Source organism: Scyliorhinus torazame, chromosome 4, assembly GCF_047496885.1.
Source record: "Scyliorhinus torazame isolate Kashiwa2021f chromosome 4, sScyTor2.1, whole genome shotgun sequence".
Lineage (NCBI taxonomy): Eukaryota > Metazoa > Chordata > Chondrichthyes > Carcharhiniformes > Scyliorhinidae > Scyliorhinus > Scyliorhinus torazame.
Genome location: NC_092710.1, coordinates 233,080,541 through 233,224,719, shown reverse-complemented (window position 1 = coordinate 233,224,719; position 144,179 = coordinate 233,080,541). Strand labels below are relative to the sequence as shown.

General features: G+C 48.7%; 1 protein-coding gene across 1 annotated transcript; it reads left to right on the top strand.

Moving 5' to 3' along the window:
* The first annotated feature begins 50,931 nt into the window (after window positions 1–50,931).
* Window positions 50,932–142,538, top strand: LOC140410816 (protein FAM162B-like). Its single transcript, XM_072499460.1, has 4 exons — window positions 50,932–51,193; window positions 53,921–54,029; window positions 139,254–139,362; window positions 142,393–142,538. The coding sequence occupies exons 1-4, from the start codon at window positions 51,028–51,030 to the stop codon at window positions 142,510–142,512; spliced, it is 504 nt and encodes a 167-aa protein (XP_072355561.1). The 5' UTR covers window positions 50,932–51,027; the 3' UTR covers window positions 142,513–142,538.
* Window positions 142,539–144,179: the final 1,641 nt, after the last annotated feature.

The window sequence follows — 144,179 nt, the reverse complement described above, 5'->3', positions numbered from 1 at the left end:
CCTCAGCACCTCCCACAGATAATCCCACTCCACTCTATCAAATGCTTTCTCGGCATCCATCGCCACCACTATCTCCGCTTCCCCCTCTGGTGGGGGCATCATCATTACCCCTAGCAGCCTCCGTATATTCGTATTCATCTGTCTCCCCTTCACAAACCCAGTTTGGTCCTCATGGACCACCCTCGGGACACAATCCTCTATCCTCATTGCCATTATCTTGGCCAGAATCTTAGCGTCTACATTTAGGAGGGAAATAGGTCTATAGGACCCGCATTGCAGCGGGTCCTTTTCCTTCTTTAGGAGAAGTGATATCGTTGCCTCAGACATAGTCGGGGGCAGCTGTCCCCTTTCGTTTGCCTCATTAAAGGTCCTCATCAGTAGCGGGGCGAGCAAGTCCACATATTTCCTGTAAAATTCAACTGGGAATCCATCCGGTCCCGGAGCCTTCCCCGCCTGCATGCTCCTAATTCCTTTCACTACTTCCTCTATTTCAATCTGTGCTCCCAGTCCCACCCTTTCCTGCTCCTCCACCTTGGGAAATTCCAGCCGGTCCAGAAAGCCCATCATTCTCTCCCTCCCATCCGGGGGTTGAGCTTCGTATAATTTTTTATAAAATGCCTTGAACACTCCATTCACTCCCTCCGCTCCCCGCTCCATCTCTCCTTCCTCATCCCTCACTCCCCCTATTTCCCTCGCTGCTCCCCTTTTCCTCAATTGGTGGGCCAGCAACCTGCTCGCCTTCTACCCATATTCGTACTGTACACCCTGTGCCTTCCTCCACTGTGCCTCTGCAGTGCCCGTTGTCAGCAGGTCAAATTCTACGTGTAGCCTTTGCCTTTCCCTGTACAGTCCCTCCTCCGGTGCCTCCGCATATTGCCTGTCCACCCTCAGAAGTTCTTGCAGCAACCGCTCCCGTTCCCTACTCTCCTGCTTTCCTTTATGTGCCCTTATTGATATCAGCTCCCCTCTAACCACTGCCTTTAGCGCCTCCCAGACCACTCCCACCTGGACCTCCCCATTATCATTGAGTTCCAAGTACTTTTCAATGCACCCCCTCACCCTTAGACACACCCCCTCATCTGCCATTAGTCCCATGTCCATTCTCCAGGGTGGGCGCCCTTCTGTTTCCTCCCCTATCTCCAAGTCCACCCAATGTGGAGCGTGATCCGAAATGGCTATAGCCGTATACTCCGTTCCCCTCACCTTCTGGATCAACGCCCTTCCCAAAACAAAAAAGTCTATTCGCGAATAGACTTTGTGGACATAGGAGAAAAACGAAAACTCCTTACTCCTAGGTCTGCTAAATCTCCACGGGTCTACTCCTCCCATCTGCTCCATAAAATCTTTAAGCACCTTGGCTGCTGCCGGCCTCCTTCCAGTCCTGGACCTCGACCTGTCCAGCCCTGGTTCCAACACCGTATTGAAATCTCCCCCCATTACCAACTTTCCCACCTCTAGGTCTGGGATGCGTCCTAGCATACGCCTCATAAAATTGGCATCATCCCAGTTCGGGGCATATACGTTTACCAAAACCACCGTCTCCCCCTGTAGTTTGCCACTCACCATCACGTATCTGCCCCCGCTATCCGCCACTATAGTCTTTGCCTCAAACATTACCCACTTCCCCACTAATATAGCCACCCCCCTGTTTTTCGCATCTAGCCCCGAATGGAACACCTGCCCCACCCAACCTTTGCGTAATCTCACCTGGTCTATCAGTTTCAAGTGCGTTTCCTGTAACATAACCACGTCTGCCTTAAGTTTCTTAAGGTGTGCGAGTACCCGTGCCCTCTTTATCAGCCCGTTCAGCCCTCTCACGTTCCACGTGATCAGCCGGGTTGGGGGGCTTTTTACCCCCCCCCCCCCCTTGTCGATTAGCCATCCCCTTTTTCCAGCTCCTCACCCGGTTCCCACGCAGCTGTGTCCCCCCCAGGCGGTGCCTCCCCCGCCCATCCCACCCCATACCAGCTCCCCCCTCTCCCCAGCAGCAGCAGCCCAATAGTTCCCCCCTCCCACCCCCCCCTCCCACCCCCCCCACCCCCCCGCTAGATCCCCCACTAGCGTAGTTACACCCCCCATGTTGCTCCCAGAAGTCAGCAAACTCTGGCCGACCTCGGCTTCCCCCCGTGACCTCGGCTCGCACCGTGCGACGCCCCCTCCTTCCTGCTTCCCTATTCCCGCCATGATTATCATAGCGCGGGAACCGAGCCCGCGTTTCCCCCTTGGCCCCGCCCCCAATGGCCAACGCCCCATCTCTTCCACCTCCTTTCCTCCCCCCACCACCTCCTGTGGAAGAGAGAAAAGTTACCACATCGCAGGATTAATAACATAAAACTCCTCTTTCCCCCATTTTTACCCCCCTCTTCGCCCCCCCCATACTCACCCCACCACTTTGTTTCAAACGTTCTTTTTTTTTAATAGCCCGCTCATTCCAATTTTTCTTCCACGATAAAAGTCCACGCCTCATCCGCCGTCTCAAAGTAGTGGTGCCTCCCTTGATATGTGACCCACAGTCTTGCCGGTTGCAGCATTCCGAATTTTATCTTCTTTTTGTGAAACACCGCCTTGGCCCGATTAAAGCTCGCCCTCCTTCTCGCCACCTCCGCACTCCAGTCTTGGTATACGCGGATCACCGCGTTCTCCCACTTACTGCTCCGAGTTTTCTTTGCCCATCTAAGGACCATCTCTTTGTCCTTAAAACGGAGGAATCTCACCACTATGGCTCTAGGAATTTCTCCTGCTCTCGGTCCTCGCGCCATCACTCGGTATGCTCCCTCCACCTCCAGCGGACCCGCCGGGGCCTCCGCTCCCATTAACGAGTGCAGCATCGTGCTCACATATGCCCCGACGTCCGCTCCCTCCGCACCTTCAGGAAGACCAAGAATCCTTAGGTTGTTCCTCCTCGCGTTGTTCTCCAGCGCCTCCAGCCTTTCCACACATCGTTTATGGTGTGCCTCGTGCATCTCCGTCTTCACCACCAGGCCCTGTATGTCGTCCTCATTCTCGGCAGCCTTTGCCTTCACGACCCGAAGCTCTCGCTCCTGGGTCTTTTGCTTCTCCTTTAGTCCTTCGGTCGCCTGTAATATCGGGGCCAACAGCTCCTTCTTCATTTCCTTTTTGAGTTCTTCCACGCAGCGTTTCAAAAACTCGTGTTGTTCAGGGCCCCATATTAAACTGCCACCTTCCGACGCCATCTTGGTTTTTGCTTGCCTTCCTTGCTGCTGCTCTAAAGGATCCACCGCAATCCGGCCACCTTCCTCTCCTTTTTTCATCCGTATCCAGGGGGGATTCCCTTCTGGTTCACCGCACAGTACTTTTAGCCGTTAAAATTGCCCTTGGGGCTCTTATTAAGAGCCCAAAAGTCGGTTCCACCGGGAGCTGCCGAAACGTGCGACTCAGCTGGTCATCGCCGCACCTGGAAGTCCACCCTGTGACAGTTGAGAAGTATTCTAGCTAAGATCTTCCTGAGTAGTCGAGGCTGTAAGCTACCAGACAAGGTCTTGTGAATATCTAAAGTAAGACTCGCTATATGAGAGTTCTAATTATAGTATACACAATGTGCCTTGCATTCACTACCTTCAGTGTACAGGTTAGACTCTGACTTAGATGGCTATCTTTTCCTTAACGTCGACTGAATATTTCTAATTCTTGAGAGCATGGACAAGTGACCCTTCTGATAGCCTCAAAGGGTGGGAATATGATGAGTCTTAGTTAAATGTCACTCTTATTTATTAAAATAGACACGGATCTGTGTGGTAAAATATATACACAATTTATTTAAAGAAAAAAGAGTAACACAAGTGTTTTGATAAATGATACAGTTTGACAGATACAGGATACGTGATGAGTTAGCCTGTGACCTTCTTAACTACATAATTGCTTAAGCTACTGACATTTCATACTTCAACGACGAGTAGTTCTCGATACTCAATCAAGAACAGAACTCTACGAGTCGAGATAGCAGTCTAAACACCCAGTAGTATCCTAAAAAGCTCTCCAAGCGAAACTCTCCCTTTCACAGCTTTTTCTTAAATATTTATATCCTTTTCTGACTTAGGGAGTTTGACTCCCCAGTTATTTTGAGACAAAGAACAGTCTCTCTTTTGGCCGGCAAGACCTTGGTTTCTAGGCAGATCTAACAAGGCACCTGTTCTTAAAGATACGAGGCTGATACCTCCGGTAGCTATCTCCAGAAAAACACCAGCCTCCCTTCTTGGCAGGGCCTATTGCCAAGCAGTAGCCCCCATAGACCAATCTACAAGTGAAATCCTCCCTTAGTTGGCAGAGCTTATTTCCAGACAAGGCCACAAAACTTTAATGAGTTCACTGTATCTGGACTCTTACAAAGATAATGTCTGTAATGCATATTAAAAAAAACATTATTGTGATAAGTAATGGTTTACAATAGATAAATGATTTCATCCGTCATCAGTTTTTAATATAGGGTTAAATACATGATTTAATATAACATCAGCTCTGATCAGTTTTTAATATAAAGTGAATATATGATTTAATATAAAATCAGTTCAGATCAGTTTTTAATATAGGTGGATACCGCACAACCCCCAGAACCCTGGGCTCTCTTCATAGAATCATAGAAGGTTTATGGCACAGGAAGAGGCCACTTAGCCCATCCTGTCTGTGGCGGCTGAAAAATGAAGCACCAAGCCTACTCCCACTTTCCAGCATTTGGCCCGGAGCCCTGCAGGCTGCAGTGCTTGAGGTGCATATCCAAACAGCTTTTAAATGGGTTCCGAGTTTCTACCTATCAGGCAGTGAGTTCCAGACCCCTACAACCCTCCTCATCTCCCCTCTAATCTTTCGACCACTCACTTTAAATCTATGTCTCCTAGCCACTGACTTTTCTAAGGTAACTAAATCCTTCCCATCCACTGTGCCTATGTCCCTCACACTTTTGTACATCTGAAACAAATATTCACTCAGTGTCAACCGCTCCAATGTGAACAACGTCAGCCTGTCTAATCTTTCCTAATAGCTGCATTTGTGTAGTCCCAACGTCCATGCCCTCTCAAGTGAAATTAGATTGTTTCTGCAATGAAGTGAACAGAGCTGAACACAGTACTCAAATTGTGGCCTAACTAGTGATTAATATAGCTCCAGCATAACCTCCCTGTTCTTGAATTCTATACATCATCTATATCAAGTTAATAAAGGGTATGGATCCTGAGGGATATTGACAGCGTGGGTGTGCAGAGGATGTTTCCTCCTGTCAGAACATCTAAAACTGGGGCTCACTGTTTGGTGTCACTCATTTAAAACAATGATGAGCAAAAATTATTCATTCAGAGAGTCATGAGGCTTTGGGACTATCCCTGAAAGGGTGATGGAACCATTAGAGTCTGAATATTTTTAAGGCAGAGGTGGATAGATCCTTGGTAAACATGGGGGTGAAAGTTTATCGGGGATAAGCGGGATACAGATTTAAGATGATTATGATCAGCCATGACCTTAATAAATTATGGAGCAGGCTCGAGGGGCTGAATGGCTTTCTCCTGCCCCTTGTTCGTATGTTCATATATGCCTTCTTAGCCTTATCAAAATGCCCTGCTACGTTCAGGAATCTGTGGTTATTCACACCAAGGTCCCCCACTTCTTCTACACCTTTCAGTATTCCCCCATTTATTATGTAATCCTTTACCTTGACCTTCTAGCCTCCTAACCTTCCTACCCCTCATCCCTTCTTCACATTCCCCTGGTGCCCAGGGATTTGCCCTTCCTGCAGAAAATATTTCTCCTCAATGCCACGTGGTGGAGTCATGCCCCCTTTTCCTTGCATTGAGCTGGTTGTCCAATTTTACTTGGTAGCCTTGCCCTGCCCTTTGCTGACTTTGCAAGGAGAGCAATGATTCCCCAGTACTGCCTGTTTGCAGACTGCCCAATCTCCCTACCACCTGCACAGTGCCAACGAACACCTGTTTCCCAATGCCTGAGTTCCCTTCTGCATCACTGAAATTCTTATGGTGCAAAGTGATTCCCTGACACATCTCTGACTAGCTCAACACCCTGTACACATCTCACCTGGTCTGCCCCAGGCAGCAGATATAGCCTTTGTGCCTCAGTGAACCTCTCACTTCCCCCTTTTTACAAGCTCTTAATTAGTTCTTCAAGCAGCTGAATTGTCTTTTGGGCAGAATACTTGTCCTGTCCTGCCGCAATTCACTCACAGTGTCTGGAACAACACTGACTAGAGACAGAATCTTCCGTCCTTCTCTGCCTCTATTCTACCCCACCAGGACCCAAAAGTTCATCCCTCTATGTCTGACTCAGTTCTTGATGCCCATGGCTGTGGGCAGTTCAGTGGCATTTTATACAATGTTGTGTGGTGTGCTTCCTGGTTACAAACCCCATTGGTAATCTAGTGATGGGTGACAAGGAAATAGCTGAGGAACTAAATAAGTACTTTGCGTCAGTCTTCACAGTAGAAGACATGAGTAATATCCCAACAATTCAGGAGAGTCAGGGGGCAGAGTTGAATATGGTAAGGGGAGGTCGTGCCTGACAAACCTGTTAGAGTTCTTTGAAGAGATAACAAATAGACCAAGGAGAGCCAATGGATGTTATCTATCTTGACTTCCAAAAGGTCTTTGTTAAGGTGCCTCACGGGAGACTGCTGAGTAAAATAAGGGCCCATGGTATTCGAGGCAAGGTACTAACATGGATTGACGATTGGCTGTCAGGCAGAAGGCAGAGAGTTGGGATAAAAGGTTCTTTTTCGGAATGGCAACCGGTGACGAGTGGTGTCCCGCAGGGTTCAGTGTTGGGGCCACAGCTGTTCTCTTTATATATTAACGATCTAGATGACGGGACTGGGGGCATTCTGGCTAAGTTTGCCGATGATACAAAGATAGGTGGAGGGGCAGGTAGTATGGAGGAGGTGGGGAGGCTGCAGAAAGATTTAGACAGTTTAGGAGAGTGGTCCAAGAAATGGCTGATGAAATTCAACGTGGGCAAGTGCGAGGTCTTGCACTTTGGAAAAAAGAATAGAGGCATGGACTATTTTCTAAACGGTGACAAAATTCATAATGCTGAAGTGCAAAGGGACTTGGGAGTCCTAGTCCAGGATTCTCTAAAGGTAAACTTGCAGGTTGAGTCCGTAATTAAGAAAGCAAATGCAATGTTGACATTTATCTCAAGAGGCTTGGAATATAAAAGCAGGGATGTACTTCTGAAGCTTTATAAAGCATTAGTTAGGCCCCATTTAGAATACTGTGAGCAATTTTGGGCCCCACACCTCAGGAAGGACATATTGTCACTGGAGCGGGTCCAGCGGAGATTCACACGGATGATCCCAGGAATGGTAGGCCTAACATAAGATAAACATCTGAGGATCCTGGGATTATATTCATTGGAGTTTAGGAGGTTGAGGGGAGATCTAATAGAAACTTACAAGATAATGAATGGCTTAGATAGGGTGGACGTAGGGAAGATGTTTCCATTAGCAGGGTAGACTAGGACCCGGGGGCACAGCCTTAGAATAAAAGGGAGTCACTTTAGAACAGAGATGAGGAGAAATTTCTTCAGCCAGAGAGTGGTGGGTCTGTGGAATTCATTGCCACAGAGGGCAGTGGAGGCCGGGACGTTGTGTGTCTTTAAGACAGAAGTTGATAAATTCTTGATTTCTCGAGGAATTAAGGGCTATGGAGAGAGAGCAGGTAAATGGAGTTGAAATCAGCCATGATTGAATGGTGGAGTGGACTTGATGGGCCGAATGGCCTTACTTCCGCTCCTATGTCTTATGGCCTTATGGTCTCATTGAATAATTGATACATGTTGGACTTGCCTTATGGAGAATATCATGAAACTAGCAATCTGAAGTCTGAGAACCAATGGTCTGTTTCCTGCTCCTAGTGCTGAGCTACTATTTTCGTCAGTGAGTGCGAATGTCACTGGCAAAGCCATATTTGTTGTCTATCCCTAATTGCCTTTGAGAAGGTGTCTTTGTTATATTACTTGGGAGTAATATATGTTACTCATTTGTTTGTGCAGAGTTGAACTTAACTTTAATGATGAATACTCAAAGTCATCCAGTGATAACAAATTATTTATTGAGTAACTAATCAATTTACTTGTGAGTTCAATTCTTCAATACTTTTACTAGTAGTCAAATTAAACAAGCTAGATTTAGATTAACAATGAATATTATACTTTACACTCTGAGCTAACTATATTTCTGTTCTCTAGCTGTAACACACCCCAAGAGAGCGGGGAAACAGATTGAGCGTGTTTATATACTCCCTGTTAGTGTTGTCCTCGAGTGATCATCTGACTGTACTGACTGCACAATCACCCTTCATGTATTTACATATACAGAGATCACTACAGTCTTGACCCACCACAATCTGTGTAATGTAGGTACGACCACAGCGCTGTTAGAGAGGGGAGGAGTTTCAGGGTTTTTAACCCAGTGACAGTGATTTCATTGCAAGTCAGAACGGTGTGTAATTTAGAGTGGATCTCGTACGTGGTGATGTTCCTTCACTCAGCAAAAGTGAATATTTGGAAATCATGAGCATCAGCAGTTCTCGGCCATTTGGCTAAGATGAGTGTGAGGTCAGTTGTAGCACGGTAGCACAGTGGTTACCACTGTTGCTTCACAGCGCCAGGGTCCCAGGTTTGATTCCCGGCTTGGGTTACTGTCTATGTGGAGTCTACAAGTTCTCCCTGTATGTGCGTGGGTTTCCTCAAGGTGCTCCGGTTTCCTCCCACAAGTCCCGAAAGACATGCTTAAGTAATTTGGACATTCTGAATTCTCCCTCTGTGTACCCAAACAGGGGCCGGGATGTGGCGACTAGGGGCTTTGAAGCAGGCTAGGAGCTGGATTAGGGGTTTGCCCCTGTCCACACTCTGAGCTCTGGCTATGTCACTCTGATAAAGGAATTTTTAAAAAAAGAAATCATGACCACCGACCCGATACCATTCTGTCCATCCATAATTATGTCAGCGAAGGCATAGATGGCGCGGTGGAACAATAGTTAGCACAGCTGCCTCACGGCGCCGAGGACCCAGGTTCGATCCTGCCCCAGGTCACTGTTCGTGTGGAGTTTGCACATTCTCCCCATGTTTGCGTGGGTCTCACCCCCGCAACCCAAGGAGGATTGGGTGGATTGGCCCCTCAATTGGGAAAAAAAAGAATTGGGTACTCTAAATTTATTTTTCATAAAGTCAGCTAAGGCATGTAAAACCTTAATCATGAACATCAATCGCAATCCATACTGCCTATTTTTGGTAAATTAATTAGGAAAAAGCTCATAGAATCATAGAATCTATGGCACGGAGGCAGGCTCTTCGGCCCAAACTGGTCCATGCCAACCAAAACGCCCATCTAAGCTAACCCCATTTGCCTGCATTTGGCCCCTATCCCTCTAAACCTTTTCTATCCATGTATCTGTCCAAATGCCTTTTAAATGTTGTTCATGTCCCTGTCACAACCACTTCCTCCTGAAGCTCATTCCATATACGTACCATCCTCTGCTCCTCAGGTTCCCATTAATTCTTTCCCCTCTTAACTTAAACCTCTGCCCTCTAGTTCTCGATTCCCCAACCCTGGGAAAAAGACTGAGTGCATTCACCCTATCCATGCCTCTCATGATCTTATGCACCTCTATAAGATCATCCCTCAGTCTCCAAGCTCCAAAGAAAAATGTCCTCACCTGTCCAATCTCTCTCTGTAACTCAGTCCCTTGAGTCCTGGCAACATCCTGGCAACTCTCTCCAGTTTAATAGCATCTTTCCTATAGCAAGGTGATTAAAATTGAACAAAATACTCCAGGTGCCGCCTCACCAACATCCTGTACAACTGAAACATTACTTCCCAACTTCTATACTCAATGGTCTGACTGATGAACGCCAACATGCCAAAAGATTTCTTCACTGCCCTATCCACCTTTAGAGAATTGTGCACCTGAACTCCAAGGTCCCTCTCTTCCACGATACTCCCTAAGGTCCTACCATTCACCGTGAAAGTCCTGCCTTGATTTGACTTTCCAAAATGCAACACCTCACACTTATCTGTATTGAACTCCATTTGACATTTCTTGGCCCACATCCCCAGCTGATCAAGGTCCTGCTGCAATTTTTGATAACCTTCCACACTATCTACAATACCACCTATTTTAGTGTCATCTGTAAACTTACTAATCATGCCTTGTCCATTCTCATCCAAATTGTTGGTATAGATAACAACGAGCAATGGGTCCAGCACTGACCCCTGAGGCAGATGACTAGTCACAGGCCTCCAGTCCGACAAGCATCCTTCCACCATTACCCTCTGCTTCCTACCATCAAGCTAATTGTATATCCAATTTGCCAGCTCTCCCTGGATTCCATGTGATCTAACCTTCCAGAGTAGCCTATCTTATGGAACTTTATCAAGGGGCTTACTGAAGTCCATATAGACTACGTCTAATGCCCTGTCCTCATCAACCTTCCTGGTCACTTCATCAAAGAACTCTAACAAATTTATAAGGCATGATCTCCCATGCACGAAGCCATGCTGCCTACTCGTAAACAAACCCCGTCTTTTCAAATGCCTGTATTTCTTATCCCTCAGCATCCTCTCCAGTAACTTATCAAACACAGATGTTAGGCTTACCGGTCGATAATTCCAAGGTTTTTCTTTACAATCCTTTTTAAATACGGGCACAACATTTGCTACCCTCCAATCTTCTGGCATCTCATCCGTGGCTAACGATGATGGAAATATCTCAGCCGGGGCTCCCGCAATTTCTTCTCTAGCCTCACGTAATGTTCTTGGATATACCTGGTCAGAGCCAGGAGATTCAGCTTGCCGTTGCTGAGTACTGCATCTCCTTTCAGCCCCTCATTTGCTTCCCCGCGGCGGAGGATCTCACCTCCCTGCCATCTAGTTTAAACCCTCCCTTGTAGCACTAGCAAATCTGCCCCCCCAGGATATTGAACCCCCTCCAGTTCAGATGCAACCTGTCATTTGTTACACTTCAACCACGATATGTCTGCCAAGCGATTTAATTCGCTTTCCCTATTTAGAACTGTAACAACTGCAGAGAAAGGATACTTTCCCCACATTTGTTTGAATGAAATGCAAGATCAAGTCTCACATATTAAGAGGGTTGTGTTTTAAATCAGTGTATGACCAATTCCCCTGGATGCAAACATTTGAAACATTGCCACACATTTGGATAATCATTCATTTAAGAAGTTGCACAAGAACGTTGGGCAGCATAGAAGCACAAGTGGCTAGTGTCATGATATGCAAACATGCAGCGAATGAACACATAGAATAGGACACGACCAATGAGCAGTCAGGACACTCAGGGGTGGTATCTCACTATTAAAGGGATGAGGCACTCACACCCTGCCTCTTTCTACAGACCAACATTTACAGAGTGAGACAGGGTGTATCCTCAGCATCACACCCCAGCACATGACTTAGAGCAAGGCTGGTTCAGTTAGACTGAGTTATTACATTTAGATTAGCAGAGAGTCAAACTCATTGAGAACTGTGCTAATAGTTCAATAAAACACATTGAACTCACTTCAAAGTCTGGAGCATCTTTTACTCAAAACTGCATCAAGTGGCAGCTTGTGTTATTCAAAATTATATAACACAACATGGTACCAGGTATGGGGTTCATGTGTACGTGGACGACATCATCATATGGTCCACGACCCCTGGAGAACATGTGTCCCATCTCCAGAAGATATTCCGCTGTGTACTTGCCAACGGCCTAAAGTTAAACAGGTCCAAATCTTGTTTTGGCACATCGACGCTCAAGTTCCGAGACGACCAGATCTCACAGCATGGTGTGCGCCCGGACACAGACAAAATCAAGGCCATCGAGGCGATGAAGGTCCCTGAGGACAAAAAGGTGGTGCTGCGCTTCTTGGTATGGTGAATATTCTGGGCAAGTTCATTCCAAACTTGGCCACACACATCACGGCCCTATGCAACCTGGTGAAAAAGTCAACTGCCTTTGAGTGGATGGCAGCACACCAGACAGAGTGGCTGGAGCTGAAAGCCAAGCTCACCACTGCATCAGTCCTGGCATTCTTCGATCCGGACCGGGAGACAAAGATATCCACAGATGTGAGTCAGGATGGCATTGGTGCGGTGTTGCTTCAACGAGATGACACATCATCCTGGGCACCAGTAGCCTACGCATCAAGGGCGATGACGCCCACTGAAACCAGATATGCACAGATTAGAAGGAGTGCTTGGGTCTTCTCACCGGCATCCTCAAATTTCATGATTATGTCTACGGCCTGCCGACATTCACTGTCGAGACGGATCATAGGCCTCTGGTCCACATCATCCACAAGGGCCTGAACGACATGACGCCTCGCTTGCAGAGAATCCTGCTTAAACTGAGGAGGTATGACTTCAACTTGGCGTGCAAATCTGGCAAGGAGCTCATCATCGCTGATGCATTGTCCCACTCCGTCGCCTCGCCCAGTGAGCCGCTGGAGATCATCCAGCACATCGAATCGCAGGTGCAGCTGTGTGCTAGCACTCTCCCGGCGACAGATGAGAAGGTAGTTCTCACCCGTGATGAGACAGCCAAGGACCCCCTCTTGCAGCGCGTCATCCACAACCTCACCAATGGCTGGCAGAAAGGGCAGTGTCCACAATTTTACAATGTGAAGGACGACCTGACGGTGATTGATGGTATCCTCCTCAAGCTGGACAGGATTGTCATTCCGCTCAGTCTCCAGAGCTTGGTGCTGCGCCAGATTCATGAGGGATACCTGGGCATCGAGAAGTGCAGACGCAGAGCCCGGCAAGCTGTCTACTGGCCCGGCATCAGCCAGGACATCATGAACATGGTCCTGAACTGAGCTACCTGTCAGCGGTTCCAGCAAGCGCAGAGCAAGGAGACGCTCCAACAACATGACATAGTGACCTCGCAGTGGTCCAAGGTTGGCATCGACCTCTTTCATGCGAATGGTCGCGACTACGTATTGATCATCGACTACTTCTCGAATTACCCTGAGGTGCTGAAGCTTCCGGACCTCCCCTCTCGGACCGTCATCAAAGCCTGTAAGGAGACGGTCTCAAGGCATGGCATCCCAATCACCATCATGAGCGACAATGGCCCGTGCTTTAACAGTCGAGAATGGTCCACGTTTGCCAGGTCATACAATTTCCAGCATGTCACCTCCAGTCCGCACTATCCGCAGTCCAATGGAAAAGTCGAGAAAGGGGTGCACATTGTGAAACAGCTCATCTGCAAGGCCGCGGACTCTGCTTCCGACATACACCTTGCACTGCTCGCGTACAGGGCGACTCCATTGTCCACTGGCATGTCGCAGGCTCAACTCCTGATGAACAGGGACCTGCGGACGACGCTTCCAGCCATACACCTGCCCAACCTGGATCACCTCCCGGTGCTGCAGAAGGTGCAGCAGCTCAGAGACCGTCAAAAGCAGGGCTATGATGCCCATGCCACCGATCTGGCTGTGCTATCCCCGGCAGACACTGTCAGGATCAAGATACCGGATGGTGTGTGGTCTGCCCCGGCTGTCGTTGTTCGACAGGCCGCGCCCCGCTCTTATGTTGTACGTATGGCTGATGGCTCCATCGTGCGAAGGAATCGACGTCACTGCGCAAAGTTGCTTACCCGCAGCCACTTTCTCCTCCATTTCCATATGTTGAATTGCCACCTCCTGATACCTCGCACCACGAGGCCACCAGTCAGGCTTCCATCCCGCCTGTCAAGGCTCCATCGTCCCCTCCGGCGGTCGACCAGGATCAGACGTAAGCCTCCGAGACTGGACTTGTGAACATTTGTTTTGTTTGCTCTGTTCTGTTGTCCACCGTCAGTCACGTTAATCAGACTCATTCACATGTAAATACATTCACATACGCCAACAAAACATTTTTAAAAAGGGGAGATGTCATGATATGCAAACATGCAGCTAATGAATACATAGAATAGGACACGACCAATGAGCAGTCAGGACACTCAGGGGTGGTATCTCACTATAAAAAGGAATGAGGCACTCACACCCCACCTCTTTCCACAGGCCAACATCTACAGAGTGAGACAGGGTGTATCCTCAGCATCACACCCCAGCACGTGGCTTAGAGCAAGGCTGGTTCAGTTAGACTGAGTTACTACAGTTAGATTAGCAGAGAGTCAAACTCATTGAGAACTGTGCTAATAGTTCAATAAAACACATTGAACTCACTTCAAAGTCTGGATCATCTTATACTCAAAACTGCATCAAGTGGCAGCTTGTGTTATTCAAAATTACATAACACAACAGCTTGCACTGTGGCTTCACAGCGCCAGGGTCTCAAGTTCGATTCCCTGCTGGGTCACTGTCTGTGCGGAGTCTGCACGTTCTCCCCGGGTCTGCGTGGGTTTCCTCCGGGCACTCCGGTTTCCTCCCACAGTCCAAAGACGTGCAGGTTAGGTAGATTTGCCATGATAAATTGCCCTTAGTAACCAAAAGGGTTAGCAGGGGTGACTGGGTTACGGGGATAGGGTGGAAGTGAGGGTTTAAGTGGGTATGTGCAGACTCGATGGGCAGAATGGCCTCCTTCTGCACTGTATGTTCATTGTTCTATGTTCTATGTACATTACACCGACCAAAATAGTTACGAGGCAATTGTTTCAAATTTGTGTTCATAAACTTCTAATTATAAAGAAAAAGGTGAACTAAATCAATTTGTGTGGTGAATAATCAAAACAACCACACACTCTAATAAACATTGAAAGAATTGCCAAAGTACCTATCTATCACTGATGAAACAAAATCGGCCATTATTGTTAGGACCAAATGAGCCTAGTGAACCCTTTCACCAATCCTATATCCTTTGATGGTTTCATCTTTAAAATTGTGCCAGCAGATGGTGCCATTGCAAAAAAAGTGAAGAACTGCTGATCCTGGAAATGCAAGGCCAAATTTTTTCCATAACATGCCTGAATATTAGATTATATTGAAGTCCTGAAGCAAATACCATCAAGGATTCCTGAATTATTTCTAGCATGCCTTAATGGAAAATTCTCACTCATACAAATCACTTTATCCAGAAGTTGTTGGTAACTCTTTCATTGATATGGTCCTCTGGAGACTTCCAGTTGCGGCTATGCTGAGCTAAGCCGCACGATTCGGCAGCTCCCGCCATCACGGACTTTCAGGCTCGCTAGAGGAGCCCCAACGGAATTTTTTTCGAAAACAACCTGTGGGAAAGGGAAGAGCAAGGTCCCCCTTCACCTTTTATGGACCGGACCAGAAGTGAAACGGCCAAAAAAGTGGCATTGGAGCAGCGGGAGAAGCGAGAGAAAAAAACAAAATGGCGGCAGCCGGAGACAAAGCGGAGATGCAGGAGTTCATCAAGCGCTGCTTCGAGGACCTGCGTAAGGAAATGCTGGCGCCTATGCTGGCGGTAATTGAAGGACTAGGGATCACCCAGAAGGCCCACGAGGTAAAGATCCAGGAGGTACAGAAAAGAGTCAGTGAGAATGAGGACGAGCTCTTGGGCCTGGCGGTGAGAGTGGAGCAGCACGAGGCGCTACACAAGAGGTGGGTGGGAAGACTCGAAGATCTGGAGAACAGGTCGAGGAGAAAGAATTTGCGGATCCTGGGTCTCCCTGAAGGAGTGGAGGGGGCCGATGCCGGGGCATACGCGAGCACGATGCTTGGGGCGATAATGGGCGCGGAGGCCCCTTCGAGGTCGCTGGAGTTGGACGGGGCACACCGGGTGCTGGCGAGGAAGCCCAAGGCAAATGAGCCGCCAAGGGCGATGGTGGTGATGTTTCACCGGTTCACGGACAGAGAGAGGGTCCTGAAATGGGCCAAGAAGGAGCGGAGCAGTAAGTGGGACAATGCAGAGATCCGAATATACCCAGACTGGAGCACAGAGGTTGCAAAGCGGAGAGCGGGTTTCAACCGGGCCAAAGCGGTGTTGCACCGGAAAGGAGTGAAATTCGGAATGCTGCAGCCAGCGCGACTGTGGGTTACATACAAGGATCAACACTATTACTTTGAAACGCCTGAAGAGGCGTGGACCTTCATACAAACCGAAAAGTTGGACTCCAATTGAGGGTTTGTGAGGGTGGGGGGGATGTTTGAGGTTTGATGTGTGATGGTTGTTCTATATAGGGGGTCAATCACGCGCAGGAAATGTTACATGGGCTGGGGGAGAGAGCCAGGAGCTGCGCCAGAGGGGGTGGAGCGGGCTATGGAAAGCGCAGTTTTTTTTTCCCGCGCGTGGGAAGAAAGGCGGGAAGGGGAACGAAGGAACGCATATCGATTGGGAGACTCCCACACGGGGAGGTCAATGGGACGGCGGGAGAAGCCGGGGTCGGCAGGAGTCAGCTGACTTACGGGAGTGACATGGGGGGAGCAAAAAAGCTACACAGGGGTCTAGCCGGTTGGGGGCGGGGGGGGGGGGGGGGCGGGGGGGGGGGGGGTTGCTGCTGAAAGGGAATGGGACACAGAAGAGGTTGTCGGGACGGGGGTCCCCCGTCCGGGGGAATAGAGGGTGAGGGAGGCGCGGACACGGGACTGGCCCAGAAAAGGAGATGGCTAGTCGGTGGGGGGGGGGGGGGGGGGGGGGGGGGGGAGCCCCTCCAATCCGGCTGATAATGTGGAACGTGAGGGGCCTGAATGGGCCGGTGAAGAGGGCTCGAGTGTTCGTGCACTTAAAGGGACTGAAGGCAGACGTGGTCATGCTCCAAGAGACACACCTGAAGGTGGCGGACCAGGTCAGGTTAAGTAAGGGATGGGTAAGAGAGGTATTCCACTCGGGACTGGACGCGAATAATAGAGGGGTGGCAATATTGGTGGGAAAGCAGGTGTCATTTGAGGCCAAGACAATCGTAGTGGACAATGGAGGGCGATATGTAATGGTGAGCGGTAGGCTGCAAGGGACGTGGGTGGTGCTGGTAAACGTATACGCCCAGAACTGGGATGATGCAGGATTCATGAAGTGCATGTTGGGGCGCATTCCGGACCTGGGGACAGGAGGCCTGATAATGGGAGGGGACTTCAATACAGTGTTGGATCCAGCACTGGACCGCTCCAAATCAAGGACTGGAAAGAGGCCGGCGGCAGCCAAGGTGCTTAGGGGGTTGATGAATCAGATGGGGGGAGTAGACCCATGGAGGTTTGCAAGGCCGCAGGCTAGGGAATTTTCTTTTTTCTCCCATGTGCACAAAGCCTACTCCCGGATAGATTTTTTTGTTCTGGGCAGGGCGCTTATCCCGAGGGTGGAGGGGACAGAGTATTCGGCCATAGCCGTTTCGGACCACGCCCCGCACTGGGTGGAACTGGAGCTGGGAGAGGAGAGGGACCAACGCCCGCTGTGGCGGCTGGATGTGGGACTGCTGGCGGATGAGGTGGTGTGTGGGAAGGTGAGGGGGTGTGTCGAAAGGTACTTGGAGGCCAACGGCAACGGGGATGTGTGGGCGGGGGTGGTATGGGAGGCGTTGAAGGTGGTGATCAGGGGAGAGCTAATTTCCATTAGGGCTCATAGGGAGAAGACAGAGGGTATGGAAAGGGAGAGGTTAGTGGGGAAGATTGAGAGAGTGGACAGGAGATACGCAGAGGCCCCGGAGGAAAGGTTACTTGGGGAAAGACGATGGCTCCAGACGGAGTTTGACCTGTTGACCACGAGGAAAGCGGAGGCACAGTGGAGGAAGGCGCAGGGGGTGACCTACGAGTATGGGGAAAAGGCCAGTCAGATGCTGGCACACCAGCTCCGTAAGAGGATGGCGAGGGAAATAGGGGGAGTCAAAGATGGAAGGGGAGCCACGGTTCGGAGGCCTTCTATGAAGAGCTGTACAGATCCCAGCCCCCAGCGGGGGAAGAGGGGATGAGACGATTCCTAGACCAACTGAGATTCCCGAGGGTGGAGGAGCAAGAGGTGGCTGGTTTGGGGGCACCAATTGGGTTGGAGGAGCTGAGCAAGGGGCTGGGGAGTATGCAGCCGAGGAAGGCCCCGGGACCGGACGGGTTCCCAGTGGAGTTCTACAGGAAGTACGTAGACCTGTTGGCCCCGCTATTAGTGAGGACCTTTAATGAGGCAAGAGAGGAGGGGACCCTGCCCCCGACAATGTCGGAAGCAACAATTTCTTTGATCCTAAAGCGGGACAAGGACACACTGCAATGTGGATCGTACAGGCCAATCTCGCTCCTCAATGTGGATGCTAAGTTGCTGGCAAAAGTGCTGGCCACGAGGATCGAGGACTGTGTCCCGGGGGTGATCCACTAAGACCAGACGGGATTCGTAAAGGGCAGGCAATTAAACACTAATGTGCGGCGGCTCTTAAACGTGATGATGATGCCATCGGAGGAGGGAGAGGTGGAGATAGTGGCAGCTATGGACGCGGAGAAGACCTTTGGCCGAGTAGAGTGGGAGTACCTCTGGGAGGTGCTGCGTAGGTTTGGGTTCAGGGGAGGGTTCATCAGTTGGGTTAAACTCCTTTACAGAGCCCCGGTGGCGAGTGTAGTGACGAACCGGCGGAGGTCGGAGTACTTTCGACTGTACCGAGGGACGAGGCAGGGGTGCCCCCTGTCCCCCCTGTTGTTTGCATTGGCGATCGAACCATTGGCCATGTCATTGAGTGAGTCTAATAAATGGAGGGGGGTGATCCGAGGGGGAGAAGAGCATCGGGTGTCGCTATATGCGGATGACCTGTTGCTGTACGTGGCAGATCGAATGGAGGGGATGGTGGAGGTCATGCAGACTCTAAGGGAGTTTGGGGAGTTTTCGGGCTGTAAGCTCAATGTAGGGAAGAGTGAGCTTTCTGTATTACAGGCACGGGACCAAGAAAGAGGGATAGGGGACCTACCGCTGAGGAGGGCGGAGGGGAGCTTTCGGTATCTGGGGATCCAGATAGCCAGGAGTTGGGGAGCCTTACATAAACTGAATCTGACGAGGTTGGTGGAGCAAATGGAGGAGGACTTCAAAAGATGGGACATGTTACCGCTCTCGCTGGCGGGTAGAGTGCAGTCGGTCAAAATGGTGGTCCTTCCGAGGTTTCTGTTTGTGTTTCAGTGCCTTCCCATCGTGATCACCAAGGCCTTTTTTAAGAGAGTAGGCAGGAGTATTATGGGGTTTGTGTGGGCGAATAAGACCCCGAGGTTAAGGAGAGGGTTCCTGGAACGCAGTAGGGACCGAGGAGGGTTGGCGCTGCCAAACCTGGGGAGCTACTACTGGGCAGCAAATGTGGCGATGATCCGCAAGTGGGTTATGGAGGGAGAGGGGGCGGCATGGAAGAGGATGGAGATGGCGTCCTGTAAAGGAACGAGCCTGGGGGCGTTGGTGACGGCACCGCTGCCGCTCTCGCCGACAAAGTATACCACGAGCCCGGTGGTGGCGGCAACACTAAGGATCTGGGGCCAGTGGAGACGGCACAGGGGTGCAATGGGAGCATCGGTGTGGTCCCCAATCAGGGGTAACCACCAGTTTGTCCCGGGGAAGATGGGCGGGGGGTTCCAGAGCTGGCATCGGGCGGGGATTAGAAGAATGGGGGACCTGTTCATCGACGGGACGTTTGCGAGCCTAGGGGCACTGGAGGAGAAGTTCGAGTTACCCCCGGGAAATGCCTTTAGATATATGCAGGTGAGGGCTTTTGTGAGGCGACAGGTGAGGGAATTCCCGTTGCTCCCGGCACAAGAAATTCAAGACAGGGTGATTTTGGGGGTATGGGTCGGGGAGGGCAAGGTGTCGGAAATACACCAGGAGATGAAAGAAGAGGGGGAAGCGCTAGTAGAAGAGTTGAAGGGTAAATGGGAGGAGGAGCTGGGGGAGGAGATCAAGGAAGGTCTGTGGGCTGATGCCCTGGGTAGGGTTAATTCCTCCTCCTCGTGTGCCAGGCTCAGCCTGATACAATTTAAGGTGGTTCACAGAACTCACTTGACGGGGGCGAGATTGAGCAAGTTCTTTGGGGTAGAGGACAGATGTGGTAGGTGCTCAGGGAGCCCGGCGAACCATGTCCATATGTTTTGGTCATGCCCGGCACTGGAGGGGATCTGGAGAGGAGTGGTGGGAGCAATATCTCAGGTGGTGAAAGTCCGGGTCAAGCCAAGCGGGGCGCTAGCAATATTTGGAGTAGTGTACGAACCGGGAGTGCAGGAGGCGAAAGAGGCCGGCATTCTGGCCTTTGCGTCCCTAGTAGCCCGGCGAAGGATCTTGCTAATGTGGAAGGAGGCGAAGCCCCCCAGCGTGGAGGCCTGGATAAACGATATGGCTGGGTTCATAAATCTGGAGAGGATAAAGTTTGCCTTGAGAGGGTCTGCGCAGGGGTTCTACAGGCGGTGGCAACTGTTCCTAGACTATCTCGCGGAGCGTTAGAGGAAGGTCGGCCAGCAGCAGCAGCAACCTGGGGGGAGGGTCGTCCTGAGAAGGGGGTGGCGGGGGTGGGGGGGGGGGACTGCCTGGGAGGGTGGAGGAGCAAGAGATAACATGACGGGTTGGGGAAACTGGCACGTACGGGAGAGAGCCAGTGTACAAAGCTATGTAATCATATCATTTTGCCATGTATATATCTTGCTCTGTGCAATTTTGCGTTATTTTGTTACGGAGGGGGGTTATTGTTTGTAAGGGAGAAAAATTGTGTTAAAAAACTTTAATAAATATATATTTTTTAAAAAGATATGGTCCTCTGGGGTCAAATATCTGATATTTATTCAAAATCATTCTGATCATGCTTTCTCTCCTAGGTTAATGGGCTATGGCCTGTCTCTCAATAAAAAAAATGCTGGACAGAACTTACTCAGAAATCTGGCAGAGTGTCAGGTTCAGTCAGAAAGCCGGTCTGTCAATCTCCAAATGCACAGCCGAGTTTTCACTCCAGATTTTCTAGCATTCAGTGCGCAGAAAATCTGGGGCGTGGTTTACACTGTCTGTCTGGTGGGCCAGGACCTGATAGAGCAAGCCTTAGATTGGGGCGCCATCTTTCATAGATTCACAGAATCATAGAATTTAAGTGCAGAAGGAGGCCATTCAGCCCATCGAGTCTGCATCGACCCTTGGAAAGAGCACCCTACCTAAGACCACACTTCCACCCTATCCCCATAACCCAGTAACCCCACATTGTGGGCAGCACGGTAGCACAGTGGTTAGCACAGTTGCTTCACAGCTCCAGGGTCCCAGGTTCGGTTCCCGGCTTGGGTCACTGTCTGTGCGGAGTCTGTGCGTTCTCCGCGTGTCGGCGTGGGTTTCCTCCGGGTGCTCCGGTTTCCTTCCACAGTCCAAAGATGTGAGGTTAGGTGGATTGGCCATGATAAATTGCCCCTTTGTGTCCAAAAAGGTTGGGTGGGGTTACTGGGTAACGGGGTTACGGGGCTAGGGTGGAGGCAGGGGCGGATCTACTATGAAACTAATGAAGCTTAAGCTTCAGGGGCTCCTAATCCCAGAGGGGCCCCAGAAGCAAGTTTAGTCCACATTGCTTAAAGGTTTTGGGTCTACTATATGAGAAGGGGTTTTAAAAAAATAATAATATTAATAATATAGTGTAATTCAATACAAAACAATAGTTAAAATAAAAATTAAAAGGTTATTAAAGTATCATGTAGGCTAGCCGTAAACGAAAAAATATTCAAATTAAGGATGTTTCATTCTAAATATATTTAATATAAAATAATTATAAATAATTTAAAACACTATTAACATTTATGACAGAAATACAAACAGTAGATGATGTGTCGTAATAAAAAAGAGGCGCTCCATGTCCCCGCAGATCGGCTTTTTCAAAACCTCATCGGCACTACCGAGGGCAAGTGGTTAACTAGCTGTCGGAGACACTCGACCACAAATGCAAGTGGCAGCTCGGCGGGACCCATCCGCTCCCCTTTAGCGGGAACACCCCCATTGTGTCCCCGGTAAAACGGCTGGACACGACCTCATACACTTCCGAGGGCAAGTTGAAAAGGCAATTACAATGCTAACATGAATTTTTAACGTGATAGCACTCGTGATAGCGATCTAGACAAGAATTTTTTTCAATAAAGTATTCATAAGGATACACTATTTTAATTACCACTACTCAAAAATAAATGTTATAGTTAGAAAAGTAAGGTAAGTAATTAAGGTGAAATTTAGATTAGCCCAAGCCTATTGTTTTTATGAAGAGGGGAACGGAAGGTAGGCTACGACCGCATAGCCTAGGCTAATACTATATTACAAGTATTTATGAAAAAGTAATAAAAGGGTGAATTTGTGTTAAATTACAGGTGTTTATTATGAAAAGTGTTCAAATAATGGTAAAATTGTGTTACATTACCTTAGCCTATGAGTTTTGGTGGCCTAGTCTTGCCTAACTTAGTCTAACTTAGGCTAGCTTGAACATAGCCTAGTTTAGCCTATTTAGCTTATTTATTATAAATCTTAAAAAATGGAGCTTTACTTTCTGAGAAGGTTTTTTTTAAAAAAAACTTTCTCAGAAAGTAGAACTAAAATGTTTTCCTTTCAAAGAATGCGACAATAGTCGCACGACTCAAATTGATTAATTTTTTGTTGTATATATTTCAACAATCCCAAAGTTTGAGAGTCAGTAGCACAGATGTTGTAAAGGTGGACTGTCACAGTAAGTTGGCTGTTCTGCTGTGGCTAACTTATTTTTTCCCCCTTTTTAACAGAGATCAAGACCCTAGAGGAATAACAATGAGTTCACGAAAGTATTTAAGTGGATACCAAAAACACAAACTCAATGAAAAGCGCTCTGATGAAATTTCTAAATGTCAAAAACTAACAAACTATTTTGCAATGTTAAGTTTGTCAACACCTACAGTTGAAACAAGCCAAGCAAACACCACTGAAGCCAGTGATAGTGCACAAACCGTGGGAGCTCTTTCTAACAATATTCAACCCACTGTTGACGCTTTTGGTACAGATGATGATCACAGTGGTCAACATGAAAGTACCGCGGAACAAGCAGAGACTGAGCAGGAACATGAAACAGGAAGCAAATTCAGTGATTTCAAAGAATATAGTGACCTCGAAAACTGGCCCATCACAGTTGATAATGATTTCATACAGAATTCTTCAATGCAAGACATAGGTTTTTTTCAAAATAAAAAACCAGATGATGTATATACCGAATCAAGCAGGGTTTACAAGGAGCAAAACAGAAGTTTCTCAAACAAATATTTTGAAAAAAGATTGAAAAATGGCCAGACTGATGAGGTCCTGGTTAGTTTACTCAAAGAGCAAAGGCTGTATATACTGTTTTGTTTGCAAACTCTTTTCTAAATGCCAAACATCACTTACAACAGGTGGGTTTCTGACTGGATGAATGTACTCAGAACTCTGGAGAATCATGAAGACACCATGGAACATAAGAGGGCGATGTTGTGTTGGATAACAAGAAAGTCAAATAAAAATACTGTGGATCAGCAACTTGAAGAACAGATGAGAAAACCATACAGAACTATTTTGAAGTACTGAAAAGAGTTGTAGCTGTTATAAAGTTTTTAAGTGAAAGAGGTTTGGCATTTAGAGGTCATGAGGAGAAGTGGGGCTCACCAAATAATGGAAACTTCATGGGGGCCATTGAACTTATTGCAGAGTTCGACCCATTTTACATGAACATCTCGAGAAATGTAAAAATGAAAAAGTAAATGCTGCTTACCTATCCAAACCCGTGTATGAAGAATTTATATAAATCATGGGAAAACATGTGCAAGATGAAATTGTGAAACAAATCAACAACCTAGACACCAAATACTACTCTATTATTGTTGACTCTACGCCTGACCTGTCACATGTTGACCAGCTGGTAATTGTGGTTCGATGCTGCTATAATGGAAAACCCTGTGAGAGACTTTTAACATTTTTACTGATAGAAAACCATTCATCCACGACCTTGGTCAACAGAATACAACAGGTTCTGGGTGAACATAAGCTTTCACTTGAAAATATCCGTGGTCAGTCCTACGATAATGCATCTAACATGAAGGACTCGGAGAAAGGGCTGCAAGCACACTTTAAAAACATTAACAGGTACGCAGACTATGTACCATGTGCAGCACATTCACTTAACCTTGTTGGAGAAAAGGCAGTGTCTACTGTACCTGAAGTTGTTGACTATTTTGGCATTTTGCAGGAGCTGTATGTTTTCTTTTCTGGATCTCCACAAAGATGGGGGATTTTAAACACACAGGGCAATCTACATTTTTCTCTAAAGAGCTTAAGTGTAACTAGATGGTCTGCACATTATGAAGCAGCCCGGGCAATTAAAAATGGATATATGGGTATTTTACAAACTCTCAAACATATTTTTGAAGACTCAGACGAGAAGCCTGAATGCAAAGAATTTATACCACAAGTTGGTAAAGCTGGAATATGCTATTTTAACAGTTGTTTGAGAAGAAGTGCTGGAGCGTTTCAACAAAACAAGTAAAAAACTCCAAATTCCTGGTTTTGATGTATTTGAAGGTTATCTTCTGCTATCATCTTTACTTTCGTTGGTTAAAGAACTCAGAGAAAATTCAGCCGATAAGATTGCACACTATGAATCAGAAGCAAAAGGTTTGTGTGAAGATATCACCTCAAGTTATTCTGATGCTTCCAAATGCATTGTTACACGGAAATTTTCAGATGGAACAAGTGGTATTGCTTCTTTGAGAGGAACTGACAAATTTAGGAGATAAGTTCTGTATCAACTCTATGACTGCTTGATAATCCAGTTCCGCAAGAGGATTGCCCATATGAGCAGATTGCGAAAAGGTTTAAGTTCCTCTCAGAATTGGTGAACAATTCTGAAATTGATGAGGACAGTATTAAACTTATAATATCGTATTACAAAGATGATATTGACCACAAATTAGTAAACAAGTGTTATCAGTTCAAAGAATATTTGCACCTTAGGAAATCCCAGAACACAGAAGAAAACACGCCATCTAAAATGCAATGCGCAGAAGTTCTTCAGCTTATTTGTGAGCAACACCTAATTGAAGTGTTCCCCAATATTATTACTGCGCTTAAGCTGTACTTGACAATGCCTATCACGAGCTGTGGAGCAGAAAGGAATTTTTCAAAGCTTCTCCTTTATAAAGAACAAATTTCCGTCTACCATGACTGAAGAGCGCTTAAATTCTTTATGCATATTGTCTCTAGAAAATGACATTGCAAGGAAGCTCTCATATGACAAAACTGTACATGAATATGTTGCAAGAAAAAAACAGAAAAAAGAGTATTTTGTGGTTACCAAGACCTCGTTGCTGGTTGCGAAGGGGCCCCCATAACAGTTCAAGCATCAGGGCCCCAAAAATGTAGGTCCGCCACTGGGTGGAGGCAAGGGCTTAAGTGGGGTGCTCTTTCCAAGGGCTGGTGCATATTCGATGGGCAGAATGGCCTCCTACCGTACTGTAAATTCTATGATTCTATGATAACCTTTTTGGACACTAAGGGCAATTTAGCATGGCCAATCCACTTAACCTGCACATCTTTGGACTGTGGGAGGAAACCAGAGCACCCGGAGGAAACCCACGCAGACACAAGGAGAATGTGCAAATTCCGCACAGACAGTGACCCAAGCCGGGAATCGAACCTGGGACCCTGGAGCTGTGAAGCAACAGTCCTAACTACTATGCTACCGAGACACAGAAGCAGGAGGGGCTACAACTGGCAGGCACAGAGTCGCTAGGCGAGAAACAATAAACAATAATGACACAGTATCAAGCAGACAATTCCCCACCAACTAAACATAAACGAAAAACAGTACAAAGTGAAAACGAAACACACCAGCAACCTGCACAGCTCCCAAACCAGGAGCAGCAGATAGCATCTAACACAAAAGTCACCAGTAGTCCTCCAAGGCATCCCGACACAACTCTCGAGTTGCTCAGTCAAACCAGGCCACCACCCCTCCCCTCCCTGTAGCACTGACATCTTGATCTCCAGACACCACCCAGTTCTAGGACCAGGCCTAAGGGTCTCAGAGGGCATTAACAAGTGACACACGCTCATTAAAAATTATTTGTTAAAAAAAAATCAAGTGAGACACAGTTCCAGACATAAGTCAATAAACAGTCAAAAGTCAAGAAACAAAGTATTCCAATGAAGATATCAACAAACTGCAAGAGCAAACCCTCCTCCATCTTCAGCCCGGCAGTGGGACCTTCCACTTTGCCGGCAGCACACCCACGCCCGTGGGGTGGAGAATCCCGCCCTAGATCATCAAGCAGTTTTGCAGCCAAAACCAAGAAGCACAGAGCATACACAACCTGCAGCCACTTGAGTATATTTTGGTTTAGTAACAGTATCATGATACAAAAGGCATAGCAAATTCCAGAACAAACAGCAACCCACTGAAACTACCCACTATACACCATAGATAAAAACAAATAAACCATCAACAAGAAACAAACCACCAGAATCTAACCAGCACAATCCCACCACACACCCCCCCCCCCACATCAGCAGCAGTCCCACTTTAGTGGAAAGATGCCCAATGTGTAAATAGGAAACCAAGCATGTAGAAAGCAGTGCATGCATGTCTGTAAGCGTATGCATGCATGAGAACAAACAGCTCTGTCCACGAGAAAAATACACACCGACACGGGGCATGGCGGAAGAGGGAGAGAGAGGGAGAACACCCCTCCTCTCTCAAGAGTTCAGTCACTTACAGTTCCATTGTACAAAAGACAAGTAAAACACAAAGCAATCACAGAAAACCGACAGAACATGCAACTATACAATGATGACACCAACTGTACACCACAGACAAAAAACAGTAACTATCAATAAAAAACAAAACTACCAGCATCCAAGCCAGAGGATACCCTCCCCACCTCCCCCACCCCTCCCCTGTGGCCGCAACAGCAGACCCACGCCATTGGAAAGGTGCCCACTGCATGGAAAGTATGAGTGTGGACATCAGTGGATGCATGCCTGAGTAGGCGTGCAAGCATAAAAGAGGAGCTGGGTGAATACTGCAGATGCATACCAGTAAGGGTGTGCGTGTGTGTGAACAAGCATCACAAACCACCAGAAAAGGTCACACCGACACGGAACAAGGCAGAAGAAAGAGATAACACCCCTTCTCTTCAACAGAACTGGCAGCTGGTGAAGGACTCCAGGCCACAGGAGCAAGAGAGGCCACAACACACAAGAACACAGTCTTCAAACAACAACAGGACACAGCCAATATCGTAAACAACCCCCCTCTCCCCCGGCAACCCCACCTGCATCAGTGGAGACCCCCTTCCTTAGCTAACCACCAGAAGGTCATACCAACACGGCACATAGTGGTAGAGAGAGAAAGAGAAGATCCCTCCCCTTCACCAGCATAGACAACTTGCCAAGCACTGTGCCACAGAAGCAGGAGGGGCTGCAACTGGTGAGCACACAGCTGCTAGGTGAAAAATAATAAACAACGAGAACACAATATCCAACATACAATTTCCCATTCATTAAACATAAACCAACAACAGTACAAAAGGAAAACAAAAAAATCATCAACAATCTGCACGGCTCCCAAACCGGGAACAGCACATAGCCACGAACACAAAAATGTCACCAGTAGTCCTCAAAGGTATCCCGTTGATGCACTATCAATTACGATGAGACGAGAGTAGAATGTAATTGAGGCTTTATTACACAGAGATGTGTGGCCTCCTACAGCAGCTTACGAAATGGCTGCTGTTCGGCGAGCACACACATTTATACTCCACCTCCTGGGCAGAGCCAGCAGGCAGGGATCTACCCCTGTGCCTATAGTACAGGGGCCTTACCGTAATACCCATATATACAATATAATACAACAGTGGTGACTACCACACACGTCACAATCTTCGAGTTGCTCAGTCAAACCAGGCCGCCGCCCCTCCTCTCCTGCAGTACCGACATGGGTCTCCCGATACCACCCAGTTCTAGGACCAGGCCATAGGAACACAGGGTGATGCACGATCAATTACACAAAGACGAGAATAGGATGTAATCGAGGCTTTATTACACTGAGATGTGTGGCCTCCTACAGCAGCTGACAAAATGGCTGCTGTACTGGGAGCACACATATTTATACTCTGCCTACTGGGCGGAGCCAGCAGGCAGGGATCTACCCCTGTACCTGTAGTGCCTTACCATAAAGCATCTATATCAACATCCTATATATACAATATATATATCAGTGGTGACTACCACATTCACCCCCGGTTTAAAAAATGAGTCTGGCGGGGGTGGTGGAGAACTATATACAGAAAGTTGTGCTTTAAAAGTACAGATAATATTACAAATTCCGGTGGTCCGGTGCCTTGATCTGTCGTTGGGAGTGCCGCAGTGCTGGTGGCGACTCCGGCAGCGGCTTGGTCTTCGGTGACTCCGGGAGCGTGCCGAAATCCTCTTCATCCTCGGATGTGAGCAAGGGGAGGACAGATTGTCCCGGAGCGGGGGCTGCGGTGGGGTGCGCTGGGGAGGGGAGAGGGGTGGGGTGACGCCGGGTCGGAGGGGGGTGTGTGTGTGCAACCAGCTGATGCCAGGTCCCTGAGGGAGACTGTGTCTTGGCAGCCGCCTGGGTACGCTACGTAGGCGTACTGCGGGTGAGCGTGAAGTAGCTGTACCCTCTCAACCAACAGGTCCGCCTTGTGGAGTCAAACGTGTCTACGGAGGAGAACAGGCCTGGAGCTGCCAGCCATGGCGGGAGCGAAACCCCAGAGGTGGACTTCCTAGGGAAGGCAAAGAGACGTTCATGGGGGGTTTCGTTGGTCGCGGTGCACAGGAGTGACCGAATGGAGTGATGTGCGTCGGGGAGGACCTCCTGCCAGTGGGAGGCCGGGAGATTTCTGGACCGTAGGGCCAGCTGGCCGGCCCTCCAGACCGTCCCATTCTCCCTCTCCACCTGCCCGTTTCCCCTGGGGTTGTAGCTGGTCGTCCTGCTCGAGGCAATGCCCCTGTTGTGCAGGTACTGGCGCAGCTCATCGCTCATGAATGAGGATCCCCAGTCACTGTGGACGTAGCCGGGGAAGCCGAACAGAGCGAAGATAGTATTGAGGGCTTTGATGACGGTGGCAGACGTCATGTCGGGGCATGGGACGGCAAAGGGGAATCAGGAATATTCATAGACCACACTGAGAAAGTACATGTTGCGGTCGGTGGAGGGGAGGGGCCCTTTGAAGTCCACGCTGAGGCGTTCAAAGGGGCGGGAGGCCTTCACCAGGCATGCACGGTCTGGCCGGTAGAAGTGCGGCTTACACTCAGCGCAGACCTGGCAGTCTCTGGTGATCGCCCTGACTTCCTCAATGGAGTAGGGCAGGTTGTGGGCCTTGATGAAATGGTAAAGGGGTGCGACCCCTGGGTGACAGAGGTTGTCGTGCAGGGTCCGGAGTCGATCCACTTGTGCGCGAGAACATGTACATCGGGATAGGGCATCGGGGGGCTCGTTGAGCTTACCGGGGCAATACAAAATCTTGTAATTGTAGGTGGAGAGCTCGATCCTCCACCTCAAGATTTTATCGTTTTTGATCTTGCCCCGCTGTGTGTTATTAAACATGAAGGCAACCGACCGTTGGTCTGTGAGGAGAGTGAATCTCCTGCCGACCAGGTAATGCCTCCAATGCAGCACAGCTTCAACGATGGCTTGGGCCTCTTTTTCGACGGAGGAGTGACGAATTTCGGAGGCATGGAGGGCGCGGGAAAAGAATGCCACAGGCCTGCCTGGTTGAGGGTGGCGGCCAGAGCGACGTCTGATGCATCGCTCTCGACTTGGAAGGGGAGTGTCTAGTCGACCGCATGCATTGCGGCCTGCGTGATGTCGGCCTTGATACGGCTAAAGGCCTGGTGAGCCTCGGCCGTCAGAGGAAAAGCAGTGGATTGGATGAGTGGGCGGGCCTTGTCCGCATAATTTGGCACCCACTGGGCGTAATACGAAAAGAACCCCAGGCAACGTTTGAGGGCCTTGGTGCAATGGGGGAGGGGGAGTTCCATGAGAGGACGCATGCGATCCGGGTAGGGTCCCAGAACTCCATTCTGGACCACATAGCCGAGGATGGCTAAGTGGTTTGTGCTGAACACGCACTTCTCCTTGTTATACGTGAGGTTGAGGAGAGCGGCGGTGTGGAGAAATTTGGCAAGGTTGGCGTCATGGTCCTGCTGATCGTGGCCAGATGGTGACCTTGTCCAGGTATGGGAAAGTGGCCCGCAGCCTGTACCGTTCAACCATTCGGGCCATCTCCCGTTGGAAGACCGAGACCCCGTTGGTGACGCCGAAGAGAACCCTAAGAAAGTGGTAAAGCCGCCAGCTGCCTCGAATGCAATGTATGGACGGTCCGCCTTACGGATGGGGAGCTGGTGGTAGGCAGATTTCAGGTCTACTGTCGAGAAGACCCGGTACTGTGCAATCTGATTGACCATATCAGATATGCGTGGGAGGGGGTACGTGTCGAGCTGCGTGTACCGATTGATGGTCTGGCTGTAGTCAACGACCATCCCTGTTTCTCTCCCCAGTTTTGACCACTACCACTTGGCCTCTCCAGGGGCTGCTAATGGCCTCGATGATTCCTTCCTGAAGCAGCCGCTGGACTTCAGACCTGATGAAGGTCCTGTCCTGTACGCTGTACCGTCTGCTCCTGGTGGTGATGGGTTTGCAATCCGGGATTAGGTTTGCTAAAAGGGAAGGCAGGTCGATCTTAAGGGTCGCGAGGCCGCACACAGTAAGGGGTGGTAGGGGCCCGCCGAATTTCAGGGTTTGGCTCTGGAGGTTACACTGGAAGTCCAGGCCGAGTAGCAAGGCAGCGCAGAGGTTGGGGAGGACGTAGAGGCGGAAGCTGCTGAACTCCACGCCCTGGACAGTGAGAGTGGCAATGCAGTATCCCCGGATCGCCATGGAGTGGGACCTGGAGGCCAGGGAGATTCTCTAGTTGGCGGGGTGTACTACGAGGGAGCAGCGCCATACCGTTTCGGGGTGAATGAAGCTCTCAGTGCTCCCGGAGTTCAGCAGGCAGGAGATCTTGTGCCCATTGACCTTCACTTTAGTTGAAGCAGTCGCGAGGTTGTGTGGTCGAGACTGGTCAAGGAGGAGGGGAAGATGGCGGCGCCCATTGGCTGCACGTGGGGGGTGCCGGGACAGTAGCGGCAATTGAGCGGGCCTGGCACACTGCATAGAAATGTCCCTTCTTGCCACAGGCCTTGCAGAGGGCGCTCCGCGCCGGGCAGCGCTGTCGGGGGTGTTTTGACTGCCCACAGAAGTAGCATTTGGGCTGCCCCGGGAGTTGGCTGCCGTGTGGTACAGGCGTGGGATTGGCTGAGGGCGGTCGCTGATGGGGTCCACGATGGGGCGGCCGTCTGCAGAGTCCACGATGACAGGGGGTGTGAGCTGCGTGGTCGGGGGCATAGGCCTGAATGTTGCGTGATGCGACCGTAAGTGAAAGCGCTAGTTTTTTGGTCGGCGCGAGATCGAGCGTGGCCCCCTCTAAGAGGCGCTGGCGGATGTAGTCAGACTCTATGCCCGTAACAAATGCTTCTCTCATTAGCAAATTTGAGTGTTCCATGGCCAAAACAGCCTGACAGTCACAGTCTCTAACTAGGGGGAGCAGGGCACGCCAGAAATCTTCCACTGACTCACCAGGAAGTTGACTCCGCGTGGAGAGGAGGTGGCTGGCATAGAGTGTGTTAGTCCGCTGAGCGTAGTTTCCCTTCAGTAGCGCCATGGCCTCTGCGTAGGTCGGCGCGTCTGGACAAGTGGAAAGACGTTGGAGCTCAGCCGCGTGTAAAAGATCTGGAGCTTCTGAGCTTCTGGAATTTTGTCTGCCGCAGACCCGATGTACGCTTCAAAACAGGCGAGCCAATGTTCAAAGTCCTTTTTGGCGTTGTCTGCTTGCGGATGCAGCTGCAGGCTGTAGCGCACAAAGACTCCGAGAGACGAATAGAGTGAAGTCGATGAGGCTTTATTAAGCGTGACTGTTCCCCCGCAGTTCAGTAGTAGACTGGCCTGCGGGGGAGGACTCCTGGTTCTTATACTCCGCCTTCAGGGCGGAGCTAGAGGTCAACGGCCAACCAGGACCCGGGATCTGTCAGCCAATGACATCACGGCTTCACAGTCCCACATGACCCCTAATGCATACTACCACATTCACCCCTTGTTAAAAATGAACCCGGCGGGATGATGCTTCGCATGGTGGTAAGGGTTTACAAGGCTGGTCCTGGGAGGAAACCTTTCGCATGTTATTACAGTACGTACAAGGTTTTTTTTTTGTTTCGAACTATTTACAGTAATCGTCAGGAGAAAAGACAAAATGTTCTCGTTAAAAGTCCACATATTGTAGTGTTAGATCGACGCCACGAGTCGGTCGGGCGGTCTGGTCGTCCGTGTCGATCGCCTCGGCCCCGGTGGTGGTGGTGGTGCTTGTTCCGGTGTTGTCGTCTCCGGGAGCCTTACGGTTTCAGCTTGGGCTTCACTCCTGGTCGGGCCTGGGAGGAGGACCGATCCTCCTGGGAAGGGGGCGGTCGCGGGATGTGGCGGTGGCAGGGAGGGGGTGATTGGTGTCGGGGGGGTGTGTGTGTTGCCGGCAGGCGCCAGATCTCGCAGGGAGACCGTGTCCTGTCGGCCGTCGGGGTACTCCACGTAAGCGTACTGCGGGTTCGCGTGAAGGAGGTGAACCCTTTCGACCAACGGGTCCGACTTGTGCGCCCGCACATGTTTTCGGAGCAAGATGGGTCCTGGGGCCGCCAGCCAGGTCGGCAGCGACGTTCCAGAGGAGGACTTCCTGGGGAAGACAAGGAGGCGCTCATGAGGCGTTTGGTTAGTGCTAGTACACAGTAGTGACTGGATGGAGTGGAGGGCGTCCGGGAGGACCTCCTGCCACCGTGAAACTGGGAGGTCCCTGGACCGTAGGACCAGTAGGACGGTCTTCCAGACCGTGCCGTTCTCCCTCTCTACTTGCCCATTCCCCCGGGGGTTGTAGCTGGTCGTCCTGCTCGAGGCTATACCGTTGCTGAGCAGGAACTGCGCAGCTCGTCACTCATGAAGGAGGACCCCCTGTCACTGTGGACGTATGCGGGGCAACCAAACAGTGTGAATATGGTGTTCAGGGCTTTAATGACTGTGGCCGCGGTCATGTCAGGGCAGGGGATGGCGAATGGGAAGCGGGAGTACTCGTCCACCACATTAAGGAAGTATGTGTTGCGGTCGGTGGAGGGGAGGGGTCCTTTGAAATCCAGACTAAGGCGTTCAAAGGGGCGGGAAGCCTTAATCAGGTGCGCACCGTCCGGCCTGAAAAAATACGGTTTGCACTCTGCGCAGATGTGGCAGTTCCTTGTGACTGTACGGACCTCCTCCAAAGAGTACGGGAGGTTGCGGGACTTAATAAAGTGGTAGAACCGAGTGACCCCCGGGTGGCAGAGGTCCTCGTGGAGGGTTTGGAGGCGGTTAATTTGTGCGTTGGCACATGTGCCGCGGGATAGGGCATCGGACGGCTCGTTCATCTTTCCGGGACGATACAAGATCTCGTAGTTGAAGGTGGAGAGCTCGATCCTCCACCTTAAGATCTTGTCGTTTTTGATTTTGCCCCGCTGTGCATTATCGAACATGAAGGCTACCGACCGTTGGTCCGTGAGGAGAGTGAATCTCCTGCCGGCCAGGTAATGCCTCCAATGTCGCACCGCTTCCACTATGGCTTGGGCTTCCATTTCCACTGAGGAGTGGCGGATTTCTGAAGCGTGGAGGGTTCGGGAGAAAAAGGCCACGGGTCTGCCCGCTTGGTTAAGGGTGGCCGCTAGAGCTACGTCGGAGGCGTCGCTCTCGACCTGGAAGGGGAGGGACTCGTCGATGGCGCGCATCGTGGCCTTTGCGATATCCGCTTTGATGCGGCTGAAGGCCTGGCAAGCCTCTGTCGACAGAGGGAAGGTCGTGGTCTGTATTAGGGGGCGGGCCTTGTCTGCATACTGGGGGACCCACTGGGCGTAGTATGAAAAGAACCCCAGGCAGCGTTTCAAGGCTTTTGAGCAGTGCGGGAGGGGAAATTCCATGAGGGGGCGCATACGTTCGGGGTCGGAGCCTATTATCCCATTGCGCACTACGTAGCCCAGGATGGCTAGCCAGTTGGTGCTAAAAACGCACTTGTCCTCGTTGTACGTGAGGTTCAAGGCTTTAGCGGTCTGGAGGAATTTTTGGAGGTTGGCGTCGTGGTCCTGCTGATCGTGGCCGCAGATGGTTACATTGTCGAGATACGGGAACGTGGCCCGCAACCCGTGTTGATCAACCATTCGGTCCATCTCTCGTTGGAAGACCGAGACCCCGTTTGTGACGCCAAATGGGACCCTTAGGAAGTGGTATAATCGCCCGTCTGCCTCGAAGGCTGTGTACTTGCGGTCACTTGGGCGGATGGGGAGCTGATGGTAGGCGGACTTGAGGTCCACGGTGGAGAAGACCTTATATTGGGCAATCCGATTGACCATGTCGGATATGCGGGGGAGAGGGTACGCGTCTAGTTGTGTGTACCTGTTGATGGTCTGGCTATAGTCTATGACCATCCTTTGCTTCTCCCCTGTCTTTACTACTACCACCTGTGCTCTCCAGGGACTATTGCTGGCCTGGATTATGCCTTCCTTCAGTAGCCGCTGGACTTCGGACCGAATGAAGGTCCGGTCCTGGGCGCTGTACCGTCTGCTCCTAGTGGCGACGGGTTTGCAATCCGGGGTGAGGTTTGCAAACAAGGATGGGGGTTGAACCTTGAGGGTTGCGAGGCCGCAGATAGTGAGTGGGGGTATTGGGCCGCCGAATTTGAAGGTTAGGCTCTGTAGATTGCACTGGAAGTCTAATCCCAGTAATGTGGGGGCGCAGAGTTGGGGAAGGACGTAGAGCCTGTAGTTTTTGAACTCCCTCCCTTGCACCGTTAGGGTAACTATGCGGGAGCCTTTGATCTGTACGGAGTGGGATCCTGCAGCTAGGGAAATCTTTTGTGCGCTGGGACGGATGGTCAAAGAACAGCGTCTTACCGTGTCGGGGTGGATAAAGCTCTCTGTGCTCCCGGAGTCGACCAGGCATGGTGTCTCGTGCCCGTTTATCAGCACCATTGTCGTCGTCGTCTGGAGCGTCCGGGGCCGTGCTTGGTCCAGCGTCATTGAAGCCAGACGTGGTCGTAATGGTTGAGCGTCTTCTTCGAACCCCGTGGAGCCGTCGACACTGGGGTCCGTTGTTGCCGTCCAAGATGGCGTCGGGGGTGAACAAGATGGCTGCCCCCATGCATCGCACATGGCTGGGGGGTCACAAGATGGCGGCGGGGTGGACAAAATGGCCGCCCCCATGCGTCGCACAGGTCTGGGGTGGTCCAAGATGGCGGCACCCCTCCTCCCCTCGTGGTGGCCAGGACCCAAAATGGCGGCACCTGCGGGTCGCACATGGAGCGCTGGGGGGGTTGGGGAGGGTTAGGAACACGCAGGACTCCCTCTTCTCTGGGGACAGCGGTGGCCGGGACCCAAAGTGGTAGCGCCGGCGGGTCATACATGGGGCGCTGGGGGGGGGACGGGGGTTGGGGAGCGTTAGAGACACGCAGAACTCCCTCTTCTCCGGGGAGAGCGGTGGTCGGGACCCAAAGTGGCTGCGCCTGCGGGTCGTACATGGGGCGCTGGGGGGGTTGGGGAGCGTAAAAGGCATGCAGGGCTCCCTGTTCTGCTGGGACAGCGGCGACCTCCCGGGACCGGCACACAGCCGCGAAATGGCCCTTTTTCCCGCAGCTCTTACAGATCGCTGCGCGGGCCGGGCAGCGCTGCCGGGGGTGTTTCGCCTGGCCGCAGAAATAGCAGCGGGCTCCCCCGGTGCGACTTGGCGTTTGAACCGCGCAAGCCTGTGGGGTGTCCGGGGGGGGGTGGTGGGATTGTCGCGACAGGTGCGTACGGAGCCCAATGGGCTGCCGCGCGGTCGGGGCCGTAGGCGCGGGCGTTTCGCGTGGCCACGTCCAGGGAGGCTGCTAGGGCCCGTGCCTCTGAGAGTCCTCGCGACTCTTTTTCTAAAAGTCTTTGGCAGATTTGGGAGGAGTTCATACCTGCCACAAAAGCATCGCGCATTAACATGTCCGTGTGTTCATTTGCGTTCACCGGCGGGCAGCTGCAGGCCGGTCCCAAAATTAGTAGCGCGGCGTAGAATTCATCTATCGATTCTCCGGGAATTTGCCATCTCGTTGCGAGTTGATAGCGAGCGTAGATCTGGTTTACTGGGCGAACATAGAGACTTTTTAGTGCTGCGAACGCCGTCTGGAAATCCTCTGCGTCTTCGATGAGAGAGAAAATCTCCGTGCTTAACCTTGAGTGCAGGACCTGTAGTTTTTGGTCTTCTGTGACCCGGCCGGGGGCCGTTCTGAGGTAGGCCTCGAAACAAGTCTGCTAGTGCTTGAAAGCTGCTGCTGCGTTCACTGCGTGGGGGCTGATCCTCAGGCATTCCGGGATGATCCTGAGCTCCATAGTCCTTTAGTCACGCTTAATAAATTGTACGAAGTCTTACAACACCAGGTTAAAGTCCAACAGGTTTGTTTCGATGTCACTAGCTTTCGGAGCGCTGCTCCTTCCTCAGGTGAATGAAGAGATATGTTCCAGAAACACATATAGAGACAAATTCAAAGATGCCAAACAATGCTTGGAATGCGACCATTAGCAGGTGATTAAATCTTTACAGATCCAGAGATGGGGTAACCCCAGGTTAAAGAGGTGTGAATTGTGTCAAGGCAGGACAGTTGTTAGGATTTCGCAGGCCAGGTGGTGGGAGATGAATGTAATGTGACATGAATCCCAGGTCCCGGTTGAGGCCGCACTCATGTGTGCAGAACTTGGCTATAAGTTTCTGCTCGGCGATTCTGCGTTGTTGCGCGTCCTGAAGGCCGCCTTGGAGAACACTTACCCGGAGATCAGAGGCTGAATGCCCTTGACTGCTGAAGTGTTCTCCGACTGGAAGGGAACATTCCTGCCTGGTGATTGTTGCGCGATGTCCGTTCATTCGTTGTCGCAGCGTCTGCATGGTCTCGCCAATGTACCACGCTTCGGGACATCCTTTCCTGCAGCGTATGAGGTAGACAACGTTGGCCGAGTCGCACGAGTACGTACCGCGTGCCTGGTGGGTGGTGTTCTCGCGTGTAATAGTGGTATCCATGTCAATGATCTGGCACGTCTTGCAGAGATTGCCATGGCAGGGTCTCCATCAAGGACGGTCACCTCAGCACTTCGCTTTACCGCAAACCCACGGATAACCTCATGATGCTCCACTTCTCCAGCTTCCACCCTAAACACATTAAAGAAGCCATCCCCTATGGACAAGCGCTCCGTATACACAGGATCTGCTCAGACGAGGAGGAACGTAACAGACATCTACAGACGTTGAAAGATGCCCTCATACGAACGGGATAGGGCACTCGACTCATCGATCGACAGTTCCAACGCGCCACAGCGAAAAACCGCACCGACCTCCTCAGAAGACAAACATGGGACACAACCGACAGAATACCCTTCGTCGTCCAGTACTTCCCCGGAGCGGAGAAACTACGTCATCTTCTTCACAGCCTTCAACACGTCATTGATGACGATGAACATCTTGCCAAGGTCATCCCCACACCCCCACTACTTGCCTTCAAACAACCGCGCAACCTCAAACGAACCATTGTTTGCAGCAAACTACCCAGTCTTCAGAACAGTGACCACGACACCACACAACCCTGCCATGGCAATCTCTGCAAGACATGCCAGATCATTGACATGGATACCACTATTACACGCAAGAACACCACCCACCAGATACGCAGTACGTACTCGTGCGACTCGGCCAACATTGTCTACCTCATACGCTGCAGGAAAGGATGTCCCGAATCGTGGTACATTGGCGAGACCATGCAGACGCTGCGACAACGAATGAACTGACATCGCGCAACAATCACCAGGCAGGAATGTTCCCTTCCAGTCGGAGAACACTTCAGCAGTCAAGGGCATTCAGCCTCTGATCTCCGGGTAAGCATTCTCTAAGGCGGCCTTCAGGACGCGCAACAACGCAGAATCGCCGAGCAGAAACTTATAGCCAGGTTCCGCACACATGAGTGCGGCCTCAACCGGGACCTGGGATTCATGTCACATTACATTCATCCCCCACCATCTGGCCTGCGAAATCCTACCAACTGTCCTGGCTTGACACAATTCACACCTCTTTAACCTGGGGTTACCCCATCTCTGGATCTGTAAAGATTTAATCACCTGCTAATGCTCGCATTCCAAGCATTGTTTGGCATCTTTGAATTTGTCTATATATGTGTTTCTGGAACATACCTCTTCATTCACCTGAGGAAGGAGCAGCGCTCCGAAAGCTAGTGACATCGAAACAAACCTGTTGGACTTTAACCTGGTGTTGTAAGACTTCGTACTGTGCTCACCCCAGTCCAATGCCGGCATCTCCACATCTTAATAAATTGTAGCGCACAAAGACTCCGAGAGACGAATAGAGTGAAGTCGATGAGGCTTTATTAAGCCTGACTGTTCCCCCGCAGTTCAGTAGTAGACTGGCCTGCGGGGGAGGACTCCTGGTTCTTATACTCCGCCTTCAGGGCGGAGCTAGAGGTCAACGGCAAACCAGGACCCGGGATCTGTCAGCCAATGACATCACGGCTTCACAGTCCCACATGACCCCTAATGCATACTACCACACAGGCGATCTGGCTTGATGAGGAGGTCCATCTTCTGAAAAACTCTGTCGTAAATTGATGCACAATCAATTACACAAAGACGAGAGTAGGATGTAATCGAGGCTTTATTACACTAAGATGTGTGGCCTCCTACAGCAGCTGACGAAATGGCTGCTGCACTGGGTGCACACATATTTATACTCCGCCTACTGGGCGGAGCCAGCAGGCAGGGATCTACCCCCGTACCTGTAGTACAGGAGCCTTACCATCAAGCACCTATATCAACATCCTATATATACAATATATACATCAGTGGTGACTACCAGACAGGGGATATTAACAAGTGACACACAGTTCCAGACGTAAGTCAATAAACAATCAAAAAAGTCAATAAACAAAATATTCCAACAATGATATCAACGAACTGCAAGAGCAGACCCTCCTCCATCTTCAACCTGGCAGAAGGCCAGCCAGAATTCTCCCCTTGCCTCACTCCAGGTCAAAGAGACAGAAGGGCAGCTGCAAGCAGAAATGCAGCCTCAGGCATTGCAGTAGCAGGCAGGCCTCCTCCTCTCTCTCTCAGCCCTCTGGCAGCTTCCAGTAGCAGAATCTCAAAACATGAACAGTCAGTACCCGAAAGTCACAGCAACACAAATCATAGCAGAGGAGTAAGAAAGCACTTCCTCCCCTTCTTCAGAATGGTAGGCTTGTTTACAGCCTTTCTTTGCCTCATTCCAGACTTCAGAAGCAGGAAAGGCAGCAGCAAACAAAGCACTAAGTCTTCAAGCAATTTTTCAGCCAAAAGCAAGGAGCACAGAGCACACACAACCTGCAGCCACTTGGGAACTGTGAAGTGCGCACATTACTGGAATTGCCAATTCCCCATTAGCAATAACCTTCTGCCAGCGATGCCACGGTCAGTGGGAGTGCTTTCCCGGGTAACGGAGCTGACTCCATCGGTCAGCTCCATGGTGTGTGTCAAGAAGCCCTCCGGCGAGCTCCGGATCTGTATAGACCCCAAAGACTTAAATCGCAACATAATGAGGGACACTACCCCATACCCAAACGTGAGGAGATCACGTGCGAGATGGCTCGGGCAAAAATATTCACCAAGCTTGATGCCTCAAAGGGCTTCTGGCAGATTCAATTGGATCAGTCCAGCAGGAAGCTGTGCACTTTCAACACTCCATTTGGCAGATACTGCTACAATAGGATGCCATTCGGCATCATTTCGGCCTCCGAAGTGTTCCATCGCATCATGGAACAGATGATGGAGGGCATCGAAGGGGTGCGCGTCTATGTAGACGACACCATTATTTGGTCCACCACACCGCAGGAGCACATCAGTCGCCTCCAGCGCGTCTTTAAACAGATACGGGACCAGGGCCTGCATCTTAACCGAGCCAAATGCTCTTTTGGACAAACCGAGCTGATGTTCCTGGGGGACCACATCTCCCAGTTGGGGGTGTGGCCGGATGTCGACAAGGTGGCAGCCATCATGGCCATGCAGAAGCCCACAGACAAGAAGGCGGTGCTCCGCTTTCTCGGAATGGTCAACTTCTGAGGGAAGTTCATCCCCAACCTTGCTTCCCACACTACAGCTCTCCGGCACCTTGTCAGGAAGACAACTGAATTCCAGTGGCTTCCCACCCACCAGAGTGAATGGGAGGAGCTCAAGGTCAAGCTCACCACCGCCCCGATACTGGCGTTTTTCGATCCTGCAAGGGAGACAAAAATCTCGACTGACGCCAGCCAGTCCGGCAATGGGATGATGCCTCATCATGGGCCCCAGTCGCCTATGCATCACGGGCCTTGTCCCCCACAGAGCAGCGCTATGCGCAGATTGAAAAGGAGTGCCTAGGCCTGTTGACTGGTGTTAACAAGTTCCACGACTACGTGTATGGCCTTCCCCAGTTCACTGTGGAGACTGACCATCGCCCGTTGGTTGGCATCATTCAAAAGGACCTCAATGATATGACCCCTCGCCTCCAGCGCATTCTGCTCAAACTCCGGAGGTACGACTTTCAACTTGTCTACACCCCGGGTAAGGACCTCATCATAGCAGACGCTCTGTCCAGGGCAGTCAACACACCATCCGACCCTGAGGGGTTCGTTTGCCAAGTCGACGCACATGTAGCTTTCACTTCTGCCAATCTGCCGGCCACTGATGCACGCCTGACCCACATTCGACTTGAGACTGCGGCTGACCCCCTTCTGCAACATGTGATGCACCACATGTCGGAAGGGTGGCTCAAGGGACAATGCCCACAGTTTTACAATGTTCGGGACGACTTGGCAGTCGTTGATGGTGTCCTCCTGAAGCTGGACCGCATTGTGATCCCACACAGCATGCACCGGCTTGTCTTAGAACAACTGCACGAAGGCCATCTCGGCGTTGAGAAGTGCCGGCGGAGGGCCCGAGAGGCTGTGTACTGGCCGGGAATAAGTGAGGACATTGCTAACACTGTGCTCAATTGCCCCACCTGTCAGCGGTTCCAGCCGGCACAACCCCGTGAGACCCTTCAGCCCCATGAGTTGGTCACGTCCCCCTGGTCGAAGGTGGGCGTGGACCTGTTCCATGCACTCGGCAGGGACTACATCATCATCATCATCGACTACTTTTCCAGCTATCCAGAGGTCATACGCCTGCACGACACAACGTCATTGGCTGTCATCCGGGCCTGTAAGGAGACCTTTGCTCGCCACGGCATTCCGCTCACCGTGATGTCAGACAATGGCCCCTGCTTTGCGAGTCAGGAATGGTCTTCCTTCGCCAGCTCATACAACTTCACACACGTGACGTCCAGTCCTCTGCATCCTCAGTCGAATGGCAAAGCAGAAAAGGGCGACAATATCGTTAAAAGGCTCCTCTGCAAGGTTGCTGATGCAGGATCTGACTTCTGCCTCGCCTTGCTGGCCTATCGCTCGGCCCCACTGTCCACGGGCCTATCGCCGGCCCAGCTGCTTATGGGTCGCACCCTCAGGACCACTGTACCATCTATTCACGTCCCAGACCTCGACCATGCTCCGGTATTTCGGCGGACGCAGCAACAGCGTGAGCAACAAAAGGCGACACATGATGCTCGGGCGACTGACCTTCCTGCCCTGGCGCCTGGAGATAATGTCCGCATACACCTTCCGGAGGGCGGCTGGGCGACAACCGCTGAGGTTCTCCGACTGATAGCTCCCCGCTCGTTCCTGGTTCGTCTGCCTGATGGCTCTATTCGCCGCCGCAATCGGCGTGCCCTTCGTCTGGTTCCGCGCTCGCTACGTGATCCTGCACCGGTGCCACGCCCTCCTGTTGTCCCTGCAATGGACTTTGTTGACCTTCCAGATACCCTGCATCCTCCTCACTCGACCGTGGCCCGGCCCGTTCCTCAGCCGGTGGATCCTGACCCACCCTTGAGGCGGTCAACCCGAGTTCGGCGCCCACCTGAGAGACTTAATTTATGAACCTTTTCATATTGGACTCACTGACTTGTACTGACATACTGTTTCAGACTTTTTGCCATACTGTTTAAGATATTGTTATTGTTTGTTAATAACATTGGTTTCGTTCTTGGTGTAACATAGTTAGTTTCTGCACCTGGCACCTTCCTGTGTGTATAGTATAGCCACATGTACATATTGTTGTAAATATTGCACACACATGATTAGATGCACTCACCACACTTCTTTATTTGTTATCATGTAGGCACATACTCTTTGCGAAAAAGGGGGATGTCATGATATTTAGATCAGCATATCATGGTGCAATCAAACACACACTGATGGACATGCAGTAAGACCAACCAACACATACACAACATCGCAGCCAATCACCAGTGAGAGCACCCGCACTATAAAAACAGGGGATACTACAGTTCCTGCTCATTCCAGCAGCAGCCAGCTCAGAGCACCGAGCTCAGAGCCTGCCACTCAGACATTCACCATGTGCTGAGTGCCTCACCCAGATAGTGATAGGACAGGGTCCACAGATTAGCTGGTAATGCACATACCCAAGTTAGCAGTGTGCTGTTACAGTTGAGTAGTTAATAAAATTGAGTTACACCATCTCCAGCCGTGTTGGATCGTTTGTCCATCAGAACACCCAACACGACAGGGAGCTGGCCGGTTAGATCGGAAACCGATCGGCACCCGGTGTGGTTCCCAATTTAGGCGTCACCCGCTCTCTAACCAGCGTGACTAGGACGGTAGATCAAACTCCTTGTTTCCTGATTTTCCCCACCCCTCGCCAGTGAAGTAACGAGGTTCAAGCCCACAGAGGGCGAGAACCCCATTTTAATGCTATTACGCACATTTTAATATAATTAGCGAGCCCCCTGCCAAATGATCCCCCCTCACTGAATATTCAATGTGAAGTCAGGTTTACAATAGCTATTTAAAAATATGAATCCGTCGAGGGGATCACCTTGGAGCGCAAAGGAAAGTATAGCCCCTGAGGAGGGAGGAACATGTCCAGGCAGTGCCGTGGCACTATCCACTGGCATTGCCCCTTGACACAGGTTGACCCTGCCAACCTTGCTGGCTCCATGAGGACTCACAATCGACCCATTTTTAGGATGTGGACTGTTGTCATTCTTTCCAACTCTAAACTTCCATCTTCTTCCCAGTGTAGCAACTTGGGTCCCTTTCGTCTCTGGCAAACCGCAGGCTACACAGTGGTTAGCACTGCTGCTTCACCGCTCCAGGGACCCGGGTTCAATTCTGGTCTCGGGTGACTGCCTGTGTGGAGTTTGCACTTTAGCCTTGTGTCTCTGTGGGTTTCCTCTCACAAGCCAAACGCGCGCAGGATAGGTGGATTGGACATGCTAAATTGCTCGTTAGTGTCCAAAAGGTTAGGTGGGGTTCCGCAGATAGGGTGTAGGGCTGGGCTAAGGAAGGGTGCTCTGTCCAAGAGCCAGTACAGACTTGATAGGCCAAAAGGCCTCCTTCTGCACTGCAGTGATTCTGTGATTCACCCAGACTTGGTATCAGGCAGGTGTCAGAACAGATCACATGACCCCCTTTATTTTATCTTGAGTTAACGACAAAGTCCAAAAATATAACAATCTTGTAAACCTCACAACTGAAACACTGATTGTGGTTAATTCATGAGGTTAAGCTTGGTTTAATATTTTAAATCATTTGATTTATTGAAAATACCTGTGTAATTCATGAATCCAAAAGTGCCAGTTACTATGAAAGATGTTAATTTGCTGTTTAAAAGCCCCTCTTCTTGATGTAAATTGTAAATTTCTATTTCCACTTTTCCCATTCAACTTTGTCGTGTCAACGTTCAAGAAGTAGTGTAGAGTATCCCAACTGCATCACCTTTTAACCATAACTTTTATTTGTCAATTGACTTAAGGCAACCTACTAATAGATATGTATAGCCTAATAGAACATAGAAAATACAGCACAGAACAGGCCCTTCGGCCCACGATGTTGTGCCAAACCTTTGTCCTAGATTAATCATAGATTATCATTGAATTTACAGTGCAGAAGGAGGCCATTTGGCCCTTTGAGTCTGCACCGGCTCTTGGAAAGAGCACCCTACCCAAACTCAACACCTCCACCCAACACCAAGGGCAATTTTGGACATTAAGGGCAATTTATCATTGGCCAATTCACCTAACCTGCACATCTTTGGACTGTGGGAGGAAACCGGAGCACCCGGAAGAAACCCACGCAGACACGGGGAGGACGTGCAGACTCCGCACAGACAGTGACCCAAGCCGGAATCGAACCTGGGACCCTGGAGCTGTGAAGCAATTGTGCTATCCACAATGCTACCGTGCTGCCCTTAAGAACAAATAAATCTACACTATATCATTTTACCGTAATCCATGTACCTATCCAATAGCTGCTTGAAGGTCCCTAATGTTTCCGACTCAACTACTTCCACAGGCAGTGCATTCCATGCCCCCACTACTCTCTGGGTAAAGAAACTACCTCTGATATCCCTCCTATATCTTCCACCTTTCACCTTAAATTTATGTCCCCTTGTAATGGTTTGTTCCACCCGGGGAAAAAGCCTCTGACTGTCTACTCTATCTATTCCCCTGATCATCTTATAAACCTCTATCAAGTCGCCCCTCATCCTTCTCCGTTCTAATGAGAAAAGGCCTAGCACCCTCAACCTTTCCTCGTAAGACCTACCCTCCATTCCAGGCAACATCCTGGTAAATCTTCTTTGCACCTTTTCCAAAGCTTCCACATCCTTCCTAAAATGAGGCGACCAGAACTGTACACAGTACTCCAAATGTGGCCTTACCAAAGTTTTGTACAGCTGCATCATCACCTCACGGCTCTTAAATTCAATCCCTCTGTTAATGAACGCGAGCACACCATAGGCCTTCTTTACAGCTCTATCCACTTGAGTGGCAACTTTCAAAGATGTATGAACATAGACCCCAAGATCGCTCTGCTCCTCCACATTGCCAAGAATTCTACCGTTAACCCTGTATTCCGCATTCATATTTGTCCTTCCAAAATGGACAACCTCACACTTTTCAGGGTTAAACTCCATCTGCCACTTCTCAGCCCAGCTCTGCATCCTATCTATGTCTCTTTGCAGCCGACAACAGCCCTCCTTACTAGCCACAACTCCACCAATCTTCGTATCGTCTTCAAATTTACTGACCCACCCTTCAACTCCCTCATCCAAGTCATCAATGAAAATCACAAACAGCAGAGGACCCAGAACTGATCCCTGCGGTACGCCACTGGTAACTGGGATCCAGGCTGAAGATTTGCCATCCACCACCACTCTCTGACTTCTATCGGTTAGCCAGTTCGTTATCCAACTGGCCAAATTTCCCACTATCCCATGCCTCCTTACTTTCTGCATAAGCCTACCATGGGGAACCTTATCAAATGCCTTACTAAAATCCATGTACATTACATCCACTGCTTTACCTTCATCCACATGCTTGGTCACCTCCTCAAAGAATTCAATAAGACTTGTAAGGAAAGACCTACCCCTCACAAATCCGTGCTGACTATCCCTAATCAAGCAGTGTCTTTCCAGATGCTCAGAAATCCTATCCTTCAGTACCCTTTCCATTACTTTGCCTACCACCGAAGTAAGACTAACTGGCCTGTAATTCCCAGGGTTACCCCTAGTCCCTTTTTGAACAGGGGCACGACATTTGCCACTCTCCAATCCCCTGGTACCACCCCTGTTGATCATTGCCAACGGCTCTGCAATTTCATCTCTTGCTTCCCATAGAATCCTTGGATATATCCCGTCAGGCCCGGGGGACTTGTCCATCCTCAAGTTTTTCAAAATGCCCAACACATCTTCCTTCCTAACAAGTATTTCCTTGAGCTTACCAATCTGTTTACACTGTCCTCTCCAACAATATCGCCCCTCTCATTTGTAAATACAGAAGAAAAGTACTCGTTCAAGACCTCTCCTATCTCTTCAGACTCAATATACAATCTCCCGCTACTGTCCTTGATCGGACCTACCCTCGCTCTAGTCATTCTCATATTTCTCACATATGTGTAAAAGGCCTTGGGATTTTCCTTGATCCTACCCGCCAAAGATTGTTCATGCCCTCTCTTAGCTCTCCTAATCCCTTTCTTCAGTTCCCTCCTGGCTATCTTGTATCCCTCCAATGCCCTGTCTGAACCTTGTTTCCTCAGCCTTACATAAGTCTCCTTTTTCCTCTTAACAAGACATTCAACCTCTCTTGTCAACCATGGTTCCCTCACTCGACCATCTCTTCCCTGCCTGAGTCTCTTATATTATTGAAAAAATATTACTGAAGCAACGGCTGAACTAATCCGAATGGATTAGTTCAAGGACTACTTCAACATTAAAACAGAAATGTTCTGTTTTGCTTCAGCTTTATTCAGGCAGCCACACTCGCTCGCGGGACATATTGGAAATTTCGATATTCGTCACATTTTTTCGAACCATTTTTGAGAGAGAAATGTTTATTTACTCTTCATGGTAAATTAGGTTTTTAACAGGTCAAAAACAATAGACTATTATTTCTGCTAATCATTGAAAAGTGAAGCTTTTACAGGGCTTCAGCTGAAGCCTTTCAATATATAAAAGGTAAGAGAGAGGCAAAAGTAGACATTGGACCACTGGAAAATGTGGCTGGAGAAGTAATAATAGGAAACAAAGTAATGGCAGACAAACTGAATAGTTACTTTTCATCAGTCTTCATGGTGGAAGACACCAGTGGGATGCCAGAGCTCCAGGAGAACCAGGGGGCAGAGGTGAGTGTAGTGACCATTACTAAGGAGAAGGTTCTGAGGAAACTGAAAGGTCTGAAGGTGGATAAATCACCTGGACCGGATGGACTACACCCCAGGGTTCTAAAAGAGATAACTGAGGAGATTGTGGAGGCATTGGTGATGATCTTTCAGGAATCACTGGAGGCAGGAAGGGTCCCAGAGACTGGAAAGTGGCTAATCTAACACCACTGTTTCAGAAGGGAGGGTGGCAGAAGACAGAAAATTATAGGCTGGTTAGCCTGACTTTGGTCATTGGTAAGATTTTAGAGTCCATTATTAAAGATGAGATTGCGGAGTACCGTGCATGATAAAATAGGACTGAGTCAGCACGGCTTCATCAAAGGGAGGTCATGTCTGACAAATCTGTTAGAGTTCTTTGAGGAAGTAACAAGGAAGTTAGATGAAGGAAAACCAGTGGACGTGATTTATTTAGATTTCCAGAAAGCCTTTGACAAGGTGCCGCATAGGAGACTGTTAAATAAGTTAAGTGCCCATGGTGTTCAGGGTAAGATCCTGGCATGGGTAGAGGATTGGCTGACTGGCAGAAGGCAGAGAGTGGGGATAAAGGGGTCTTTTTCAGGATGGCAGCCGGTGACTAGTGGCGTACCTCAGGGGTCGGTGTTGGGACCACAACCTTTCACAATATACATTAATGATCTGGAAGAAGGAATGGAAGGCACAGTTGCTAAGTTTGCAGATGATACAAAGGTCTGTAGAGGGACAGGTAATATTGAGGAAGCAGGTGGGCTTCAGAAGGACTTGGACAAGCTAGGAGAGTGGGCAACGAAGTAGCAGATGGAAAACAACGTGGAAAAATGTGAGGTTATGCTCTTTGGAAGAAGAAATGGAGGCATAGACTATTTCCAAATGGGAAGATGCTTAGGAAATCAGAAGCACAAAGGAACTTGGGAGTCCTTGTTCACGATTCTCTTAAGGTTAACGTGTAGGATTCAGTCGGCAGTTAGGAAGGCAAATGCAATGTTAGCATTCATGTCGATAGGACTAGAATACAACACCAGGGATGTACTTTTGAGGCTGTATAAGGCTCTGGTCAGACCCCATTTGGAGTATTGTGAGCAGTTTCGGGCCCCGTATCTCAGGAAGGATGTGCTGGCCTTGGAAAGGGTCCAGAGGAGGTTCACAAGAATGATCCCTGGAATGAAGAGCTTGTTGCATGGGGAATGGTTGAGGACTCTGGGTCTGTACTTGGAGTTTAGAAGGATGAGGGGAGATCTTATTGAAACTTACAGGATACTGCGTGGCCTGGATAGATTGGACTTGGGGAGAATGTTTCCACTTGTCGGAAAAACTAGAAGCAGAGGACATAATCTCAGACTAAAGGGACGATCCTTTAAAACAGAGATGAGGAGGAATTTCTTCAGCCTGAGGGTGGTGAATCTGTGGAACTATTTGCCACAGAAGACTGTAGAGGCCAAATCACTGAGTGTCTTTGAGACAGATAGATAGGTTTTTGATCAATAAGGGGATCAGGGGTTATGGGGAGAAGGCAGGAGAATGGGGATGAGAAAAATATCAGCCAAGATTGAGAGCTGAAGCAGACTCGATGTGCCGAGTGGCCTAATTCTGCTCCTACAGAGTGTGGGTCATATTCGCTAATTTCATTGTTGAATGTGGATGCTAAGTTGTTGGCTAAAGTGTTGGAAATGCGTTTGGAGCTCTGCATTCCAAGGATGATTTGGAAGAAACAGACGAGGTTTGATAAGGGTCAGCAGCTGGCAACCAACATACGTCGATTATTAACTTACCTCCCTCGCCAGTGCCTGTACTGGATGTGATTGTTTCAATGGATGCCGAGAAAGTGTTTGATATGGTCGAGTGGGGGGTACCCATTTGAGATTCTTGGGAGGATCAGTTTTGAATTAAAGTCCATGTGCGGGATTCTCCATCCCGCTGTATCATTTCCTGATGTGCCACGCCCCAGCTGGCAGCGCGATCCTCCATCCCGGCAGCTGTCCAATGGAGTTTCCCATTGTGGACACTCCCCACGCCGTCGGGAAATCCGCGGGCATGAGCACGATGCCGGCGAAGTGGAGGATCCCACCGACGGAGAATGCAGCCCCATATCTTTGATTCATTTGCTGTATAGGGCTCCCACCACTAGTGTCCATACTAATGTCTTGAGCTCAGGCTACTTTCAATTGAGTAGGGGTGCAAGGCAGGGTTGACCACTGTCTCCACTTCTGTTTGCCTTCGCAATCGATCCACTGGCTATTGCGTTGAGGTTTTCCATGGAGTGGAGGGGGATAAATTGGGGAGGGAGACAGCATTGGGGGTCCCTGTATGAAGATGATCTGCTTTATATCAAGGACCAAGTCTCCACGATGGATGAGGCAATTCAGCTACTGAGGAGTTTCTGCTCCTTTTCGGGCTATAAGTTGAATCTGGACAATAACGAGTATTTTCCGGTGAACCCCTGCCCCACGGAGGGGAGCCGACCTGTGGATGTTGCCTTTTCGCCTTGCCAAATCTATCATTTGTTATCGCGTAATCTGGGTAATCCATGATTGGGTCTCGCTTCATAAACTAAATAATGCTAGTCTGCTAGTTGGGGTTGGAACTGATTTGCAGAAGTAGGATGTCCTCTCCTGTCCTTGGCGGGCAGGATTCGGAGGGTGTTTCTGCAGAGAGACAGAGGGAGAGACTGTCAGGGGGCTTAGGCTTACCTAATTTGTTACTCTATTACCGGAGAGCCAATATTGAAAAGGTGCTGAATTGGTTTAAGGATTTGAATTCCATATGGTGATAGATGGTGGCCAGCTCTTGTAGGGGTTCTTGTCTGAGGTCCTTGGTAACTGCCTCGTTACCATTTTCTCCTGCGAAAGTTACCCAGCCCAGTGGTGGTGTCAACTCTGAAGATTTGGAAGCAGTTTCAGCAGCATTTTAAGCTCGTTGACAGCCCCTATTTGTGGTAATCACAGCTTTGTGCGGGCAGAGTTGGACTCGAGGTTTAGGTCTTGGGGGTGGGAGGGGCTGGGGACCTGTTTGTGAAGGGTAGGTTGGTTGGATTTGAGGAGCTGTTGGATAAATTCCAACTCCCGAGGTCTAATTTATTTAGGTATCTACAGGTGTGTGATTTTCAGCATAAGGATATCTCTTTGTTCCCTTTGTCGCCCTCCCTCATGAATAGGGTCCAATCTCTGGCCAAAGTGGATGAGGGAAAGATTTTGGACATCTATGGTCAGATACTGCCATTGGAGCAGGCTCCATTGGGTGAGGTGAGGGGGAAGTGGGAGGGTGAGCTGAGGCTGATTTTAGAGGAAGGGGTGTGGAGTGTGGCTCTTCACAGGGTCAACTCGCCCTCCTCCTGTGCCAGGCTCAGCTAGATTCAGTTCAAGGTGGTGCACAGGGCACATCTGATGAGGACTAGGATGAATGTTTTTTTCTCTTGGGGTTGGACGGCAGGTAAGAATGGTGTTCTCGGGACCCATATGTTCTGGTTGTGTCCTAAACCTATTGACGTTTGGCTCTCTTTCTTTAACACCATGTCAGGGATTCTTGATGTCGAACTGGAGCCTTGTCCGCTGATGGCCATTTTGGGGGTTTCAATCTCGCCGGTGCTGCAGACAGGGGTGAAGACAGAAGTCCTCAGCTTTGCCTTGTTGATAGCCTGGAGGCGAGTTCAGCTGAAATGAAGTTCCCCCACTCCGCCCAGTGCCTCGGCATGGCTGGGGAAATTGAATGGATTTCCTATAACTTGAGAAGGTCAAGTACACCATTAGAGGGTCTGTAGAAGGGTTTTATTTGAGATGGCAGCCATTTTATTTCCTTTTTCAGAGTTAGTCACTGTCAGCTGTTGGGGGAGGATATTCGTTATCAGTTGGGGTTTTTTTTAGTTATAAATGTAAGGGGTGGGTTAACAATGGTTGAAATGTGTTTTTGATCTTTATGTATTTGGCAGTTATTATGGGTTTATTTTGTAATTGTAAATATTTTGTTATAAAAATAGATTTAAAAAAAAAGATAGTCCTTTTAAGTATTATATTGCCAGACAACGTGACCAGAAGCGAATTTAATTTTTTTTAAACATTGTAAATTAGATGAGCGCAGATGCAGAACAGTGATTTATAGTGTGCATGTTTTCAATGAGTGTAAGTGGCTGCAGTGACATTGTGCAGATCTGTTCTGGACACCGATTGCACTGGAGTTGGGGGCGTGATTGGCAGCTTCTGTTTAAATAGATGGCTCCAATTGATCAGAGCGCGGATAGAGAGGTTCGGCTGAAGAACCGTGAAGATGATTCGCGCTGTGACAGGTCAGAGAAAAATCAATTCGGCCCTGTGTCGATTGTACGGGACGAAAGCAACAGGCAGGCGGGCTCTGCTCACCAAAGGTACAGGGGATCTGGAAAGGACTTTTGCTAATGATTTGCGAGTCATTTCAGTGAGAGCAGCCCGCACAGGTAAATATCATTTCATTTCAAACTTCACAGAATCTACAGATGGGAAATCACTCAATGGGAAACTTTTCCAATCAGCGTCCGTTTGTTCCATGAATAGCTACTTAGTGTCAAGGGATACGACTCTTTCCAAATCCATTATCGAAGGATTTTCAGTGTCTGTTTGATACACATTAGTTACCTTTCCATTGTGTTAAGTATTATCTGACGAGCCATTGCTTCCGTTTTCCCTGAGTTGATGCTGTGTTGAATTTCTGTGTGGTGAAACTTACCCTGGGCACTAAGTATTTGACTTCCTTTTCCACTCTGGGGGGTGTTTTCTGAATCCACACCCCGGGCGAGGGACAGAGTTTCGCTGGCACGAAACGCGTATCAGAAATCCAGTGACATGGTTCATGGTATGATTCAATCTTTCTGTCTGGGGGAGGGGGGGGGGGGGGGGGGGTCACTGGGATCACCGACTTCCTTGGTAGGCCCTCCTGTCACATGATAGGGTAAAGTCGCCGTGGTCCCAGATGACCATAGACTGCTTTCCCCTTTAACCTGAGGATCACCACACCTCAGGAGAAGGGCAAGGTGTGAGAAGGCAGGACCTTCATGAATAACCTCAGCCGGTGTGGGCAGCACGGTAGCACAATGGGTAGCACTGTTGCTTCACAGCTCCAGGTTCGATTCCCGGTTGGGTCACTGTATGGAGTCTGCACGTTCTCCCCGTGTCTTTGTGGGTTTCCTCCAGGTGCTCTGGTTTTCTCCCACAAATCCCGAAAGATGTGCTGTTAGGTGAATTGGACATTCTGAATTCTTGCTCTGAGTACCCGAACAGGTGCCGGAATGCGGCACCAGAATGTGACGACTAGGGGCTTTTCACAGTAACTTCAATGCAGTGTTAATGTAAGCATACTTGTGATAATAAAGATTATTATTATTAATTGAACCTGTGTTGCAGGCCTCGCTCTGCATTACAAACCAGCTGTCTAGCCAAGTGAGCTAGCGCTGTTGACAGCGCCAACTTGGAAAGTTAGAGATTTTTCTTTTATGTGCAACAAATTGACTTCCACCTGGTACTAAGGTGGGATTGCAGTATAAATCTGAGCTCTATCTCACCACCACATTGCTTGACTGAACCATTGTTGCTTAATTATCAGGCTGCTTATCCCACAAAACAGCAATTACTTCCAATTAAATATTGGGAAGATAAAAGTCTTAATTTCCATTCTATGCTCTGTTACCCTTGCTCCTGACTCCATCCTCCAACATAGGCACGTGTAAGACTAAACCAGACTGTTTGCAACATTGTGTCATGTTTGACCCTGAGAGGATCTTCTGACCCAGACAACTTAAGGTACAACCGCTAATGGTGGGGTGAAGATCACCTGAAAGTTCCCCTCCAAGTCACATGCCATCCTGACTTGGAAATATGTCGCCATTCCTTCACTGTCATTGGGTCAAAATCCTATGAAACTCCCGCACTGTGGGTGTACCTAAACTTCAGGGACTGCAGCAATTCAAGAAGATGACGCATCACCGCCTTTTCAAGGGCAATTAGGGATGGGCAATAAATGCTGGCCTAGTCAATGTCACCCACATCCCATAAATAAATAATACAATAAGAAAGTAGTGGATGCATAAGCAGACAGAATTATAGGAACTGCTTCAGCTTGAAACAGTGGTCAGAGAGGAGGATGTTGATGAGGGAATGTATTTTGGCGTTAGTGATTTCAATGTTTAATCAGAGGAAATTTCTTCTCATTCAGTACTTGAAGTCAGGCAACCTACTTCACAATACATAGGCAGTGCAGGGCTTAAGAGAGTTGGCACAGACGTGCAACTGGTTATATATTAGTTTAAATAACCATGCTCCTAACAAGTACTGCCTTCAAACCTCCCATTTTAACACAGTAGTATTGAATTAATCTTTCATAATTGATAGAGAAATCCAAACTTAAATCAGTAAATTTGTTGAATATTTTCATCCCCAAGAGTAAAGGCATCAATCTGATTTTCTTCCATATTTGGGTAAAATTAATTTTAATTTATATCACTTGTGAAAGCATTAAAAGCCTTGGCATCATACTCCAAGTGGCCAATTCTTTGCACACAGTTATTAATTTTGGTGGGTAAAACTATGCAGCTCACCTATAAGAATTATTGACATTTTCAGGGTAATTTTCAAACTGTACCTTTGGTGGGGCATCACAGCCACCAGGAATAACTGGTGTATATTTGGCCACAGATGGCCTACTAGTTTTTTAAAAAGTTTTTAAAATTATGTTCATTATCTCAGTGGTCCCACCGTGAGTGCATTGTTAGAAAGGAAACCTTTAATGTTGTATTCTTTGGATGGATTGATACATCAATACCAAGATGCCACTTAGACCTTTGCCATTAGATTACTGAAGCATCTGCAGAGGATTGGATATGTACTGTGACAGGAGCTGAATACTCCCTCCTAAACTGGTGTCCAAACTCTTTTTCTTTGTAGGCCACATAGGTGCATGCCATCAAATCTTAGGCTCCAGAAGGTCAATTCCATGTTCCTGGAGTTTGTACCCTGGGGCAATTTTCCTTTTTTTGATTGCTAACAAAATATCTGAATGCAAATCAGTTTGACAGTGTCACGCAAAAAAGGAGAAGCAATTATATATAATCTAGAAACTAATTATATTTATTGTATGAATCATTTCTATTGGTTCAATACATCTTGAATTGTGTTCTCTAATTTTCTTGAAGCTCGTGACACCCAGAAAGTTCCAGGCTACAGGCCTACAAAGTTTGACAAAAGAATTCTTCTCTGGTCTGGCCGCTTCAAGAATGAAGGGGACATTCCTGCCATTGTTTCGTAAGTTTATTGAATATTATTGATTGAATTATTTTAATTTTTTTCCCCATGTACATTAGCAATAAAGCACAAAGAAATAAATCATCAAAACATTCTCTTTCTGGAACATTTAGGAATAATATCAATGTCTAATTGGCATTCCACATTAAACCAAATGTGGGGGAACTGCCATATATTGAAACTGAAACTTGCAGTGGTGTTTCAATCCTTATTGCTACAGGTCAATTTTGGACTTTCGCTAGATAATTCACTGATCACATCCTTACACCCTCAGAATCTAAGTAACCATTATCTGCACATTCGGGGCGAAATTAGTCTCTGCTGCACTCATTTTCTATTCTCTTTGTACAATTTTAATGAACTTGCAATCTGTTAAATAAGAAATTGTTTCACTCAGTCTTAATTTCCTGGCATAAATTTGTAAGATATGTTGGGAATTATGGTCTACATTGTGTCACTTCCTTTGAAACCACTGGAGACATTTCTATTTTGGCAATGTGGTGCACCAAAATCCCTGTCTATTCCTGTCCATGGAGGTCATTACCTCATTGTCATTGAAAATGAAGGGGTTCCCATCCATAGTATGTTAATACCACTGACTTTAGGGTATTGGAAAGGGTTATGATGCATCCAGGGGATGGACAATTCTATCCAGTTTAATCCTCAAATTGGCTCCCTTTGAAATGTCTACAGTAATTGCTTTTGGTACCATAAAATCCTTATCCAAATAGATCCTAAAGCATTGTCATGTCTCTTGAGCCATATAAGTATGTAGCTGAAAGTAGGTGCGCAGGTACAACAGGCAGTAAAGAGGGCAAATGGTGTGTTGGCCTTCGTAGCGAGAGGATTTGAGTATAGGAATCGAGATGTTTTATTGCAATTGTATAGGGCATTGGTGAGGCCGCACCTGGAGTATTGTGTGCAGTATTGATGCCTTTTTCTGAGGAAGGATGTTCTTGCTATGAAGGGAATGCAGTAAAGGTTTACCAGGCTGATTCCTGGGGTGGCGGGACTGTCCTATGACTAAGAGACTTAGTTGGTTAGGATTATATTCATTGGAGTTCAGAGTGAGAGGGGGCAGGACTCTCCAATCGCTGACGCCGAAATCGCGTTTGGCAAATCGCGTTCAGCAGTCGGCCGGCGAATCCACGTTTACGCCGGAATCTGGGGCAGAGCATTTTTGCGATGCTCCACCCCCTCAAAAATGGCGTACTTGGGGAGTACGCCGCACTCCATATGGATGGCCTCAGGACATCACCTGAGGCGCTTCCCTGATGCTCTGCCCCAGGTGGGCCGAGACCCCGAAGGCTTCGTTCACGTGTGCTCACACCATTCGGGGACCTCACGTGATGGCTGCGGACTGAGTCCAGCGCCACCACAGTCAGTGGGAGCTGTTCCACTGACAGGGGGGTGCTTCGGCGGGGGTGGGAGGCGGGGGTGAGGACGGTGGTCCGGGGCTGGTGTGGCTGGTTACAGAGGGGCAGTTGTTTGGCAGACCAGTTCTGTGAGCAGCCGGCACCATTTGCACAGCATAGTCTCTGCAGGCGGGAGCTTTCCGCTGCATGGCTGCTAGCCCCCCACTGGACGGAGGATCAATGCAGGAGCAGGGCCGACTTTCTGGTCGTAATGCATGGCAGTATCCCTTTAAGAAAGGTTTTTGTCTTATCACATGGCTTCAGTGTTGTCATTGTGTGGGTGGAGTTGGGCTGTGGCTCTGTGAGTTGTTTTTAGTTTCGCTTTCACATTTGGCTGCTCTGGACAGTAGTGTTTTGGCTGGTCTCTTTCTATTTTCATTTTAAATATCTGTTCCAGTAAAAAAAACATTGCTTATAGCTACTTGCTGATTTGGTAACTTTGCTTTCCGGAAATGGTTTAAACCTGCTGGTGAGGCGGGGTCAGAATCGCAGGAAGAGCCAGTCTCATTCAAGTGAGAATGCAGAGTGCTGGGCCAAGCCCTTGAAAAGAGATTTGTGGTTTATGGGATTTTGTTTTTGAATTAGAACAGTTAAGGGGGAATTCATTAACGGTTATACATAGATTACTGTAGCTGTGTGGGGTCTTTATGTTTGTAATTGATAAAAATTTTGCTGTGTGAGTTTATATAAATGTTAACTAAATTCTTAGAATAAAGCTTGTTTTTGATTAAAGTGTCTAGGAAGACTGTTGAATCACACCTCAAGTGAAGGCTCTTATCCTCATCCTAGCCTAATTCAACAAAAAGTTATAGGTCAGGTGAACTCCATAATACACTTTGGAGTTTTTAAACCCTGGCACAAAACAGTAAGATCAGATGGATCCTGTGGAAATAGCAGGCTCAAAGGGCCAAATGGCAGGCTCATAAGACCATAAGACCGAGAAGCAGAATTAGGCTACTCGGCCCATCGAATCTGCTCCGCCATTCAATCATGAATGATATTTTTTTCATCCGCATTCTCCTGCCTTCTCCCCATAACCCCTGATCCCCTTATTAATCAAGGACCTATCTATCTCTGACTTAAAGACACTCAGTGATTTGGCCTCCACAGTTTTCTGCGGCAAAGAGTTCCACAGATTCACCACTCTCTGGCTGCAGAAATTCCTCCTTATCCCTGCTTTAAAGGATCATCCCTTTAGTCTGAGATTGTGTCCTCTGGTTCTAGCTTTTCCTACAAGTGGAAGCATCTACTCTATCCAGACCACGCAGTATCATGTAAGTTTCAATTAGATCCCCCCTCATCCTTCTAAACTCCAATGAGTACAGACCCAGAGTCCTCAAAAGTTCCTCATACGGCAAGCTGTTCATTCCAGAGATCATTCTTGTGAACCTCCTCTGGGCCCTTTCCAAGGCCAGCACATCTTTCCTTAGATACAGGACCCAAAACTGTTCACAATACTGTGCATAACTTCACAATTTTCCACATTGTATTTCATCTGCCACTTCATTGCCCACTCTCCTAGCCTGTCCAAATCCTTTTGCAGCCCCCTTGCTTCCTCAATACTACCTGTCCCTCTACATATCTTTGTATCATCTACAAACTTAGCAACAATGCCTTCAGTTCCTTCTTCCAGATCATTAATGTATATTGTGAAAAGTTGTGGTTCCAGCACGGACCCCTGAGGTACGCCACTAGTCATCGGCTGCCATCCTGAAAAAGACCACTTTATCCCCACTCTCTGCCTTCTGCCAGTCAGCCAATCCTCTACCCAAGCCAGGCTCTTACCCTTAACACCATGGGCTCTTAACTTATTTAACAATCTCCTGTGCGACACCTTGTCAAAGGCCTTCTGGAAATCTAAATAAATCACGTCCACTGGTTTTCCTTCATCTAACTTCCTTGTTAACTCCTCAAAGAACTTCAACAGGCTTGTCAGACATGACCCCCCTTTGACAAAGCCGTGCTGACTCAGTCCTATTTTATCATGCACTTCCAAGTACTCCATGATCTCATCTTTAATAACGGACTCCAAAAGCTTACCAATAACCGAAGTCAGGCTAAACGGCCTATAATTTCCTGTCTTCTGCCTCCCTCCCTTCTGAAACAGTGGTGTTACATTAGCCACCTTCCAGTCCTCTGGAACCCTTCCTGCCTCCAGTGATTCCTGAAAGATCATCACTAATGCCTCCACAATCTCCTCAGCTATCTCTTTTAGAACCCTGGGGTGTAGTCCATCCAGTCCAGGTGACATATCCACCTTCAGACCTTTCAGTTTCCCCAGAATCTTCTCCTTAGTGATGGTCACTGTACTCACCTGTGCCCCCTGGTTCTCCTGGAGCTCTGGCATTCCACTGGTGCCTTCCACCATGAAGACTGATGCAAAGTACCTATTCAGTTTGTCTGCCATTTCTTTATTTCCTCTTATTACTTCTCCAGCCACGTTTTCCAGTGGTTCAATGTCTATATTTGCCTCTCTCTTACCTTTTATATATTGAAAAAAACTCTTCCCATCTTCTTTTATATTACTAGCTAGCTTGCACTCATATTTCATCTTCTCTCCCCTTATTGCTTTTTTAGTTGTCCTCTGCTCGATTTTAAAGGCTTCCCAATCCTCTGGTTTTTTACTAATCCTCGCCGATTATTGTGATATTGCCTTTTTTACATGCTTTCTCTATCTCCTGATTTATTTTCTGCCCCACATTCTGACTACTGCTAGGGGGCCTGTACATAACTCCCATCAGGGTCTTTTTACCTTTGCGATTCCTCAACTCTACACACAGAGATTCTATGCCATCTGGTCCTGTATCGCTCCTTGCTATCGAATTAACTTCATTCCTTACTAACAATGCAACCCCGCCCCCTTTGCCCACCTGCCTGTCCTTTCGATCGGACACATATCCTTGTATATTTAGATCCCAGCCCTGATCCCCTTGCAGCCACGTCTCTGTGATACCCACAACATCGTACCGGCTAATTTCACTGTGTGCAATAAGCTGATTTACCTTGTTCCGTATACTGCGCGGATTAAGGTACAATACCCTCAATCCTGCATTGACCACCTCCCTTCTCACACTTGTCACCTTTTTTACTTTGCCTGGGGGTGATGTTGTTCTCTTATTTTTGTTCTCTATTTTCCCTTCAGTTGTGACACCTTCTAAGCTAACCTCTGGTTCCCACCCCCCTGCCTTACTAGTTTAAATCCTCCTGAGTGACACTAGCAAACCTCCCAGCCAGGATATTGGTGTCCCTCGAATTTAGATGCAACCCGTCCTTCTTGTACAGGTCCCACCTGCCCCAGAAGAGATGCCAATGGTCCAGAAACCTGAAACACTCCCTCCTACACCACCAGTTTAACCAGGTGTTTAGCTGCACTATCCTCCTATTTCTAACCTCACTGGCACGTGGCACAGGGAGTAATCCTGAGATTACAACCCTAGAGGTCCTGCTTTTTAGCTTCCTGCCTAACTCCATGAACTCTTTCTGCAGCACCTCGTCACTCTTCCTGCCTATGTCATTAGTACCAATATGCACTACGACCTCTGGCTGTTCACGCTTCCCCTTCAGGATCTCCTGGACCCTGGCACCGGGGAGGCAACACACCATCCTGGAGTCTCTTTCATTTCCACAGAAGCGCCTATCTGTGCCCCTTACCATAGAGTTCCCTATAACTATCGCTCTCCTGCACTTTGCCCTCCCCTGCTGAGCAATAGAGCCATTTGTGGTGCCATTGTTCTGGCTGTTGTTGTTTTCCCCTGATAGGTTATCCCCCCCAACAGTATCCAAAAAGATATACCTGTTAGAGAGGGGCACAACCACAGGGGATTCCTGCACTGACTGCCTGCCCCTTCTAGTGGTCACCTATCTGTCTGCCTGCACCTTGGGTGTGACTTCATCTCTTTTACTCCTATCTATGACATTTTCTGCCACCTGCATGCTCCTAAGTGTATCCAACTGCTGCTCCAACCGAACCACACAGTCTGTGAGGAGCTGCCATTGGTTACACTTGCTGCAGATGTAATCGACCGAACCGCTGGAAGCATCACAGGTCTGCCACATCTCACAGTTAGAGGACTGCACCCCACTGAGTGACATTTAAGCACTAGTTAATTAATTTAAAATAAATACTTAAATTATTGTTAGATTAAGTTTATTGTTAATTAACTATATGGCCCTGGTGCTAGATTTTTACTGTAAATTTAAATGCTAAATACTAATCTCTGCCCTCAGGTTTAGTTACTCCTCTACCTAGTTAATTAATACGTTTTAATTTGTTTTCTTAAATGTTTTCTTTCTCAAATTTAACAGATTCCCTACCAGCCAATCAAGTCACAGCTTTACTGTGATTTCACTTCAGTTCCCCCCTCCCCACAATTTGAAAGGGTATTTGTATCACTTACCTTCCCAGGATGTACTCTGGATCTCTCCCTGCAGACGACCAGATACAAAGCCAAAAGAAAGAAAACAAAACAAAAAGGGAAAAAGCACCTCTTCCCACTCTGCTCCGAATTACCACTCTGTTCCAAATTACCAAGTTCCAATCCCCACTCTGGCTTTCTCACTCACTCAGGCTGTCTCGACTTCACGTGCGCAAAGCACGTGAAGCTCAAAGGGATGAATGGCGTCCTCCTCCTGCTTCTATTTTCTATGTTTCTATGAATATGTAATTCATCTTTATTTGTTAGTTCAATCATTTTTATAATATGGTTATTATGTAGAATTAGTGTGAGTGGACAGTTTCTTCAAATACAAACCTCGGTTTTGGTGAGGTATAGTGCTTTCCTGCTGTACCACCCTCCAGCCCACACATACACAAACTCCCAAACCATGATCTGCATAAGAACTAGGAGGAGTAGTCCATCTGGCCCCACAAGCTTGATCCGCCATTCAATAAGATCATGGCTGATCTTTTGGTGGACTCAGCTCCACTTACCCGCCGCTCACCATAACCCTTAATTCCTTTACTGTTCAAAAATCTATCTTTGCTTTATAAACGTTCAACAAGGTAGCCTCAACTGCTTCACTGGGCAGAGAATTGCATAGACTTACAACTCTTTGGGTGAAGAAGTTCTCCTTCAACTCAGTCCTAAATCTGCTCCCCACCTATTTTGAGGATATGACCCTAGTTCTAGTTTCACCCACCAGTGGAAACAACCTCCCTTCTATTTTATCTATTCCCTTCATAATTTTATATGTTTCTATAAGATTTCCCCTCATTCTTCTAAATTCCAATGACTATAGTCCCAGTCTACTCAGTCTCTCCTCATAAGCCTAGTCCTCTCTACTCCGGAATCAACCTAGTGAATCTCCTCTGCACACCCCTCCAGTGCCAGTACATCCTTTCTCAAGTAAGGAGACCAAAACTGTACACAGTACTCCAGGTGTGGTCCCACCAGCACCCTATACAGCTGCAACATAACCTCCGTGTTTTTGAACTCCATCCCTCTGGCAATGAAGGACAATTCCATTTGCCTTCTTAATTACCTGCTGCACCTGCAAACCAACTTTTGGTGCGTCATGCACAAGGACACCCACGTCCCTCTGCACAGCAGCATGCTGCAATTTTTTTAACTATTTAAATAATAGTCCATTTTGCTGTTATTCCTACCAAAAGGGATGACCTCACATTTGCCAACATTGTATTCCATCTGCCACAGAAGGACATTTCCTGCAGTGACAATCCAATTTTTCAATCTGGCCTCAGATTAAATTTGTAAAACAAACATAGAAATAGCTTTATTAGTTCTAATGATTTAAAGGTTTGCCGCAAGTTTTGATAGTCCATGACCTGTGCCCTTGGCTTGTAGGTTGCAAGTGTTATTTATGCATCGGATGTTGCTCTAGTATCATGCTGAGTTTTCTTTCCTTTGTGGATATTTTCCAGTGGACATAAGATGAGACTGCCAACATTAATTTTCCCAAGAACTCTTAATTAATAAATATCTCTTTCCATGCTCTGAGCTTGATTCTGACCCAGCACTGTGAGGGGAGACAGCAGGACAGTGGGATTAAGCCTGGATTGCATTGGCAATGAACCAACACAGCCACAATGAACTGCATGTATTTATTCTGTGGTTGTAGACCTCCATGATTCTGGGTCTCAGAGTAATCCATGTTGCATCTCTCTCAGAAAAGTTATAAATCACAGCACAAGCTTTGAATTACCACTTGCATAGCAAGTTATCACAGATGACAATGAGTTGATTAATGAACCAGGAGCTGGATTCTCCGCCCACCAATGCCAAAATTGCGTTCAGCGACGGGGCGGAGAATCCGTTTTTGCGCACGAAATCGGGACCGGCGCTGGTTTCGCAATTCTCCGCCCCCAAAAATTGGAGTACTCGGGGAGTACGCCATGCGGAGTATCCACCGCCTCAAGCCATTGCCTGAGGTCCGCCACGCGATGCTCCCTCCCCGACCGGCCGAATTCCCAACGGTGTGGCTCTAACATGGTCCCACCGTCCGTGATCCTCGCAAGGCAGCTGCAAATTCAGTCCGGGGCCGCCACCGTCGGGGGAGGGCCGATCGGTGGGCAGGGGGGGCTTCATTCGGAGCTGGGGGCAATGCACGAGGGCGGCCTGGGGCGCACGAACGTCCGATGCGGGGCACTATTTTGCCGGTCCACATCCACGGGCTGAGTCCGCCATGGAGCACAGCGCAGCCGCTGGAGGCCGCCACCATGTGTATGCGCGGCCTCTGACCTGGAAGTGCGGGGGCCGTATTGACAGCTGGAGCTGCGAGCTCTACGACGGCTGCTTGCTGGCCCGCCAGCCTTCTGGAGTAAAAGACCACAGTTTTCCCGACACATGGAGACTTAGCCTCCAAAATGGAGAATCCAGCCCCAGGCCTTTATCCAAAGCTCAAGTGGCAGAATTCTCTGTTCCTGAAACTAAGTGTTGGCAGGGGGGCAGGATTCGTGGACTTCCATGGCAGCAAAAGCGACGGCGCACCTGGACCGATTCAGCGACTGTTGAGGGGCTAGCACCGGCGGCATGTGGAACACAGTCAATTCCAAGGAGAAATGGTGCTGGATTTGCCAGGGTCAAGATTGGCACTCGAGAGGCTGACAAGCTGCTGCCACATATTAGCATTCCATTCCCCCCACGCACACACATTCCAGCCAACACGATGGCACTGGTTGTGCTGAAGCGGGTCCATCCCGTTGATGGGTTGGCTGAGGCCAGAGGGCTCCTAGGGGTGTGGCCTAGGGCCCCATAAGACCCATGGCACTAAGTTCACAGTGGGTAATCAGTGCCCCCCCCCCCCCTCCCCACCCCAACCCCACGGCTCACCTCCTGGCTGCACCCCGCTACTCCACCTCCCAGCCCTGGCAGAAGCCCCACACACACACCCACACCCCACCTCCTGGCCGTACCCCGCTACTCCAACCCAGCATTGGCAGAAACCCCACCACCACGCTCCACCTCCTGGCCGCACCCCACTACTCTACCCCAGCATTGGCAGAAACCCCACCACCACACTCCACCTCCTGGCCGTACCCCGCTACTCCACCCCAGCATTGGCAGAAACCCCACCACACACACCCCACCTCCTGGCCGCACCCTGCTACTCCACCCCAGCATTGGCAGAAACCCCACCACCACACTCCACCTCCTGGCCGCACCCCGCTACTCCACCTCCCAGCCCTGGCAGAAGCCCCCCCCCCCCCCACACCCACACCCCACCTCCTGGCCGTACCCCGCTACTCCACCCCAGCATTGGCAGAAACCCCACCACCACACTCCACCTCCTGGCCGCACCCCGCTACTCCACCTCCCAGCCCTGGCAGAAGCCCCCCCCCCCCCCAACACCCACACCCCACCTCCTGGCCGTACCCCGCTACTCCACCCCAGCATTGGCAGAAACCCCACCACCACACTCCACCTCCTGGCCGCACCCCGCTACTCCACCTCCCAGCCCTGGCAGAAACCCCACCACACACACCCCATCTCCTGGCCGCACCCCGCTACTCCACCTCCCAGCCCTGGCAGAAACCCCACCACACACACCCCATCACCCCAATTATGATGCCATTAGACATGACTTGGGGGGGATAGGTTGGAGAAGTAGGCTGCAAGTGTTGGGCATACTGGATAAGTGGAGCTTGTTCAAGGATCAGCTACTGCGTGTTCTTGATAGGTACGTACCGGTCAGGCAGGGAGGAAGGCGTAGAGCGAGGGAACCGTGGTTTACCAAAGAAGTGGAATCTCTTGTTAAGACGAAGAAGGAGACTTCCGGTTGCGGCAGGGATGAGCTAGCCGCACGTTTCGGCGGCTCCAGCTCCGACGGAACTTCGGGCTCTTTTAAGAGCCCCAACGGGGACTTGGACGGCCGTAAAACCCGGTGCGAGGCGCGAGGGAAGAGAGCCCCCCCCGAAAGACGGAGGGAAAAACCGGCGGCGGCGGCTGCAGCCCAAAGAATCTGCAGCCAGAAGATCAGAGAGAGAGAGAGGGAGTGAAACAAAATGGCGGCGGAGAAACCACAGGTGACATGGGGGCCTGAGCAGGACGAGGTGGTGAGACGGTGCGTGGACTTGCTGAAGAAGGAGGTAATGACCCCGTTGTTACAGGCAATTGAGGGGCTTAAGGAGACTTTAAAGACCCAGGAGACGGAACTTCGCGTGGTGGAGCAGAAGGTGTCAGGTATTGAGGACGAGGTCCTGGGCCTGGCAGTTAAGACTCAGACGCACGAGGCACTTCATAAAAAGTGTGCTGACAGGATTGAGGCCCTTGAAAAAGGAGCGCGAAGGAAGAACCTTAGGATACTAGGTCTCCCGGAGGGTGTGGAAGGAGTGGACTGTGGAGCGTACGCAAGTAAGATGCTGAGCTCACTGATGGGTGCTGAGGCCCATGCGCGCCCCATGGAGGTGGAGTGGGCAAATCGGATCCCGGCGAGAAGACCAAAAGCGGGAGAACCACCGAGGGCGATAATCGTGCGATTCTACCGCCTTAAGGACAGAGAAGAGGTCCTGAGATGGGCCAAAAAGGTGTGGAGTAGCAGATGGGAGAATGCGGTGGTAAGGATCTACCAGGATTGGAGTGCGGAGGTGGCGAGAAGGAGGGCGAGCTTCAACCGAGCCAAAGAGGTTTTGCACAAAAGGAAGGTGAAGTTTGGGATGCTGCAGCCAGCAAGACTATGGGTCACGCATCAGGAGAGACAATATTATTTCGAGACGGCGGAGGAAGCATGGTCCTTCATCAATGAAGAGAAACTGGACCGGAACTGAGGGACTGATGCTGCAGGGAACTGTTATTGTTGTTATTATTGTTTTTGTTAATGGGATGGTGAAAGTTAAGCGAGAAGTAAACAGGGAAGGGGGGGGACACTGGGGAAATGTGGGCGCCGGTGAGGGGGGAGAGGCGGGACATAGTCAGAGAATGGGGAAGGAGAGGGGGAGGGGAAAGGGAGCTGCGCCATAAGAGGCGGGACAGGGAAAGGGATGTTCCCGCGTCAGAAAGAATAAGGCGGGAAAACAGGCGCAAGGCGGATGGGAGTTCCCTCACACCGGGGGGGCCGAGGAGCGAGCAGGAGTAGCCGGGGTCAGTTGAAGTCAGCTGACTTACGGAAGTGATATGGGGGGAGCAATCAAGCTAGATAGGGTTCTAGCGGGGGGCTGGGGGGGGGGGGGGGCTGGAGGGGAGAAGGGGACAACTGGGTTGCTGCTGCGGAAATCCAAAAGGAAATGGCTGAAGAGAAGGTGGTCGGGGGCGGAATGCGACGCTGGGGGAGCGAGCGGGTGCGCGGAGGCGGGATATGGGACTGGCCTAGAGAAGGTAATGGCTAGTCGACACGGGAGGGGGGCAGGTAGCTCCCCAGTGAGGCTGATCATGTGGAACGTGAGAGGCCTGAATGGGCCGATAAAAAGGGCCCGAGCGCTCGCGCATTTGAAAGGACTAAGGGCAGACGTGGTTATGCTCCAAGAGACGCACCTAAAGGTGGCGGACCAAGTTAGGCTAAGGAAAGGATGGGTGGGACAGCTGTTCCACTCAGGACTGAACGCAAAGAACAGAGGGGTGGCCATTTTGGTGGGGAAACGGGTAGCATTTGAAGCAAAGAACATCGTAGCAGATAGTGGAGGTAGATATGTAATGGTGAGTGGTAGGCTGGAGGGAATGGAGGTCGTGTTGGTTAATGTGTATGCCCCAAATTGGGACGATGCGGGGTTCATGAGACGGATGCTGGGGCGTATTCCGGACCTGGAGGCAGGAAATTTGATTTTAGGAGGTGACTTCAATACGGTGCTGAACCCGGGGCTAGATAGATCCAGCTCCAGGACTGGAAGAAGGCCGGCAGCGGCCAAGGTACTTAAGGGGTTTATGGGCCAAATGGGGGGAGTGGATCCATGGCGATTTCTTAGACCCAGGGCTAGGGAGTATTCCTTCTTCTCCCACGTCCATAAAGTGTACTCCCCGGATAGATTTTTTTGTTCTAGGAAGGTCGTTGATCTCTAGGGTGGAAGAAGCTGAATACTCAGCCATAGCGGTTTCGGATCATGCCCCACATTGGGTGGACCTGGAAGTAGGAGAGGACAGGGAGCAGAGAACGCTCTGGCGATTAGATGTGGGACTGATAGCGGATGAGGGAGTGTGTGCAAGAGTGAGGGCGTGTATCGAGAGATACCTGGAGGTCAATGACGACGGCGAGGTCCCTGTGGGAGTGGTCTGGGAAGCACTAAAAGCGGTGGTCAGAGGAGAGCTGATTTCTATTGGGGCCCACAAAAGGAAAACAGAGGCCAAGGAAAGGGATAGATTACTGGGGGAGATTTTAAGGGTGGACAGGGAATTTGCAGAGACCCCGGAGGAGGAGCTGTACAAGGAGAGGAGACGACTACAGACCGAGTTTGACCTTCTGACCACCAGAAAGGCGGAGGTACTGTGGAGGAAGGCACAGGGGAGGAGGTATGAATATGGGGAAAAGGCTAGTCGCCTGTTGGCGCACCAACTGTGAAAGAGGGCAGCAGCGAGGGAGATAGGAGGAATTAGGGATGAAAGGGGAGACACCGTGCGAAGGGTAGGAAAGATAAATGAGGTGTTTAAGACCTTTTATGAAGAACTGTATAGGTCTCAACCCCCAGAGGGAGAGGAGGGGATGCGGCAGTTCCTGGACCAGTTGAGGTTCCCGAAAGTGGAGGAGCAGGCGGTGGCAGGCCTGGGGGCGCCGATTGAGGTGGACGAGGTTATTAAGGGACTGGGAAGCATGCAAGCAGGGAAGGCCCCGGGGCCAGACGGGTTCCCGGTGGAATTCTACAGAAAATATGTGGACTTGTTGACCCCGTTGTTGGTCAGGACATTCAATGAGGCCAGGGAAGGGGGGACACTACCCCCGACAATGTCGGACGCGACGATATTGCTAATTTTGAAGAGGGACAAAGATCCGATGCAGTGTGGGTCCTATAGACCTATTTCACTATTGAACGTGGACGCCAAACTGCTAGCAAAGGTGCTGGCATCGAGGATAGAGGACTGTGTCCCAGGGGTGGTGCACGAAGATCAGACAGGGTTTGTAAAAGGGAGACAATTGAATGTTAACGTGCGACGGCTATTAGGGGTGATAATGATGCCCTCAGTGGAGGGGGAGGCAGAGATAGTGGCGGCAATGGACGCAGAGAAGGCATTTGATAGGGTGGAGTGGGAGTATTTATGGGAAGTGTTAAGGAGGTTTGGGTTTGGGAACGGATTTATTCGCTGGGTTAGACTACTTTATGGGGCACCAACGGCAAGCGTAGTTACAGGTCGACATAGATCGGAGTATTTCCGATTATATAGGGAAACAAGACAGGGATGCCCTCTGTCTCCATTGTTGTTTGCGCTGGCAATTGAACCTCTGGCCATGGCGCTGAGAGACTCCAGGAAATGGAGAGGGGTGACTAGAGGGGGAGAAGAACACCGAGTCTCGTTATACGCGGATGACCTATTGCTATACGTGTCGGACCCAGCGGGGGGGATGATAGAGGTTATGCGAATCTTGAGGAGGTACGGGGAATTTTCGGGGTATAGGTTAAACATGGGGAAGAGTGAATTATATGTGATACATCCAGGGGACCAGAGTAGAGAGATAGAAGGCTTACCGCTAAGGAAAGTGGAAAGAAACTTCCGATACTTGGGGATTCAGATCGCTAGGAGCTGGGGAACCTTGCACAGACTTAATCTGACACGGCTGGTAGAACAAATGGAGGAGGACTTTAAGAGGTGGGACATGCAGCCTTTATCGCTGGCGGGCAGGGTGCAGGCAATTAAGATGATGGTCCTCCCGAGGTTCTTATTTGTATTTCAATGTCTCCCTATTTTAATCACCAGGACCTTTTTTAATAAAATAGATAGGAGCATTACGAGCTTTGTGTGGGCAGGGAAAGTTCCGAGAGTAAGGAGGGGGTTCCTGCAGCGCAGTAGGGACAGAGGAGGACTGGCACTACCGAATTTGGGAGATTATTATTGGGCCGCCAATGTGGCAATGATACGTAGATGGATGATGGAGGGTGAGGGAGCGGCGTGGAAAAGGCTGGAGAGAAGGTCCTGTAAAGGGACGAGTCTAGAGGCGCTGGTGACGGCGCCGCTACCGTTCTCACCTAAAAGGTTTACCACGAACCCGGTGGTGGCGGCAACACTGAACATATGGGGACAGTGGAGGCGACAGAGAGGGGTGCGGGGAGCCCTGGTGGGGTCCCCTATCAGGAACAACCATAGGTTCGCCCCAGGAAGAATGGATGGTGGATTTCAGAGCTGGTACCAGTTGGGAATTAGGAAGGTGGGAGATTTATTCATAGATGGGACTTTTGCGAGCTTGGGAGCACTGGAGGAAAAGTATAAGTTACCCCGGGGGAATTTCTTGAGATATATGCAGGTGAGGGCGTTTACTAGACAACAGGTGAGGGAATTTCCGCGGCTCCCGACACAGGGGATACAGGATAGGGTGCTTTCAGGGGTGTGGGTCGGAGACGGCAAGGTGTCAGAGATTTATAGAGAGATGAGGGAAGAGGGGGAGGAGTCGGTGGGCGAACTAAAAAGAAAGTGGGAAGAAGAATTAGGGGAGGAGATATAGGAGGGTATGTGGGCTGATGCCCTTAGCAGGGTAAATTCCTCTTCCTCATGCGCCAGGCTTAGCCTGATTCAATTTAAGGTGCTACATAGAGCACACATAACGGGGGCAAGATTGAGCAGGTTCTTTGGAGTGTAGGACAAATGTGGGAGGTGTGGCGGGAGCCCGGCAAACCACGCACATATGTTTTGGGCGTGCCCGGCACTGGAAGGGTATTGGAAGGGAGTGACGGGAGTGATTTCGCAGGTGGTGAAGGCCCGGGTCAAACCAGGCTGGGGGTTAGCTCTATTTGGAGTTGCGGAAGAGCCGGGAGTGCAGGAGGCGAAAGAGGCCGATGTCGTGGCCTTTGCGTCCCTCGTAGCCCGGCGCAGGATCCTACTCATGTGGAAGGAGGCGAAACCCCCCGGACTGGAGGCCTGGGTAAACGATATGGCGGGGTTTATTAAACTGGAGCAGAAAGTTTGCCCTGAGAGGATCGGCTCAAGGGTTCACCAGGCGGTGGCAGCCATTTCTCGACTACCTAGGGGAACGTTAGAGGGAAGACTGATGACCAGCAGCAGCAACCCGGGGGGGGGGGGGGGGGGGGGGAGGCAGTTGAGTATAGGTCAATAGAGTACGAGGTTTTGTTACTTGTATATTATTACTACTATTATTATTATTGTTAAAAAGTTTTAAAATTTCTGTTTTGTTACTGTTATCGTTTCGCTTGTTTTGTAAGCGGGAAAAATGTTGCTCAGGGAAAAAATTTCAATAAAATATATTTTTTTTAAAAAAGAGGAAGAAGGAGGCCTATGTGAAGATGAAGTGTGAAGTTTCAGTTGGGGCGATGGATAGTTACAAGGTAGCGAGGAAGGATCTAAAGAGAGAGCTAAGACGAGCAAGGAGGGGACATGAGAAGTATTTGGCAGGTAGGATCAAGGAAAACCCAAAAGCTTTCTATAGATATGTCAGGAATAAGCGAATGACTAGGGTAAGAGTAGGACCAGTCAAGGACAGGGATGGGAAATTGTGTGTGGAGTCTGAAGAGATAGGCGAGATACTAAACGAATATTTTTCGTCAGTATTCACTCAGGAAAAAGATAATGTTGTGGCGGAGAATGCTGAGACCCAGGCTATTAGAATAGATGGCATTGAGGTACGTAGGGAAGAGGTGTTGGCAATTCTGGACAGGCTGAAAATAGATAAGTCCCCGGGGCCTGATGGGATTTATCCTAGGATTCTCTGGGAGGCCAGGGAAGAGATTGCTGGACCTTTGGCTTTGATTTTATGTCATCATTGGCTACAGGAATAGTGCCAGAGGACTGGTGGATAGCAAATGTGGTCCCTTTGTTCAAAAAGGGGAGCAGAGACAACCCCGGCAACTATAGACCGGTGAGCCTCACGTCCGTAGTGGGTAAAGTCTTGGAGGGGATTATAAGAGACAAGATTTATAATCATCTAGATAGGAATAATATGATCAGGGATAGTCAGCATGGCTTTGTGAAGGGTAGGTCATGCCTCACAAACCTTATCGAGTTCTTTGAGAAGGTGACTGAACAGGTAGACGAGGGTAGAGCAGTTGATGTGGTGTATATGGATTTCAGTAAAGCGTTTGATAAGGTTCCCCACGGTAGGCTATTGCAGAAAATATGGAGGCTGGGGATTGAGGGTGATTTAGAGATGTGGATCAGAAATTGGCTAGCTGAAAGAAGACAGAGGGTGGTGGTTGATGGGAAATGTTCAGAATGGAGTTCAGTTACAAGTGGCGTACCACAAGGATCTGTTCTGGGGCCGTTGCTGTTTGTCATTTTTATCAATGACCTAGAGGAAGGCGCAGAAGGGTGGGTGAGTAAATTTGCAGACAACACTAAAGTCAGTGGTGTTGTCGACAGTGTGGAAGGATGTAGCAGGTTACAGAGGGACATAGATAAGCTGCAGAGCTGGGCTGAGAGGTGGCAAATGGAGTTTAATGTAGAGAAGTGTGAGGTGATTCACTTTGGAAGGAATAACAGGAATGTGGAATATTTGGCTAATGGTAAAGTTCTTGGAAGTGTGGATGAGCAGAAGGATCTAGGTGTCCATGTACATAGATCCCTGAAAGCTGCCACCCAGGTTGATAGGGTTGTGAAGAAGGCCTATGGAGTGTTGGCCTTTATTGGTAGAGGGATTGAGTTCCGGAGTCAGGAGGTCATGTTGCAGCTGTATAAAACTCTGGTACGGCCGCATTTGGAGTATTGCGTACAGTTCTGGTCACCGCATTATATGAAGGACGTGGAGGCTTTGGAGCGGGTGCAGAGGAGATTTCCCAGGATGTTGCCTGGTATGGAGGGAAAATCTTATGAGGAAAGGCTGATGGACTTGAGGTTGTTTTCGTTGGAGAGAAGAAGGTTAAGAGGAGACTTAATAGAGGCATACAAAATGATCAGGGGGTTAGATAGGGTGGACAGTGAGAGCCTTCTCCCGCGGATGGAAATGGCTAGCACGAGGGGACATAGCCTTAAACTGAGGGGTAATAGATATAGGACAGAGGTCAGAGGTAGGTTCTTTACGCAAAGAGTGGTGAGGCCGTGGAATGCCCTACCTGCAACAGTAGTGAACTCGCCAACATTGAGGGCATTTAAAAGTTTATTGGATAAGCATATGGATGATAATGGCATAGTGTAGGTTAGATGGCTTTTGTTTCGGTGCAACATCGTGGGCCGAAAGGCTTGTACTGCGCTGTATCGTTCTATGTTCTATGTTCTATCTCCTGGCTGCACCCCCTACTCCACCCCAGCATTGGCAGAAACCCCACCCCACACACCCCATCTCCTGGCCGCACCCCGCTACTCCACCCCCAGCACTGGCAGAAACCCCACCACCACACTCTACCTCCTGGCCTCATCCTGTAACTCCATCCCCCCTCCCCAACCCTGGCAGAAGCCCCCCCCCCGGTCAGCGGCACATCATGGTGATGTGGGTCACTTTCTGTACCTGACTCCCTCACTCTCCCTCAGCAGCCATGCCGCCGGGTTCCCGATTTTTGCTACCACAAGTGAACGTCCCCATCAGTAATGAAGTGGAGCATTGCGGAGGCCCTGGAGAATACCGCTGTCGCCCGCCGCCAGGCACAATCTTCGCCTCACGGCCGATTCTCCGTCCAATCGCCTTTTCCGATTTCGGCGTTGGCCGAGGAGAATCCCGCCCACCCATGTTTGATTCCACTGCGGATCACAGAGTGTTCTGATATTGCCCCGTCCCAGCTGACCTTACCCACCCGGTTGTCATGAAAAGTGGAGGTCACATTGAGCAGCTTCAGCAGACAACTAATTTTTTTCAACAGCTTAAATAAACCACCTCTGCTCATATGGTCAAATTCCTTGGTGAGATGGATGAAGGCAATATATGGTGGTCTCCTTTGTTCAAAGCATTTTTCTTGCAGCGGCCGGACTGAGAAAATCATTTCAATTGCAGATCTTCCAGTTCTGAATATCATTGGGATTTGGGGTGGATGAATTCAAGATCTACAGTTTGACAAGGACAACATGGCCAAATAAGTTTCCCACAATGCTCATCAAGGAGATACTTCAATAGCTGCTGCAATCATTGTGGTTGTCTTTGTTTTTGTACAAGGTCACAATCTTTGTATCATGCATATCCTGAGACACTGCCCCAACACTCCAGCAGAGAAGCTTGTGCAGGAGTGCCAGCTTCCCGTGCTTAATGAGGTCAGGTGGTATCGCATCATCACCTGGAGCTTTGTGCATGGCAAGTGAGTCAATAACTCTGTTGCGCTCCTTCATTTGGGGTTCGATAGCCAGTTCTGCCATGATAGGAAGGCTTTCCACGATGTCCAGAGGTTCCTCGGTGACTGTTTTCTTCCTTCGAGTACAATAGGAAAGCAATGTTCCACCCAACTCTCCAACTATTTATTGCAACTGGTGATGCTCACCCCTGCCTTTCTTTACAGAGATGTGGAGATACCAGCGTTTTGAAGCTGTTTTCGTTGCTGATGGACCTATTACTTTCATTTATTAAATAAATTTAGAGTACCCAATTAATTTTTTCCAATTAAGGGGCAATTTAGCATGGCCAATCCACCTACCCTACACATCTTTGGGTTGTGGGGGCGAAACCCACGCGCACACTGGGAGAACGTGCAAACTCCACAAGGACAGTGACCCAGAGGCGGGATCGAACCTGGGACCTTGGCGCCGTGAGGCAGCAGTGCTAACCACTGCGCCACTGTGCTGCCCTACCTATTACCTTCATAAATGCCTCTAGGATTCTCTGTGTTTGAGGACATCTGGGTATTCTGGCAACAGTGTAACCAGAACAGAGTCTAGCAGTCTGATAAACTTGACTTCACACTGATCTTAGTGCATTCAGAGACTTCTTGCTCAGATTTCTTTTGTACTTAATGGGAGCAAATCGTTTGGCTTCAATGACCAGGTCGATTACAGAAATGTTAGCCTCAAATCAGTTAGTTTTTTTCTGTTCTTGGTTTCCATATTTTGAGATTGTGGTTTTGTTAATAGAGTCTTGGGGCTGGATTCTCCATTGCCCGACATTGAAATCGTGATTGGCGGTCAGACGGAGAACGGATTCCGATGCCGGAATTGGGGCTGGCGCTGGCTTGACGCCGGTCTGCCATGCACTGCCCCTCCAAACTGGCGCCATCGTGACACGCACTGTTTCGACGCCGTTGGTGCGTCATCGGCCGGCCCACCCGTGACGCTTCACCCCTGATGGGCCGAGTTCCCGATGGTGCGGGCCGCGTGCGGTTCCAAGGGCGCGGGAACCGGTCATGCTGACTGTGGACAGTGTCCGGTGCCACCACACTCGGACGGGATACATGCTGCTGGCCGGAGGGCTCCTGCTAGGGCTGGGGGACTGGTGGGGGTGGCCAGGGGGTGGGCTGTGGGGTTGCAGTTGCCGCGTTGGGTTCGTGCAAGGCCGCCACCATGTTTTACGGTGTGACCAGTGTAGGTTGTCAGCCTTGCGCATGTGCAGCCCGGGACCTGACCATTTTCCAGCCGTTTTCGGCGCGATCCGTGGGATCAGCGCCGGTGCTAGACCCTCAAGGTTTTCCAGTGATTTTTCTGTTGTGAAAGTCCATACATGCTCCGCTGGCGTCAACACTTAGGCTCCCAAACGGAGAGTCCAGTCCTCGGTCTTTGTTTCATTTCACTTCTGCACTCTGAGTGAGATTGCTCAATAGAGTTAATAATAATAATCGCTTATTGTCACAAGTCGGCTTCAGTGAAGTTACTGTGAAAAGCCCCTAGTTGCCACATTCCGGCGCCTGTTCGGGGAGGCTGGTACGGGAATTGAACCGTGCTGCTGGCATTGTTCTGCATTACAAGCCAGCTATTTGACCCACTGTGCTAAACCAGCCCCTCAACCAGAGTTGAGGAATTGTTGGCTTTTATTTGGTTACAGTCTTTTTGCTTTGAATGGAAAAAGCTTCAAGGGTCACATCCTAACCCTGGTGCATACCAGGGAGTGACCTGTATCACAGTCAGTGCTGTGGTAACTGTGCATGTTGAGAATACTGTACATAAAGTCACATATGATGATGAACAGATCCAGCTGGTGTCAATACCCTGAACTTGGATGTCTCCAGGACTCTTTGATGCACTATCAATTACGACGAGACGAGAGTGGAATGTAATTGAGGTTTTATTACACAGATGTGTAGCCTCCTACAGCAGCTTATGAAATGGCTGCTGTTCGGAGAGCACACACATTTATGCTCCGCCTACTGGGCGGAGCCAGCAGGCAGGGATCTACCCCCGTACCTGTAGTACAGGGGCCTTACCGTAATACCCATATTACCCATATACAGTATAATACAACAGTGGTGACTACCACATTCACCCCCTGTTAAAAATGAGAGCAGCGGGGGGGGAGCGGGGGGTGGAAAACTATTTACATACAGATTGGTTTTAAAATTACAGAGAAGGTTACAAATTTAGGCGATCGGGCACCTTGATCAGTCGTTGAGAGCTCCGCAGTGCTGGTGGCGACTCAGGCGTCGGCTTGGTCATCGGTGACTCCGGGAGCGTGCCGAAATCCTCTTCATCCCCGGGTGGGAGCAAGGGTAGGACGGATTGTCCTGGAATGGGGGCTGTGGTGGGGTGCGCTGGGGGAAGGGAGGGTGGCGCCGGGGCAGAGGGTGTGTGTGTGTGGGGACCCAGCTCATGCCAGGTCCCTGAGGGAGACTGTGTCTTGACGGCCGTCGGGGTACGCTACGTAGGCATACGGCGGGTTTGCGTGAGTATCTGTACCTTCTCAACCAATGGGTCCGCCTTGTGGAGTCGAACGTGTCTACGGAGGAGAATGGGTCCTGGAGCTGCCAGCCACGTTGGGAGCGAAACCCCGGAGGTAGACATCCTGGGGAAGGCAAAGAGACGTTCATGGGGGGTTTCGTTGGTCGCGGTGCACAGGAGTGACCGAATGCATGAAGTGCGGCAGGGAGGACCTCCTGCCAGCGGGAGGCCGGGAGATTTCTGGATCGTAGGGCCAGCTGGACAGCCTTCCAGACCGTCCCATTCTCCCGCTCCACCTGCCTGTTTCCCCGGGGGTTGTAGCTGGTTGCCCTGCTCGAGGCAATGCCCCTGTTGAGCAGGTACTGCCGCAGCTCATCGCTCACAAATGAGGATCCCCGGTCGCTGTGAATGTAGGCGGGGAAACCAAACAGAGCGAAGATGGCATTGAGAGCTTTGATGACGGTGGCAGACGTCATATCGGGGCATGGGACGGCGAAGGGGAATCGGGAATACCCGTCGACCACATTAAGAAAGTACGTGTTGCAGTCGGTGGAGGGGAGGGGCCCTTTGAAGTCCACGCTGAGGCGTTCAAAGGGGCGGGAGGCCTTCACCAGGCACGCACAGTCTGTCCGGTAGAAGTACGGTTTACACTCCGTGCAGACCTGGCAGTCTCTGGTAATAGCCCTGACTTCCTCGATGGAGTAGAGCAGATTGTGGGCCTTAATGAAGTGGTAAAAGCGCGTGACTCCCGGGTGACAGAGATCATTGTGCAGGGTCCGGAGTCGGTCCACTTGTGCGCTGGCACATGTACCTCGGGACAGGGCATCGTAGGGCTCGTTGAGCTTACCGGGGCTGTTTTGATGTATATCAATGTAAATGCATGTAGGCTAGCTAGACACTAGGGGGAGCACCAAAGACATCACACACACACACTCAACCAATAGATCAGTTAGATAGGACACGACCAATGGACATTCACGATACACACAGAGGTGACACAACCACAGGAGGACATTACACCAACCCATATATGAAGGACACCACACACATGATCTGCCTCTTTCCAGTGGAGACAGTCAGTGAGTAGAGACACAGGGTTGATTCAATATCACTCCCACCACGTGGATTGCAGCAACTGGTTATTCAGTCAGGGTAGCTATAGTAGGATTAGCAGTTGTGTCGAACCCGAGTAATAGAAGTGTAAATAGTTTAATAAAGGTGTTGAAGTTATCTCCACATCTGAACCTTCCTTTGTCAAGTGCACCACAAGGAAGCCGCTTATGTTACACCTAGAACATAACAAATCATGGTACCAAGAGTGAACTGTTTCAATCAATATAGCCATACCTCAGCGTACAGTGACAACCAGCAACGATACCCAGGCAAGATGTTCGAGATCTGGGTTCTGCAGCAGCTCCAGTGCCATGGCGATCTCCGCGAAACTGGCGGGTATCCTGGCAAATGTTTGAAATCTTCCTGGTAGCAGCCGAACTGGAAGACCTGGCCGATGCTGAAAAGACAGAGCTTCTGCTCACCATCGCCAGCACCAGAGCAGAAGAAATCTTTTTAAAATTCAAGTTCTCCAAGGGGCAAAACAGGAGCGCCTTCCAGGCAGTCCTGGACAAATTCGGCAAATACTGTGAGGAAAACACAATCCAACCAGCAAGAAAAGATAAGAGAAGCGCCAGTACTCACCACGAGGCCGAGATCCCGGAGCAGAGAACAATTTTGATCGGCGGCCATCTTTCTAAAGGGACTGCACTTGCGCAGTTGCGCGAGAAGCGCACAGAACGGGAAGGTCCGTTTGCACATGTGCGAGACGCTGCGCATGCGCAATCGCGAAAACGGCTCCAGGTACAGGATCAGCGATTTGCGCATGCGCAAACGCTTCCTACGTATGATGTCACATGCATCATGATGTCAGAGGCCCCGAACCATGCCCATTTAAAGGGGAACGTCCCAAATTAAAGAAAAAATCTTTTAAAGCCGTAAAACAACCTTCCTTCACCTGGAATGACAGCACAATGTCTCAAATTGAACCAGGAGCACAATGTCTCAAATTGAACCAGGAAATGAAATTAACCTCCGAAGAACCCTGCAACAAGCAGTTACCTATGCCCAAACCGATGATTCCGACCTTGAATACTTCGAAACCGACCTTTACATTTTCTCTGGACCTCGCGAGCCCAATGCCAGCTCCGACGCAAACAGTGATGATATGATCCTAGAAGACAACGACTCAGACGAACCTTTCACCTTGGGAGGCTACCCCAGTACCAAATCCGAACCGCAACTAGACGTGTTTCACATTGGCGACCCCCGTACTGAATCCAACGCAGACGCGGATTCGTTCTTCGGATTTGAGGATCTTCAGCCCAGCATATACGACCTCCCGACTCGTGAGTGCAGGATGATGCTGCGGCCTGACACCAAGAGACAGAGAGCGGTACAAGCTCACAGAGAGCGGCCTGCTGCCACACAGAGCGGTCCACGCATCGCTAATGGTTCAAAACTCCATGATAGAAGACACGCAAGACTCCAGAGCGCAGTCCTTGCATGAACAAGCAGTGACTCCAGTGTCACAAGCCTCCACAGCGAGCTCGAGGACAGACTCCACAATTGCAAAAATGCAAGACTCCAGAGCGCAGTCCTTGCACGAACAAGAAGTGACTCCAGTGTCACAAGCCTCCACAGCGAGCTCATGGACAGACTCCACGATAGAAGCAACGCAAGACTCCGACACGCAGTCTTGCAGGAACAAGACCATGAGGGTCTAGCAACCTCCTCTGACCAACTAGCGGCAGACAATGCAAGTCTGCCATGCTCAAGTAAACAGCAAGAAGACTATGACAGTCTACCACGCTCCAGTGCACAGCAGGACGACCATGACGGTCCATCATGCTACAGTGAAGAACAAAGAGACGATGACAGTCCAAGCCCAAATGAAGGACAACAGCAAGACAATGACAGTCCACCCACTGATGCACGATCAATGACCACTAAAGCGAGGTTGTAGTCCAACTGAAGGCTTTAATAAGCTAGATGTTTCCCCTAGCAGCTCAGGTACAGAATGAAGGCTGCTGGGGCGGCACGGATTCTTATACCCCGCCTAGCAGGGCGGAGCTACTATACATCTTGACCAATAGGAAGCATACAGTTTCTACCAATGGTGTTACAGCATTACCAGGTACCGTTATACCTCGACTACTACATTCACCCCCTGTTAAAAAAGAGTCTGGCGGGGGTGGTGGCCTGATACTACAAACATGGCAACGTGGTAGAATTAGTTATGGAGGTACCATAATACCTCCGTACAGCGTTTTGTAACTATTTACAATTTAATAACTATTTACAATTTATGATTTAAATTTACAATTTAAAATGAAGCAATCAGTCGATCGGGGGCCCTGGTCGTCCTTTGTGATCGTCGGAGCTTCAGTGGTGACTCCGGTGGAGGCTCGGGCGTCTGTGACTCCGGGAGCGTGGCTTTGATCTCCATGGCAGCTTCGACACCCCTAGACGGCGCTGGTGGGGAAAACGGTTGACCTGGGAAGGGAGCGCCTGCGGGGTGCGTCGGTGGGTTGGGGGGCTAGGCGGGGCCGGCGGAAGGACCGATCCTCATGTAAGGTGCCCTGGTGGAGGGGAGGGTGGGACTGGTGGCTGGGATGTGCGTGGGGCTTCGGCGGGCGCCAAGTCTCGTCGGGAGACCGTATCTTGTCGGCAGTCTGGGTACGCCACGTAGGCATACTGGGGGTTAGCGTGGAGAAGGTGGACCCTCTCAACCAATGGGTCCGACTTGTGCGCCCGCACGTGTTTTCGGAGCAGGATGGGTCCGGGTGCTGCCAGCCAGGTCGGGAGCGAGGTCCCAGAGGAGGACTTCCTGGGGAAGACGAGGAGACGTTCGTGAGGTGGTTGGTTGGTCGTGGTACAAAGCAGTGACCGGATGGAGTGGAGGGCATCTGGGAGGTCTTCCTGCCAGCGGGAGACTGGGAGATTCCTGGACCGTAGGGCCAGTAGGACGGTCTTCCAGACTTTTCCATTCTCCCTCTCTACCTGTCCGTTACCCCGGAGGTTGTAACTGGTCGTCCTGCTCGAGGCGACGCCCTTGCTGAGCAGGAATTGACGCAGTTCGTCGCTCATAAAGGAGGACCCCCTATCACTATGTTTGTAGGCGGGGAACCCGAACAGTGCAAAGATGCTATGGAGGGCCTTGATGACGGTGATTACGGTCATGTCGGGGCGGGGATGGCGAATGGGAACCGGGAGTACTTGTCAATCATGTTCAGGAAATATGTGTTGCGGTCGGTGGAGGGGAGGGGGCCTTTGAAGTCCATGCTGAGGCGTTCAAAGGGACGGGAAGCCTTTATCAGGTGCGCTGTCTCGGTAGAAATGCGGTTTGCACTCTGCGCAGATTTGGCAGTCCCTGGTGGCTGTCCTGACCTCCTCGATGGAGTAGGGCAGGTTGCGGGTCTTGATAAAGTGGAAAAAGTGAGTGACCCCCGGGTGGCAGAGGTCCTCGTGGAGGGCTCGGAGGCGGTCCACTTGTGCGGTGGCACATGTGCCGCGGAACAGGGTGTCAGGAGGCTCGTTTAGCTTCCCGGGACGATACAAGATCTCCTAGTTGTAGGTGGAGAGATCGATCCTCCTTGACAAGATTTTATCGTTTTTTATCTTGCCCCGCTGTGCATTATCGAACATGAAAGCAAGCAATCGTTGGTCAGTGAGGAGAGTGAATCTCCTGCCGGCCAGGTAATGCCTCCAATTTCACACAGCTTCAACGATCCCTTGGGCCTCCTTTTCAACGGAGGAGTGCCGAATTTCGGAGGCATGGAGGGTGCGGGAAAAGAATGCCACGGGCCTGCCTGCCTGGTTGAGGGTGGCGGCCAGCGCGACATCTGATCCATCGCTCTCGACTTGGAAGGGGGGCGTCTCGACGACCACGTGCATTGCGGCCTTGGCGATGTCGGCCTTGATACGGTTGAAGGCCTGGTGAGCCTCGGCTGTCAGTGGGAAAGCGGTGGATTGAATGAGTGGGCGGGCCTTGTCCGCATAGTTTGGGACCCACTGGGCGTAATACAAAAAGAACCCCAGGCAACGTTTGAAGGTCTTGGGGCAGGGGGGGAGGGGGAGTTCCATGAGGGGGCGCATGCGATCGGGGTCGGGCCCGAGAACTCCGTTCTGAACCAGATAGCCGAGGATGGCTAATCGGTTCGTGCTGAACACACACTTCTCATTGTTGTAAGTCAGGTTCAGGATTGTGGCAGTGCGGAGAAATTTGGAAAGGTTAGCGTCATGGTCCTGCTGGTCATGGCCGCAGATGGTGACGTTGTCCAGGTGCGGTCAATCATTCGGTCCATCTCCCGTTGGAAGACCGAGACCCCGTTGGTGACGCCGAAGGGAACCCTAAGGAAATGGTAAAGGCGGCCGTCTACTTCAAACGCAGTGTATGGGTGGTCCGCCTTATGGATGGTGAGCTTGTGTAGGCAGATTTCAGGTCCACTGCCGAGAAGACCCGGTACTGTGCAATCTGATTGACCATATCAGATATGCGTGGGAGGGGGTACGTGTCGAGCTGCGTGTACCGATTGATGGTCTGACTGTAGTCAACAACCATTCTGTTTTTCTCCCCGGTTTTCACCACTACCACTTAGGCTCTCTAGGGGCTGATACCTTTACGCAGCAGCCGCTGGACCTCCGACCTGACGAAGGTCCTATCCTGGGCGCTCCTGTCTGCTCCTGGTGGCGACGGGTTTCCAATTCTGGGTGAGGTTTGCAAACAGGGAAGGCGGGTCGACCTTAAGGGTTGCGAGGCCGCAAACAGTAAGGGGTGGTAGGGGCCCGCCAAATTTCAGGGTTAGGCTCTGGAGATTGCACTGGAAGTCCAGGCCGAGTAGCAAGGCAGCGCAGCGGTTGGGGAGGATGTAGAGCCGGAAGCCGCTGAACTCTATGCCCTGGACGGTGAGGGTGGCAATGCAGTACCCCCGGATCGCCACGGAGTGGGATCCGGAGGCCAGGGAGATTCTTTGGTTAGCGGGGTGTACTGCAAGGGAGCAATGCCTTACCGTATCGGGGTGGATGAAGCTCTCAGTGCTCCCGGAGTCCAGAAGGCAGGATATCTCGTGCCCGCGACCTTCACCTTTGTCGAAGCGGTCGCGAGGTTGTGCGGTCGAGACTGGTCGATCGTGACCGAGGCGAGACGCGGCTGGTCGTCGGCGGTTGCAGGCGATGAGCGGCCCAATGAGGTGCCCGACGGACAGGGGTCCTGAGGCGTGTAAGATGGCGGCACCCACGGGCCATACGTGTCCTTGGGCAGGCAAGATGGCGGCGCCCTCGGGCCGCACGTGTCCTGGAGGAGGCAAGATGGCGGTGCCCATTGGTTCTGAGGCAAGCAAGATGGCGGCGCCCACGGGCTGTACGTGTTGTGAGTGGAGCAAGATGGCGGCACCCACGGGCCGCACGTGGCCTGAGGAGAGGAAGATGGAGGCGCCTACTGGCCGCACATGGGGGGTGCTGGGACAATGACAGCGATTGAGCGGGCCTGGCACACTGCAGCGAAATGTCCCTTCTTGCCTCAGGTCTTGCAGAGCACGCTCCCCACAGGGCAGCACTGCCGGGGTGTTTTGTCTGTCCGCAGAAGTAGCACTTGGGTCCCCCAGGGTTGGTTGGTTGCCGCGCAGCGCAGGCGTGGGGTTGGCTGAGGGCGGTCGCTGATGGGGTCCACGATGGGATGGCCGCTGGCGGGGTCCACGATGCCCAGGAAGGGTGAGCCGTGCGGTCGGGGGCATACACCTGTACGTTGCATGAGGTGACCGTGACGAGAGTGCAAGTTTCTTGGTCGCCGCGAGGTCAAGGTCATGATCTGTCACCAGTCCTATACTGAAATCCCCCAGGGGGATAAAGATGTTCTAACTTGGGGATCCTGTCAACAGCAGTGTCAAGTTTCCTGAAGAACTGGACTTCGGCTCTCTAATGGAGTAGTGTTGCAGCATAGGCACTCATGAGGTTAACTGTCCCTGTTATAGATGAAACGCATAGAGAACTAACACATTCTGACCTGTTTGTGAAGAGTTAACATTGAGAGTAGCGATTTTCTTACAGCGAAGCCTGCTCCCTGCTCACACATTTCCTCTGAACTATTCCCCTGCCAGATTAATGTGTAAAGTCTTTCTTTCAGTGATCTACTCTCAGCAAGCCTTGTCTCATATAATAATAATAATAATAATAATCTTTATTGTCACAAGTAGGCTTACATTAACACTGCAGTGAAGTTACTGTGAAAATCCCCTAGTCGCCACATTCGGCGCCTATTCGGGTACACAGAGGGAGAATTCAGAATGTCCAGTTCACCTAACAGCACATCTTTTGGAACTTGTGGTAGGAAACTGGAGCACCCGGAGGAAACCCACGCCGACACAGGGAGAACGTGCAGACTCCGCACAGACAGTGACCCAAGCAGGAATCGAACCTGGGACTCTGGCTCTGTGAAGCCATAGTGCTAACCATTATGCTACCGTGCCGCCCTTTGAAGGAATAACAATAGGGGTCGTCACTATTCCCCTTATCAAGATCCATATTGATCACAGATGTCTTGCAGACATTATTGACCAACGGAAAGTTACCTGTCAGTTGCCTGCATGTGGTCCTGACATTCCAGCCTGAAGCGATGGATTCTGTCTACTTGTTAAGCAGAGGCTCGAAGTTTCAAGTGCCCATTGAGGCAGGTGGACCATGGCAGATGAGCACCTTACTAGTTGGGGCTGCCAGGCCAGATGTGGGCAGTAGCTGAACAGTGGAACATGATGGTCCCTCTCACTTTCAGAAGCAGCTCATAGCACCTTTTCTCTATGCCAATTCAATTGGGCTTATCACTCATAACTGCTGTCTCCTATGTAGCCTTAACGCTCTGCAGCGAAATTGCAGTATCCTCTCTATCCTACTGGAAATAGAGGCCTAAACTTGTAGAATAGATATGTAATAGGCACATCAGTATAGATAAGTCTGAGTTGGTACAAGTAAGGAGGCCACATTCTCACTGGATATTAGTCTAAATGAAATGGAGGAGCCAGGGGGTCTGGAGTGTGGATACAAAAATGACTAAAAGCAGTGATGTAGGCAAATAAACAAATATTAACAAAACATTAACATTAACAAAAAAACAAATCATGCACTTGGGTTTCATTTCTAAAATGTTAGGATTGAGAAGCGGGGAAGTCATGTCAAACCTTGGCAGCCTACACTTGGGAGTACTGTGCACATTTCTGGTCTGCATATTACGTAGAATGTACAAAATAGATTCACAAATACCAATTTTGCTTATTAGGGGAGTTTGAACAGGATCCCTGCTGCTTCTAGAAAAGAAAAGGCTAAATGGAAATCTGATACAGGTTTTTAAGATAATGAAAGAGTTTTATAGAGATGTGGACAAAGTGTTTCCACTATAGAATCATAAAACCCCTACAGTGCAAAAGGAGAACATTTGGGCCATTGAATTTGCACCGACCCTCTGACTGAGCATCCCACCTAGACACGCCGCCCATCCCTGTAACCCAATAACCCCACCTAACCTTTTGGACACTAATGGGTAATTTATCACGGCCAATCCACCTAATCTGCACATCTTTAAATTGTGGGAGGAAACCGGAGCACCCGGAGGAAACACCCGCAGACACGGGGAGAAAGTGCAAACTTCACACAGACAGTGACGCAAGGCCGGAACTGAACCAGGATCCCTGGTGCTGTGAGGCAGCAGTGCTAACCACTGTGCGGTCATACCACCCACTATGGAGGAGGCACCTAAGAAAAATTTGCTCTTTGCTCAGAGTTTTAAGAATGTGGAATGTGCTGCATGAATAGCTAAGACGAATAAGTATAGATGCATTTAAGAAGTAACAGGACAAAAGAACATAGGAAACAAGTTGGAGTAGGCTATTTGGCCCTTAGAGCTTGCTGTGACATTCACCGAGACCATGACTGAACTTCAATGGGGACACAGTCTCCGGATAAGGGATTGATCACTTAGGATCTAGATGAGGAGAAATGTCTTTATTTAAAGGATGGTGAACGTTTGGGTGAATTCTCTATTCCAGAGGGCACTCCCTGCACTCTCTTCATAACCGTTAATTCCCTTAGTACCCAAAGTTTATTGACACTTTATTCAGGCGCCGCAGGAGTTCCTTCTCCAGGGTATGTTAGTTCGACCTTCCTGTTGCGGGTCCTTTCTTCTGTGGGCTGTGCCCTTGTGTCCATCCCACACCTGAGAATCCCAGGTACCGTACCACAAGGGATGGTAATTCCCCTTTTATAATATCTTTATATCAGAATCGGGGGTGGGCAGGCATCCATGTTTGATTTGGTGCCTTCTGGGGATGATGTGTATTGTGGTTAATACCACAATGCAGAGCTGCACAAACGGAAGTCGCATATGCGAGAAGACGGAAAATGATGGCAGAGGTTTGCAGATTTCGGAAGAGTGCTGGGTGATAATGGTTCTATGTTCTTGTACGATCAGGATGGGGTTGTGGATACAAATGATCAAATAAAAGACTAACCGAGACTGGAGGCGCTGGGTTAAAAATACAGAGATGAGATAAAGGGTATCTGAGGGTATGTTGACCTCAGTGAGGCACGATCAATTGGACAAAGACGATAGTTGAATCCAACTGAGGCTTTATTGCTATCAGATGTGTGGCCTCCCACAGCAGCTGGCAAAATGGCTGCTGGCTGGAGGACACGCATATTTATACAGGCAGGGACTACTGGCGAACCTGTAGTACAGGTCCCACCGTACATCACCTAATACAGGTACAACAGTGGTTTACCACACTCAGTACCAGGGTAGGTCCAGTGTCTGAATCAGGCTCACTGTCCCTGTACGTGTGCTGATGGTACTGCAGGCGGAAGCTCGTGGCGGTTTATACTGTCCTCAGAAAGTAATAGACGATGAGCTTATATACCTTTGGGCAGCACGGTAGCATAGTGGTTAGCACAATTGCTTCACAGCTCCAGGTCCCGGGTTCGATTCCGGCTTGGGTCACTGTCTGTGCGGAGTCTGCACATCCTCCCCCTGTGTGCGTGGGTTTCCTCCGGGTGCTCCGGTTTCCTCCCACAGTCCAAAGATGTACAGGTTAGGTGGATTGGCCATGATAAATTGCCCTTAGTGGCCAAAACTGCCCTTAGTATTGGGATGGTTACTGGGTTATGGGGTTAGGGTGGAGGTGTTTACCTTGGGTAGGGTGCTCTTTCCAAGAGCCGGTGCAGTCTTGATGGGCCGAATGGCCTCCTTCTGCACTGTAAATTCTATGATAAGTCAAGGGAAACCTGCACCCAGGGTAAGATGTTTATTCACTCAGCAGAACGAGTCTCTGCTGCCGTCTCACGGTGATTTTCCTCAGTAAAATCAAAGGAGGAGGAAAATGTGTATCAAGGGAAAGAAACCCAGGGACCTGCCACATGGCCTAGGCTTTTTTTTTTAAGGTAATGAACACTGTGGTAAACTGTATATTAAGGGTTGTACGGTAGAACCTGCACTACAGGTTCACCTGGGCCCCTGCATGTTAGCTCCGCCCAGGAGCCGGGTTATAAATATGCATGGCCTCCAGCTCGCAGCCATTTCATCAGCTGCTGTGGGAGGCTACACTTCAGATACATTTCATGGGGCATTGGCATCAGTACTGGGGCAGGAGGGACCTGTACCGTTGGGATGGTCTTCACCTGAACCATTCTGGGACCAGTGTTCTAGCGAATAGGATAAATAGGTTGGTCACAAGGACTTTAAACTAGCGAGTTGGGGGGGAAGGGAAGTGTAAAGCTATGGACAGTATAATGGTTAATGGAGATCAAGGCAGCAGGTTACGTGACATTTATTATGTAGAGATATGGGTTCAAAGGCAAGGAAAATTAGGAGAAAGGGTAAGAGGAAAAATAAATTGCGAAAAGTTACTGATCAAGGTGTTAGGATTCATAACAAAGACATACAAAACAGCATAAGTGTACTTTACCTGAATGCTCGTAGTATAAGAAATAAGGTAAATGAGTTGATGGCGCAAATCATCGTGATTGACTATGATTTAGTGGCCATTACTGAAGCATGGTTAAAAGATGGTCACGACTGGGAGTTAAATATCCAAGGGTATCAGACTATACGAAAGGATAGAATGGACGATAAGGGCGGTGGTGTAGCTTTGTTGTTTAAGGATGGCATCCGGGCAATAGTAAGGGATGATATTGGTGCTATGGAGGACAAGGTTGAATCAATTTGGGTGGAAATCAGGAATAGTAAGGCGAAAAGGTCACTCTATAGGCCACCAAATAGTAACAGGATGGTAGGGCAGGCAATAAGCAAAGAAATAATGGATGCATGTAGAAATGGTACAGCGGTTATCATGGGAGATTTTAATCTGCATATCGATTGGTTTAACCAGGTTGGTAAAGGCAGCCTTGAGGAGGAGTTTATAGAATGTGCCCGGGATAATTTCCTGGAACAGTATGTAATGGAACATATAAGGGAACAAGCGGTCCTAGATCTGGTCCTGTGTAATGAGGCAGGGTTGATTAATGATCTCATAGTTCGGGATCCTCTTGGAAGGAGCGACCACAATATGGTGGAATTTAAAATACAGTTGGAGAATGACAAGGTAAAATCAAACACTAGTGTTTTGTGCTTACACAAAGGTGATTACAATGGGATGAGAGAAGAACTAGCTGAGGTAGACTGGGAGCAAAGACTTCATGGTGAAGCAGTTGAGGAACAGTGGAGAACCTTCTGAGCGATCTTTCACAGTGTTCAGAAAAGGTTCATACCGACAAAAAAGAAAGACGGTAGAAAGGGGAAAGATCGACCATGGATATCTAAGGAGGTGAGGGAGAGTATCAAATTGAAGGAAAAAACATACAAAGTGGCAAAAATTAGTGGGAGACTAGAGGACTGGGAAGTCTTTAGGGGACAACAGAAAGCTACTAAAAAAGTCATAAAGAAGAGTAAGGTAGACTATGAAAGTAAACTGGCTCAGAACATAAAAGCAGATAGTAAAAGCTTCTACAAATATATAAGACAAAAAAAGAGTGGCTAAGGTAAATATTGGTCCTTTGGAAGATGAGAAGGGAGATTTAATAATAGGAGACGGGGAAATGGCTGAGGAGCTGAACAGGTTTTTTGGGTCAGTCTTCACAGTGGAGGACACAAATAACATGCCAGTGACTGATGGAAATAAGGATATGATAGGTGAGGACCTTGAGATGATTGTAATCACTAAGGAGGCAGTATTGGGCAAGCTAATGGGGCTAAAGGCAGACAAGTCTCCTGGCCCTGATGGGATGCATCCCAGAGTGTTAACAGAGATGGCTAGGGAAATTGTAAACGCACTAGCGATAATTTATCAAAATTCACTAGACTCTGGGGTGGTCCCAGAGGATTGGAAAGTAGCAAACGTGACACCACTGTTTAAAAAAGGAGGTCGGCAGAAAGCGGGTGATTATAGGCCGGTAAGCTTAACTTCGGCTGTAGGGAAAATGCTGGAATTTATCATTAAGGAGGAAATAGCGGGGCACCTGGAGGGAAAATTGTCCCATTGGGCAGACGCAGCATGGGTTCACAAAGGGTAGGTCGTGTCTGACTAATTTGGTAGAATTTTCTGAGGACATTACCAGTGCAGTAGATAACGGGGAGCCAATGGATGTGGTATATCTGGATTTCCAGAAAGCTTTTGACAAGGTGCCACACAAAAGGTTGCTGCATAAACTAAAGATGCATGGCATTGAGGGTAAAGTGGTGGCATGGGTAGAGGATTGGTTAACTAACAGAAAGCAGAGAGTGGGGATAAATGGGTGTTTCTCTGGTTGGCAACCTGTAACTAGTGGGGTCCCTCAAGGATCAGTGTTGGGCCCACAGTTGTTCACAATTTACATAGACGATTTGGAGTTGGGGACCAAGTGCAATGTGTCAAAGTTTGCAGACGACACTAAGATGAGTGGTGAAGCAAAAAGGGCAGAGGATACCGGAAGTCTGCAGAAGGATTTGGATAGGTTAGGTGAATGGGCTAGGGTCTGGCAGATGGAATTCAATGTTGCCAAGTGTGAGGCTATCCATTTTGGGAGGAATAACAGCAGAATGGATTATTATTTAAACGGTAAGATGTTAAAACATGCTGCTGTGCAGAGGGACCTGGCTGTGCTGGTGCACAAGTCGCAAAAAGTTGGTGTGCAGGTGCAACAGGTGATTAAGAAGGCTAATCGAGTTTTGTCTTTCATTGCTAGAGGGATGGAGTTCAAGACTAGGGAGGTTATGCTGCAATTGTATAGGGTGTTGGTGAGGCCGCATCTGGAGTATTGTGTTCAGTTTTGGTCTCCTTACCTGAGAAAGGACATATTGGCACTGGAGGGAGTGCAGAGGAGATTCACTAGGTTGATCCCAGAGTTGAGGGGATTAGATTATGATGAGAGGTTGAGTAGACTGGGACTGTACTCATTGGAGTTTAGAAGGATGCGGGGGGATCTTATTGAGACATATAAAATTATGAAGGGAATAGATAGGATAGATGCTGGCAGGTTGTTTCCACTGGTCGGGGAAAGCAGAACTAGGGGGCATAGCCTCAAAATAAGGGGAGGTAGATTTAGGGCGGAGTGTAGGAGGAACTTCTTCACCCAAAGGGTTGTGAATCTCTGGAATTTCTTGCCCAGTGAAGCAGTTGAGGCTCCTTCTTTCAACGTTTTTAAGAAAAAGATAGATGCCTTTCTAAAGAATAAAGGGATTCGGGGATATGGTGTACGGGCCGGAGAGTGGAACTGAGTCCACAAAGATCAGCCATGATCTCATTAAATGGCGGAGCAGGCTGGAGGGGCCAGATGGCCTACTCCTGTTCCTAATTCTTATGTTCTAATAAAGCCTCAGTTTGAATTCAACTTAGTCTCCAGCCAAACTGATTGTGCCTCACACTGCACATTCACTTATTTAAAATTGAGGATGGTAGGGTCTCTGTATTCTTCCTCAGATGGTGATCTATTTAGATGGGCAAGCTCTGGTTACCTGGGACCTGCTTTTCCACCGTCTCCCTATCGGAGCGCTGTATCAGGTGCTTCTGGGGATCCCTGCACCAGATGCCCTTGAGTGTCCGTGGCTTGACCACGACTTGTTTCGGTATCCCTTGGGACATTAGACGGAGTTTTGAGTCTGGGGTCTGTGGGGGTGCAACCTGCAGCAAGGGGTCAGGGCCCAGACCTCGGAGGTAGAGGCCAGGGGCCGCTGCTTCAAGATCCTCCAGCGATATGTGGTACCGATGGTAGTTTAGGGAGCCAAATGACTTCATTTGGTTCACATGGTACCATCTGGCTTCCCCAGAATCCATTAGTACCCGGTAAACAGATGGGCTCACCTGATCTACCAACGAGTAGGGTCCCGCGTACCTGGGGGTTAGGGATGTGCCTGGCTGGAAAACTTGGACCATTACCTTGTGTCCAACCTCATACTCAATGAGGTTCACCGTGTCATCGAAGTATGCTTTACTCTGCTGCTTCCTTTTCCCAGTTTATCAGCTGCTGCCAGTTGTGCAGCTTGAACGTTTCCCAGCAGCGTTTTGACTGTGGCCTCATGGCTAAGGGCTGCGAACTTGGGTTCTGATAAACCAGCCCCAGCAGGTTTCAGTCCCTCTCATAGGTCGCACTGACATGAGTGCCCAGGGGCTGAGCCCAATAGAACTGGAAACTGAGTTCTGTGCTATTAGAACAAATGGCTGGACTTGGTTTCAAAGATGGTTATTTTGTTGGACGGTCTTACGGATCATTTCTTTGAGGGTACGGTTCGTCCTTTCCACTATCCCGCTGGATTGAGGATGATGTGCTATGTGGAACTTTTGTTTGATTCCAAATAAGTTCATCACCTTCTGCATCACCGGGGCCTGCGCCTTGGACCAAATCTATACTACAACAAGGGAGATCCCACTTAATGAAGGTTTGCTGCACAAGGTTTTCGGCCTTGACTCTGATCCTATTAGTAAGAGTGGTGAAGGCTTCTACCCATTTAATAAAAGTTTCTATGTCAACTAGGATGTATTTGTAACCTTACGTGTCGGGCGGGAGGGGGCCACTATAATCAATATGCAGAATTAAGGGATCATCCTAGCTCTCTGTGATGATTCTGGAATAGTGGATAATCTTGGAAGTGAACAGTGACGGCTGATAACTCTTAATGTGGGTCCAGCCAAATCTGCTAATGAATGGCTAAACCAGTAGTGCAACAGATACTCAAGTCTACAAGTGTAGTTTTGAAGGAGTAAAGATGGGAGCCAAACTGAGGAAATGACCAGAATGGGGGCTAGTAAAGGTTTTACCGAGGACAAGGGCAATCAAAGGTGGAGAGGGAGAAAATTAGTAAATCAACAGCTCTCGACAAATCATGGTGAATGGAAAGCCAAAGGCTAGTTGGCTACTTAAATGGACAATTGTAAGTGATTTTGAGAGTTCTTTTCTGTGGGAGGAAGTAGGACATGAGGTTGGACATTTAGAGGAATATGGGTGGTAATAGCTACAAGGAAATGGTTGTTAATTACTTTGATTGTGATCAAAGCCATGGGAGCAGATGAAAAGGTGAACCTCAAGCCCATAGAAGCATAGAATTCCTACAGTGCAAAAGGAGGCCATTTGGCCCATCGAGTATGCATTGACTTCCGAAAGAACATCTAGGCTTGTAACCCCACCTAACCACATCTTGGGACAGTGGGAGGAAACCGGAGCAGCCGGAGGAAACACCCAAGGTGAAAGTGCAACCACCACACAGCCAGTCACCCAAGGATTGAATTGAACCCGGATTCGGCGCTGTGAGGCAGCAGTGCTAACCAATGTGCCACCTGTGGAAATGTGTATGATTGTGATTTCGCAGAATTATTTTCCTGCGATAGAGATTTCCCTGCTTCTGTACCTATCGGGATTATGAGCCCACTTTCCCACGATTTCCCATCCATTAAAAACTATGAACAGGAAAATCTGAGGATAGGAGGGGTAAAACACAAGCTTGAATGATTGAGCAGATGGGTTTCTGTACCAGGTGTCATTTCATAAAATGATTGTATGTTGTTAAAGTAGTAGTCAGAAATCCCATGTCCTGGTCCAGAGCAGAATTGCAGTAATGTGGGACCCTGCCTGTTGTCATTCTTAGAAAATTCTGTTTCAAATGCCATTATCGAAGATACCTCAGTATCAAGAGGAACAAGTAAACCTGAAATTGCAGGATCAAGGGGTTGGTGCTGAATGTGGGCAACAAAGATTTACTGGAAAGAGAGGTTAAAGGAGGTCAAGAAAACAACGGGCATAGATGAGAGCAAGAGAGGTCAGATGAGAAGGAAAGTAAAATCTCTGATGTTGGAGTGAGATATCGATCAAGGATTTTAAATAAGCAGTGAAGAGAGGTGTTCAAAGAGCAACAGCGGGAAAGATCAAGTTGTGATTTAATAATAAGACTCACATCTTTACTGCCGTGGTTTGGACGGTACAGCTGGTGGGAAGTATATCCAGGCCCTGAAGCTTTGGTAAGGGGCAAGGTAGCACGGTAGCATTGTGGATAGCACAATTGCTTCACAGCTCCAGGGTCCCAGGTTCGATTCCGGCTTGGGGCACTGTCTGTGCGGAGTCTGCACATCCTCCCAGTGTGTGCGTGGGTTTCCTCCGGGTGCTCCGGTTTCCTCTCACAGTCCAAAGATGTGCAGGTTAGGTGGATTGGCCATGATAAATTGCCCTCAGTGTCCAAAATTGCCCTTAGTGTTGGGTGGGGTTACTGGGTTATGGGGATAGGGTGGAGGTGTTGACCTTGGGTAGGGTGCTCTTTCCAAGAGCCGATGCAGACTCGATGGGCCTCCTTCTGCCCTCTAAATTCTATGATAATGTATGATAGTCACCACGAGTGAGCTATGTTTCAATGAAAGGCAAGATGAATAAAAGGCTGTTTTGGCAAAGGCTTTGTGAAAGCAGGGAGGAAAGATAGTTGATGATCCACTGGGGAACATGGCAGGGCCTGGACAAGTAGAGTGGGGAGGTGATTGGTGCTTATTTTCCCCAGAAGCAACAGTTCTAATTTCACTTCTCTACAATTGTCTATCAAATTAAATTATTGTTGAACCATTCTTAAATGTTTACATATTGCTGCTTCAATCACTAATTCTGGTAGAGCATACTGCATCTTTTAAAACCTTTGTTAAGCCTCTTACATTTTGTCTTGTATCTATCCCCTCATTTTACCTTGCAACCACTGAGAGCAATGTGTTTGTATCTACTCTGCCCCATACCTTCTTACTTTTAAACACCTTGACCAAATTACTCCTTAATCTCCTCTGTCCTAATGAAGGCCAGTATTTTAACAATTCCATCAACCACAACTGTTCTGCACAGATCGCTTGCAGAGAAGAAAAATCTTAACACCAGATTATTCCCTAGTTCACTGGGTTGGAACGTTTGTTTCTCAGGCTGTCAGCCTTTGTGGTCTGTGGTAATAAGCGGTCAAAGGGCCAATGAGGAAAACAGCTAAATCAATGCCAATTTTTTTCTCTCTGCAGATTTATGTTCATGGGAACTAGGTTATTGCTTCCTTAACTTAAGACATTAAACAGATGTCAGGAAATGGAGATTGCATCTTTCAGTTATGGGTGAATTTACACCACTGGTAGCAGAGCTCAAGTCGGTGGAGCGACCCGGCTACCTGCCCAATGTTACCAGTGAGAGACAGGAGCCATTTTGAAGGTCGGCCCTCACTTATGTTCTGTTGGTGGGCTGCCCATGTATTTCTTTCTTTTTAAATGTATTTTATTACAAACATGTATCAAAACAGGTTACTCCACATAAACACCCGGGAAACATATTTACCACCAATCAACTATACAGTCTGTACATATTTTTCCCCTTTTTCACCCCCCCCCCCCCCCAATATGCAACGAACAGCTCTTCAAACACGGTCACAAACATCTCCCACCTTTTCTCAAACCCCCTTAACTCATACTTTATCATCTCCAACCACAGGAAGCCGTAGTGTTCACCCAACCAAGCTGCTACCACCGGTGGCAATGCCGATGGCCACTCCAGTAATATTCGCCGCCAATGTCGGCCTTCCTCCTCTCCATGAGCTCCGGCTTTTTTGAAACCCCAAATATCGCCACCAAAGGTTCCTCCTCCTCCTCCTCCACTATCCTGGTTAAGACCGCGACACTCCTGGCTAGAATCGGCCCAATTTTTCGCAACCCCAAAACATGTGCGTGTGATTCGCTGGCCCCCGCCCACACCTCTCGAACTCATCTGCTACCCGCTGAAAGAACCCACTCATTCTCGCCCGAGTCATATGCACCCTGTGCACCACCTTAAACTGTATCATACTCATCCTTGCACAAGAGGAGGTCTCGTTAACCCTATGCAGCACCTCACTCCATACTCCCCAATTGATCTCTCCTCCCAACTTGACTTCCCACTTCTCCTTGATTTTCACCACCCGCTCGCCTCCTTGCTCCCCCAGCCACTTGTATATATCCCCAATTCTTCCCTCCCATACCACATCCGGTAGCAGCAGTCGCTCCAGCAGGGTGTATCCCGGCAACCTAAGGAGCCCCCTACAGACCTTTCGCACAAAGTCCCTAACCTGCAGATACCTGAACTCACTCCCCCTCGGCAGCTCTACCCTCTCCCTTAGCTCCTCCAGAGCGGCGAACTCTTCCTCCAAATGCAAACCTTGGCCAGCTCCACTTCCCTCCACCTCCTGTATACACTCACCCCCGAGAGCGGGTGGGCCAGTTAGATAGTGGGGGAGGCTGAAATCGGGAGCCATGCGATGTGCCGATCAGTTTCCGATGTAACCGGCCCACTCCGGTTGGAGAGATGCGGATCCCACTGCGGCATGGTGAGAAACCAATAATCACCAATTAAGACCAATCTCCATCCCATTAATGGGAAGGACACCCTATCCAACAGCTTCCTGTGGTCTAACTGCCTCCCCAGCGAGTGGTCACGCGGGTGCCTTTTAGAACACCCATTCAAAAACTTGAAGCTATCAGAGTACCTGTTGTGGGGACCCGAGGGGGTGAGTAGCCATTTTCAGAATCGGGCAGTCAGCCTGGGGGCACTGAACACCCCCGTGACAGAGCTCCGTCCATGGCAATATGGTGAAGGACACTGACAGTGACGGCCACAGGCAGTGCAGCTGAAGGCTGGGGAATTGGCAACTCTAGTAATGTGAGGACTTCACGGCTCCCAAGTGGATCCATGTGCCATGACATAGGTGGTTGTTACTGCCCAGCATCCCAATCAGCTCATGAGGCCTGGACACACTGTCTGAACCCTGGAGACAGCAACACCACAGAGGAGGCGGTCAACATTCAAACACCCAGGAGCCAGCAACACTACAGAGTCAGCAGCCAACATTCAAACACTCAGGGGGGATGGATAGCGTATACACTCAGTGGCCACAGCAGTGGGAACATCCCGCTACCTAAAGGTGGGTGTGTGGATCGGGGAGGGAGCCAACAGTCAGTCCAGGTAATGCCACCAGCGGTTGTCAGGGGTCCAGTGCACAGGGGACCCTGCTGCGGCCAGGGAGTGCATGTGCAGGGCATGCCTGATGGCACCATCAGGGATGGCAGAGGATGTGATGGTGGTCGGAGGCAGGCGGGTTTAGGGTGAAAGCTATAGCGGATAGTCTGTCCCTCACCCTCTCCAGTTCCTTACAGATATCACATTATGGATGATATTTTGAATCTCGCAGAGGCTTCCCTTGCGGTGCTGGTGGCAGGCCAGGCGCCAGACACTGGAGGAAGGCAGTGGCAGCAGCATTGACGGAGGCTCGAGGCAGCTGCCCAAGTGCAGCGTGTTGCTCCACATACTGAGACCAGGCCGCCCATTAGGCCAGGGAGGGACCCAGAGGGAGAGCTGATGACAGATCAGGGTGTACAGGTGTCGCTGGTCTTTCGAACAGATGACAGACAGCGTGTGCCGCAGGAGGCTACGCCTCAACAAGGTGAAGGTGAGGCATATGTCACATGTCCTTGCGAACCTGGCACCACATGAAGGAGGAGTTTACCCGCTCCCATTCCAGGACTCGAACGGGGACTTGAGTGGCATATCCTTACCAAAAACCCACAAGCGCATCTGTGAAGTCACAGATGTTCTGTTTTCCCAGGCAGCTAACTATATAAACCTTGACCAGGACCAAGCCCAAATGGATGCCTGAGCAGCAGGATATTCCGCCAATGTTGGGATGCCCCAGTTCCAGTGGTGATAGATGGCATGCATGTCCGGGAGCACCCTTCATCAACGAAGGGGTTCCATTCCCTAAATATCCAACCTGTGTGCGACCACCACCTCAGGATCACGTTGCCCCAGGAGTGTGCATGACAGCTACATCCTGGGGAAATTGGAGATCCCCGGCATCATCAAGGGGCCACCCCAGAATGGCTGGATAACTCTTGGGGATCAAGGTACCTGCTTAGGGGCTGTCGATGATGGAGGCCGGTGACCAGTGTGGAGACCTGATATAATGAGGCCCACGTGGCCATCTGGGCTGTCATTGAGCAGTGCATCAGACTGCTGAAAATGTGGTTCCACTGCCTCGACTGCTCGTGTGGTGCATTGCAGCACACCCCTCACTGCCACACACCCCCCCCCCCCCCCCCACAGGGTCACCCGCTTTGTGGTGGTCTGGTGTACCCTCCACAACCTGGCACAGCAGCAGGGCGACATGAAGGTGGAGGAGGAGGAACATGTGGCTATCTCAGAGGAGGAGCCGGACCAAGAAGGGTTGCAGGATGAGCCTAAGTTGGACCTGTGGGACCAGCCGAAGGATGGACAGACGGCGCCGGAGAGGGTCCGGTATGCCTGGAGGGCTAGGGAGATCCTCGCCCGCTTCACAACAGATGTGGCTTCGTCTGTTATCCCTCCACCACTCCCCTGCCCCCTCTACCACACCCCTGCCCCCTCTCATCGTCCTGTCCCACCCTCCCAGGGTCTGTGTTACATCATTCCAGTGTGATGGGCTGATGTCAGCACCGGGTCAGTATACAACCTGGTGAGCTCTGCTGCTCCTCAATCCACACCATAGTCTGACTCCTGTCTGTATGCTGACACCCATCACCTGCGCGTGGGCGGGGAGCGGAGGTGCTGGTACTGGGGGAGGGAGGCACGGACCAGACAGCAGTGCGGAATAATGTGACAGAGGCTCCACGTGTCTCGAGTGCAATTTCTGTTCAATGGTGTTCCAGTAAAATAGTGACCCAATTGTCCCAGCTCCTGATGGTGCTTACAGCCCCCCACCCCCTCCTCTCCCTGTGCCCTCTGTGATCGTTGATCTTCTTAGCCCTCCGTGCTCCACTGCTATGTCTGCATGTGTTTCCCCAGGATTTTTAAAAATAAATTTGGAGTAGCCGATTATTTTTCTTTTCCAATTAAGGGGCAATTTAGTGTGGCCAATCCACTTAACCAGCACATCTTTGTATTGTGGGGGTAAAACCCACGCGGACATGAGGAGAATGTGCGAACTCCACACGGACAGTGACCCAGAGCCAGGATTCCAGTGTTTCCCCAGGATACACACAAGAGATGGAGGCAGCCTGCTGCTTACCGCATCCTGTGATCTTTGATGCCCCCAGCAGGTGGCCTCTGGAGGGCTTAGGGTCAGAGGGCCCCTGCCAACTTGGCAGTAGCACATGCCTGGCCGTGCCATCCTGTGCACACACTGACCTCAAGGTGTGCCGTTGCTGGGTGCAGGGGAGTGGGGGGAGGTGGACTCAGGAGAGCTAGTGACCACTGTCAGACCCCTGTAGGTAAGCTGCAGATTGTTCTGCCTGCTCCTGATTTGTGCCCATACAGCCCTGGGGGGGGGGGTCACCTCGGGACGGAGGGGTAGCTGGATTGAGCCCTGGCTGCCTCATCTGGCTCTGCGTGACTGACTCCCCAATGTCTGCAACATGGTGTCGAAGCCATTCCCGATGCTACTCTGTGAGCGGGCCATGTGCTGCAGTGGCTCGCCAATGTCCACCTGCATCTGGAACATAGTGCTCAGCAACCGGGACACCCTCAGGAGTGCCTTGGCAATACCCATCAGAGACTGTCAATGCACCGCAGTGCCTCGGCAATGCGACCTGGGACGGGAACAGGCTCGCCTGCATCTGGAACAGGTCCACCAATGACTCAGACATGCTGCCGAGGCACTCCGCCAAGGTCGTCACTGACTGATCAACATATTGGACACCACCACTCATGGTGCTGATGTCATGCTCCAGACTCTCCAGTGGAGGTCGTTAAACCTGTTGTGGCATTCCTCCTGTTCACACTCCTGAGCTGATGGCCCCTGCCTCCCAGGCCGCACTGGCTGATCCTCCGACCCCCTCAGGGAATAGGGCGTCCAGTCTCGACTCAACCACGTCCATGAGCCTGGCCAGTTGGCATCCCCGAATCGCGATGGCAGTCTCCTTGGTGGCATGGCTGCATGCGGTGTGGGGTTTGCACAGAGGGATCGGTTTAAGTGCTGCTTCCCCTTGTTAGCGGGGAGCTGTCAAGGTATCACAATTACTTTACATAGTTATCTGTTTATAAATATTAACTGTTTACCAGTCTTCTTTGTGAATCCATACTAACTGCTAATGATTGACAACAATAACGATTGGGTGGAACACCAACTTTAGCAGGGTGAAAAATGATTTAAAAAAAGGACATTTTGGTGGAGTGCGTTGGATGGAGGAGCGCCCTCTTCAACACTGCCCATTTGTGTTCTCAAAAATAAATAATTTTGATCAGTCCCAGCAAATCAGCTAATTCGGTCATTTGCTGCTTGAAGCCTCGTTAAGTGCCCCAATCAATGTTCAATACCTGTGGTGGCCTGATCAGATCGGCCCGCTCGCTACCACACTTAGAACAAATTTGGTTAAATCTCGCCCTATTTATAATCCATATTCATGTTAGTTTCATGACATGAAAATTTTCCTCTTCATAAGCTTAATTATTAAAGAGGAATGATAAGGGATCCAACCACTATTAAATGGATAATTATAAATGGTTCACGGTCAATAAATCAATTTATATCCACTTTTGATTTAATTTTGTTATGATTTGGGCTTTCTCCGGATATTAGAATGTATGCATTGCAAAAAGTAAAAACCGCATTGCAAAACAAATTGCCTTGTATGAACTAAAGTATATTATCATGGGGGTATGGTTTTCCAGGAGTATTAAATTAACTCTTATCTAAAGTACATTTGCACTGGAGAGTACGCAGATCCATCATGTTTCCTTCCCGACTTCAAAAGAGGGTAATTAACTAATTACTTTTAAGGCCGAAATAGATTTATTTACATGCGGGAATATTACTCAGAAGCAATGTATATGGAAAACGCATGATACAATGTTTCCAACAAACCACAAGTGGCTAAAATTGTTTATTTAAATTGCATTTCTTACTTTCCCTGATAATCTTTGACATTTTTGAACGAAACAGTCTGTTTGCAAACTTATTGGAAGATGACCAAACTCACGGCAATGCAATGCAGACAGCAATCTTTTCAGGTAGGTGTTAAGTTTATGTGGGAGTTCTTTTCTTGAAGAGCTATTTTAATAGTCTTCCAGAATAAGAATAAAGAACAATGCAGCATAGGAATAGGCCCTTCGGCCCTCCAAGCCTGCGCCGATCACGTGTCCTATCAAGACCAACCGCCTGTATCCTTCTATACCCCGTCTGTTCATGTGTCTATCCAGGTAAGCCTTAAAGGTCGCTAAGGTACCTGCCTTGACCACCTCATGTGGCAGCGCATTCCAGGCCACCACCTGGAAAATAAATCTTTGTAAAATAAACGTCACCCGCACATCTCCACTGAACCTATTTCCCCCCCCCCCCCCCCCCCACACCTTGAACTTGTGCCCCCTTGTATTTGTAATTTCTGTCCTGGGAAAAAGCCTCCAACTGTTCACCCTATCTATACCCCCCATAATTTTATAAATTTCTATCAGGTCGCCCCTCAGCCTCCGTCTCTCTAGGGAGAACAATCCCAGTTTATTCAATCTCTCCTTATAGCTAATACCCTCCATAACAGGCAACATCCTGGTAAACCTTTTCTGTACTCTCTCCAAAGCCTCCTAAGTAAGTAATTAGTTGGTCATTTTCATGTCAATAACTACAAATTACTATTGATAATTTTAAAAATATTTTTATTACAATAAAATCATTTTTCATAATTACAAAATAAATCCACAATAACTGCCATACATACAGATACAGTACATGAATAACACATTCCAACCATTGTCAACCCTACTCAGCCTAACCCTTACTCCATAACTTAAAAGGAAAACCCCAACTAATAACTAACAACCCACCCCAACAGCTGACGGTGCCTAACTTTCTGAAAAAGGAAATGAATGGCTGCCATCTCGAGTAAGACTATTTTGCCGACCCTCTAATGAACCTTCTCTGCCAAGGCACTGCGCAGAGTGGGAGAGCTCCATCTCAGCTGAACTCACCTCTGGGCTATCAACGAGGCAAAGCTGAGGACGTCTACCTTCATCCCTGTCGACAGCACCGGCCTGAGACCCCGGAAATGGCCACCAGCAGACAAGGCTCCAGTTCAATAGCAAGAACCCCTGACATGGTGTTAAAGAACGAGAGCCAATCGGGGCAGCACGGTGGCACATTGCTGTCTACGGCACTGAGAACCCGGGTTCGAATCCCGGCCCTCTGTCACTGTCCGTGTGGAGTTTGCACATTCACCCAGTGTCTGCGTGGGTTTCACCCCCACAAACCAAAGATGTGCAGGATAGGCGGATTGGCCATGCTAAATTGTCCCTTAAATGGAAAAAATAATTGGGTACTCTAAATTTATAATTAAAAAAAAGAACGAGAGCCAAAAGCCAACAAGTTTAGGACACAACCAGAACATATGGGTATGATTTGCCGGTCCCGGAGAACACCATTCATACCTATCTTCCACCCCTGAAGAAAACAAACACATGAAGTTCTCATCAGGTACGCCCTGTGCATCACCTCGAACTGAATCAAGCTAAGCTTGGCACAGGAGGAGGTTGAGTTGATCCTGTGAGTTGATCCTGTGAAGAGCTTCATCCCACACTCCTCCCTCAAAAACCAGACCCAGCTCCCCCTCCTCACCTTATCCGATGGAGCCTGCTCCGCAGACAGTGTCTGACCATAGATGTGAGAAATCTTTCCTGTCGTGTTATTCACCCTGGGGTAACACGGACTGCAACACGATGCAGTTAAATTATCAAGCATACACCAAACGTAGGCGTTGGTTCAATAAAATTTATTGAACTTCAGTAACGAAGCACACAGCTGCCTGTGGGTTGACTCTACTACTCTAAGTAAACTAACATTAACTGTCTAGACCAGGCTAACTCTGATCCACGTGTAGAAGGTATTGAATGATTTGTACACCCTGACTGTCACTACAGTTGTCACCAGTGGAAAGAGGCAGAGTGCTGATGCCTCATGTGTTTTATAGTTGGAAGCCCCCCTTTGGTGTTCTGTCTGGTGATTGGTCGTGTTCTGTCCTGTATGTTGATTGACTCACCTGGGTGTCTGTCACTGCCTGTTTTTACCTCATAATGTGCATGGGTGCATATTATGACATTTCCCTCACCCACTTTGGCCAGAGATAGGATCCTATTCATGAGAGAGGGTGAAATTGCCAAAGATCTCCTTACGCAAGAAATCACATACCTGTAGGTACCTAAATTAGACCTCGGGAGTTGGAATTTATCCAACAGCTCTTCAAATCCAACAAACCTCCCCTACACAAACAAATCCCCCAAACTCTCCAGCCCCTCCCACCCCCAAGGCCTGAACCTAGAGACTAAATCCATTGGCACAAAGCGGTGATTTCCACAAATCGGGGCTGACAATGACATGGAGCGAGCTTAAAATGTTGCCCAAACTGCCGCCATATCCTCTGCATTCACACCATCACCGGGCTTGAGGTAAATTTCACAGAAGAAAACAGAAGCGAGGCAGTTACTAAGGCCCTCAGACTAGAACCTCTGCAAGAGCCCACCACCTTCCCCCCTATATGGAACTCGGATCTTTAAACCACTCCAGTACCTTTTCAAAATATGCTGCCCAATAATAGAATAACAAAATTAGAGAAGGCTAAGCCCTCTGACAGACCCTCTCGGTGTGCAGAATCACCCTGTGAATCCTCAGGGTCTTGCCCTTCTAAATAAGTTATCAACTTATTAACACGAGCGAAGAATAATTTGGGAAGAAAAATGGAGAGGCCCTGAAAAAGAAATAAAAAACCTTGGAAGGAAGTTCATTTTAATCATCTGATCCCTGCCCTCCAAGGACAGGAGAGGTCATCCTACCTCTGCAATGAAATGAAATGAAAATGAAATGAAAATCACTTATTGTCACAAATAGGCTTCAAATGAAGTTACTGTGAAAAGCCCCTAGACGCCACATTCCGGCGCCTGTTCGGAGAGGCTGGTACAGGAATTGAACCGTGCTGCTGGCCTGCCTTGGTCTGCTTTCGAAGCCAGCTATTTAGCCCTGTGCTAATTCAGTTCTAACCCCACCCACAAGACTCGCAACATTTAGTCTATGAAGCGAGGTCCAACCATGGGTTACCCGGATTCCCAGATAATGAAAGCTACTCAGGCAAGGCGGAAAGGCAACATCTCCAGATCGACTCCCCTCCCTGGTGGGGTGGACCGGAAAATATTTGCTGTCCAGATTAAACCTGTACCCCGAAAAGGAGCTGAAACTCCTTAGTAGCTTCATTATCTCATCCAAGGGTCCGTGATATAAAGAAGATGTTCACAAAGGGACCCCCAACGCTGTCTCCCTCCCTGCTTTCTCCCCCTCCACTCCGTGGAATACCTCAACGCAATAGCTAGTGGTTTGATTGTCAAGGTAAACTGAAGCAGAAGCAGTGGTCAACCCTGCCTTGCACCCGACCCAACTGAAAGTAGCCTGAGCTCAAGTCATTTGTATGGAAACTAGTGGGAGCCCTATACAACAAATGAATCCCGCCCATGAACTTTGGTTCAAAACCGAACCTCACAAGAATCTCAAAAAGGTACCCCCACTCGACCAAATCAAACACTTTCTCGGCATCCATTGTAACAATTACCCCCAGTACGGGTGCTGGAGAGGGAGGTAAGACAATAATTAATAATCGACATATGTTGGCTGACAGCTGCCGACCCTTAACAAACCCCGTCTGCTTCTCCCAAATCACCCTTGGAAGGCAGAGCTCCAACCGCATTTCCAACACTTTAACCAATAATTTAGCATCCACATTCAACAATGAAATTACCTAATACGACCCACACTCTGTAGGACCATTATCCTTCTTCAGGATCAGGAAAATGGAGGCCTGCACCAATGCAACTGGCAAGGCACCCCAGGCCAAGGAATCATTAAACATATCTACTATCAGTGGGATCAACGGTCGTGCAAATTTATTATGAAATTCAATGGGAAACCCATCCAGGCCTGGAGCTTTACCGGACTCCATTGAACCCATACACTTCATAACCTCCTCAGGACACAACAGAGATACCAACTTCTCCCTTCGCTCCCTTTCCACCTGCGGGAAGGACAACCCTTCCAAAAACTGCATATGGGCAACCTCTCCTTTCGTGGCTCCAATCTGTATAGACTTGAATAAAACTCTTCAAATGCTGCATTAATCTTCGCTGGGGCAGAGACCCAAGTCCCTTACCTGTACAATCTCCCAGGAGGCCACCTGCCACCTTAGCCGGTCCGCTAAAAGGTCACTAGCCTTCTCCCCATGTTCATAAAAAGTCTCCCTCGAACATCACAGCTGGTTCACTGCTCTCCCCCCAGAATTAGCTGATGTGAATCGAAATCAGGAAAAGAAACCAGTAACGTTAATATAAGCTGTATCATCCCAATGTGGAGCATACACATTAACTAGGACCACTGAGGTGCCATAAAGACAACTGATAATTACGTGTCTCCCATTTGGATCTGCCAGGATCCTAGCAGCCGAGAAAGAAATCCTTTTATTAATCAAAACTGCAGCATCCTGGCCCCTACCATCAAAACCCAAGTGGAATGCCTGTCCCACCCAACCTTTCCGTACCAGTGTCTGGTCCCTGATCCGCAAATGGGTCTCCTGCAGAAAGCTGAGCGAATTACCTCATCTTTGCACTGGACCGTTCAACCCCTTATATTTCAAGTGATCAGCCGAATTGGGGGCCTTCCACCCACTCCCCCTCCCTTCCCCCCCCGTACATGAGCCAGTCAATTCCACCAAAAGAGGTAGTCCCACAACTACTTAGAAAGCACAGGCATTGAGTCCACCCAAGATGGCCATCAAACCCTCCATCAAAACTGAACAAAGAACTAGTTGTACTATTGGTGATATTAATGAACAAATGCCATACATTTGTTACATTCATAAAGAAATTTTAACAGCATCAACCAGTTGAATTGGTTAACAGAGCATGAAGATAGTGATTAAAGTAATATTGCATGAGTGTTTGCACTGCAAAATTACCAACAATAATTGCTAGGTTTATGTGGTAGAATTTTACATCTCCCAGGCGGGCATGTACCCGACCGAGAAGTCCGTTAACTAGCGTGTGATGACATCGGGCACGCATTCCGACATCACCGCGCAGGTGGATCAGCGGATTGGACATGTGCCTGGAATAATTAAGGGGATTAAAACTCCAGTCGATCAGAATTTAGCATTACCCATGCGATATTAAGCTTGTTGGGGACAACATAGGCATGTGGCCCAATTGGAATTGATGCTTTTTAATTCATGTGTGAGATAAAAGGCCCCTGATGGCTAGAATGGTTTGCCATTTGTAGGGGAGATGTGAGGTGGTGTCCTGTAGTGTGGAAAGAATGTTTTCTGTGTTGGTTTCATCAGATTGTGGAGCTCCAATGAGATTTTGGTTGGCTGGTACTGGAGGTTTGGGTCCCTCGGTCACCCTTTGTGCCCAGGTGAGCCCCATTAGCTGACCTACCGATGGGTATTGTGAATTTGGCAGGGAGCACCTTCTCTGGGGAGGAGGAGAGGGAACAAAGATTTAGGAGGCAATGCAGTCCCCTTCCCTCCATCAGGGGGAGCAAAAACACCACCCCTGAGAAGACACCACTACCCTGCTGCCAGGAGATACAGGCAGCGGTCCAACTACCTGGACATGACAGAGGTCCAGTGCTGCAGGAGGCTCCGGCTCTCAAGGGAAGCAGTGACAAGCATCTGTCAGATGATAGGACTGGACATAGCCTCATGGTGGCACTACATTTTTATGCCTCTGGAGCATTTGCGGACGCTGTGGGTGATCTCTGTGGAGTATCACAGTCAGCTGCGTGCAGCCGCGTTGTCACTGATGCATTGTTCAAGCATGTGAGCAGATTGATTCATTTCAGGACAGGTCTGGTCAGCCAGATGGAGTGGGTGAGATGTTTCACAGCCAGGGAGCGATTGATTGTATCCACGTGGCCATCAGGGCATCAGTTAGTCAGCCAGGAGTGTTTGTGAACAGGAAGGGCTCTCACCTGATCAACATATAGATTGTGTGTGACCAAGGTCCCACAGGTGTGTGTTAGGTACGCGGGAAGCTCCCATGATTCATACATTCTGCATCACTCGCAGGTGCCCAGGCTCTTCGCTACTCCAGCTTGTCTAGACAGGCTGTTGATGGGTGACGAGGATTACCAACTGGAAAAGTTGGATGATTACACCGTTCAGGCCCCCTGAGGTCTAACGCAGAGGAGTGGTACAGCCACTGCCATGTATCCATGAGTGCAGTGGTGGAAAGGACTATTGGCCTGTTGAAGATAAGGTTTAGATGCTTCAACCGATCTGGGTGTGATTGGCAGTACCTATCCGAGCGAGTGCCACTCATTGTGGCAGTCCGCTGCACGCTTCACAATCTCGCTCACCCCAGGAGGAGCCTCTTGAGCAGGGTGATGATGATGCAGTTCCTCCAGAGGAGCTGATGCGGGGCAACCAGCGGGCAAGGACGATGAGGACACAATGAGGAACCTCCAGTGGAGCAGGGACACCAGGGAGGCACTGATTCGGCAGTTCTTCAGGCTGGCATGGCCTTTCTTCCAACAGCACGAGTGGGCACTGCCATAGTTTCAGACACGACACTCATCCACTCTATGAGACCACTCCCACTGAGCTGACACACCAGATATTTCTGATCAGACAGTGATTAGTCTGACGTAAATGCAGCACACAAGACACGTCTGGCTTGAATCGAGTATGATATTTAAAGTTATAACTTTAGAGATATACAAAAAGAAGTTGATACTCATGAGTGATAAACATAACATCTCTATCTCAAACAAATCAGAAGGCATCCAGTGTAGACCTTTGTTTGTATCCAGTGTGTCATAAGCTTATGTTTGCAGGTGCTATGTTTGGGTGCCCTCCCTCCGTTCCCTCGCTGACAGTGGCATTGGAGGCAGGTTGTTGTTCCTGTTGCCCTGGTGGCACAGATGACCTTGGGCGGTTGTCCTCTGGTTGGCGGGGCTGAGCAGGAATCGCAGGAGGGTTCACTCGATGACATGGCCAGGCATCCCTCAGTTGCTGCAGACTCCTGGGATGGAGCAGAGACTGGCAGAGAGGTGGAGGAGCTGGTGCCCTCGTCTGGAGCTCAGTGATTCCATCGAGACAGTGGTCACCTCGTCCACTATTCCGGAGGCTCATCATTTCTCTCGGACTCAGCATGGCCTTTGTCCCCAGCAGTCCTCCAGTCGTTGGTGCATTGGACATTCCGTACCTCCACCATCTGCCCAAGTGTGAAGTGTCTTCACCACTGTGCCCTCACAACTCTCCCGACGCGGTCACAGCCACCAGTGCTCGATGCTGAGAATTGTTGTGTGTGCATGCATCCACCGATGTCTCTGGAGTCAAGGGGGTGGTTGTCTGCCTGTTGCTGGCTAGTTCATCTGAGGCATGGAAACAAAGGGGCACATTCATTAGTCATATCACCCAGATTGACATCTTTGTGCACAATGTTCTTCGCGACTGGCCTTAGTCACATTTATGCTTCTCAGTGCCCAGCGCATAAACATGGTTGTTCTACTGGAGCAGAGCCTCTGTCATCGCCTTCACCCTGAATGTCACACACTTCATCCCAACAGACTCTTACCTTCCTCAGCGTCGCCAGCCTCTCGGTCACCTGACAACCTTCCTCCACACAGTGCCCCCTGTCCCCGCTGTTGTTCGCATTGGCGATCGAACCATTGGCCATGTCATTGAGGGAGTCTAATAAATGGAAGGGGGTGGTCCGAGGGGGGAGAAGAGCATCGGGTGTTGCTATATGCGGATGACCTGTTGCTGCACGTGGCGGATCCAATGGAGGGGATGGTGGAGGTCATGCAGACTCTATGGGAGTTTGGGGCGTTTTCGGGCTATAAGCTCAATGTAGGGAAGAGTGAGCTCTTTGTATTACAGGCACGGGACCAAGAAAGAGGGATAGGGGACCTACCGCTGAGGAGGGTGGAGGGGAGCTTTCGGTATCTGGGGATCCAGATAGCCAGAAGTTGGGGGACCCTACATAAACTGAATCTGACGAGGTTGGTGGAGCAAATGGAGGAGGATTTCAAAAGATGGGACATGTTACCGCTCTCGCTGGCGGGTAGAGTGCAGTCGGTCAAAATGGTGGTCCTTCCAAGGTTTCTGTTTGTGTTTCAGTGCCTTCCCATCGTGATCATTAAGGCCTTTTTTAAGAGAGTAGGCAGGGGTATTATGGGGTTTGTGTGGGCGAATAAGACCCCGAGAGTAAGGAGAGGGTTCCTGGAACGCAGTAGGGACCGAGGAGGGTTGGCGCTGCCAAACCTGGGGAGCTACTACTGGGCAGCAAATGTGGCGATGATCCGCAAGTGGGTTATGGAGGGAGAGGGGGCGGCATGGAAGAGGGTGGAGCTGGCGTCCTGTAAAGGAACGAGCCTGGGGGCGTTGGTGACGGCACCGCTGCCGCTCTCGGCGACAAAGTATACCATGAGCCCAGTGGTGGCCGCAACGCGAAGGATCTGGGGCCAGTGGAGACGGCACCGGGGTGCAATGGGAGCATCGGTGTGGTCCCCGATCAGGGGTAACCACCGGTTTGTCCCGGGGAAGGTGGACGGGGGTTCGAGAGCTGGCATCGGGCGGGGATTGGCAGAATGGGGGACCTGTTCATCGACGGGACGTTTGCGAGCCTAGGGGCACTGGAGGAGAAGTTTGAGTTACCCCCGGGAAATGCCTTTAGATATATTAGATATATGCAGGTGAGGGCTTTTGTGAGGCGACAGGTGAGGGAATTCCCGTTGCTCCCGGCACAAGAAGTTCAAGATAGGGTGATCTCAGGTGTATGGGTCGGGGAGGGCAAGGTGTCGGAAATACACCAGGAGTTGAAAGAAGAGGGGGAAGCGCTGGTAGAAGAGTTGAAGGGTAAATGGGAGGAGGAGCTGGGGGAGGAGATCGAGGAAGGTCTGTGGGCTGATGCCCTAGGTAGGGTTAATTCCTCCGCCTCGTGTGCCAGGCTCAGCCTGATACAATTTAAGGTGGTCCACAGAGCGCACTTGACGGGGGCGAGGTTGAGTAGGTTCTTTGGGGTAGAGGACAGATGTGGAAGGTGCTCAGGGAGCCCGGCGAACCATGTCCATATGTTTTGGTCATGCCCGGCACTGGAGGGGTTCTGGAGAGGAGTGGCGGGAGCAATATCTCAGGTGGTGAAAGTCCGGGTCAAGCCAAGCTGGGGGCTAGCAATATTTGGAGTAGTGGACGAACCAGGAGTGCTTGAGGCGAAAGAGGCCGGCATTCTGGCCTTTGCGTCCCTAGTAGCCCGACAAAGGATCTTGCTAATGTGGAAGGAGGCGAAGCCCCCCAGCCTGGAGGCCTGGATAAATGATATGGCTGGGTTCATAAAGTTGGAGAGGATTAAGTTCGCCTGGAGAGGGTCTGCGCAGGGGTTTTACAGGCGGTGGCAACCGTTCCTAGACTATCCCGCGGAGCGTTAGAGGAAGGTCGGTCAGCAGCAGCAGCAACCTTGGGGGGGGGGGGGGGGGGGAAAGAGTGGGGGCTGCCTGGGAGGGTGGATGAGCAAGAGATAACATGAAGGGTTGGGGTAACTGGCACGTACGGGTGAGGGCCAGTGTACAAAGCTGTGTAAATATATCATTTTGCCATGTATATATCTTGCTCTGCGCGATTTCTTGGTTTTTATTGTTGCGGGCGGGGGGGGGGGGTTATTGTTTGTAAGGGAGAAAAATTGTGTTAAAAAACTTTAATAAATATATATGTATTTTTTTTTTAAAACCTTCCTCCACACTCTCCCGCCCGGTCCAGGGTTCCCAGCTCATGGCTGGTGAAAATCACCAGCTTTGGAAAGCCCCACCAATGGCAGATAGCTCCCAATCGTTGTGGCTCCATTTCTCCTGCAAGTCAATGTAGAGCTCCAATGAGTGCGAAGAATCATAGAATTTACAGTGCAGAATTCACAGTGTAGATGAAGGCCATTTGGCCCATCGAGTCTGCACCGGCCCTTGGAAAGAGCACCCTACTTAAGCCCACGCCTCCGCCCTATCCCCGTAACCCAGTAACCCCCCCTAAACTTTTTATTTCTTTATTTCTTTTGAACACTAAGGGCAATTTATCATGGCCAATCCACCTAACCTGCACATCTTTGGACAGTGGGAGGAAACCGGAGCACCCGGAGGAAACCCACGCAGACATGGGGCGAACGTGCAGACTCGGCACAGACAGTGACCCAAGCTGGGAATCTAACCTGGGACCCTGGAACTGTGAAGCAACTGTGCCACGGTGCTGCCCATAATGCCCAAGGCATTATTCACCACGAATGCTGTCCCCCCCCCCCTCCAGAACTCAAAACACTCCTCAAGGTTAGAGAATGTTACCAACCCCGTGGACAAATTGACCTCTAATGGACCAGAGGCTGCTGATGCATCTCTCCAGCCTGAGGACGCACATACGTATGTGTGACCCACGGTTACATGAGACCCGCACATTTCACAGGTGATCGCAACAATGGATTGCCACCCTCCTCTGTGCCCAATTCAGCTCAATTCCCATTCGCTACTCACCCATGCTGAGGCACAGAAGGTCATTGAACCTTTTCCGGCACTGGATCCAGGTTCTTCAGAAGGTCATGGTCACTGACCTCCACTGCGACCTCACTCCATGCCTTCTTGGTATGGAGAGGTGGTATCGTCCTCCCATCACTCGGCACCAGAGAGTCCCTCCTCACTGTCACTGCCTCAACCATGGCTTGGAGGGATTCATCAGGAAACGGGGTGCTTGCTAGATGCCCAAACTCCTCTCCGGGCAGCTGTGCCCACCTGCTATTGCCTCGGCTCGCACAGTAATCTTTTGCGGCCTGTTGAGGCCACTTTTGAAGTTTCATTACCCTGTTTCATTACCCACATTGAATGGTTCTTGTCACAGGCAAGCAGGCTGGCTCTATATAGGTTTCAGTATATAGCTAGAATTTCCTTTATTATACCAAGCCTGCTTTTTAAAAATAAGTTAATGTCCCTTCAATTCATCAGTTACTCTGAAACAATAATTACATGTTAAAGCTATTTACTACAAAATACAATTGCAAAGTTCATTGCTTTGATATAATTTTTCTGAAGTGCCTCGTGCGATGATAATTGTTGGATCCTACATTAAAGTAGTTTGGTGGCTGGTTAACAGAAATTTGTTTTAAAACATTAATGTACCCTTTTAGTCGTTTAAACTGAGTCAAAAGAGGCAAATTGAATTTGTTATACAAAAATTAGTAATTGCTGTTTGGTATTTTTGTAATAGCAAACAATAAAAAGCCATCTGCCATCCAGATTTTATATAAATACAATTATAAAACTGTAGTGCTTATACTGAGATAACTGGCCAATATTTAAGTGTCCTGATCTGTCCGAATGGAAGGGAGAACAAGAGAGAGAATAACAGAATGAACACAGGACCGGCAGGATTTAGATAAATTTGTTTCAACGTCCTTTACATTTGATCCAGGTGGAAGTGATGGGATGTGCCCACTTGGAAGCACTGCCATTGAAACTGGATTACAGAAAGTTCTTAATTAACATTTTGTTACAGGGTATTTGCACCAATCTGGGTGTTTACCAGATCTAAAAGTAAGGTTGTAAACTCTTGCTGACTTTGAGGGTTTCTCATCACACCTCTTTAATTAATAATTAGGTTTATGTAGAGCAGAAATCTCATGTCATGAAAATATGTATGAATTCAGATTATACATAATCATTTTATTTTTTAACAGAATTGTTTTTTCTGCAATAGAGGTTTCTCTGCTGGGAACTCGGATCAGGAAAGTGAGTGCACCTTCCCCACGATTTCCCACCCATTAAAAAATACAAACAGGATATTATAGGGATAAGGAGGGGAAAAGTGCAAGTTTGAATTCCTGGCAGATGGGTTTCTGTACCCGATGCGTTATTTCAGAAAATGATCCTTTACGTTTAAAAAATAATAGTAAAAACAATCGTGCCCAGTCTCCGGAGCAGCACTTGCAGGAATGTGGAGCCTTGGCTGTTGTCACTAATGGTAAAGTTGAAAAATTGTGCTTTGAACACCACGAATGAAATGACACCCCAGCATCAAGACATCATTGGAGGTTTGATCGTGTGACATTTGATCGCACTAAGTCTGGTCACCACGCGACATTTGCCTGCAGTTTTCAAATTACCCTTAAAAAGATTGGGGCCAACATAATGTCTTTTGGCAGTTTTGGCTAACAGACACTCTGAAAACCAACACGTGAGGAGGCAACGGAAGTGAGTAGGTGCAAAGCCCTCCAAAAATGCTTTTATCCTTAGCAATGCCTTTTAACCAATGGCATGATTTTCCACATTTTTGCTGAACAACAGGACCCCACTTTGACAACTGCTGAGCCCAGTACCCCATACTTTGTTGATGTTTAAATTAGGTTATTCGCTCTGCTCGAATAGAACTGAAGGGAAATAAGGAAACTGATGGAAACCCTAGCCATAACGTTGGTTTCACATCCGTGTTTAGAATGTAGATTCCCTTTGAGAGCTTTTAGACAAATTCACATGCAGGTTCTTAAAACTTGTTTATGTGTGGTAACTGATGGAGGCCAAAGCCTCTGACACAATCACAACATTCAAACTTCTAGAGCCCAAGTCATTGAAAAACAGCCTGCCAAGTCAATGTTCACAGACAATAAGATATCTGGGACAGCAGGACCAACGAGATAATTAAAAAAGGCTATTTAGAAGTTTCTTTCAGAAGGAAAATACAAACAGAAATAAGGTACAGAGAGTACAGATAAAGAATAAACTGGACAAGCGGTCTAGGGTGGCACAGTGTTTAGCATTGCTGCCTCACAGCGCCAGGCACCCGGGTTCTCCACATGTCTGTGTGGGTTTCCTCAGGGTGCTCTGGTTTCCTCCCACAGTCTAAAGATGTGCAGATTAGGTGGATTGGCCATGCTAAATTTCCCCTTAGTGTCCAAAAGGTTAGGTGGGGTTACTGGGCTATGGGGATAGGTTGGGGAAGCGGGCCTAGGTAGAATGTTCTTTCAGAGGGTCGATGCTGACTCAATGGACCGAATGGCCTCCTTCTGCACTGTACGGATTCTATGATTGTATAAGCAGAATTAAAGAAAATTTTAATGGAAAATTGAGTGTTTCTCCAGTTATGTAAAGTAAGCCTGAGCCAGAAGGTTTGTTTTGCAGTAACTGTCAGTTATTACACCGTGTAAAAACTTGCTTACTCTTTGTCTATATAGCCCCAATATGTTTTTCAGTCACTTTTATTAAGAGCATAGAACATAGAAAATATAGCACAGAACAGGCCCTTCGGCCCACGATGTTGTGCCGAACCTTTGTCCTCGATTAATCATAGATTATCATTGAATTTACAGTGCAGAAGGAGGCCATTCGGCCCTTTGAGTCTGCACCGGCTCTTGGAAAGAGCACCCTACCCAAACTCAACACGTCCACCCAACACCAAGGGCAATTTGGACATTAAGGGCAATTTATCATTGGCCAATTCACCTAACCTGCACATCTTTGGACTGTGGGAGGAAACCGGAGCACCCGGAGGAAACCCACGCAGACACGGGGAGGACGTGCAGACTCCGCACAGACAGTGACCCAAGCCGGAATCGAACCTGGGACCCTGGAGCTGTGAAGCAATTGTGCTATCCACAATGCTACCGTGCTGCCCTTGAGAACAAATAAATCTACACTATATCATTTTACCGTAATCCATGTACCTATCCAATAGCTGCTTGAAGGTCCCTAATGTTTCCGACTCAACTACTTCCACAGGCAGTGCATTCCATGCCCCCACTACTCTCTGGGTAAAGAACCTACCTCTGATATCCCTCCTATATCTTCCACCTTTCACCATAAATTTATGTCCCCTTGTAATGGTTTGTTCCACCCGGGGAAAAAGTCTCTGACTGTCTACTCTATCTATTCCCCTGATCATCTTATAAATCTCTATCAAGTCGCCCCTCATCCTTCTCCGTTCTAATGAGAAAAGGCCTAGCACCCTCAACCTTTCCTCGTAAGACCTACTCTCCATTCCAAGCAACATCCTGGTAAATCTTCTTTGCACCTTTTCCAAAGCTTCCACATCCTTCCTAAAATGAGGCGACCAGAACTGTACACAGTACTCCAAATGTGGCCTTACCAAAGTTTTGTACAGCTGCATCATCACCTCACGGCTCTTAAATTCAATCCCTCTGTTAATGAACGCGAGCACACCATAGGCCTTCTTCACAGCTCTATCCACTTGAGTAGCAACTTTCAAAGATGTATGAACATAGACCCCAAGATCTCTCTGCTCCTCCACATTGCCAAGAACTCTACCGTTAACCCTGTATTCCGCATTCATATTTGTCCTTCCAAAATGGACAACCTCACACTTTTCAGGGTTAAACTCCACCTGCCACTTCTCAGCCCAGCTCTGCATCCTATCTATGTCTCTTTGCAGCCGACAACAGCCCTCCTTACTATCCACAACTCCACCAATCTTCGTATCGTCTGCAAATTTACTGACCCACCCTTCAACTCCCTCATCCAAGTCATTAATGAAAATTACAAACAGCAGAGGACCCAGAACTGATCCCTGCGGTACGCCACTGGTAACTGGGATCCAGGCTGAATATTTGCCATTCACCACCACTCTCTGACTTCTATCGGTTAGCCAGTTCGTTATCCAACTGGCCAAATTTCCCACTATCCCATGCCTCCTTACTTTCTGCATAAGCCTACCATGGGGAACTTTATCAAATGCCTTACTAAAATCCATGTACACTACATCCACTGCTTTACCTTCATCCACATGCTTGGTCACCTCCTCAAAGAATTCAATAAGATTTGTAAGGCAAGACCTACCCCTCACAAATCCGTGCTGACTATCCCTAATCAAGCAGTGTCTTTCCAGATGCTCAGAAATCCTATCCTTCAGTACCCTTTCCATCACTTTGCCTACCACTGAAGTAAGACTAACTGGCCTGTAATTCCCAGGGTTATCCATAGTCCCTTTTTTGAACAGGGGCACGACATTCGCCACTCTCCAATCCCCTGGTACCACCCCTGTTGACAGTGAGGACGAAAAGATCATTGCCAACGGCTCTGCAATTTCATCTCTTGCTTCCCATAGAATCCTTGGATATATCCCGTCAGGCCCGGGGGACTTGTCTATCCTCAAGTTTTTCAAAATGCCCAATACATCTTCCTTCCTAACAAGTATTTCCTCGAGCTTACCAATCTGTTTCACACTGTCCTCTCCAACAATATCGCCCCTCTCATTTGTAAATACAGAAGAAAATTACTCGTTCAAGACCTCTCCTATCTCTTCAGACTCAATACACAATCTCCCGCTACTGTCCTTGATCGGACCTACCCTCGCTCTAGTCATTCTCATATTTCTCACATATGTGTAAACGGCCTTGGGGTTTTCCTTGATCCTACCCGCCAAAGATTGTTCATGCCCTCTCTTAGCTCTCCTAATTCCTTTCTTCAGTTCCCTCCTGGCTATCTTGTATCCCTCCAATGCCCTGTCTGAACCTTGTTTCCTCAGCCTTACATAAGTCTCCTTTTTCCTCTTAACAAGACATTCAACCTCTCTTGTCAACCATGGTTCCCTCATTCGACCATCTCTTCCCTGCCTGACAGGGACATACATATCAAGGACACGTAGCACCTGTTCCTTGAACAAGTTCCACATTTCACTTGTGTCCTTCCCTGCCAGCCTATGTTCCCAACTTATGCACTTCAATTCTTGTCTGACAACATCGTATTTACCCTTCCCCCAATTGTAAACCTTGCCCTATTGCACGTACCTATCCCTCTCCATTACTAAAGTGAAAGTCACAGAATTGTGGTCACTATCTCCAAAATGCTCCCCTACTAACAAATCTATCACTTGCCCTGGCTCATTACCCAGTACTAAATCCAATATTGCCCCTCCTCTGGTCGGACAATCTACATACTGTGTTAGAAAAGCTTCCTGGACACACTGCACAAACACCACCCCATCCAAACTATTTGATCTAAAGAGTTTCCACTCAATATTTGGGAAGTTAAAGTCGCCCATGACTACTACCCTATGACTTCTGCACCTTTCCAAAATCTGTTTCCCAATCTGTTCCTCCACATCTCTGCTACTATTGGGGGGCCTATAGAAAACTCCTAACAAGGTGACTGCTCCTTTCCTATTTCTGACTTCAACCCATACTACCTCAGTAGGCTGATACTCCTCGAACTGCCTTTCTGCAGCTGTTATACTATCTCTAATTAATAATGCCACCCCCCCACCTCTTTTACCACCCTCCCTAATCTTATTGAAACATCTATAACCAGGGACCTCCAACAACCATTTCTGCCCCTCTTCTATCCAAGTTTCCGTGATGGCCACCACATCGTAGTCCCAAGTACCGATCCATGCTTAAGTTCACCCACCTTATTCCTGATGCTTCTTGCGTTGAAGTATACACACTTCAACCCATCTCCGTGCTGCAAGTACTCTCTTTTGTCAGTGTTCCCTTCCCCACTGCCTCATTACACGCTTTGGCGTCCTGAATATCGGCTACCTTAGTTGCTGGACTACAAATCCGGTTCCCATTCCCCTGCCAAATTAGTTTAAACCCTCCCGAAGAGTACTAGAAAACCTCCCTCCCAGGATATTGGTGCCCCTCTGGTTCAGATGCAACCCGTCCTGCTTGTACAGGTCCCACCTTCCCCAGAATGCGCTCCAATTATCCAAATACCTGAAGCCCTCCCTCCTACACCATTCCTGCAGCCACGTGTTCAACTGCACTCTCTCCCTATTCCTAGCCTCGCTATCACGTGGCACCGGCAACAAACCAGAGATGACAACTCTGTCTGTCCTGGCTTTTAACTTCCAGCCTAACTCCCTAAACTTGTTTATTACCTCCACACCCCTTTTCCTACCTATGTCGTTGGTACCAATGTGCACCACGACTTCTGGCTGCTCCCCCTCCCCCTTAAGGATCCTGAAGACACGATCCGAGACATCCCTGGCCCTGGCACCCGGGAGGCAACATACCTTCCGGGAGTCTCGCTCGCGACCACAGAATCTCCTATCTATTCCCCTAACCATTGAATCTCCTACAACTATTGCTTTCCTATTCTCCCCCCTTCCCTTCTGAGCCCCAGAGCCAGACTCAGTGCCAGAGACCTGGCCGCTAGGGCCTTCCCCCGGTAGGTCATCCCCCCCAACAGCATCCAAAACGGTATACTTGTTTTGAAGGGGAACGGCCACGAGGGATCCCTGCACTTTCTGCCTGTTTGTTTTTTTCCCCCTGACTGTAACCCAGCTATTCTTGTCCTGTACCTTGGGTGTGGTTACCTCCTTGTAACTCTTCTCAATCACCCCCTCTGCCTTCCGGATGATCCGAAGTTCATCCAGCTTCAGCTCCAGTTCCCTAACACGGTCTTTGAGGAGCTGAAGTTAGGTATACTTCCCGCAGGTAGAGTCAGTGGGGACACCGGTGGTATCCCTCACCACCCACATCCTACAGGAGGAGCATGTAACTGGCCTAGCCTCCATCCCCTCTTACCTGACAGAATATAGCTGCCCTGTGGACTAACTAGATCTCCACCCTCCGACCCTGCTCCCAGTCAGCTACACTTTCTGTAAGGAACTAGTGGACAACAAGTTCACACCATTGCATTCATTTCAATGTCACATCTAAAAGGTTAGGACTGTGGAGGGCCCTGGCATCCCCAACTGCAACTTCTGGACTTCCAGGTTTCAATATGGATGTTCATATTCCAGAATTTTCAGTCCGATGTCCTCCATTAACATTGAACTCTGATAGCATCACCGCTAAATTGCAAATTTTGTGCATTTTATAATCTTGAACAATCACATGGAAATGTATTTATCACTGAATTTTAATATGCAACATCATTTGATAATACATGTATAAGGATATGCAAGAGTCTATTTAGATTTCAAACTCAAGTTTGTTTGCTTCCACTTTTTCCTCATCTATGTGCTGTCCCTTGGCAACGTCATCCTCAGACCTGTGATTAACTACCACATGTATGCTAATAATAACCAAACTTGATATCTCGATCATGTTACTTGAACCCTTGAAGATCAAGCAGGTACAGGAGGTCACCAATACCTCAAAGTTCTACAAACCACATGCCATATTGATCATAGGTCACCAATCCTCCATTGTCACCAAGTCAGAACATTGGAACTCCCTACTTAGTAGCACTGCGGGATTACTGCAGGGGTTCAAAGGGTAGCTCTCAAGGGTAAGTAGGGAAAGCGAATAATAAAAGAAAAATTGCAACAGCTTTCACTTGGTGCTTTTCTTCTCCACACAGTTCAATCAGAGAAAAATATTTTGTATATCGGCACAGTGGTTAGCCTCACAGTAACAGTGACCTGGGTTCGACTCCGACCTTAGTGATTGTGTGGAGCTTGCACGTTCTCCTCGTGTCCGTGTGGGTTTCCTCCCACAGTCCAAAGATGTGCAGGCTGGGTGAATTGGCCCTGGTAAACAGGGATGGGGTGGGGCACGGACATAGGTGGGGTGCTCTTTTGGAGGGTCGTAGACTAGATGAGCCGAATGACCTCCTTCCGTACTGAGGGATTCTATAGCAAATATGTTCGGTTTCAAAAGCTACATTTGAAGATGCTGAAAAATGCATCAAATGCCAATAGTTCATATCTTAGCAATCTTTCTTGAAATTAATTTTGCTCCACAGAAGCTCACTTTCTGAATCAAGCATTTCTAAATTCATTGCTCCAAAATCTAGACTCTTGTTTACTGCTCTTTTTCTATAATACAACTGATGGAATTCTGGGCTTCATTTAAAGTCAAGACAATTTCATGGGGATGCTTATAAAAATCCTGAAATCCAATGAGATAAAAAATAATTGAGTCAGTTTGAAACAGGACCCTTGATGCAGGACATTATTTAGGGTGGTTTTTCTGTTGTAAGGTGCATATTGAGCCATCATTTTTTTCAGGGGCTGTGTCACATTCTAATCTTTAGGGAACACTAACTGTTTCATCCATTTCCATTCACAACACAACAGTATGAACTTTGTGATTACCTCGGTGATGATCCATTGTCAGCTGTGCAGTTGAAGGGATACTAATAATCCAGGCGCCTCCAAATGGAACAGCTGTGCTTGCTACAGAAAGTAAAAAGAGATAATTTTTATTGTCAAAGCCATAAACAATTTTCCTGAACACTGGCTTTCATCCAGTGTTCTTTTAATGAAAGTTACCTTATTGGAAGTAAAAAACTTGCATAATATCATTATGTATTATATAACTTTAATATTTTGTTGAACATTCATTAGTGAACAGATATGCCTGATGGTTTATTTACTCATGCATGTTTGTCATTTTGTGTTACAGTACTTTACAATTATTTTTCAACAGAAAGTAAATAAATTATTAATCTTTTATGTTTGATCACAATGATATACGATTTCAGGCCTGACATGTGCAATTACTTTCTACTAGATTATCCTTCAGTTGTTCATGTATCATTGCATGCATAAAAAGCTTGTGTTCTATGTCCGTGACTTACCCTTTCACATGTACAACCAAATGAAAATATACCAACTCACTTTTGCCTCTGTGTGAACTTGCACTCAGCATGAATGGTAAATCCTATTGCCTTGAGCTAGTTTCTTACCAAATATTTGATAGTAATTTTAAAACTATTGAATTTCAACATTCAATGGGCTCTGAAAGCCCATTCAAGCTCCGCGTTGCGCTCTAGAATATTAGGGAGATGAAATATTAAATTAGCAGATTGTTCACTGAACAAAACATGGAAGGCAAATGTAGGTTAATTGTTTGGGTGAAATCCTACAATCGACTGTGTTCCAGTGATCTAACAAGTGAAATTGTTGCTTTTAATGATTGGACCTCAAGTTAGAATATCAGAGCTTATTCTATAACTGGTTGTTCCTGCTGACTCAGAAATCGAAGACAATTCAGCATCTACTTGTTCACCCATTAATTTAAAGCAACACACTCCTTAAACCCACCTCTTTCTGGTAGCACAGTGGTCAGCACTGTTGCTTCACAGTATCAGGGTCCCAGGTTCGATTCCTGGCTTGGGTCACTGTCTGTGCAGAGTCTGCACGTTCTCCCTGTATCTGCGTGGATTTGCCCCGGGTGCTCCGGTTTCCTCCCACAAGTTCTGAAAAATGTGCTGTTAGGTAATTTGGATATTCTGAATTCTCCCTCTGTGTACCCAAACAGGTGCTGGAGTGTGGTGACGAGGGGATTTTCACAGTAACTTCATTGCAGTGTTAATATAAGCCTACTTGTGACAATAAAGATTATTATTATTTGACCATGCTTTTGGTCATCTGACACAATATCTATAGATGGCTTTTTGTCATACTTTCTTTTCAAATCCTCCTGGGGCTTCCATTAAGAAAAAGGCACTATACAGATATAAAGTGTTGTTGTATATGGAAATATCCAACAGACAGAAACAAGATAAATGACCTGTTAATTTGTTTCTGCTGATGTTGGTTGAGAAATTTAGGCTAAAATAGAAGGATACCCTATCTCATCTTCAAACAGTACAATGGAAATTTTTGCATCCACTTGTACAATCAGATACACCTTGGTTTAACATCTCATACAAAAATATAGCAAATCCAATGATAAAATGCAATTAAAGTGCTAATCAAGATGATATGCTCAGCTCATGGACTAAAGCTTGCAGTCATGACCTGCTAACCCAGGGTGAGGATCTTAAGCCATATATTCCGATGCACAGTGATACAATTAGTCAGCAAGGTTATAGTCTAAAGGGCCTGCCAACTATGTGACTGTCTGGTCTGGAACTACAAATTTGCAGGGGCAACACATTTTATCTGTTTTCTACTCAGAAAACCTTGCTTGCATATGGATGGGTGACAAACACTACAAAAACTTATGGAGAGTCTTCCACCGTTTCCGCAGTCACTATAAGTTTGGCACCATCCTCTGTCTGCTTCACCATGACAAGCAATCCATGATCCTGGCCAACAGATCCCACACTGACCCAATTCACATTTGGACTGAGGTAAAGCAAGGCTGTGTCATCTCACCAACACCCTTCCCAACTCCCTTGCAGCAATACTCTATCTTATCCTCAGCAAACTCCCCACTGAAGTGGAGCTAAACCACAGAACAAATATGCTCAACCTCTGCTGTCAGCAGATCAGATCCAAGGTCGTCCATCCTCGGTCATTGAACTAAGATATGCAGATGATACTTGTGCCTATGCACACTCTTGAGGCCGAGCTTCAAGCCATCGTCAATACCTTCCCTGAGGTGTAGGATAGAATGACCACCCCCCCTACCAACCTGCCACACAGCATTGATTAAAGGAGTAGGGGGGGTAAAATCCACGATCAGACCTTGGACAACATGGACCACTTTCTATACTTTGGGAGCCTACTGTCAACAGGAGCCTACTTCAACAGAGGCAGACAGCGACAACAAGGTTCAACATCACCATCTGTGAGCCAGCGCAGCCTTTGGTCACCTGAGGAAGTGAATGTTTGAAGACTAAGACCACAGGCCCAGCACCAATCTCAGTCTACAGAGCAGTAGTGATACCTGCCAACCTAGATGGCTCAGAGACGTGGACTGTGTACTGCAGGTACTTCAACCCTGGAGAAGTACTAGCAGTGCTGCCTCTGTAAGATCCTACGCCCCAATGTCAGTATCCTCGCTCAGGCCAACATACCCACCATTGAAGCATTAACCGCGCTCATTCAGCACTGCTATGCGGGCCACATTACCCATGTGCCTGACACAAGACTTTACTCAGAGCTTCCGTACAGCAACCGAGTCCCAGGTCAGAAGAAATGCTTCAAGGACACCCTCATAAGCTCCTTGAGAAAGTACAACCACTGCACCGACAACTGTGAATCCCTGGCCCAAGACTACCCAAAGTGGAAAAACATCTGGCTAGGAGCTGAACACAAGAGTTTCATTGCCGAGAGCGTCAACTGCGAAAGGAACATGTGGCAACCAGGGCACATCCCCTTACACCCTCCTCAAACCACCATCCATCCCACCTATGAGAGACTGTTGGTCACGCATTCGACTCCTCAGTCACCAGAGAACTAGTTACCAGTGGTTAGCGCTGCTGCCTCACAATGCCAAGGACCTGGGTTCTATCCTGGTCCTGGGTCATTGTCTGTATGGAGTTTGTGCATTCTCCCAGTGTCTGCATGTATCTGTCCAGCATGGTGGCGCAGTGATTAGCAATGCTGCCTCACGGCGCCGAGATCCTAGGTTCGATCCCGGCTCTGGTTGACTGACTGTCCGTGTGGAGTTTGCACATTCTCCCAGTGTTTGCGTGGATTTTGCCCCACATCACAAAGATGTGCAGGGTAGGTGGATTGGCCTTGCTAAATTGCCCCTTAATTGGAAAACATGAATTGGGTATTCTAAATCAAAAAAAAAAATTCTAGTAAATTTGTCAGGCATGATTTTCCTTTCATAAATCCATGTTGACTTTGTCTTATTATACCACTGCTTTCCAAATGCTGTGCTATGAAATCCTGACAACATCCCTACTACCGACGATAGGCTCACTGGTCTATAATTCCTGGTTTTCTTTCTACCTCCCCTTTTGAATAGTGGAGGTGTGTTAGCTACCCTCCAATCGGTAGGAACCATTCCAGAGTCCAAAGAATTTTGGAAAATGACCATTAATGGATTTACTATTTATAGGGCTCCTTCCTTAAGAACTCTGGCATGAAGATTATCAGGCCTTGGCCATTTATCCACCTTTAATTTCATTAATTTCCCCACAAACCATTCCACTACAAATACAAACTTCCTTCAGCTCCTCACAAAGTTGTGTTTCTCAGAACTTCCAGTACATTATTCATATCTTCCTTTGTGAAGAGAGAAGCAAAGTACAAATTTAGTTCCTCAGCCATTTTTTTGTTTCCTGTTATGAATTTCCCGGTTTCTTTTTTTTTTTAAATTTAGAGTAACCAATTCTTTTTTCCCAATTAGTGGGCAATTTAGTGTGGCCCCCACCTAGCCTGCATATCTTTTGGGCTTTCGGGGTGAGACCCACACAAACACAGGGAGAATGTGCAAACTCCACATGGACAGTGACCGGGGGCCGGGATCAAAAGCGAGTATTCTCCCATTTAAAAAAAAATTATTTTTATTCTCCTCCTTTTTCACATTTTCTTCCAAAATTACACCCAACAATAAACAATAATCAGTAACAAATATAATGTCAATCCCCATATCAATAACAACGATCCCATCCTCCCACCAAACTCCCAAACATTAGTCCGCATGTTAACATAAACAAATGACAAAAAGGAATCAGGAATCACCCAGAGTCACCATTAACACATACAGTCCCTCCCCCCTCCAATCCCTCCCCCCTCCAACCCTCTGTTGCTCTTTTTAGCCTTAGTTTTATTAGCTCTGATTATGTCACCTTTGCTCACAAGTCGCCAGGTATCTTTCTGATACCACCACGTGGTTCAAGCTCGAGTTATGATTAATAAGTCAGCACACCGCTTAGTAAGATTGAAATCAACAGTCATTTATTATATACAACAAGTAATGCTTACACAATAATCCTACTATCTATATAGAAACCTACCACTACTGGCCAATACTTAACTTTAGGAAGGGCCCACCAGGTCAGGGAAACGAATGGCTTATCGAATCGGATCTGGCCCGCGGGATTCAAAAAGGCTGATACGGGTCGATGGCTAGGAGTCTTTATCGGGTAGCGATCGCTGGAGTCAAATTTACAGTTTCTGGCTGATGTTCTTGCAAAGGTCTCTAGCAGAAGAAGGGAGAGAGAGAGCGATCTGAACTTGGCCCCTCACTTTATAGGGCCTAGGGGCTTCCCGCCTCTCGGGTCGGCCCTTGACCCCGAGTCCCAAATGATTGGACTTGTTCCCAATCACTGGGTTCGATACGTCCAATAACGGGGCGATTCCTCGATCGGGGGGTGGTCGTTCATCGGTCTTTGTTTCGGCCACTGCAGGCACCGACAGGTCTGGCCCGGCATTCAATTGCTAATATGTTGCAATTGTTCCCGGGGATAGCCGATTAAACTGCAGATGTCTGGGTTGCTGTGCTGCTAACAGTCTTGAGTATCGATCTGGGCCGACTTCCCCAGAGCCAAATACGCTATTCTGTCTGCAACTGTCCGTTTGTGTCCTGTTGGCTGCTTTTCCCATCAGCCTTTTTGGTTAGCCATTTTAAATCGGGTTTTGGCCAAATTAATAGGGAATCAGCCATTTTAGGTGGCTACACCTCCCAGCCCCCGCTAATGTTCGATGTAATCCAATTCTCGAAAGTGCATAATGAATGATGCCCATGAATTGTAGAACCCCTCCATCCTTCCCCTCAGTTCAAATTTGACCTTCTCAAGAGTCCAGAATCCCAGCAAACCCTTCGCCACGCCAGGACACAGGATGAAGAGGTTGATCTCCACCCTAACAGGATCCGCCTTTGGGCGATCTACGAGGCGAAGGCTACAACATCTGCCTCCACACCCGTTTCCAACCCCGGCTGATTCGACACCCCGAATATGGCCTCCCGAGGGCCCGGATCCAGTTTCACGTGCACCACTTTAGAGATTATCCGAAAAAACACCTTCCAGTAATCCTCCAGCTTTGGACAGGACCAAAACATATGAACAAAAATGTTCCCCCCCACCCCCGCAACATTCACACACATCTTCTATCCCCTCAAAGAGCCAGCTGATCCTCGCCCTTGTGAGGTGCGATCTATATATCACCTTCAGCTGTATCAGCCCCAACCTCGCACTCTAGGTGGAGGCATTCACCCTTCGGAGCACCTCCCAACAGAACCGCTCCTCCATATCCTCTCCCAACTCTTCCGCCCACTTTGCCTTGATTCCTTCCAACGGTATAAAGAGCAAAGAACAAAGAAAAGTGCAGCACAGGAACAGGCCCTTCGGCCCTCCAAGCCCGTGCCAACCATGCTGCCCAACTAAACTACAATCTTCTACACTTCCTGGGTCCGTATCCCTCTACTCCCATCCTATTCATGTATTTGTCAAGATGCCCCTTAAATGTCACTATCGTCCCTGATTCCACCACCTCCTCCGGTAGCGAGCTCCAGGCACCCACTACCCTCGGTGTAAAAAACTTGCCTCGTACGTCTACTCTAAACCTTGCCCCTCGCACCTTAAACCTATGCCCCCTAGTAATTGACCCCTCTACCCTGGGGAAAAGCCACTGACTATCCACTTTGTCTATGCCCCTCATAATTTTGTAGACCTCTATCAGGTCGCCACTCAACCACCGTCGTTCCAGTGAGAACAAACCGAGTTTATTCAACCGCTCCTCATAGCTAATGCCCTCCATACCAGGCAACATTCTGGTAAATCTCTTCTGCACCCTCTCTAAAGCCTCCACATCCTTCTGGTAGTGTGGCGACCAGAATTGAACACTATACTCCAAGTGTGGCCTAACTAAGGTTCTATACAGCTGCAACATGACTTGCCAATTCTTATACTCAATGCCCCGGCCAATGAAGGCAAGCATGTCGTATGCCTTCTTGACGACCTTCTCCACCTGTGTTGCCCCTTTCAGTGACCTGTGGACCTGTACTCCTAGATCTCTGACTTTCAATATTCTTGAGGGTTCTACCATTCACTGTATATTCCCTACCTGCATTAGACCTTCCAAAATGCATTACCTCACATTTGTCCGGATTAAACTCCATCTGCCATCTCTCCGCCCAAGTCTCCAAACAATCTAAATCCTGCTGTATCCTCGGACAGTCCTCATCACTATCCACAATTCCACCAACCTTTGTGTCGTCTGCAAACTTACTAATCAGACCAGTTACATTTTCTTCCAAATCATTTATATATACTACAAAGAGCAAAGGTCCCAGCACTGATCCCTGCAGAACACCACTAGTCACAGCCCTCCAATTAGAAAAGCATCCTTCCATTGCTACTCTCTGCCTTCTATGACCTAGCCAGTTCTGTATCCACCTTGCCAGCTCACCCCTGATCCCGTGTGACTTCATCTTTTGTACTAATCTACCATGAGGGACCTTGCCAAAGGCCTTACTGAAGTCCATATAGACAACATCCACTGCCCTACCTGCATCAATCATCTTTGTGACCTCCTCAAAAAACCCTATCAAGTTAGTGAGACACGACCTTCCCTTCACAAAACCATGCTACCTTTCACTAATACATCCATTTGCTTCCAAATGGGAGTAGATCCTGTCTCGAAGAATTATCTCCAGTAATTTTCCTGCCACTGACGCAAGGCTCACCGGCCTGTAGTTCCCTGGATTATCCTTGCTACCCTTCTTAAACAGAGGAACAACATTGGCTATTCTCCAGTCCTCCAGGACATCACCTGAAGACAATGAGGATCCAAAGATTTCTGTCAAGGCCTCAGCAATTTCCTCTCTAGCCTCCTTCAGTATTCTGAGGTAGATCCCATCAGGCCCTGGGGACTTATCTACCTTAATATTTTTCAAGTCGCCCAACACCTCGTCTTTTTGGATCTCAATGTGACCCAGGCTATCTGCACAGCTGATAGTGAATACTGATGCAAAGTATTCATTTAGCACCTTGCCCATTTCCTCTGGCTCCACACATCCATTCCTATCCTTCAGTGGGCCAACCCTTTTCTGGGCTACCCTCTTGCTTTTTATGTACGTGTAAAAAGCCTTGGGATTTTCCTTAACCCTATTTGCCAATGACTTTTCGTGACCCCTTCTAGCCCTCCTGACTCCTTGCTTAAGTTCCTTCCTACTTTCCTTATATTCCACACAGGCTTTGTCTGTTCCCAGCCTTTTAGCCCTGACAAATGCCTCCTTTTTCTTTTTAATGAAGCCTACAATATCTCTCGTTATCCAAGGTTCCCGAAAATTGCCGTATTTATCCTTCTTCCTCACAGGAACATGCCGGTCCTGAATTCCTTTCAACTGACACTTGAAAAGCTCCCACACGTCAGATGTTGATTTACCCTCAAACATCCGCCCCCAATCTAGGTTCTTCAATTCCCGCCTAATATTGTTATAATTAGCCTTCCCCCAATTTAGCACATTCACCCTAGGACCACTCTTATCCTTGTCCACCAGTACTTTTAAACTTACTGAATTGTGGTCACTGTTCCCGAAATGCTCCCCTACTGAAACTTCTACCACCTGGCCCGGCTCATTCCCCAATACCAGGTCCAGTACCGCCCCTTCCCTAGTTGGACTGTCGACATATTCCTTTAAGAAGCCCTCCTGGATGCTCCTTACAAACTCTGCCCCGTCTAAGCCCCTGGCACTAAGTGAGTCCCAGTCAATATTGGGGAAGTTGAAGTCTCCCATCACAACAACCCTGTTGTTTTTACTCATTTCCAAAATCTGTCTACCTATCTGCTCCTCTATCTCCCGCTGGCTGTTGGGAGGCCTGTAGTAAACCCTCAACATTGTGACTGCACCCTTCTTATTCCTGATCTCTACCCATATAGCCTCACTGCCATCTGAGGTGTCCTCCCGTAGTACAGCTGTGATATTCTCCCTAACCAGTAGCGCAACTCCGCCACCCCTTTTACATCCCCCTCTATCCCGCCTGAAACATCTAAATCCTGGCACGTTTAGCTGCCAATCCTGCCCTTCCCTCAACCAGGTCTCTGTAATGGCAACAACATCCTAGTTCCAAGTACTAATCCAAGCTCCAAGTTCATCTACCTTACCCGTAATACTTCTTGCATTAAAACATATGCACTTCAGGCCACCAGACCCGCTGTATTCAGCAACTTCACCCTGTCTGCTCTGCCTCAAGAGCCATACTGTCCCTATTCCCTAGTTCTCCCTCAATGCTCTCACCTTCTGACCTATTGCTCCCGTGCCCACCCCCATACCATACTAGTTTAAATCCTCCCGTGTGACACTAGCAAACCTCGTGGCCAGGATATTTATGCCTCTCCAGTTTAGATGCAACCCGTCCTTCTTATATAGATCACATCTGCACCGGAAGAGCTCCCAGTGGTCCAGATAACGGAAACCATCCCTCCTACACCAGCTGTTTAGCCACGTGTTTAGCTGCTCTATCTTCCTATTTCTAGCCTCACTGGCAAGTGGCACAGGGAGTAATCCCGAGATTACAACCCTCGAGGTCCTGTCTTTTAACTTTCTGCCTAGCTCCCTGAACTCCTGCTGCAGGACCTCATGCCCCTTCCTGCCTTTGTCGTTAGTACCAATATGTACAACGACCTCTGCCTGTTTGCCCTCCCCCTTTAGGATGCCCTCTACCCATTCAGAAACATCCTGGACCCTGGCACCAGGGAGGCAGCATACCATCCTGGAGTCTCTTTCACGTCCACAGAAGCGCCTATCTGTGCCCCTGACTATAGAGTCCCCTATGACTATTGCTCTTCTGTGCTTTGACCCTCCCTTCTGAACATCGGAGCCAGCCGTGGTGTCCGTTTTCCCCTGATAGGCTATTCCCCCCGACAGTATCCAAAGGGGTATACCTGTTCGAGGGGGGGACAACCACAGGGGTTCCTGCACTGACTGCCTGCCCTTTCTGATGGTCACCCATTTCTCTACCTGCACCTGGGGTGTGACCACATTTATATAACTGCTATCTATGACACTTTCCGCCACCTGCATGCTCCTAAGTGCATCCAACTGCTGCTCCAACCGAACCATGCGGTCTGTGAGGAGCTCCAGTTGGGTGCACTTTCTGCAGATGAAGCCATCCGGAAGGCTGGAAGCCTCCTGGACCTGCCACATCTCACAGTCAGAGCACTGCACCCCTCTAACTGACATTGTGTGAATTAATTAGTAAATTAAATTTAAAACTTAAAAAAAAGTGACTGGTAACTATGTTTCCTAGCACTAGATTTCTACTATAAATGTGAAAGCTAAATACAGTACTCTCCAATCTCTGGCTTAGATACCACTCTAAATTATAATTAAGTAATCATGTTTAATTAGTTTACCAATGCTTAATTTTTTTAATTTAGTGTAGATTCCCAACCAGCCAATCAGGTCACAGCTTTTCTGTGATGTCACTTCAGTGCCCGTGCCCCCCCCCCCCCCCCCCGCACACCACACACACAATTTGAAAAGGAAATAAAAGTAAAAATCACTTACTTACCTTCTGAGGGTCTCAGATGCTCTCAGGTTCTCTCCCTGCTGATTAAAAGTTACAGGCCAGAAGAGAGAGAGAACAAAACAGTAGGGAAAAAGCACCTTCTCCCACTCTGCACCAAATTACCAAGTTCCAAATTCCCAACTCTGGATGTGTCTCACACACTCAGGCAATGTCTCTTTGACCTGCGCAACGCTTACTGAGTGCGCTTTCTGTCTGTCTTTTATACAGACTTCAGGATGACTCACACTACTTAAACTTCAAAGAGAAGAATACAATGTGTACCTTTGTGCCCCTAAACAGGCCTCAGGTGACTGCCAGATAACTGCCTCTCAGCAATTAGGGTGGGGGCAGCTTCAGCCAATCAGACACTAATCTACACACTGCACTTTTCACTGAAAAACAGCAGAATTAGATTTACCACTTACCTTTCCTGGTTACCTCACTGCACCAAATTACCAAGTTCCAAATTCCTCACTCTGGATGTGTCTCACTCACTCAGGCGGTGTCTCTTTGACATGCGCAACGCAGGTATCTTTTCCTCTTCCAAAATAGCCCCGTAAACTGCCGACACTACCCCCTTCTCCAGTCCCCCTAATGTCAGCACCTCCTCCAGCAACGTGGGAAGCTCTGTATCTCCTCTCTGGCAAAGTCTCGAACTTGTATGTTATCTAAATATTTCCCCGTGCTCCAGCCCATACTTCACTCCCAGCCCCTTCAGCCCTGCAAACCGACCACCAAGAAAAACATCTTTTAGTGTCCTAATCCCATTCTCCTCCCATCTCCAAAAATTTCCATCCCACTTCCCTGGCTCTAATCTATGGTTCCGCCGAATTGGCATTTCCCTTGACCCTGCCCCCAACCCGAAGTGCTGGCGAAACTGCCTCCAAATTCTCAACAAAGTTATTACTACCGGACTCCCTGAGTATTTCCCCAGGGCTATCGGGAGTGGCGCTGTCATTAGCACCTTCAATCCCGACCCCCGACCTAAACTCCTCTCCATTCTGACCCATTGGGAGTCAACCCCTCTGACCCAGTTCCGCATCTTCTCCACATTCGCCGCCCAGTAATAATACATCCGGTTCGGAAGACCCAAACCCCTGCCTATCTTCCCCTCTGTAGTAGCACCTTTTTAATTCTGGCCACCTTCCCGCCCCATATGAACAAGGTAATCATCCCTTCAATCTCTCTAAAAAAATGCCGTTGGCAGGAAAATCGGCATGCATTGAAAGATAAACAGGAATCGAGGCAGCACATTCATTTTAACCGCCTGTACCCGACCCGCCAATGACAGAGGGAGACCGTCCCACCTTGTCAGATCAGCTTTCACCCTCCCCACCAAACTAGAAATGTTGTACCTATGGAGATCCCCCAATCCCAAACAACCTGCACCCCCAGGTATCTAAAGTGAGTCCTTGCCTTACGGAATGGAGCTCCTCCCCCACCCCTGGCCGAGACACCACAAAACATTCACTCGTCTAGATTTAATTTGTACCCCGAGAAGGACCCAAACACCCGAAGCAGCTCCAGTATTCCCCCTATTGACACACTTGGTTCCGTCACGTATAACAACAAGTCATCGGCATACAAGGACACCCTATGCTCTATCCCCCCCTTTCCATACCCCCTAACTTCTTACCGCGATGGCCAACAGCTCAATTGAGAGTGCAAACAGCAGGAGGGACACAGGACATCCCTACCCAGTCCCACAGTGGAGAGGAAAGTATTCTGAGCTGATGTTGTTTGTGCGCACATTCGCCCTCGGCTCCTTATATAGTAGCTTTACCCAGTCCACAAATCTTGGTCCAATCCCAAACTGCTCCAGAACTGCCATCAAGCACCCCCATTCTACCCGGTCAGATGCTTTCTCGGCATCCAATGCCCCAACCACCTCGGATTCTTTCCCCTCTGCCGGTACCATAACCACGTTCAATACCCTCCTAATGTTGGAAAAGAGCTGCCTCCCTCTCACAAACCCTTTCTGATCTTCACCTATTACCTTCGGGAGGCACTCCTCTAGCCTACCTGCCAGTATCTTCGCCAATATCTTTGCGTCCTCGTTTAAAAGTGATATGGGACTATACGATCCACACTCCATCGGATCCTTATCTTTCTTATGTACAGGGAAATCGATGCCTGCCCCAAGGTTTGTGGTAACACTCCCTTCCCTATCGCCTCCTCAAACATCCCCACCATCAGCGGTACTAGCTTATCTTTGAATTTTTTAATAATATTCCACCAGAAACCCATCCTGCCCGGCCACCTTCCCCGACTGCATCCTCCCAATTGCATCTTTTATCTCCTGCTCCACTATCGCCACTTGTAATGTAGACTTGTCCCCCTCCCCTAACCTTGGGTACTCCAGCAATCTAGAAATTCCTGCATCTCCCGGCTTCCCCCAGGTGGCTCGGACCTGTACAACCTCTCATAGAATTCTTAAAGACCTTGTTAATCTGATCTGGCGTTACCACCAACTTCCCTGCCCTGTCCCGCACCTGGACAATTTCCCTTGCCGCAGCCTCCCTCTGGAGCTGACCAGTCAACATATGCCCCACCTTCTCTCCATGTTCGTAAACTGAACCCCTTGCTCGCCTCAATTGGCTTAATGCCTTCCTGGTAGACAGTGGGTCAAAGCTCACCTGGAGTTCCTTCCTCTTTTCAACTTGGCTGGGTCCCCATCTTCTGCATACCTCCTGTCTACCTCCAGCATCTCATCTATTACCCTCTGATGCTCCAACCTCTCCTCTTTGTCTAGCCTAGCCTTGAACGAGATCACCTCATCCCTCACCACCGCCTTTAAAGCCTCCCAGACAACCGCCTTCGACACCTCCCCCTCAGTCCCCCAACATCTAACTTCCACCCTGGTCTCTGTACCACCCCCTTCTCCAGTACCATATCCACCCAAAGCGGAGCATGATCTGACATTGCAATTGTCGAGCACTCTGACCCTTTAACCACAGCTGGCAGTGCCTTCCCCACCATGAAAAAGACGATCCGCGAGAACACCTTATGGACCGCTCAGAAAAACGAGTACTCCCGCTCCCCCGGGTGCAGAAATCTCCAAGGGTCCACCCCTCCCATTTCCACCATTAGCCCAGCCAGCGCCTTCGCCCCCCCCCCCCCCCCCCGACGGGACCAGCAAGCGCGGCCGTGACCTGTCCAATCTTGGCTCCTGCACCAAGTTTCAGTCCCCCCCACTATCAGGTTGTGTGTGTGTCAAAGTCGGGGCTGGCCCCAAACACCTTCTTTGCGAATCCCACATCGCCCAATTGGGACAATATACACTTAGCAGCGCCACTAGCTCCCCCTCCAGCGCCCCTGTCACAATCACATATCTACCCCCCTGATCTGCAACCACCTTCTCCATCTGGAACCGTACCCTTTTGCTGACCATTACCGCTACCCCTCGAGCCCTTCCGTCAAATCCAGAGTGAAACACCTGACTAACCCAGCCCTTTTTAAGTCTAACCTGGTCCTTCACCCTCACGTGAGTCTCCTACAGCATTGCTACATCAACCTTCAAACTTGTAAGATGTGCAAGCACCCTTGAACTCTTGACTGGGCCTCCCAACCCCCTCATGTTCCATGTGACTACCTAACTGGGGGTCTCTCTCACCCCCCCCTTATCTACCATCATCATACCACCGGGCCCTGCCCCATGAGCCCGACCCATCCCTATCATTATTAACATGGAACCCCTTCCCAGAATCCCCCTGCACCTCCCCTCATCAAATCTCACCCAGTATCGATCCTCTCCCCCCACTTACCCGCCTCATAGGTCCAGCAAAAACTGCTAACCAGGCCCTAATGTCCGCAAGCCCTCCTCTCACCTCACCTCTGTTCACTAGCCGACTTTAGTTAGCCAGCGCGTCCCCGCGCCCCCACCCCTCAAGGCATACTGTCCCCTCCCACCCAATCCCAGAAGTAAAAGAAATACAATCTAACCCGTGCAATTCAATAAAATAACATGTAACTGTTGCAAGGGGGCTGGTTTAGCACAGGGCTAAAGAGCTGGTTTTTAAAGCAGACCAAGGTAGGCCAGCAGCATGGTTCAATTCCTGTACCAGCCTCCCCAAACAGGCGCCGGAACGTGGCGACTAGGGGCCTTTCACAGTAACTTCATTTGAAGCCTACTTGTGACAATAAGCGATTTTCATTTCATTTCAACAAAAAAAAGGGAACAAAAGTGCCAATCAAACCAAACAAAAACTTAAACTCTATAACAATATGAAGTCAAGCAAGTTACAATACAGGTCAATGAAAAGAAAGTTATAACATTTATACATTTTTCAGCTCCCCAATCACAGTCCACGATCTCTCTTCCAGCTCCGCTCCTCACTTCTGTCCCAAGCCTTCTGCCTTCATGAACGCCTCGGCCGCCTCCACCGTTACAAAATTAAAATCTTTGGTGTTGTACGTCACTCTCAGCTTGGTGGGGTATACCATACCAAATCGCAGTCCCTTGTTGTACAGTGCCGCCTTGACTCGACGGAACGCCACTCGTTTCTTCGCCAACTCCACCGTCAAGCAGATAAATCCTAGCACCATCCCACTGCACCTCGTTTCTGCTTTGCCCAGCTTAACACCTTCTCCTTCATGTGGTATTGATGGAAGCAGATAATTGCTGCTCTCGGTGGCTCATTTACTTTGGGCTTCGGCCTTAACGACCGATGAGCTCGATCCAGTTCATACCGGGAGGAGCCTTCACCCTTCCCCATCAACTCCGTCAGCATCTTAGCAAAGTACTCTGTTGGCCTTGAGCCCTCTGCCCCTTCGGGCAAGTCCACAATTCTCAGATTGTGCCACCTCGACCGATTCTTCAAGTCCTCGAGCTTTGCTCGGAATACACTGTTGACCTCCCCCACCCTCCGCAGCTCGTCTCCCATCGAGGTGAGATGGTCGCTGTGCTGCGACACGGCCTCCTCCACTTCCTTCATCTTTTTACCTTGTTCTCTCACCTCGGCTGATGTCGTGCCATATCCACCCTCACTGGGGTGATTGCCTCCTCCACCAATGATCTCAGTGCGATCATCATCTCCTTCCTCAATGCCTCCATGTGCCTCGCAAACTACTTCTCCAGCTCCACAGCCATCACCTCGGTCATCCTTTCCACTGTTTGTGGTGCGGCCCCATCACGTGATCCCTTCTTCACAGCTGTTTTTGGCATCCCTTAACTACTTCGTATATTTCTCCTTCTTTCTTCAATCTTAAAATAAATAATAATAAATAAATAATAATAAATTAAAAAAATTAATAAACATTTTTTTTTTAAACTCAAAAATCAAAAAAATGTCTGTCATGATATTCAAACACACACATCATGATGGACACACCAACAGCCAAATCAGAGCACACAACACCACAACCAATCACACACAAGAACACCAACCACATAAAAAGCACGAGCACGACACCTGGTGGTCAGTAGGTCTGGGGACAAAGACACAGAGAAGAGCTGTTACAAAATCACAAGCAGGGAATCCCCACGTGCAGAGTGTCAAGACAAAACTGTACATAGTAAGTTTAAATAAAATAGCGTTGTACCATATACAACCGTGTTGGCTCATCTGTGTGTCAGAACACCCAACACCACATGGTACAGGAGTGGATCGATACCTGCCTACTAACCTGCCATTCTGGACATGGACCGCACCGACAAACCGCAGCCGTTGCAAGTCGCGGGGAACCTAGGTACCAATTGGAAGCTCTTCAGGCAGCGATTTGACCTGTACATCCGTGCCACCGAAAAACAGAGTGCCTCGGATGAAACGAAGATTGCAATGCTCCTCTTCTACGCAGGTCAGCACGCCGTCGACGTCTTCAACTCACTGGTGTTCGAAGAAGGCGAAAACCAATCCAAATATGACACGGTCATCCTCAAACTGGACCAGCACTTTAAAGTTGAAGTAAATGAAAGTTTTGAAAGATACCTCTTTCAGCAACGCCTGCAAGGTAAGGAGGAGCTTTTTCAACCCTTTTTGACGCACCTCCGGATTCTAGCGCAGTCCTGCGGTTACGGCACCACCACAGAGTCCATGATCAGGGACCAGATTGTTTTTGGCGTTGCCTCTAGTGGCCTACGCCAGCAGCTTCTTAAAATAAAAAGCCTCACCTTAGCATCTGCTGTGGAAGCCTGTGTCCTCCACGAGAATGCAACCTGCCGTTTTGCCCGATTTCAGGCGTCCGAGTTGGCACGGAGGGGGTCCCCAGCCGTCGAATCGGCAAGCCAGGCCGCCCACGACGTCGAACGCATCCAGGCCGTCGATTACTTCCCGACCCACGGCCCGGACGACAGCGGCCGCTTCCCGCGGTCTCCCGCGCAGGTGCGCGCCAAAAATAACGGCCACATCGAGGGACGCACTGCGCAGGCGCGCCCACCGCAAGATCGCACTGCGCATGCGCAGTGGCGCAACGAACGCCGTGACGTCATGACGTGCGGCAATTGTGGAGCTCTACATTTAAAAGGGCAATGTCCTGCAAAAAACCGACAGTGCCTCAGATGTGGCAAGATGGGCCACTATGCTGCCCACTGTCGTTCGGCTCAACCCATGGATCCGGCACATCCCCGACAATCTCGCAGACAAGTCAGGACCGTCCAGCCCACGCATCAAGACTTCCAGTTAAGTGATGCAGATGACCAGGATGCCTTCCGCGTTTCCGTCATCGATGTCCACAAGGTCAATGCCATCAATCCAGCCGATGAGTGGTGTGCCACCCTGACGGTCAACCGATCGCGCGTCACCTTCCGTCTGGACACCGGCGCATCCGCCAACCTGATTGCATATTCTGCAGTCCAGGCCATGAAGGTCAAACCACCCATCACGCCATCCCGGCTCAAGATGGTTGACTATAACGGGAACGTCATCCCGTCCATAGGATCTTGCCAGCTACAGATAACTCACAAGATGCACATGGCCACACTCCCCTTCGAAGTTGTCGACTCATCAAAAGACTCGTTACTGGGCGCACAGGCGTGTAAGGTCCTTCACCTGGTACAGCGCATTATGTCTCTCTCTCCAGATGAGATATCCGACTTCCCGGATGCTGAGTTCCACGCAAATCTCCATTCCCTCCTTGCTCACAACCAGGAGGTTTTTGAAGGCATGGGGACATTGCCATACACGTACAAGATTCGACTCAAACCGGACGCCATCCCTGTCGTTCACGCACCTCGCAGGGTTCCTGCGCCACTCAAAGACCGCCTCAAGTTACAACTGCAGGTTCTTCAGGACCAAGGGGTCCTATCCAGGGTCACGGAGCCCACGCCATGGGTCAGCTCCATGGTCTGTGTAAAGAAGCCCTCTGGCGAGCTCCGCATATGTATAGATCCCAAAGATCTGAATAACAACATCATGTGGGAACACTATCCCATCCCGAAACGAGAGGACCTCACCAGCTAGATGGCGCAAGCCAAAATATTCACCAAATTGGATGCGTCCAAAGGATTTTGGCAGATCCAACTGGACCCGGCCAGCCGAAGACTATGCACATTCAACACCCCTTTTGGCAGATTCTGCGACAACCGGATGCCATTCGGCATCATTTCAGCATCTGAAGTTTTCCACCGCATTATGGAGCAGATGATGGAAGGCATCGAAGGGGTACGTGTATATGTGGACGATATCATCATTTGGTCCACCACTCCGCAGGAACACATGCATCGTCTACGACGTGTCTTCACCCGCATACGACAAAATGGCCTGCGTCTCAACCGTGCGAAGTGTGCCTTCGGCCAGACGGAGCTGAAATTCCTCGGGGACCACATCTCACGGTCAGGGGTCCGTCCCGATGCAGACAAAGTTAGCGCCATCACAGCCATGCCACGACCGGCTGACAAGAAGGCTGTCCTAAGATTCCTGGGCATGGTCAACTTCCTTGGGAAGTTCATTCCCAACCTGGCTTCTCATACAACGAATATGCGCCATCTCGTAAAAAAATCGACAGAATTCAACTGGCACCAATCGCATCAGCGGGAATGGGAGGAGCTCAAGCACAAACTGGTCACGGCACCAGTGCTGGCGTTCTTTGACACGACTCGCCCTACAAAGATCTCAACAGACGCCAGCCAATCTGGTATTGGAGCGGTACTCCTGCAAAAAGACAGCACGTCGTCATGGGCCCCGGTTGCATATGCCTCACGAGCCATGACCCCTACCGAACAGCGCTACGCGCAAATAGAAAAAGAATGCCTGGGCTTGTTAACTGGACTGGACAAGTTCCACGACTATGTGTATGGCCTGCCACGATTTACGGTTGAAACTGACCACCGCCCCCTGGTCAACATCATTAACAAAGACCTGAACGACATGACCCCTCGCCTCCAGCGCATCTTACTTAAACTCAGGAGGTATGATTTCGAACTGATCTACACTCCGGGGAAGGATCTCATCGTGGCGGACACTCTCTCCCGAGCAGTGAGCACACCACCAGATGCGGAGGGGTTAGTGCGTCAAATTGAGGCACACGTAACTCTGACAGCAGCAAATCTGCCAGCTGATGATCCTAGTCTGGCCCATATACGCACAGAGACGGCGACTGACCCCCTTCTGCGGCGAGTGATGCGCCACATGACGGAAGGGTGGCTCAAAGGGCAGTGCCCCCAGTTTTATAATGTGCGAGATGACCTTACCAACATAGACGGGGTCCTTATGAAATTAGACAGGATCGTTATTCCGCACAGCGTGCGCCAGATGATTCTTCATCAACTACACGAAGGCCACTTGGGCGTCGAAAAATGCAGACGAAGGGCCCGAGAGGCGGTATATTGGCCGGGTATTAATGAAGACATAGCCAACATGGTGCTCAACTGCACAACCTGTCAGAGGTTTCAGCCGGCGCATCCTCCGGAGACACTTCTACCACACGAGATGGTGACGTCCCCCTGGGCGAAGGTGGGTGTTGACCTATTTCACGCGCTCGGCAAAGATTACATCGTTATTATAGACTACTTCTCAAACTACCCGGAAGTCATGCCTCTCCATGATCTGACGTCGTCCGCAGTCATTGGGGCCTGCAAGGAAACATTTGCTCGCCATGGCATTCCAAGGACTGTCATGTCAGACAACGGACCCTGTTTCGCCAGCCGTGAATGGTCGTCCTTTGCCGCAGCATATGGTTTCACTCATGTGACATCCAGCCCTCTACATCCACAATCGAACGGGAAGGCTGAAAAGGGCGTCCACATCGCCAAGCGGCTCCTGTGCAAGGCGGCTGATGCCGGATCGGACTTTAACCTCGCCTTGCTGGCCTATCGATCGGCCCCGCTTTCCACGGGTCTCTCGCCAGCGCAGCTACTAATGGGTCGCTCCCTCAGGACGACGGTACCTTCCATCCTGGCACCAACAACGGACCATGAGACGGTTCTTCGGAACATGCAAATGCAGCGTGATCGCCAGAAAAGTCGGTACGACACACGAGCGACGGACCTGCCCCCCCCTGTCCTCCGGAGACAAAGTACGCGTCCATCAACCGTATGGTGGCTGGTCAGCACCGGCCGAAGTCCTCCGACAAGTGGCTCCCCGCTCGTTCCTGGTTCGCATGCCGGATGGTTCAGTGCGTCGCCGCAATCGGCGCGCCCTTCGCCGACTTCCACGCTCACAGCCACACAGTACGCACACGCCAGATCCTCAACAGGCTTCCGAGGATGACTTTGTGGAGCTGCCGCACATCACGCCCTTTCCATCGCCACCCATGGCCATGCCTGCACAGCAGCCGGTGGTTCTTGATCCACCCTGGAGGCGGTCAACCCGAACTCGTCACAAGCCCATTAGACTGGACTTATAGTACCGTTCATATGTCTAACAAGTTGCACAATTTTACATGATAACCTGTTGTTGTTTATCGTTCCAGATATCGTCTGACTGGACAACTGTTCAAGTTTTTTTTCTTCTCTCGTTCGCATTCATGTTATGTTATGGTACAACTTGGTTCATGTGACGCACCCGACATCGCCCCATGTAAATAGTTCCGTCATATGCACATGCTGCACACGACACACACACACTCTTAGATGCACTCATGACACGATCATATTTATTACCACGTAGGCACATATCTTTGTAAAAAGGGGGGATGTCATGATATTCAAACACACACATCATGATGGACACACCAACAGGCAAATCAGAGCACACAACACCACAACCAATCACACACAAGAACACCAACCACATAAAAAGCACGAGCACGACACCTGGTGGTCAGTAGGTCTGGGGACAAAGACACAGAGAAGAGCTGTTACAAAATCACAAGCAGGGAATCCCCACGTGCAGAGTGTCAAGACAAAACTGTACATAGTAAGTTTAAATAAAATAGCGTTGTACCATATACAACCGTGTTGGCTCATCTGTGTGTCAGAACACCCAACACCACAATGTCTTCCCCTGGGACCGACTTCAACTTCATTTTCAGCAGGGGCCACCCGATGTGCACTGTTCCCCCTCTACATTCATCCTGGATTTGGGCCTCGCCTCAGGCCAAGCTCCACCCCCGCCACTCACTTTGGGCTCAATGTCCCTGCTCCTCCGTCCATGGGGCTCCCACCCAGCCCAATCCGGCACCCGTCCCTCAGGCCCCTACAGCAGAAGAAATCCCGATTGGCGAAACAATGGGGAAACCTACGGAAAACGCCGAAATGTCACGGACCGCGGGAGTCTCTCTCCAATGCAACCACTCCGTTTGCGCGCACCGCTGGAAGCCGTATTCCCCCATTTTTGACTGGAAGGGGCTTTTTGACTGTAAGGAGCCCACGTTCATTTTCATCAATTTTTTTCTTCACATATGTATTGAAACTTTTACAGTCAGTTTTTATGTTCCCCACTAACTTATTTTGATATTGTATTTTCTCCTTAATCAATCACTTGGTTTGCCTTTGCTGAATTTTAAACAGTTCTCAATCCTCTGATCTATTGCTTTTTCTTAATTTGTATGCCTCTTCTTTGAATCTAATACTATCTCTAATTTCCCTTGTCAGCCATGGTTTGGCCACAGTTCCCTTTCTACTTGCACCAAATATAAATAAACAACTTTTGGAATTCACCCATTTGTTCCTTAAATGTCGGTCTACTGTCCTTCTTTACTGTAATATTTCAGTCCACCATAGACAACCCATGCCTCATATCATCATAGCCAACAATGCAACTCCATCCCCCCCCTTTTCCTTTCGGTCTGTTCTTCCTAAACATTGAATAGCCCTGTCACTTAGTTCCCAGAATCTTAATCTCACCTATAGCAGCAAAAAAGGCCAGCTCATGCTTGTCCTCATTAAGCATATACATCTTTGAGCAAGCATCAGTGGAGGACAATCAGGAATGGGAACACTCTCCCATTTCCCCCTTCCTAATCAGGCACATTTGGGTCAGTTATAGTGTTTCTACTGCTCTGACTGAAATCGACTAACTCAGATTAGACCAGAGATGAAACCTAGCATCCGTATGGCTCAGCCATTTACAGCCTTACGCATTAAGGAGCTTACATTTGTCGTAACCATAACAAATGTATGTCATGTAATGCAGATATTCTACTTTGTCAAGCACTCAAAACTAATGCCTAAGTAAAACAGAAAAAGGAAGAAACAAGCTTATCGATAAGTCATAAACTCTTAGTACAATAGCAATTGATTTCTTGGTGCGAGCAAGGTTGCATTTTATTGCCATTCTCTAGCTCTCGTAGGTCTTCTCCTACACCAGTTTGCTGTAATAGTTTTCCTCCAATGGTAGTGGTTTCAAATTCCAGGATTCTGATTCAGTGACAATGAAGAAATTGCACTGAATGTCCAAGAACAGAAATCATTTGGAGAAAAATTTGGAAATGATGCTGCTCATGTTCTTTTTGGGAGACAATAACTTGGCGAGGGAAGGGGTGTTTAAGCAACTTTGGCGAGATGCTGCAGTACATGTTGCAGCAAAATGTAACTAAATGTCTCAATTTGATTTTTTGCCTTTGCTGTTGTCAGGTTTGAAATGCTGAATGCAGCAAGAAACAGGGCACGCGTCAAAACTTGCTACATCATGATTGGTTTGACTATTGTGGCCTGCTTTGCAATGATTGCATCTGGAAAACAGGTATCTTATAAGTATTATTTCACAACAAACTATGGAAGTAAAACTGTATCTGGATATTTGTAAAATTTGCTAATCACCAAATCTCAGTTGTTAACAGTACAGAATAAGGTTATTCTGTGCATCGAGTCGATCAGCTCGAGCAATTTACCATGTGCCAATCTCCCACCTCCCTGTACCTCTGCACATTCTTTCTTTTCAGATAATATTCTAATTCCCTCTGAATACATCAATTGCTAACGTGCAGAATTCTGGTGAGATTTTCTTCAGTCCTCCAATATGAAGATAGATAAGAGTGGTGAGGTAGTCAAGGCACCAAATTAGTAACCCCAAATTCATGAGCTTAAATCTCGCCATGGCAATTTGCAAAATCAAATTTCATAAATTTGGTATTCCTAAGGCTGGCACCAGAAACATTGACAATGAAAGCTGCCAGATTGTTGTAAAAACTCAACTGATTCACAAACATCCTCCAGATCTGGGTCTGGACTTTATGCGACTCAAACTAATTGTGCTGCGCTGCTGAATCTTCATGAGCACGAATGTAGCCCAGTAGGTCACTCCAGTTGCAAAAACAAGTGTTAGGACATTGAGAGATAGTAATTAGTGGTGTTGTGCCAGTCATAACTTGAGAACACACTTTCAAAACTTGATAAAACATTTGCAAAAATATTTTCTATTTAGAAGTGACGTTTGGAAGTTGTTTTCCATCTCATACGAGTGAAAAGAGCTGGATACCAGATATACGACTATATTTTAAAAAAACAAGGCAGAATGCAGGAAGACAGTTCAGCACAATATTAGCAATTTGTCACCCTCAACTACTTTCAACTTTAGCAATAGGTTAATTGTACAACTAGGTACCATAGTAGCCCAATGGGAGCGAAACCTGAACTCAGCAGGGCCATTTGAAATTAATGGGGAGTTCAAACAGACCCCATTATCACTTTTCCAAGGGCTTTAACCTCATTAATTTATGGAGGAGACTTAAACACTCTTGAAAGTTGTCAGGTCTGTTAAGTGTCATGATCTGAAATTATTTAAATCCCTAGCTCGTTAAATATGAAAAAGAAAAATCTACAGCTGTCACAAGTAAATTAAATGTTACTAGTATACTTTTGAAAAAAACATTACCATCTGTTCCTGAACATTTAATGGAGTTTAATTGTTAAAATTTCTCCTATTATTAAATCCGAACCCGTTATGGATGCGGGTATCAAAAAACACTAAACCACTCACCTCAGCTGGAGAGAGGATCTGAATTCACATGTTGATTGACCGTTTTAAGAGGCTATTAAAAGATTAATTGTCCTTAAACAATGCCACTGAATGTGTTTTGAGGGAATTAAAAATCTTAAAATGGGTTTCATGAATGAAGATTTTTTTTCTTCCTGTATCCAGTGTATATGAGTGGGAGCTCTTACATAGAATTTTTTTTCATCTCTTCATAAAGTTGGCCCATAGTATACTGGATGAGTGACTATGGAGACGATATTGAGGTATCGAGGAAGCAAAAGGATATGAGCAGGCATGGAGGTAGCATGGAGTATGAGGTGACTTGGGAGTGGATGGAGACATGAGTGGGCATGGGTGTGAGGGCTAGAGGGCCCACGTCTTTTATGAAACTAGGCCCAAGACTGAAAACTGAGACAGGGTTTCAAACTAGCCCACCTCCGCACTTGCTGAATTCCATGGCTGCCTCCAAACTACCTTAGGAAGCAGCAGGCCTGACCCAATCATCGCCCCCCCCCCCCCTCAGAGAAGGTAGTGTCGTGGTAATGTCACTGAACAGGTAATCTAAGATCCAGGCTAAAGTTCTGGGGTCAAGAATTAAAATTCCCTCACAGCAGTAGGTGGAATTAAATTCAATAACCTGGAATTGAAAAGTTAGTCTCAGTAATGGTGATCATGAAACCATGGTCAATTTGTTGTAAAAAAACGGACTGATTTACTAATGTCCTTTAGTACAGAATGTGTCGATAAACAGAACTAATAATTAATAATGAGGCTGAAATATTTTGGAAAAGATGCAATAGTTGAGGTCTTCAAATAAAAATATTTGATTTTAGCAGATGAGTTAATCCATTTAAAATAAATGAGCTACTGCCTCAGTTAAAATAGCAGAACAAGAAATTTCCTACAAATGCATTTTGTGGTGTCATCGGAAGGCAGTGTAGACCGAAATATATCAACTTCAAGCAATGTATAAACATAACAAAATCCAAGTAATAGTAGGCATGCTACCCATTTATATGATCCTCAACTCCAAATGTTCTCTATTCCCTCAGAGATCAAAGATCTTTCTCTATCTCAGCCTTCAATATACTCAAATTAGCATACACAGCCTTCCAAGGTAGAAGAATTCAAGATTCACAAGACTAAAGTCCAAAAAAGCTGTCCCCTTAGCCTCAGACTATGCCTTTAGTTTCAGACTCTCTTGTCAAGGGAAAATAGCCATGCAGCATCTACTGTCAAGCCCTTTCAATCTTATGTTTCAATGAGATCATCTCTCATTCTTTGAAACTCAAGAGTTAAAAAACTTATTCTACCTGCTCCTCAGAAGACAACCCTCTTATGAGCAATCAAGCCAGTGAACCTTCACAGCACCCTCTCTCCAAGGCACGCATATCCTTCCTTAGGTAGAGATCAAAACTGAACACAATACTTCAGGTGGGATCTCACCTAAGTCCTGCATCCTGTGTATTCGAGGCAGACCTCCTTATACTTATACTAAACTTCCTTGTAATGAAGACCAAAGTACCATTTGCTTTTCCAATTGTCTGTTATACCTGCATGTTACCTTTGTGATTCTTGCACACGACACTCAAATTCTTAAGTTTCTCACAACTTAAAATATTTTATTTTTACATTCTTTCTCCCAAAGTGCAAAGTGAATAACCTCATAGTCCTGCATATTTCCCCATTAAACTTTGGAGTTAAAGACTCTTGCATTGAGAATCCTTGAAATAAGCAAAAATATCTGAACAGCATTATTGGACTTTCAGTTAATTCTGGATTCTTTGCATTTCCCAGGCTGCTGAACGGCATGAATCGCTAACCAGCTGGAATAGAGCAAAAAAGGCAAAATGGAAAGAAGAAGCTCTGCGTGAACAAGCAGCTGCATTGGCTATTACTGATTCTAAATCGCAATAACCAAATTAAAAAGCCATGAAACTAAACCATTCAGCCCTCTCAGAAAGTTTTCACAAAACAGACTCATCCAGACAAGATTAAGTTCTCCATCTCACGGAGCTAATACTCTACCAATTCTAGATGGTATAAAAAGCAAAAAAAAAATGAATGGAGCAATATACGGATGTGACCTTCTGTCATTTCTATATTATTTTATATTGAAATGGTTGGTCAATATTAATGCTCAAAGTTTTTCTTCAAAATAACCAAAGGGTGAAGACCCTCTGCCTCGCTTGCACGTTTCCTGACAGCATAGAGTGGCCCACAATGGGAAACCCCATTGGCTGGCTGCGAGGACAGAGAATCCTGCTGCCAGCACGGTAGTACAGTGGTTAGCACTGTTGCTTCACGGCACCAAGGTCCCAGGGTCGATTCCCCCTTGGGTCAGTCTGTGCGGAGTCCGCACGTTCTCCCAGTGTCTGCGTGGGTTTCCTCTGGTTTACTCCCACAAGTCCCGAAAGATGCACTGTTAGGTAATTTGGGCATTCTAAATTCTCCCTCCGTGTACCTGAATAGGCGCTGGAATGTGGCGACTAGGGGCTTTTCACAGTAACTTCATTGCAGTGTTAATGTAAGCCTACTTGTGACAATAAAGATAAGGATAAAATGGGGCTGGCGGGACGGAGAATCCAATAAGGTTTTTATTTTTTAGGAACAAACCAGTGATATGGTTTCTGGCTTTACAGTACCAGTTTTAGTGAAGAGATATGCACCCAAATCATCCCACCCTGTCCCTTCATAGATGTTGACTGACCTGTTGTACATTTCCAGCATTGTTTTTATTTTGGTATCAACATTATAACAATATCTAATAGTATTTGTTAATTAATATAAGCAGCTTACTTATTTATAATGACAATAAGCAGATAAACTGACTTCTAGAAACAAATATTCAACAGCAAGAGAAACTTAAACCAGCAACTTGTGGATAAGGCACACCCTATGCTACGCAACTTCATGTCAGGTGCAGTAACTTTTAAGAAATCATTGATTCAATTAATAGACAATTTCAAAACAGCATTTTGATAGAAGCACAAACTAATGCATCTTGAAGTTTTGAAAAAAAAAAATGGCATTTGATCATGTTAAATCCAATGAAATTATCAGACATGACAGCACAAATTCCAAATGTTTTCTCGGATAACTGCCACAAAAGGTGACCCAAGCAAGGAAAAACCCTGTAACGGATGATGGTACATTCAAGTCATTTGTGCCCATGTCATATAAGACACATTTAAAACATGCAAAGTACATTATTTTTCAGATTAATATTTTTTCTTGTCCTTCTAGGCTTTATTTAATTGTAGATTTTCTAACCTTTACTATTATTTCATCCCTTTATACTAGCAACAATTCTTGGTGGTTTCCTCTGCTTCCCCAATGCAGAAAACCCCTTTGTAAAGCATGGCAATCAGAATTCAAGACAGTATCTAGACCGTAGTCTGATGAAAGCATTATAAAAACTGTACAATTTGTTTTATATTTATAATCTAGCTGTACATACTTTAACTTTGTTGCATTATCTAGTCATCAAAATGGATTAGGTCACTGGACAATACCAATTCTGCAATTGACAATGCTCTTGGAATTTTTCTCTATTTAGTATAATCACACGTGTCAGCATTGCC

Bases quoted from the DNA above. Each gene is read 5' to 3' on its own strand.
- LOC140410816 (XM_072499460.1), top strand. From the start codon at position 51,028: ATGATTCGCGCTGTGACAGGTCAGAGAAAAATCAATTCGGCCCTGTGT. The intron at 51,194-53,920 runs GTAAATATCATT...ATTTTCTTGAAG, and splicing joins AGTGAGAGCAGCCCGCACAG to CTCGTGACACCCAGAAAGTT. The intron at 139,363-142,392 runs GTATCTTATAAG...TGCATTTCCCAG, and splicing joins TGATTGCATCTGGAAAACAG to GCTGCTGAACGGCATGAATC.